At 41.1% G+C, this 138,777-nt stretch overlaps 2 long non-coding RNA genes across 4 annotated transcripts; one reads left to right on the top strand and one right to left on the bottom strand.

Moving 5' to 3' along the window:
• Positions 1-61,312: 61,312 nt before the first annotated feature.
• LOC144287801 (uncharacterized) lies at positions 61,313-121,430 on the bottom strand. 3 transcript variants are annotated; one of them, XR_013355555.1, is made up of 5 exons: positions 121,272-121,430; positions 112,494-112,606; positions 97,380-97,584; positions 95,069-95,247; positions 61,313-62,496 (listed from the first exon to the last, which is right to left on the bottom strand). It is a non-coding gene; the product is annotated as an uncharacterized LOC144287801 (long non-coding RNA). The 3 variants fall into 3 exon arrangements; XR_013355554.1 differs by lacking the exon at positions 61,313-62,496 and adding an exon at positions 94,340-94,619; XR_013355553.1 differs by lacking the exon at positions 95,069-95,247 and having other exon boundaries at positions 61,319-62,496.
• Positions 121,431-121,461: 31 nt separating this feature from the next.
• LOC144287445 (uncharacterized) lies at positions 121,462-131,242 on the top strand. Its single transcript, XR_013355243.1, has 3 exons — positions 121,462-121,533; positions 128,423-128,502; positions 130,085-131,242. It is a non-coding gene; the product is annotated as an uncharacterized LOC144287445 (long non-coding RNA).
• Positions 131,243-138,777: the final 7,535 nt, after the last annotated feature.

Here is a 138,777-nt window from a genome sequence, read left to right as displayed (position 1 = left end):
TTTTTCACTGGGGTCCAATTTACATGGCAGGCCAATGCTCTCCAGCCTTTCCCAACATTCTTTCCATTTTCTCTCACACTGGATGTCCCCTAGTGAAATCCTCGAATGTCTGATCCTATCTGGGCGTCTTCTTCCTCTTGAAACGAGACCAACACTCAGAATTCGGTATTAGGGTTGATATCGCCCAGAACCATCTACCCTACTGACAAAAAAAGAATTACACTGTACTCAGACTTAAATCCAAAACATGAGAGACCAGTTTCTTCAGCCATTAAACCTGTTCACCTTACAAGTTAAGGAGCTAAGGTTTTCTTACAAAGATGGGTGGGGGGGGGGGTGGCATTTAAAAATACTATCTGAGAGCAGAATATTTAACTCCAAAAACAACTAGATTCCACTGAAATAGAAAACGGGAGCCAGAAATGCTAAATGCATCTCTGCTTTGAGAAGGAAAGTACATATATGCTCTTGCTCTGGAGATTTTTTTTTTTTTAATACAATGGGTAATAGAAAGGCTGAGTTCATTATGGCAGTCAAATCCCAAGGCAGCCAGAGAGCCCATGATTTCACTGTGTCTCATCCAACCCTCTGATCGCTCTCCTTTGGCCATTATGCCTCATATAATGCATTCTAATGGCTTAAAATGACAGCGTTTTGTTTACAAAATGGCCCATTCCTCAGGAAACCCAAGAGCCTGCACACCATAACATAGCTATTGATAGAAAATAAAATGCACAATGTGACAGAAGCTGGTCCCCACCTTGCTGTCCTGTTATCCATTTCCGGGTCAAATTTGCTCATTCATCAGCTCAGAAGTAGAGCCTGAGGGACACAGCCTAATAGGACCTACAAGAACGAAGCAAAGAGCCCAGTAAAGGTAAAATGAGTTCCAAGCCTGCACCAATGCAAAGGAGAAGGTTTTGACCCAAGTTTTCACTAAACATTCTGACCTTGAGAGGCAAGTCTTGTGACACCGTGGATTTGCTATCTTTGCTGAATATGAAAATCTCTGCCAATGTTAGACTAGAATGTTATTAGCCAGAGCCTCGGTAGTCTCTCCCCTTTATGCTTTTCAAATGACAAAAAAAAAAAATGAAATCCACAAATATTATTTAAAATCCATGGAACAGGGTCTGCTTTCTGTAGGAGGCAGAATTTACAGTCTAAGACAATAAGCCCAAAATCAATCCTAAATTACCAAATGCCAGGTTCCTAGTCCACTTTGATCTTCAATGAGCTAGAGGAAGAGTTTTGTAGAAAAGAGCCCTGAGGAATTTTTAGAAATAAACCCTAAAGGAGGGTCAATTTAGGTAATGTGTCTTGCTTTGTTACTTTAACATATTACTCAAATGACCCATTCTGCCTTGGATTACATGTCTCCCCAACTCTGAGAAGTAGTAGGGCAGTGAGCCATCTCAGTCAATCATGTGTTTTAGCCATCAGCTATACAGTAGGCAATCTCAATAAGTGAGAAAGAGAAGGAGGAGAAGGGAAGGGAGGAAGAAAATAAAAGAAAGGAAGAGTATAAGCACTTTTAGGGTTAAAACGATGGATTTCTAAATTTCATATCTAATGAAGCCTTTGGATGTTCGAATTCTTCCTGGACATACAATGAAATATTATTCAGCCTTCAAAAGGAAGGAAAATTCTGATGCTCGCTATGACTTGGATGAAACTTGAGGACATGACATGCTGTGAAATAAGCCAGACGCAGGACACATGCTGTATGAGTCCATTTGTAGGAAGTACCTGAGAAGTGAAACTCATGGAAACTAGAGAGTAGAGTGGTGGTTGACAGGGACTGGGGGAGGGGGAATGGGGAGTTCCTGCTTAATGCACCTAGGATTTCAATTTGGCAAGATGGAAAAGTTCTGGAGGTTGGTTGTACAACAATATGAATATACTTCACACTACCAACCCATATACTTAGAAGGAGCTAAGATGGCAAATTTTACTTCCTGATCATTTTACCTCAATTTTTAAAATCCTTTAACGGTTTAAAGAGTTGACCGAGGAAATGCACACTCTCTCCAAGACTCTTAGCAATGCTACAAATATTCCTGAAACAACTGATACTCACACAGCTCAGGCATTGCCCGTGATCATACACAATGGGGAGGAAAAAAAATCTCAGCAAAAACGAAACTTCAGCTGAGCACTTATCATTAATTCCAAGGGTTCTGAGCCAGACAAAAATTTTCCAAAGGAGAAGAAAATGTTAGGAAGATGCCAGCCAGCATGCTCCAGAGCAATGCTTACTGAGTATCTCCCTGGTTTCTTTTCCAACTAGCCCACCCACCATGCACAAGTGGCTCTCTACTTGATCATCTTAAGAGACAAAGGATTTCCTCCTTTTAGGTCTTAACCAAATAGTCCATTGATGGGCTGGTAATATCCATATTTGCAACACATAATAAATGTTTCCCTGACTAAAAAGGATTAGTAACTCTGACATCATGAACAAAGGACCACATTAGGGATTCATCTGGAATTTGGTTAATCACTGGTTGGAGAGAGTGACATTAATTCCAGGGCTTATTTGAGGCTTAATGTCCAAAAATGACTAACCTATTTATTAGAGGAATATAGGGTGCTTTTATACAATACATTTGAAGTCTAGTATGTATTACGGTCTGGTATGTGTGTTGATCCCTCACCAACTCCGGGGGTTCCCATCTTAAAGACCACCATGATTGGCAAGTCAGCCATGCTGAATATCACAATTGCAAAGAACATGGGGGATAAATAGGGAATAAAGAATAAAAATGGGATCAAATACATTTTAGAAGCACAGAAAATTTTGAGAAAATAGCGAGGTTTTATTCTTTCATTTATTTTATAGAATTCCTTATGTACAAAAAGAATGCATGCTTGTAACAAGTCAAGAAGAATGGAGCGAAGGGAATCTGGGTGGCTCAGTGGTTGAACGTCTGCCTTTGGCTCAGGTCATGCTCCCGGGGTCCTGGGATCGAGTCCCGCATCAGGCTCCCTGCAGGGAGCCTGCTTCTCCCTCTGCTTGTGTCTCTGCTTCTCTCTGTGTGTGTCTCTCATGGATAAATAAATGAAATCTTAAAAAAAAAAAAGAAAAAAGAACAATGGAGCTATGTAAAGATAATTAACAATCTTCCTCTCCATGCTTTAATCCTACCATCCTGAGATAAACAATATTAACAGTTCCATAAGTACCCTCCCACAACTTTATGTTTATGCATACAGATAAGTAAGTATATTTAAAGGTACATAAAAGCATGGTATATAGGTTATAGGATTTTGCCTTAACAAAACTACTGCAATCATTCCTCAATAGATTATTTCATTTAAAAATAATATTTTGGATTTCCCTACAGATATAATGCAATCTTTTTTTTAACAGCTATGCAATTGTCAATAGTATGAATGAACGATTCATTCAACCATTTAGATTATTTCCAGATTATTATTTCTCCATTACATACAGATAATATACTGGGACTTATTGGAGGTTTGATTTCTGTAGACTAGATTCTCCCAAAGATGGAATTTCTGGGTCAAAAGCTGCTAAATGTTAAATGTTAACAGACATCATTAGATTACTTTCCAAAACGCTTGTAACAACTTAAACCTCTGTCAGCAATGAAGAGCTTGTCCACATCCCCCGCCTTTGCTAGTACTAGATGCTATAAATCTTCTAAATGTTTGCCAATCTGATAGGCAGAAATTGAAATCTCCATCATTTGATTTCCATTTACCTGACTACTAGGGAGTTGAGCATCTTTTCATATTTTATTGACTGTTTATATCTCCTTTTCTGTGAATTGGCTGTTCGTAGCTTTATCTAATCTATCAGGTTGTTTGTCTTTTCCATATCAGTGTGTAGGCATTCAGTTTATTAAGGATATAACTCTTTGCCTGTCTTGTGTATGGCAAATAGCTTTCCCCACGCTATCTTTTTTTTATTATTATTATTATTCTGTGCATGGTGTTTAGGGCCACACAGGAATCTTTATTCTTCAGTAGCCACCCCTGTAAATCTTTTTTTTTATGGCTTTTGAATTTTTCTTTCAAATGAACTTTAGAATCAGCGTAACAAATTCTCTTTAAATAAACTTTGGTAAAAAAACTAAAAAATAAAAAAATAAAAAAAATAAAAAATAAAAAAATAAATAAAAAATAAAAATAAAAAAATAAACAAATAAACTTTGGTGGTACTGATTGGGATTGCATTGAATTTAAAGATCAATTACACATTAATAAAACCATGAATATACTATCAAAATCAAAAAAAAAAAAAAGATCAATTACAGAGAAATGACGTCTTCGCAGTCATGAGCATCCCCTCGCCCATCCAGCCGGGAGTGTTAGGATTTCATCCACGCTTAGATTTCTTTTCTTTCAGTAACGTCTCGTACTTGTCTTCATTTAGGCCTCACATACCTTGTTTGGTTTATACCTAGGCATTTATGATTTGTCTCAGTCAGTGGCGAAGGCCTGAGACTTTGGACTCCGTTCCCTAGATTCAAAGCTGAGATCCTGCACTCACCAACTTTGTATACTCAGGGAAGTAAGCTCCCCTCTGAGCGTGTTTCCTCACTTGTGAAATGGGGATGATGGGTTCGTTGTGAGGATTAAATGAGATAATAACATCACCCCTTCAGCACAGACTCTAGACCCCAATTATCCATCAAATGATAACAAAGACAATGATGAAAACTTTTTATTTTTATTTATTTTTATTACTTTATTTTTTATTTAAATTCAATTAATTAACATATAATGTCTTGTTGGTTTCAGAGGTAGAGGTCAGTGATTCATCAGTCTTCTATAACACCCAGTGCTCATTACATCTCGTGCCCTCCTTAATGTCCATCACCCAGTTACCCTGTCCCTCCACCCCCTCCCTTCCAGCAACTCTCAGTTTGTTTCCTATGATTAAGAGCCTCTTATGGCTTGTCTCCTTCTCTGATTTTGTCTTGTTTTATTTTTTCCTCTCTTTCCTCTCAAAATCCTGTTTTGTTTCTTAAATTCCACATGTGAGTGAAATCATATGATGTTGTCTTTCTCTGATTGACTTATTTCACTTAGCATAATATCCTCTAGTTCCATCCACATCATTGCAAATGGCAAGATTTCTTTTTTTTGATGGCTGAGTAGTATTTCAGTGTGTGTGTGTGTGTGTGTGTGTGTGTGTGTCTGTGTGTGTGTATACTACTCTTCTTTATCCATTCATCTGTTGATGGACAAACATCTGGACTTTTTCCATAGTTTGACTATTGTGGAAAAGAGTTCCATGCTCATGGATTGGAAGAACAAATACTGTTAAAGTGTCTATGTCATCTAGAGGAATCTATACATTCAATGCAATCCCTATCAAAATACCATCAACTTATCTAACAGAGTTGGAACGAATAATCCTAAAATTTATATGGAACCAGAAAAGATCCCCAATAGCAACATGTGACTAGCTTCACTCCACATGTTTTCAAGGTCCATCTATGCTGTAATATGCATCAGTACCTCATTCCTTTATACTCTCAAATAATATTCCATTGTACAGATAGACCACATTTTATTTACCCATTCATCAGTTAATGGGCATTGAGTTGTTTCCATATTTTGGCTATTAAAAATAATGTTGCTATGAAGTTTCATGTATGAGTTTCTCTGTGGAGATATTTTTTCAGTTTTCTTAGGTAGAGGAGTAAAACTGCCTGGGTCTTATAGCAACTTTACATTTAATCTTTTGAGGAACTGCCAGACTTGCCAACATGGCCACACCACGTTATATCCCCACTAGCAGCATATGAGAGTTCCAATTTCTCCACAGCTTCACCAACATTGGCTATTATTTATCTTGTTTGCAATCATCTTCATGGATATGAAGTGGTCTCTCATTGTGTCATTTTGCATTCTTGCTTCATAGTTCTTCCAGAAGTACATTATGTAAAATACCACTGAATTAATGGTATGCCCTTCCAGTTTTTGATAGTCTAGATTATTTTTATTTTACCATGGTTCAGGTAGAACTTAGCTGTGTGTTAAAGTTAACTTTGATTTATTCCACTGTGTTTCTGGCTTCCATTATTGCCATTGAGAAGTGTGCTATATATTATTCCTTTGAAGATATCCTGGCTTCTCTCTGATTAATTTTTCTTTCCCTTTGGTTTCTGCAGTGTATCAAAATTCCCCACATATTGATTTACTTTAATTTATCATGCTCACTAGGATTTGTGCTGCCTACATCTAAGAAATCATATCTGTCACCAATTCTAGGAAATTCTCAGCCATATTCCTTGTATTATCACCTCTGCTTCATTGTTTCTGTTCTCCAGAATTGCTGTTATATGTATGTTCATCTTGCTCATCTCTTACCCTCTCGTAAACTGGCCACCTCTCCATACCACTTACAATGCTTTCAGGATCATTTCCTCAGGTTTTTTTTTTTTCTTCTAGTCTACCAGTTCAGCTCTGTTTAATCTGTGTTTCACCTGTTATTGAAATTTTTTATACCAATGACTACTACTTTCCTTCCCGAAGAGTTCTGTTTGGCTCTTTTTCAAATATGCCTAGACATATTTTTTTTTTTTTGGCATTTTCTCATGCCCTTCTCATGTCTTAATCCCTTTTTAATAGTTTTGTTTATCTTAAAAGTACATAAAATGTTTTTCTCCTAATTCCATGATCTGAATTCTTTGGGGGGTCTAATTCAGCAATGTTTGCTTCCTGTATTAGTCACTCATTTTCCCCCCTCTTACATTTTGTAATACTGTGTTAAGAGCTCTTGAATGGCCAAAGTCGAAAAACTTAACATGAAAAAAGTGGTCATAGTTGGGTAATACCTCTGGGACCCCTGACAAAATAAATAGCAAGAAAGACACTCTGAATATGGAGCACGAAGGACTGACATAGATAAAGCACCTTGTCCTTGACTCCTTCTTTTTTCTCACCTCCCATATCCAACCCCTGCTGAGACCTGAGGGGTCATGACATGTGCTTCTTGTCTCCTTGCTTCCAGTTGACCCTCCTCCAAACCATGCAATACTCACAATCAGACTGATCTTTTAAAACTGTGCATCACATCATGTTACTTCCTTGATTAAAAATCTTTAGTAACTCTCTGCTCTTAATAAAAAATTCAGACTCTGAATCTGGTATACAGGACCATGTACGTTCTTCCTCCTGCCCAACCTCTACCTACATCTTCTCCTGCGTGTGCAGGAGAACATTCACATTCACAAAGCTGCAGCCATACTGGCCACCTTGAGCTTCCACGCAGCCAACAAACATCCTACTTGGGATGAACCAGCAGGAAGAAAGTGAGTGGAGAAATGATGACATCTCCCCAATATCACAAGATGCTAGATCAAATCTTTCCTGAAGTCAAATTTATCCCTAGACTTTGCAGTAATGCCCCCCCCCTTTTTTTCTTTATTCCTTCCTTTCCAGAAAACACCCTCATACCAAGCTATTTTTTGTAAGTAGGGGCCTTGATCCATAAGGAAATGCTATGTTAGTTTATTAACCATATCTCAGAGACTTTCAGAGAAATATTACAGCCAAAAGCTAATGCTACAGTTAATCTGCCTTTACAGAGATTGTGATTCTATCCCAGAGTCCAGCAAAAGTTAAAGGAGAGCTACTCTTAATATATCATTGGAGAATTCACAGTTCCCCATATTTAAGGAGCAATCAAATACACTTCTAGCATTTAATGTGCCAATGTTTCTCACAGTTCATCATGCCTTCGGATAGGCTATATTTTTCTACTTTGCTATATGTGGATATCACTTTTAGTTAATTCAATGACATTTAACCAACACAAAGCCCTCACCCTTCAGACTTGCATTCCACATTATTTCACATAACTACTCCACTGCCAAAACAAGGGGGTGAGACCTTTTCTTTTTCCTGACCTATCAAACATTCTGGCAACTTTAAGTGCTTGCTACATTCTCCTAATGCAAAACATGGCAAAACAAACCAGAAAAAAAGAATGGCATTTGTCATCTTTAATCATAAAGACCTTCTAGATTATAAGATTGCTTAAACATGCATGATTGCATTAAACTGTAACATCAATGCTGTAATCTTGCAACATATGTAATATGAAGCTCATCCTGGTTTTACAGCCAGTGGGATGAAAGGGAGAAAAAGAAAACAAACAGCTACAGAGCAACTGCTCTATGCAAAGCATCGTCACATAAGGCGCTTAAATATGTCATCTGCTCTGATCATTTCAAAAAGTTAAGTGTCTTTGCCAAATCACACACACGCACAGTAGTCGCCAGAGGCAGGACACCAACCTAGTGCGCAGTGTTCTGTCTGTCGCAGACAGCTTCTTCAGCACGACACTCATGGAAGCTTCTTTACTTACACAAGGCTACAGTGGACAGAAAATGATTTATTCCTCGGTAGCTCATTACCGCCTGCTTTTCTTGATAGCTGCCCACAGACTTCTCTGACGTGTGTCACTGACTTAACATAATTGGTACTGAGATTGGCATTTCATTATTTTCAAATGACAGAAGAACCAGCCTTTAAGACAATGCAGTTTGGATAAAGTAAGCAGTTCTTAAAATTAAATTACTTATTAATAATAGGTCTTCCCATTACAACCCTTTAATACTCTAGCCTTGGGCACAGATCCTTATTATAGTTACATCTTCTGTAAGACGGAAGTATTTTTCTGGTGATGCTAATACTGTACCCCATGTTAAGCCAAAACTTCTCCTTAGAGATATAGCACTAGTATAATGTAAGCATGATCTAAGAGCCTGAGGATGCAGCTTGAGATCCAAAATGAGATTTATTAATTAAAAGGGAAATCACTCATATGGTGCTTATTTGTCGGGCACTGAGTGCTTTACAAATAAGTCATTTATATCACGAGGATTCTGATTGAGGGATATTGTCTTTGTCGATGTCCTTAGTGGCAAGCAACAGAAGTAATTCCGGGAGCACCTGGGTGACTCAGTGGTTAAGCATCTGCCTTCAGCTCAGGGCTTGATCCCAGGGTCCTGGGATCGTGTCCTGCATCGGGCTCCCTGCAGGGGAGCCTGCTTCTCCCTCTGCCTCTCTCTGTATGTCTCTCATGAATAAATTTTTAAAATTTTTTAAAAATTGAAAAAAGTAATTCTGTAATAAGAGCTTATTAAAGAAACAATGAGTGTTCATGGCTGTGGGGGTGAGGCCTGGCGAACTCGGCTGATGGTTAAGCATCCTGCAAACTGCCCAAAGCCACGCCAAGAACTGACGTGGGAGCCCCACTCTTGCTGCAGTCCCTCTGGTTTCTGCACATCCACACCCTGGTGCCCCAGTGCCTCATCTGTGCCAGGAGCTCAAATCCTGCAGCAGCCAGGACACCAGCCCTGCTACAGTGTTGCTGCCTCTTGGGAGAGGGGGAGGTGCAGACACAAAAACCGGGATGCAGGAACTGTCTCCTGACACTGCTCACTGCCTGCAGTATCCAGCAGGTGCATCTGACTGGCAGCGCCTGGCCACTGGCTTGGGCCCCAGCAACACAGCAGGTGCAGAACTTGAGTTCCGGTTTCTAAACCTAGCATGCCCCCCAGATAGCAGGCCTATTCAGTGATGAGGGACAGCCCTGAACGTGACAGATGGCCCCCGCACACATGTAGTGCCTCTAAAAGAAGCTGTACTTCATCAAGCTTCCAGTAAGTAGTCTATTTCAGAGGAAAGCGTGACTGTGGCATGATTTAATTTGTAATATCAATTAATTAAACTGTATTTAATTCCACCCTGTTTGGATCATTTGCTCAAGTATCTCTAGGCTCTAAAGGGCCCTAGGGCTCAGACTTCCCTTTTTAACCTACATGCACGTCCCAGGCAATCTTAATCAGGCTCATGGTTTTCAATGCCATCTCTATACCAATGACTCCTAATTTATATTGCCAGCCCCCATCCCTCCCTAGAATGCCAGCTTCATATTTGTAACTACCTTCTCCATGTCAAGCTCGTAGAGCCCCAAACCGGGGGCACCTGGGTGGCTCAGTCACTTAAGCATCCAACCTTTGATTGCGGCTCAGGTCATGATCTCAAGGTCATGGGATCGAGCCCTGTGTGAGGCCTTGGGACTCTCTCTCTCTCCCTCTCTCTGTCCCTCCCTCTTCCTTCTCGAAAGAAAGAGATGAAAGAAGAAAGAAAGAAAGAAGAAAGAAAGAAAGAAAGAAAGAAAGAAAGAAAGAAAGAAAGAAAGAAAGAAAGAAAGAAAGAAAGATCCCAAACCAAAGTATTGATTTTTCTCCCCCAAGTCAGCTCCTGACTCAGTCATCCTCTCTCCACAGATGGTATGTCCTTGCATCCAGATTTCAAGCCAGAAACTCTGGAGTAGGCTCAACTTCACTTTCTCTCACTCCCCATATTTATCCAATAGGAAAAGCATATTGACTGTCCCCTCAAAGTATATCCCAGATTCTCCCCTTCTCCCCATGTCCCTTGCTGTCACTTGGCCCAAGTCACCACCCTCCCTCCTGTGGATTACTGCCCTTGCATCCTGTCTGCTCTGCTCAGCAGAAGAGGATTGGCTGCATGAGTGGTTGTGTGACCAGTTGCATGGGGCTCTGTGCTTAGGGACCCCATGCTTGGAGTTCACAGCTCTGTGGAAGTGGCCTTGGAATTCTTTATAAGTTTAACTTAACTTTGTGTTTCCTAAGTGAAGCCCAACAGGACAAAGCAGCATATACCTGGGTTCTGGAGCCTCATAGGTGGTTTTTTCTCTTGCTGTCTCATGGAATAGGTACTTGGCTACCCCCTCCCAAGCACCTGTCCATGCAGGAACAGGTCAAGAGGGATACCACAGAAGAAAGGAAATGCTTTTTTTCCCTACTTTTTAAAAAAATATTTTATTTATTTATTTAAGAGAGAGAGAGGAAAAAAAAACACAATTGGAGGGAAGGGGCAGAGGGAGGGGGAGAAGCAGACTCCCTGCTGAGCGGGGAGCCTGATGCAGGGCTCAGTCTCAGGCCCTGGAAATCATGACCTGAGCCAAAGGTAGACGCTTAACCGACTGAGTCACCCAGGTGCCCCTCCCTACTTTCTGAATAAGATTTCTGCATTTTTATTTTACCCTGCCCCCCACCACATTATCTAGCCAGTCCTGCTTCCTGCTTCTTTCTTTGCCTCACACCCCAGGTATTCTCAGCCAGAGTAATTTTTAAGGCAGGCATGTGATGTAATGAGCACTGGGTGTTACATGCAACTGATGAATCACTGAACTCTACCTGTGAAACTAATGATACACTTGATGTTAATTAATTGAACTAAAATAAAATTTTAAAAGAAATGTAAGTCATATCTCATCATTCATCAGCTCAAAACCTATCACTACCTTCCCAACTCATTGAGAGCAAAAGCCAGTTTCCTTCGGGGGAAGGGCCTGCTCCCTCTTCACCCCCATTATCTCCAATCTCAAACCCTACCGCTCCTCACCTCATTCTCTCTCCCTCCTTCTCAGGGACTTTGCCCTTCCTTCTCCCTGCAAAATCCTGTTGGCTTGCCCTTTTACCTCCTTCCTGCCCAGACATCACCTTCTCTAGGAGTCCTTCCTTCCTCAGCCTCCCTTCTGAAAATGGCAGGTCGAGTCCACCACATTCCCAATTCCCTTACCTTGCTTTATTTTTCTCCACAATGCTCATTACCATCCGACATACTCTATTTCATTTTCTGTGTCTCCCCAACACTGAGAATGGTGTCCAGCACATGATAGATATGGGGGCAGATCCACATTCTGTGGGACCTAAAGCTTACCATCCTCAGGGGAAGAGGAACTCCTTAGGAAAAAGCCACAAAATTGCATATACAAAAATTACATATGGACCGTATCAGTGTCCACATCCTGGCTTTGATACAATACAACAAAAAATTTTTGCAAGATGTTACCATGGGGGTAATCGGTCAAGGAAACAGAATTTTTCTGCTGTATTTCTCACAACTACCTATGAATCTACAACGATCTCGAAATTAAAAGTTTAATTAAAAACTAGATATGTAAGTGAATATTTAGAGTGAGAAAAGATATCACAGCAAATAAGTCATAAAAACCTGACAAACGCCACATGCATCAGCACATCCCCAAAAATATTTCCATTAGCTCCTTGACAATCCTCCATCATACTTTTTCCTAGATTTTTGTCTCCATATACTTCGATCACCTCTTCATATAATAATACTTTGCAATACAGTAGTTCCCTCTGTTCTGTCGTTTCACTTTTCATGATTTCAGTGACCTGTGGTCAAATAGGTGATCCTCCCTCTGACATATGGTCGGAAGGTCAATAGTAGCTTAACACTGCATCACATTCCCCTCACTTCATCTCATCATGCAGGCATTTTACCACCTCACCTCATCATAAGGAGGGAGAGTTAGGGATGCCTGGGTGGCTCAGTGGTTGAGTGTCTGCCTTTGGCTCAGGGCGTGATCCCGGGGTCCAGGATTGAGTCCCGCATCGGGCTCCCTGCATGGACCCAGCTTCTCCCTCTGCCTGTGTCTCTGCCTCTCTCTCTCTCTCTCTGTCTCTCTTGAATAATAAATTAATTAATTAATCAATAATTAATTAATAAAAAGAGAAGGGTGAGTATGAGCAGCCACCACTACTTATGTTCGGCAGAGATTCAAAGGCAGGCAGACAATGGGAGGGCTTCACAGAGGAAAGGGGGAGGCTCCAGGGGTGATCAGAGGCTGGTGGCCTGGGGAGGCTGGAGGCAGGCTAACTAGAACCCTGAGTCCTGTGTGATTGGTTAGGGTGCATATGTGGTTTTCTCTGGTTGGTCGTAAGTTGGAAGCAGAGACAAAAATTAGGGAGGCCGGCCATTTGGGATGGATTGTTACGTAGTTATCATTTAGCTTCCTAGATTATCCCTAGAGATAAGCCCTCTGAAAGGCTGACTCGTAGCCGCCTGGCTTCCTAGGCTCGTTAGTATAGATAGTAGATTGATTTCCTGGACAGGCTGCTACAAACTATGGGTCAGAGTCTATTTGCATAAATGGCCCAGCCATTGTCTGTTCATATATTCAGTTTCTTATATGCCATTTGGTATCAAACAAAGAAGTTTTCTGAATGCGTATATATCTGCAGGTAGAGGAAAATACAAGAGGGAGTGTGCATTGGTATTGGTTGTTTTTCTTAGAAAACAACTGTTAATAGCTCCATGATGGGCAAACTTGCTAAATTAAAGGGTAAATAGAAGTGCAGAGGCCAAGCTGCATGAATCTCATCAGTGGTAATAGGAGGCATGTGGTTAAGTGCCCACACACCGGGCTGGAAATTTCCCCTGAAGTATTCTGAAAATAAAATTCATGCTGAGCCTCCTCAACCCACCCTGATCTCATCCCATCAGGAAAAAAAAAATGGGTCTGTTACTGCAAATAGGGTCTGAAGGGTCATTATTCTGAGCTTCACTTCATAACAATAACCAGGTAACAGTCCCAGAAGTGACTCCAGATTGTTGCTGGCAGAGGAGTGCTCTCATTTTTTTCATTTGAACCAATTATTTAAGGCAAAACTATCTTTCTCATTAAAAACCCAGTGGGCAACTTGTAAACATCGAATAAATTGCCCTGGGGTCCATTTTCAGGCTGTATTCTATAAAACTGCCAAATTACTTACTCCTCTAGTTATGAAGGAAAATAAGTTTGCATTATTCTGAATTTCACACACACACGACTAAGCTCAAAGGCATTTTAAAAATATAGTCTTGCCTTTTGGATGGTTGCAGCTTCCACAGACTCCAGGAAACGGAGGAGGCGGCCTGGGCACACTGGGTTAGCCCCGGATGCTGCAGAATGCGTGTCTCCCCAAACCGGCCAGGGCAAGACAGGCAGGAAGACTCCTTCCAGTAGTAGCGACAGACCATTTCCTCTCCTTCCAGAGAGGCCCAATCGATTAACTAAATCCTTGACTCCCCTGAGAAGAGCAGCCAATGTGAAAGCGAAGGCAAGATGAAGTCTGTGAAGGAGACAGAACCCCTGGGCTGCCCAGATCAGCAGACCTGCAGCAGAGAGAAACTGCTCACTTGAGCTCCACTGCCTCCATCCCCAAAATTGTATTTGCACGGCCCTTGGCTGAATGATGAAGGAAACCCTTTATGCTGAGAGCCTTGCACTCAAATACCCCATCACGATGAGCTAGATCTTCAATTTCCTTATTTGTTTTCAAATATCTGAACCTCTCCTTTCCAGAGAGGAAGAAAATAACCAGAGCCAGGGGCACCATCTCCATCTCCTTAAGCTTCCAATCACCGGCCCCATATTGTGCTTTTCTGTCAGGCAAGAGCCTGGGGAGCTGATTAGCCTGGGCAGCTTCCAGAAGTCACCCTTGGAGAAGGCATGTTGAGAGGCATGAATGCCCTGTTACGTCTCTATGTCTTTTATTTCACATGAGGTCAGAGCCAGAGCCGCTCAGGCCTGCTGTGGGAGTGAGTTAGCAAATGAACCACATTTATTGTGGTCCTGGATGTCGCGTTTGTTGATTCTGAAAAGTACCCAGAAAAACACACGCAGCTACATGCTAGATCCTAAGGATTTACCTGTAACTGAGGAGAAAAAAACATGTACCATGAAGTATAGTAATTCACTCACTTTCCAAATAGTTACTGAGTCGCCATGATGTGCCAGGCACTGGGATTTCAGGGATGTGAAAGTTACTGGCCAACCTTCAAGTAGCTTATGGTCTAGAAATTCAACACCCAACCCACAGTCAGTCCATCCCCAAATCCTTCTGATTTTACCTTCTAACTATCTCTTACCATCACCCACTTCTCTCTGATGCTACCCTCACCAGAGGTCCAAGCCTCCACCTTCTTCTCTCACATGAACTGCTACAAGGTTCTCTTTAAAAAAAAAAGAAAGAAAGAAAGAAAGAAAGAAAGAAAGAAAGAAAGAAAGAAAGAAAAGAAAGAAAGAAAGAAAGAAAGAAAGAAAGAAAGAAAGAAAGAAAGAAAGAAAAAGATTTGATTTATTTATTCTTGAGAGACAGAGAGAGAGGCAGAGATATAGGCAGAGGGAGAAGCAGATTCCCCGCAGGGAGCCCGATGTGGGACTCCATCCCAGGACCCCGGGATTCTGCCCCGAGCCAAAGGCAGCTGCTCAACCACTGAGCCACCCAGGTGCCCCTTACAATATCCTCTTAACTGCTCCTCCATGTCCACTCTTCTCCTTTCTAGTCCATTTCCAAACCAGAATGATCTCTGCAAAGGTAAAGTTCATTTTAATTTAAATCTTTGAGTGGCTGCCCAATACACTAAGAATAACAATAAAATGCCTTAAAATACCCATAAGGTCCTGCTTGCAATGGCCCCAACCCACTTGCAGTCAATTGCAAAAATGGTCCCAATCCTCCACCCTTCCCTGTACCCATGGGTTTGTCATGGGAAGCCATCACTTCCTGAGAAAAACTCCTACTGACTTTCTTGAGTTCATTTTTACATCTTCCCTATTACATATCCCCTTTGTATATGTGATAGTACAACATAATGGTGAGAGCCTGGACTCCAAGGCCAGACTGGGTGGTTTAGAATCCTAGGTACTGCACTAGCTAGTTATGCATCCATGGAAAGGCATGTAGCTTCTCTGTGCCTCAAATTCCTCACTGGCAAAACAGGGATCATGGTGTTACCTACTCTGCAGCACTGTTTGGAGGACTCAACGGATTAGTGATGTACTTAGATCAGTGCTTGGGATGAACCAACCACAATATAAGAACTAGCTCTTACTAACATACCATCTACCTTTCTCTTACAGCACGTTATACTTCCATTTGTATGATTCTTTGATTAATGTGTATAGACCAGATTTTGCCAAAGTTTTTCTGTGAGCCACCAGAGAGTAAATATTTTAAGCTTTGTGAGCCATATTATCTCTATCATAACGACTTCATTCTACCTTGGTGGCACAACAGCAGTCATAGACTTGATACAAACAAGTGGACATGGCTGTGTACCAATGAAACTTTATTGTCAACAGGTAGTGGGCCAGATTTGGCCCACCACTCACAACTCTTGCTAGCAACTATCATGAGAATAGAGCCAAAGACGATTTTTTGTTCCACCCAGTTTCTTAATACTACACTTCACACCCAGTTTCAAAATATTTTTGTAGTATAACTTGTAGAAGTTTTGAATTCTGGCCCCAAAATTCAAATGTGACTCTATTTCTTTCTAGTCTTTAAATCAAAATAAATATGACTCCAGACCACAGGCCACTAGGCTGATGGACATTCAGTATCATGGTCCCCTCCTTCCCAGGATCACAATAGAATTGAGGAAGATTCCACAGTGCTTAGCAAATGAGAGACAGAAAATTAATCTTTAGATCATCTTGCTTTTTGCTCTACCCCTGATTATCTATATCCATGGTTTTCATTTGGGGTCAAGTATCCCTCTGTTTTCATGCTGCAGTCTGATGGAAATCTCTGCTAAGATCTGGTTCTTGGGGCTTAGTGCTGAGGACTTGTCACTTTCCCGCTGCTCTAGAACCAAATGGGCTTCATCCCTATCTCTGTATCCTGTTCTTTGTCTTCACAGGAAGTCTCCTCTTTAGATACCCTATTAAACACCCAAGATAAGCAGTTTTGCTGTTCAAAAGACAGGAAGGACCAAAGCTTCTAGCTAGTACCTGGTAAAAATACTGGAAGTAAGGAGAATGAACTTGGCAACTTCCTTGAAAGACAAATCAAGTGGAATTTAAGGAAATTATAAAAAAATAAATTAATTAATAATTCAACTGACCGAAATACCAATAAGCTCTAAATGCTAACAAACCCTTATCCAGCATCATATAACAACTGGTAGTGAATGAGGGAGGATGAAAACACAAGAAAAGGTCAAAATCAGGCCTTCTCCACTCCTGTGTGCTTCCCTAAACTAAAATCAAGAATGGAAGCTCCTTTAACACTGGGTTATCTCAGCAAGACATCACCTTCCAGAGTATTTAGGGTTTCCTCCAGTGTGTTCCTACATGGACACTTTAGACTTTGAAGGAATAGAGAGTGTTAACAGTCTGTGGTTTAAGATGTCTTAGAGAAAAGCTAAAGATTGTATGTCTATCTTACAAATCAGAAAAGAAAAAATGGAAATTCAGATTGGAATCAAATGTACCAAGGCCAAAGGGACAATTTACACACATACACACACACACACACACACACACACTTTTGTCACTCAGCTGAAACCTCCTTTTGCCTCATTAAGGTACCAACTACTCACTCCTCTTGCTTATCTACTTAACATCACCCAGATCTGTACACAGATCTGTACAGATACTCCCTTAACTTCCACTTAACCAACTGGTGAGATAACCCCCACTCTGCAAGTTCAACTCTGAGTGAAACAGACCCACTGGTACCCAACACCTTAAATGTCCCGATCTACTATGGTTCTCCCTGGTGTGCATAAACACTACTGCTATCACCAGCTAATTATGTATTAATCAAGATATGTAGCTTTTATTTCCCAGGCTGTTTATGTATCCATTATTGCAATCATATAATGTAATTAAATATTAAACAAATCAATAGAAGATGTAGAAAAAGGGTACGAAACAGTGAATTATTTCTATAAATTCTGAGTCGAACGCTGTACAAAAAAATCTGAGTTGAAAAGGAGCTTGCTATTAAATTCGGTGTGGGTGAGAGAGAGTAGTGGACTAAGAATAATCCTTCAGTCTGGAAGATTAATATACCCAGATTGATTTCTAAGTATTTTTCATTCTTGCTTCTACTTGAAAGAATCTGAACTAGAAAATACCGGCCATGCAAGATGAATTTAATTAACCACAAGAAACTCCAACATATAGAATCAAATTTAAAGATTCATGGTCCTACATGAAGAGACTGTGAAAAGAATGCACACTTATATGTTTCAAGTGAAAATAAAATTAATGGAAATTTCTACTTCTGGCTAAGATGGATGAACAGGAACTTCAAGAACTTCCCATAAGAAGACTAAACAAAATATATGGAACAAAGGATTTCAAGACACTGGACATCAAGGAAACCAAAGGAAATCATCTCGAAGAGATGGGAAAAAAAATAGGCACCCCCTGGTACTGCCCGACCTGATCGCGTTTGCAAGAGATTCCAGACCCCGGTGTAAGAAGGGGAACCCAGACAGAGCCATGGGGCTCCCTTGATCATGGAAATAGAGCTGAAAATTCAGGGAGACTGGGACGACAAGTGTTTGCAGGTCAGAATTTGGAGAGGAGAGAGCTACACAGAGGAAACTCTGAGGATCTGTGAAGAACACCACAGGAATTCAGCAGAGTAGGAACAGTGCCCACATGTAAGGGGAAAACCGACCCCAGATTGGGGGAAAGCCACTGGAAAGAATTGAGTGCCTGTTTCTACCAGTCACACGGATTACCTTTGGCTTTTCTAGTGGGAGGTGAAGCCAACTCTCACCAAGGAGCCTTTCCCCAACTAGGATGGAGCTTTATTTGCAAGACGGTTAAACAGAGACAAATGTCCACGACAATGATTGACTATGCATCATTTTCCAGTCTTCAAGTCTATTCTTAATCTGTTGTCTCTTTCCACGGTCCACAGAAACTCCAACAAGGATTCAAATGCTTCTTTGTTGCCCATGTATTTATTTTTCTAAGACACTGGGGTGGTTTGTTTTTTGTTGTTGTTTTTTGTTTTTTTGATTTTGTTTTGTTTTGGGGTTTTTTTTTTTGCATTTTTTATAGCTCTGAAAATGTTACATATTGCAACGAATGAAACTTCTGAATCAATCCATTAAAATTGATGTCTTACAACCAATTAAAATTAAAATTGTCAACTTATTTCCCTTAGAGATGCATAAAAAGGACTGATTTTACAAATGACAGCATCTCAGATTCAGTGAAGTCCAGGTAATATTTTTTCTCCCCTATCATAAAACTTAGCAGGCTGAATTGTCTTTATCCCTCATTAGACTGTAAGCCCCACATATGCCCTATTCATGGTTGTATGCCCACTGACTAACTCAGTACTTTAGCATATAAAAGATCCAAACATCACAGAAATAAAAGACACAGCATAAGGAATATAGTCAACGATATTGTAATAGTGATGTATCGGGACAGATGGTAGCTGTACTTGTGGCAAACATAACATAATGTATAAAACTTGTTGAATCACTGTGTTATACACCTGAAACTAATGTAACATTGAGTGTTAACTATACTCAAATAAAAACAAACAACAAAAATCAAAACAAAACAAATAAGACATACGTTTATTGAATAAATAAGTAACTTGCTGAATGAGAACAAACCTGTTAAGCGAATTTCTGCATTCCATGTTTCATGTCCCATGAGTCTCTGCAGTTGCAATATATCCAGAAAATGTGTTCTCTCAATGCTCTCGATCCCAGGTGTCTGATTCATTCATCCAACGGTCATTGAACCCTAACTAGATCCCAAGCATTGTGCTAATACGAATTATCTCATCTGATAATCTCAACTATCCTCGATGGTACACTGGGATTCTAGGAAGTTTAATAAATTAGCAAAATCACACACAGCTACAAGTAGGGATGCCATGATTTAAATATAAATAGTCTAATGCTAGAGTTTATGCTCCTAACGGTTCTACTATTGCCAGACTGAATTCTATAGACACTCTACAATTAACAGACACTCTAGAGTTAAATGCAGCAGGCATCCCAACTTGAGTCTAAGCTGTGTCCACCTTTGAATTCTGGTATTTTTGGAAGGCTGGTTTAATGGGTCCGTCAGAAGTTCTGTTTTATTTCACTGAAAGGCAGCTGATTCACTCCCTCGGGCATGATTCCTTACCAACCTCAGGAGAAACCTGGGCCAGATGGATGAGTGATCCTTTCCATTAGTCTAGCTCACAAATGCTGTGATTCCACAAGCACTGGTTTGTATGTTTTGATACCCACCTGGCCTTTAAAATAGCGTTGCAGGAAGCTCAACCAGAATGGGTCCTTTGTAACAATAGGAGACCTGTGTGGCTGTCTGGACTCTGGAAATCATGGTGGCAAAGCAACAGGAAAACTGAACGTGTGATGCAGGTAGACACCACTGGGAGTACACCAAGCAGGTTCAGGCAGGATCAGCTGGCTTCAGTTTTGGAAGTTAGTAAGTGCCTCTGGCTGAGCGTGTTTTTGGTCAACCTAATTGCACATCTGGGAAAATCATCAGATAATGCACATTTCTTAGCTCATATTCCTGCAGAGTGTTTACAGATGGATTTAGTAGCCACAGGTCAAAGAATACCGAGAGCAATATTTTCACAGCTTAGTGCTCTGAACAACATCTGGCTAAATTGCCAGGGTCCCTCTAACTCTTTTTATGTGAATCCACTGTACTATCACTTCTACAAAGTTGGCTGGGAAGTTATTTTTCATTAGGTGGCTATCACAACACTGTCCAGGCTCTGGAGTTGGTGCAAGGCTTCCCTCTCTGCATTCACTTTACATTTAATGACTAAGGTGCCTTCTAGGACTCTGTCCACATCTCTTTCCTGGTATCCACTGCTTGCCAGTCAAACTACCATTCCATGTACCAAACACGCCCTGGGCTTTCCTTCCACCCTGACTCCTTCTTACCCTTCATTAGTCTCAGCCTACCAAATGTACCCACTTTTTAGTACCATAAAGCTTTTAATAATTCCCAAAATCATCTAGACAATTGATACAATTCTGATAAAAATCTTGACAGTGTTTCTTATGGATCTTGATTCTGAAATTTAGATGAAGAATATAAATAACCAAGACCATTATAAGGTAGAATAAAATGGTAGAACTGCCATAACAGATATAAAGACATCATATAAAGCACATATAAACAGTGAACAATCAGTTCAGGGATAGATGAGCAAACTAATGGAAGAGAAAAGAAAGTCTAAAAATAGACTCAGGCTTATATGGAAACTTGATATATGACAAAAAATGGCACTGCAGACCAAAGGACTTTTTGTTTTAATAAATGATGGAGAGATAATAGGGTATCCACATGGAAAAAATAAAATTTGATGTCTATCTCACCCTATACACAAAATTCTGCATCAATTAAGACATAAACATGAGACATAAACATCCCAACAAAAACCCACATGTTGTCTTCAAATTCTCAAAGCAACCACAAGAAGCTGGTATCAGTAGCCCACTCTTGGTGGAGAATAAATCTCAAATAAATTAATCTACCCATAATGAGACAGCCTGCAAGTGACTGGGTGACAATTCCCAATTGTCTTCCTAAATTTTAATTTTGCCACCTTGCCTCTCCCTCTTCTAAATATTCTTTTAATTATTTGATTTTAAAACGTGGGAGCGCCTGGGTGGTTCAGTCGGTTAAATGTCCAACTCTTGATTCTGGCTCAGGTCATGATGTCAGGGTTGTGGGATTTAGTCCCATGATAGGCTCTACACTCAGCAGAGAATCTGCTGGAGACTCTCTCTCCCTCTCCCTCTGCCTCTCCCCTTTCAAATAAATAAATCCTTTTTTTAAAAGTGGATTTGAGTAAGCAGTACACCAGCTAGCTATCCACCTACTTTTGTCTTCTGTTTGTATATTTTTTGTCTGTTTATCTCTGTAAAGTCATAGAGCACATCTTGCTTTGCGGCATTTCCTCCAGGGGCCTAATATGGGACCTTGGTGATAGATCTTTCTGGCTTCTTATTGATCATCATCATCCTAAAGTCAGATCTAAACAGCAGAAAAAGGAAAACAAAATGGCTTTCTGGTCCTTTTTTTTTCATTCCTATTTCCTAGTCTATCACATGACTAATACCTTGGACAAAGATCTGAAGAAATTATATTGGAAAATGCTGATCTAGAGAAGTGTTTGTGGCAAAAAATGGCCACATGTCCACACTGATATAGCCAAAAGGGCTATGCTCCTATGTGTCTGCTCAGCTCTCCCACACCCATCTGCCCATCAGACTTCTATCCAAGTCACACTATAAAAGGGCTAGTTCACCTCTAGCATCTTTTCTCATATTGAGTTAAGTTTTGGCCATGAAAATAAAATCCAAGTTAATGATGTAAATGAAATAGAAGTTTATTTCTCTTACACAAAGCAGTCCAAACATGAGCAATCCAGGTATGATCTATTGACCATAAGTATTGGGGATCTATGCTCTTTCTCCCTTGTGAATCTGCCATCCTTAACATCAGCTTCTATCTCAAAGTCAAAGATGGGCTGCTCCAAATCCTGACATCATGTTCATAGTCCCACACCAGCACAAAATCAAATATATATATGTAAACAGCATGCAGCCATGTACCCATTGAATTCCTGAGGTTCTGTTAGTACCATAAGGGTAGGGAAACTGATATTTGGGAAATAACTAATGCCTCACAACATATATTCTTGGAATTCACTCAGATATAGATGACTACAATTTTTTCAAGTGTGCTTGTTGTCATGCTTTCTTCTCCATCTCTCAAAGGAAAGGTCTCTATCTACCACTTGAAGCACTCTTGATGTAAGGGAAAGACAGACATGTAAATTAGAAATGGCAATACTACATGGTGAGTGTTATCAACATACAGAGAAAGAAACAGCTCATTTGGCCTGGACGGCTATGGGATACAGTGATCAGAAACATGATACAGGGGAGCAACATCTGCACTGGGAGTGGATAGTCCTGGTGAAGGGAAAAGCTTATTCCAAACCCCTGGAGGCAAGAAAATACGGGGCATTGATTTGGGAAATGCAAGGGGTGCCTCTGAAGCTGGAGGGAAAATGTAAGGAGGGGAAGAATGGAAGTGAGGCTGGAAATGGAGGCCTGGAGTCAGACTGTGAGGCACCATAGGCCGTGCAATGGAGTTTGGACGTCCTCTTTTGTGGGAAGCAAGAGTAGCTCTTCAAAAGGAGGGGAGTTAAAAAAACAAAAAACAAAAAAAAAACAAAAAACAAAAGGAGGGGAGTTGGTAAAATGTGAGCTTTTCTTTAAGGCAGAATGCACAGGACATTATAATTAGGGAGACGGGACACAGAGGAACAGTGAATGGATATAAGTGTCATTTGCTTTTGTCACCCAGACCCTGAATCCTCTTTCTACCATTGAGGACTTCTTATGAATCCAAGCCCTGTTCCCACTAGAGGAAGTTGGAAAATGCTAGGTCCTTTCTCATCCCCCCTGCTAATGTATGTGGCCATGTGATCTGTGCTCAATCCATTCCACCAGCCTCAGACTTTGACTCAGAAGACAGTAACGGGGAGGGCAAACAACTGTCCCAGTTTGCTCGGGACTGACTGTTTTGTTTTAAAACCAAAAACCAACATCCCAAGAACTTTCTCCACTCTGGTCAAACTGGAATGAATGGTCACTCTAGCAGGGACCACACAGAGAAGATAATATGAACTTTCAGAGATGCACAAGCTAAGAAGCCATTGCAAGAGCAGAGCTGAGATCATGCAGGGCCTGATCAATGGGAACAGCAGCAGGCTGGTGGGGGGAGAGAGAGATACAGCTTCTGCTGCTAGGTACAAAGTATCAGCCCAACCAAATGATGCATGATTATATGGGGAGAGATGAATGGTGGAGGGTCAAGTGTCAGGCATAGCTGTGAAAGGTGCCATTTAACAGAGAGAAGGCATGCTTGGCCTTCTAAAGCCATGCTAAATTGAGGGTCTGTGGACAACACTTAAGGGAAGATTTTCACAAGCATTTACCATGGTTCCTCTGGAGCCCAGAAGATAGGTGGAGACACAGAACAAGTAGTGCAGTACCTGGTACATGGTCTATATGAACTCTTGGGTTCCCCTCATCAGCATACACAGAACACACAATTCTCCACACACAATAGGCATTCAAGAAGGATGTGTGGTGATTTATTGAGTGACTCATTCCCTAGCTCCACCCAGCAAAGATATCCACCTTCAAACTACCTTTTTAAACTTCAAACTCCCTTTACCTTTATTGATTCATTTATTAGTTGTTAAATACAGAAGCCTTTTTAGAAGGAAAAATGTGCTTCTGTCCACCAGATCCCACTTTAATGTCTAACTATTAGGACATTGTGACATTGTGTTCATTTCTTGAATTGAGTAAATGTGGGTCGCCTCACAACTTTGTACAAATCCTAATTCAAATTCAAATTCCTGTATTTTTATATCCTCAAAAACATTACTATCCCTAAAGACAGAAGAATTATGTTACAAAGAACTATGTTGAAACAATATTATTTTGAAAACTGAGCCAAGAAGAGAAGAAATCAGAGTAAAGAAAGCCAAGTTCTTCATTATTAATTATTAGGATTATGATTATTAACATGGGTAGCTTGGGAGAAATTGCTCAGAAGACAACAAAGGTAAAAATAGAATTGAGCATAAGAAACATTTTCTCTTTTTTACTCCATTTTTATAAGTAAAATCCAGTGGGGAGAAAAATCAGTCAATTATTAGTATGGAAGGGACATCTGGGTGGCTCCGTGGTTGAGCGTCTTCCTTTGGCTCAGGTGCTAATCCCAGGAGTCTGGGACCGAGTCCTACATCAGGCTCCCTTCAGGGAGCCTGCTTCTCCCTCTGCCTATCTCCCTGCCTCTCTGTGTCTCTCATGGATAAATAAATAACATTTTTAAAACACTTTAAAAAATTAAAAAGTAAAAAAACAAAGGAATTGCACACATGTATATTAAATAGAAGCAAATGGCCCTGTCTCAGAGCCATGAACTTAAAGATGGAGATTCCCAGTGCTGTGTCCTGAGTTCTAAAGCTGTAAAGTCTCAGCACCCTGACATTTGTCAGGCTACAGGTAGGTCCAGTGTATTCACTTCAAATCCTGAAAATTGAAACTGAGCCATCAATATGATTATCCTGAGGCAAATTTTCAGTGGTTTTCTCTGTTTTCCTCTTCTCCACACACCCAGCTGTACGCCTGCCCTCCCTCCATACACCGTCGGGCCCCTTCACAGGGGGAGAAACCCATGTTCTGAATAGTCAATATTCCCTTTGTGGGCTACTCATCAAAAAAAAAAAAAAAAAAAAAAAAAAAAGATCTTATTAAACAGAAGGGTAAAACTGGAGGCAATGAGACTTGAGGATGGTTTTTTTTGTTGTAAGCTGTAAATCAGGTTGGCAGTTTGACCAGGACTTTTCTGAGTGGTCAGAAAGACCTTTTCTCCTCTTGCTGTTTATTTTTTGAATATTTAATTTATTTATTCATGAGAGACGCACAGAGACCTATGTCTCCGCCTCTCTCTCTCTCTGTGCATCTCTCATGAATAAACAAATAAAATCTTTAAAAAAAATTATCAGTATGGGAAAAAAGTGAATAAAATAGAAGATTTTTTTAAAGTAGTAAATTTAATAGCTGGCATTTATTACATAGCATGTATTATGTATTTTTATTGAGACTTAGGCACTGTGTTAAACACACAAAAACTCAAACTTGTTATAAGGTTTAGTGTCATCATTATACTATTTCTTTATTGTTATAAAAAGTCAGTAAATGTGAACATGCAGCAGTGACAAACACAATAAAAATTAAGGCCAAAAAGGGGCAGAAAGAGCAGATAAAAATTTCTAGTACCTTCCGCCACACCTTGATCCAGTATCACACTTTCCTAGGGCCCTAGATGATGGTGATAAAGATGATGATGATGATGGTGATGGTGGTGGTGATGGTGTTGAAGACTTCACCAATGAACCTAGGAGGAGAAGCATAAGGGGTAGGACATAGGCCATAGTCCTATGTCACCAACACTCTTATGTCTCTCCTTTTAGAATTAACCTATATAATCGGTAATTTAGAAAATGAGCTCCCCCCAAGGAGCCAAAGGGTGTGTGAGAATGGATATGTCTTCCTTTTCCCTGAGAGTTTTCTCAAAAACCAGACCAGAGGGGCACCTGGGTTGCTCAGTGGTTGAACCTCTACCTTCGGCTCAGGTTGTGATCACGGGAATCCCACATCAGGCTCCCTACAGGGAACCTGCTTCTCCCTCTGCCTATGTCTCTGCCTTTTTGTGTCTCTCATGAATAAATAAATAAAATCTTTAAAAAAAAAAACAGACTAGAAATATCCACAGAGTGCGAAGAAGTTCTCCATTTTCTTTGGGGATAAAGAAAGTAACAGAGAACAAAAGACAATAAAGAACTTTGCCAATGAAAGGTTTTCTCCCTCCAGCTCTCTGAAGGCCGCAGGTGCCTGGCCACAGAACCCCCAGATGCCCAAGGTGGGCTCAGGGACCATACTGAGGCCTTATCCTCCCTGCACACTCAGGAAGAGTGACAGGCTCCCCAGCGAGCTGAGAGGTTGCAGGCTAGACTGGTGACAAAAGGGTCTCTACCAGGAGAAGGAGATGCTCCTGCAGTGGGTGCCTGGTGGGCAAGCATCGGGACACCTGTGGACCCCGCATTCAGACCCAGGGTACACTGAGGGCCCCGCAGCGAGGACCAGCCCCACACAGGGCAGAACCACTGTGTCTGGGACTGAGGGCTCTGTGTATTCACACACAAGAGGAACACAAAAGGATCTCTGATGGGATGTTAGTGGGAAGGAAAAAGAATACTGAGGGATCTGCAGCGAGAAAGGAAGGATGGAGGTAGAAATGGAAGAAAAAGAAAACTGTGTTGTAAGACAGAGAAAAGAAGCCCAAGAACAGGGTTGCACAGAAGGAGCAAATTAAAAGAGGAAAAAGGAAGGGAGGCGAAGTCTAAGGTTCAGGCAAGTGGGGAGGATGCTGGACAGATAGGCGGTCTGTCCCTTCACACTGCTCCTTGCATCCTACTTGCAAAACTCTCACTCCACATCTTTATTCAGGAAGGCAAACGTGCAACACTGAAATGTAGCAGAATGAGAGCTCTAGCCATTTCTTTCTCTTAAGAGTTGCTACTCTTGTCTCTGTAGACCATCAGGATCCTGTGAGCAAAGGTAAATAAAGCCAAGAGGATGTCATGAGCCCCTAAACAGCCGTGAGCAGCCTTAGAGGGTTAGCACTGGGGAGAGCTGACTGCTGCACCAAATGTGGAATGGGCACGTGGGCTGAGCAGGCTAGTCCCAGGTCACAAGGAGCCCACTGTGTTCACCAGCAGAAGCCCACCAGCTCTCCCCCTGCAAACGGCATAAAACATGACAGTCCGGTGGTCCTACTGAAATGAGCCACAGAAATCGCAGTGGGCTCCCAACCTGCTGATGACATGGCAACCACAGTATTGCAAATGTCATTGCTATTTTCAGCACCGTGCTAATGAATTATATTTAACTACATTAAAAAATAATGAGTTGGAAAGGCTACAATTATGATATTTAAAATATAAATTGTACCCAATGGATATTAAACGTGGGCTTTGCATTTTCGCCTGCATTAGGAGCCTAACAAATATTCTCTTATCCTCTGAAGAAAATGGGCAAACAGACTGATCAAATAGCTTCCTCCAAGCAATTAAAACTTTCCATTACCATATGGAAGGATGTATGAATTGTTCCAAAACACTTGTCTCTAATAAGGGTGTGTTAACATCTGCCAACACGGGTACGGGAGTTAAATGAGATGGCAGTGGAAGGATTAAAAAGTAATGGAAAAATGTTTTTTCAAGAAGGCAGAAAATGCCTCATATATCCTGAAAAGAAAGTCATGAATATATATACTGTATGTATGTATATGTGTGTATATGTATATAAACCATAACATATATTTTTATGTGCGTCTATGCGTGTGTATACATAGACACATATACACATGTGTATGTGTGTTTGTGCAATATTCTTATCCAACAAAGGCAGGCTTACCATCAAGGTAATTGTCTTAACTTGGGTTGCAAAAAGACCCAAATTGGGTACCTTTAACATCACAAATTTATTTTTCCCAGTTTTGGAGACTGGGAAGTCTAAGATCAAGGTACTGGCCAGTTTGGTTACTAGTGAGAGCTCTCATCCATGGCTATCGAACAGCTGAAGGTATTCTGGGGAAGTATGGGGAAGGGGGCTGAGAGAAAGAGATCCTCCTCTTCTTCTAAGGTCAACAGTCGTATTGGATTAGGAACCTGCCTTATGATCTCACTTAACCTTAATTACCTCCTAATGACCCCATCTCTAAATACAGTCATATAGGGGGTTAGGACCACAACAAATGAATTTTGAGGGGACACAAGTCATTCCAGGCAATAAAGAAGCTTGAACTCCAAAGCTCTTTCTTATATACTTCCTTTTTAAGTCTCTGACCTATATTTGTGTTTGTAGTTCTAGATGTTTTTCCATAAGCATCCGGCCCCACAAATCCCAGAACCACTCTAAAGTTCAGGTCACAGAGTATTTAAGGATGCTTCAGATATATATAAGAAATAAATAAACCATGTACTGAGATTATGTTATCATATGCAATATTCAGAATATACCAAGATACTGAGTGGGGCTTTTCCTGTTACCTTAAAGCTGTTATGAAGGCTCATGCTACGCAAGATGGTAGCCAATCCCCTCAGTAGGGACCAGTCCCCAGGCCAAAGGACAAGCACGTCATATGCATACACAGCTTCTCCCACCATCACCTCCCCCCAGGCAGCTAAAAGAGAAGACAGAGAGGAAGGGAGCAGGTGCATCTCTAGACTAGTTCCTCCCATGAGGAGACGGGGCTGTTTTTCCTCCCTAGAATGGAGGCTTATATATTTTATTTCTCAGTTGGATTTTGTGATGGTTAATTTCATGTCACCATGGCTAGACTGTGGTGCCCAGCTCTTTGGACAAGCACCAGCCTGGATGCTGCTGTGAAGGTGTAGATGTGATTAACATTTAAATCCCTTGGCTTGGGATCCCTGGGTGGCGCAGAGGTTTAGCGCCTGCCTTTAGCCCAGGGCGCGATCCTGGAGCCCCGGGATCGAATCCCACGTCAGGCTCCCGGTGCATGGAGCCTGCTTCTCCCTCTGCCTGTGTCTCTGCCTCTCTCTCTCTCTCTCTCTCTCTCTCTCTCTCTCTGTGTGTGACTGTCATAAATAAATAAAAATTAAAAAAAAAATAAAATAAATCCCTTGGCTTTGAGAAAAGCAGATTACCCCCCATAGTGTGGGTGGGCCTCATAATCAGTTGCAGGTGTCAAGAGAACAGACTGATGATCCCTGAACAGGAAGGAATTCTGCCTTTAGACTCAAGACTACAGCATCACCTCTTTTCTGGCTCTGCAACCTGCTGACCTGCCCTACAGATCTCAGACTTGCCAGCCTCTACATAAGCCAGTTCCTTAAAATACGTCTCATGCTCTCTTTCTATATATATATAAAGCAAATATATGATTATATTCATGTATTCACATATATGAATATAATTACATATAATTTATATATAATTTATATATTCATATATATGAGTATAATTATATACGCTATATCCTATATATACATATACACACACATACACATATCCCGTTGGTTCCATTTCCCTGGATGAACTCTGATACAGATATCTGGTCAACCAGCACAGCGGCTGGTCTGACACCTGAACAGGAGAAAGGAGAAGTGGAGCTGGAGGGGTAGATATGGGGGATTTGGAGGGGATGGCTATTGGGGTGCCTTCTGTACTCCTATGTTCTGCATGTCAGGATACATTTTAAGAGTTTCCCTTCAGTCAAGCAGGTGCTCTAGAACACAACTGGGGTTCCACTATCTTGCCCAGCCCTCCAGAACCTGCCCATACCTGTGCCCCAGAATGCAGCCAGCAAAGGGATGCCAGTGGGACAGAGGGCCAGGCACTGGCTTGCGAGCTGCAGAAAGAGCAGCAACCAACTAAGAAGACCACCTCCACCTCTAGTTAATTAAGGACCCTTGGCCCTTCCCCTTCCACCTTTCTGCCATAACCCTGGGAATCTGGGTGGACCAGCACCACATACCGCCCACCCTAGAGAAGCAGCTGTCCAGCCATGGTTTTCATCCTGGCTGCACAGTCGAATCACCTGGAGGTTAGGGAAAACGATGACCACTCAAGTCCCAACCCTGACTCTCTCCGAATGGGAGAAATTCAAAAGCTCCCAGTTGCAGCCAGAGCTGAGAACGATCTTGTTAGTACCACAAACAGATTAACCACTACTAAGATAAAGAGAGCAAGGCAGTTTTGAGGTTGGATGTCTGAGAGTGAACAGGAGTGTCTGAAATCCCAGAATCGGGCTGTTCTAGTAACTGAAGTGGACGGGGAGTTACGGAATCCAGCTAACCTGTCATCACAGGACTCATTACCCTCTGTGTCCCAGTAACCTCTAGCCAATGGAAAGTTCTGGAATCCACCTAAGATGTTATTACAGGACTCATCACCCAAAAGAATGCTATCTTTGGGTGGAAGTTATTGATAAAAATTAAACTGAAAAAGGAGGCTTCATGTGCACACCCTAATGAGCGGAGGCCTCTCTGCAAACAGATTCCAAAGGCATCACTTACTATACTGATTGGAGCTTCAGGCTATGCCATTCATTCTACAAAAGTTCTTCCAGAAATCCAATAGCCTGAGAGTGTGGTTCCTGTTAGGCAAGCGGGATTATAAATGCAGAATTACGTTAGTGTTACTCAAGCCAGAAATTCACATTTCCTCCAAAGCCCATCCCTCCAGCTGTCCCCTGCTCTTCTCTAGACACCCAACAGCTGGTAGCCCAAGAGGCAGAGCAAATTTTGGCTCCTGCCCATTCCTTCCCTCTCTCCCTCTCCCTCTCTGTCTCCGGCCCCTGTTCTTCACATCCTCACACCATGCAATGCGAGGATATTCACCATATGTCCATTTCTTTCTTTCCAGTGCTCATTTGGAAAACGTGAAGTGTGGGGTGCTGGTCCTTTGTATTTTGCCATTTCATTCTGCCAACCACCCTACCTTCAGAGACAGACACAGAGAAAGCTATCAGGGATGGAGAAAAGGATGACGTGGCTTTGCATTTTCATTTCCCATTTCACCTCCCTCTTTACTAGGACTTTCTAAACATCAGACCCCTTGCCCATTTCCTTTGTGATTTTTTTTCTAGCCTTGCTGTAGTGGCAGTGAGTGTGGTGATGGCTGGAAGGGAAGTTAGCGAGCCCATCCTTCACCACCAAAATAAATTAGTGACTCCCTGCCCCCCCCCACAGGCTTTCATGCATAAGTCTGATGAGAATATGCCACGTGCGTGTGAATGTGTGTGCGTGCACATGAGCGTTTTGTACTGCTGCGCCTTTATGGAAAAAAGAGCCCTTCAAGCCAGGAGCTGTCTATATCAGTCTGCATTTTAAGCAGGATGATAATTAATATTATATAAATTATGAGCATGATCCCTTAAGGAGCATTATTACTTTTGGAATAATATGTTCTAATGATTATTATATATAAAGCAACCGGTAATATTTGGCAACATTCTATTATTTATTACAATATGCTGGGAACTATAAAGTTACCCTATACACACTACTAGATTTCTTTTTCACACACACAAAAATCCCTTGAGGGTACAGATAATCTTTCAGTTTTACAGATAAGAAACTGAGACCCAGGAGAGATGAGTAACTTGCTATAAAGAGAAGGAATCATAGCAGAGAGAAGACACAGATGAAAACCTGTATGCGTCTATGAACCAGGGCTTTCACTGATGTCATCAAAAATAAAGACTAATCAGATATCAGAAGTGTATCCTTGGATGGATTTAGGAGAAAGCAGCTGCCAGAAAATAAAGACAAACCTAGCTAACATGTTCTCACGTTACTATTAGGGCCATATTTGCCCAGAGCAAGTTGTAATCTCAAGGAAATATTCCAGGCAAGATTCATAGAATTTGTCTCTGTCCAGAACTTTAGGAATAATTTCATTAGCTCTCAGACCCACAGGCAGGGCCACACCCGTGTGCACCGTAGATGTACAATCTGCTTTTCTAAGGCGCATCCATCAGATGACATCACCCAACTTCTTCCGTTGATCAATATTTATCAGCATTCACTATTCAGCAATTTTTATGTCACCACCTGTTCTTTCACATATTCGGTGTGCACTGAGAAAAGTTGGTCACCATCTTTATTCTAATGATCCCTTTTCATAGATTTGAAGGCCGCCACAAGATCTCTCTTCATTCATGAATAATCTTAGTCTCTTAGTTTTGACTTTAAACCTTAACATTTTGATTATGATTAAGCAAGATTTTGGTTAAGTTGGTGGCTCTGTTCCCTGAGTCTCCTCCAAGCTTCTTCACATCACTGCAAAGGCTGTGGAAGCCAGAGCAGGGCAGAAAGGTCCAGACTCCACCTGTGTGTGCGCAGCTGGATGCTCGCTGCTCAAGCAGATCCTATCATGTTTCCTCGCTTACCCAGAGCCTTCCGTTGCTGAATCAGGACCGCGTCGGACACTATCAAAATGTCACCCGGAGCCATCTCAAGGTCCTTTCTTCCCCACGTCCTCATCAAATTACAATCTCGAAGCACTTGCTGTCAGAAACCGAAAGGGATATGATGGTTGAGACTATGGTTAAAACCCTATGGTTTTAGGGCAAATAATTACATCATTCACAACTCTAATTTGAGGGGTCACATAGCGAGTGTTCCAAATACGTTAAATGATTGAATTAACTAACAAACGAGCTCAGTTGCCTTTATGAGGATAACTTACTTACACCCTCATTTTGTACTATTTCCACCATGCATTTCTAACCTGCAGGGGTAGGAAATAACCTGGAAAAATCAAGTAGGAACCGTTGGGTAGCATGTAGTGACTCTGCAATTCGAAGTTCTTATGTTAAACATATTTTGATTGGAGAAAGCCTTCCTGTAGAGGTGCCTTAAAACCAAAATGATCTGTCTGGTATTTCTGAAAGAATTAAACAGTATGCATCCAAATTGGAGCACATAAGAGATTTATTTAAGAAGAGGGACTACTCTCTGGGAAACAAACAAAGGAGAGGAGAGGTGGGCGGGGAGATGGGGTGACTGGGTGACGGGCACTGAGGAGGGTACTTGATGGGATGAGTACTGGTTGTTATACTATATGTTGGCAAATTGAATTTAAATTTAAAAAAATAAAAAATAAAAGAAGGGCTCCTGAGTGGTTCAATCGGTTAGGCATCTGACTCTTGATTTCAGCTCAGGGAGTGATCTCAGGGTGGTGATATAGAGACCTACATTAGGCTCTGTGCTGGGCATGGAGCCTGCTTAAGATTCTCTCTCTCTCTCTCTGCCCTTCCCCCATTCACACACACTCTCTCTCAATAATAATAATAGTAATAATAATAATAATAATAATAATAATAATAGCCCAGGCCTGCCCTAACACAGCATGAGTTACCATCCTCTTCCTTGGTGTTTGGATGACCTTACCAGCAAACTGCATATAAACAAGGACTCTGGAGTCAAACTACTCTGGGTTTAAATTCCAGCTGTCACTCACTGGCTGTGTAGACTTCAGCAAAGTTGTTTTGTCACTAAAGAGGACAATAATAGTCTTATTAGCATCTTCTTCATAGAAGGGTTGTTGCAAAGGTCAAAATGCAAATAAAGTGCTTAGAATATTATTACTATTATTATTATCCACCGCCTTAACAAATGGCCATCTAAGGTAAAGAAACTAAAAGTACTGGAGAATAAGAAAGCCAGAGAGGAGATGAGGTGCCATGTTGTTTATGAGGACAGCATCGCTACCTCACATCTGGAGACCCACTTCAGGTAAAACGTGTGGTAGGGAAAAAATGTGAAAACTTGTAAGCAGACCCAAAAGATTGCTGGGTATCTGCAATAGAAAACTCAGTATTATCTAAGTCCATCCTCTAAGTTTTCTGATTCTATGGGATCCCTGCACTTTTTCATTGTTTTTGAGCTATTTTATAGCACTATTGTTTGTAAAAGATTTCACAAATATTTCTTGTCTATAGACACATGCAAATGACTTTTGATTCCCATTAAAATGCATTGATTCCCTGTCCTTCCCTCCCCCTCCACAAGCCAGTTTTGTATCTCTTTGTAAATTCATTTTGCATTATTTTCTGTCTATATATATGTGCCTCTTAGAATTCTTCATTGAACCAGAAGTGACATCTTACTGGTTTCCTGATTAATTAATGAATTAAACAAAATATTTGATGTGTATTCATTTTATATTTGTGTGAGAGTCATGGCTAGACCCTATTTGAAACATTATCCTATAACAATTTATGCCCAAACAGTGATAGAGCACCCAAAACAAGGAACTAAATTGAAATGTATGCATGATACAAAGACGAGTAAGCATGGTCTTGCCCTCCACATGCTCACAAAGAATTATGAAATAATTTTAATTCAAGACAACAGGGGATCCCTGGTTGGCTCAGTGGTTTAGTGACTGCCTTCGGCCCAGGGCATGATCCTAGAGTCCTGGGATCAAGTCCTGCTTTGGGCTCCCTGCATGGAGCCTGCTTCTCCCTCTGCCTGTGTCTCTGCCTCTCTCTCTGTGTGTGTCTCTCATGAATAAATAAATAAAATCTTAAAAAATATTCAAGATAACAGACAAGTACCTTACAAAAAGAGAATGGGTAAAGGAATATATTATGTGTGCTCAGAGGAAGATGGAAGGACCCATGAAAGCATTTCCAACGATTTGAGCCTTGGAGGATTCCAGCTTTCAAGGATATAGGGAGGATATTGCGGGCAAACATCTGGTTTCACCTGGATGAACCTAAATGTACAAAGTAGAGGGGTAGAAGACAAAGCTGGAAAATCAAGTCACATAGAGTCATGGAGAACCCAGGATATCATGCTGAAGGCAGAAGGGACCCACTGATGTTTCCTTAGCGCGGGAGCATCCTGGCAAAGCCATAGAATAACACCTGCCCCCTGGACGGAGGGTAATTCAGAGAAGAAGATGCTTGATTCCAGGGAGAACAGTTAAGATCAACTGCAATATCCAGGAAAAGTTGGCAATTAGGCCCTGGACCAGGGTGACCACATAGGGAATGGGAAGAGACTCAGATGGCTATTGCCTGATGGCCACCCTGACCATCCTGGCATTCCACACTGCAGCAACAAACACTGAAATTTCTGCAAGTCATTTTCTCTCTCCACTGGTGGCTTTCAAACACCAGCAAAGCTGTGCTCTTTATGATTCACTGTATTTCCATGCCAACCCTTCAGCTACTGCTGCCTGGCCTCCCTGTCCAAAGGGCAAGATCTCCACGTTCTCTCTGCTCCTGCAGGGATCTAACGCCCACTGCTTCTCAGAAAATGCTCTTAAATGACATTGAACTATCTGCTCCAGTGCATCAGGAAAGTGCTCGTATTTGACCTGCAGAGACGTCACATCCCAGGTCAGCAGAATGCTCTCCGGTGCTGTTAATGCATGACTAACTACCTTAATCACGAAAATAAGCTTCCCGTCAGTGGTATTTTACAGGTACAGGTGCAAGGATTTCAACACCAGCCGAGTGCGCTCGGGCACCATGGCAACCGATGCGTCAGCCCGGTACCCTCGGCAGTGTGGGAACAGTCAGCTCTCCATCCATTTTAGAGCTGACAACAAAACCCAGAGACGTTTTGTCCTGCCTCGCCCTCTCGGAAAATGTTTGGCGGGTCCCAGGGTAGCCAGGATGCAGGCCTTGACGCTTAGGGCAAGTTAGGGTGGAGATTACAGCCCAGATTGGAGGTGATGCTTGTAATCCATCTGCAGAGGCTACTTCTGCAGGTGCTGCGGGCAGGGGCAGGGGCTGGCTGGGTGCGTGTGCTGGCTGTTGTTTCGTGTGTGTTATTACTTTAACTTGATTTAAAAATCTCTTGCCAGAGACTTTGCCCCAGCTCTGCAGCCCCACATTTCCGGAGTTTATGAAGTAATGTGCTTTGTAAGAAATGCAGTGGTATCAAGATGTTACTACTTTCAGGTGTTCTGCAAGAGATGGAAACTCAAGGAAAACTATCTGAAACAAAACTTGGCCTGTAAAGGCTTATATATAATAATAACGTTCTATTCTAGATAATAATATCATTCTATTCTCTCTCTAGTCTCTGTCTCTTCTGTGTGTCTCTCTCTCTCCCCAACACTTGGCCCAAGTCCCTCCTATGCCTTATGGTATATACAAGGGCAGGGCTTGGCCATAGGCAGTCGTAGGTTTAGAGCCTCAGATTAGCAAAGCCATAGCAACAAAAATGGAACATCTTTCTGGCAGTGTGTGCATAGAAAATCCCAGAGAAGAAACTCTGATTGGCCTGTCCTGGGTCACATGTCCATCTCCAGTGGGAACTATGAGTGACCAAGCAAGTCAGTTGCCTACCACTCTGGTCAGAAGAATGGGTACTGACTAGAGACCCAAAAAGACCAGAGGCAAGCTATTACAAGAAGAAGGGAGGAGATGGTGGCCACATCAGAACATCAGTCCAAGCCAAAAAATGTCAGAAGAGAAAAAAAAATTCTCAGCTGACTTGTACTTCAGGCCTCACAGTATTTCCCACTTTCAAGGACAATGGCTGTACCACTGTAGGGTTGCCCAAGTCTAGAACAGGCCATTAACACTTTAGGATATGTAAGGGCTTGCCAACAATGACTTTTGCAAGAATACTGTCGGAATTCCCCGTGGAGTTGCACAACCTCAGGGCTCTCTCGGTCACTCCTAGAGGAAGGAGAAGGAAAGCGGTGTCAGGGACTGAGATCAGGCAGCTGGAGATCAATTTTCAGCATAACTGGAGATCTGAGAGAAGCCAAAGGTCTAGAAGATGAGAAGTCACCAGGGTGGACCCAGGCTACTACAGCAGCAGCAGTAGAATCAATCATGAAAGGCGGCCTGGCTGGGACAGATAGTTTGCTCCTGGCTTCCTCTCGATTTCCTGATGGGCACGATCATCTCTACCTGAACAGGAGGTGACTCCAGATAGAGGAATGGTGCCTCCAGGGTGGCTCGAGTCAGGAGTAGAGGCGGTGAAGGAAGTGCTCTTGCTCTTGCCAATATGGCTCCCCAGCAGGGGAAGAGCCCCCCGATAGCCACATGATGTTACTATGTTTGGATTTATACAATCAAATCCATTTCAATTTGCTCACATATATTTCCTTTTATCTTTTCTTTATTTTTTTGTGTGCATTTGTATGCTTTCATCTGGAATCGTTTTAATCCTGTCTGAAAACCCACTTTTAGACTCCTACCTAAAGAACCACTTTTAGAATCTTCTACTGTCTTCCTACTGATGACAGATTATCTTCGTTTTTGTTTGTTAAAAAATATTTACCTTGTCTTCATTTTTTAAAGACATTTTATTGAGGGGTACCCAGGTGGTTCAGTCGGTTAAATGTCTACTCTTGATCTCAGCTCAGGTCTTGATCTCAAGGTCAAAAAAAAGAGATATTTTGTTGAATATAGAATTCTAGGTTGGCAATCATTTCCTTTCATCACTGTAACTTGCCACTCCACTCTTATGGCTTTTTTTTTCCCAAAGATTTTATTTATTTATTCATGAGAGACACACACACAGAGAGAGGCAAAGACACAGGCAGAGGGAGAAGCAGGCTCCATGCAGGGAGCCCGATGTGGGCCTCGATCTCAGGACTCCAGGATCACGCCCTGGGTGGAAGGCAGACACTCAACTGCTGAGCCACCCAGGCGACCCTGTCTTATGGCTTAAATGTTTCTGTTGATAAGGTACAAATAATGTGCCCTTTTTTTCCTCTGGGTGTTTTTAAAATTATCTCTTTGTCTTTGGTTTCAGTGGTTTGAGTCTGATACGCAAAGGTGCGGGGTTTTTATTCATCCTCTGAGGTTCACAGCCCTTCCAAAATTAGTATTGTCTTTCACCAATTTTGGAAAATTCTTGGCCACTATTTTTTCTTATTGGCTTCTACCATATTCCCTCTCCCGTCTCTCCAGGATTCCAGTTTTTTTTATGTTAGACCTGGTCACCACACCTCACAGATTTCTCTTTTCTATCTTTTGGTTCCTTTCAGTGTTTCAATCTGAATATTTTCTTCCAGTTTTTCTTGCAGTTCACCAAGAAACTCTTAAGCAATGTCTAATTTTCTGCCAAACCCATCCATTGCTTTCTCCTTTTCATGGTAAAAATATACATAACATAAAATTAACCATTTTAACCATTTTTAAGTTACAATTCATTACGCTTGTAGTTGTATTTTTCAATTCTACAATTTCCACTTGGTTATTTTTTAAATAATTTTGAATTCTCTTCCTCAATCCTCCTTGAAGTATATTAACCATAGTTATTCTAAAGTCCATGATACTTTAACTAGCTGGGACCACCACAGAGCTATTCTACTTTTGTCTCTTGTTTCTCTGGGGTTTTTGGTCAGTTCTTATCTCCTTGAATGTCAAATTATCTATTTGTTTCATACTGAGAATATATATTTTAAGATTTTATTTATTTATTCATGAGAGACATAGAGGCAGAGACATAGGCAGGGGGAAAGAGAGGAGAAGCAGGCTCCATGCAGGGAACCTGATGTCGGACTCGATCCTGGGACTCCGGGATCACACCCTGAGCCAAAGGCAGACACTCAATCACTGAGCCACCTAGGTGGCCCCATACTGAGAATATATATTAAACATTGTGGAGGAAAAGGAGGGTGTGTTTGATATTGTCCTCCTCCAAAGATTTACCTTTGCTTCTGGCAAGTAACCAAGAAGTCTGACATTACCAAGCATTCATGAAGATATGAAGCAATAGAAAGCCATACATTTGCAAAATAATTTAGTATTATCTAGAAAAGTTTAATTTTGACTTTCTGCAATAATCCATTTTAAAATGGGAAATGAGACCCAAATGACTTGCCCAAGATTACATTGCTTTTGAGGTCAGGACCCAGAAACACACCTTGACCTATTTGGTGCCAGGGTTCATGTTCTTTCCCTTTATATACCTGTCTCTGATGTTCAACTGTAAGCGATTCTGCTTAAAGAACATCATGACCTTTTTTCCCCATCATCTTTTACAAAGTGATATTTCATCAAACCAATTCCTTATAGCAAAAGCTGTATGTCTGCTATTCACTACACTATTATCATTGTCTAGAATAGATCCTAAGATGTAACAAGGGCTCCAACATTATCTGTGACTTACCTATAGTGCTCACAATTCTCAAGGACCAGACGCACCTATAACCACCTGTCTAAATCATCTGACCAGACCAGGACCTCAGTGGACATCCTACTTTGTAGGAAGGGAAATATTTTTTGCACAATTCTCCTGAGTCAAAGACAAGGATTGGTTGAAATGTAATAAGGATTCTGACAAATGGAGTGAAATTATCTTCTCCTTGGCTATTCATTCCTAGCACTGTGAGGACCATAGTAGCCTGGGGCTATAGGAGCCAGGCAAGATGGGCATAGATAGTATACAGACATATCTAAATTGTTCTTTTCAGTCTGGTCTCACAGATCATTGTCAACATCAACATTCTCAAATCTAGACACCATTCTCCAATTCATACTAGCAAGGAAGTCCTTCTCATTTTCTAGAAGAAGAAGGAGGAGGAGAAATAGGAAGACAGAAAAACAACCTACTTCCAAGCAAGAAATCTCAGGGTAACTTTCAGAGAGCACTATCCTTCACTCTACCTCCAGTCCAGGCCAAATGGAGCCATTATACATTTTCATCAGCTCCCAAATCCATCTCTCAGTTGACTTTCTGTTGTCCCACTGGCTCCCATCTTGTCCTGCACTCCTGCCCCTCTGGAACTTCCTCCTTCATGGACAACTTGCCCACCTTCTCACCCGAGTTGTCACTAGCTGACCCGAACCTTAAGAGTCTCATAGAGTGTGTGGGAAGTTGGGATATGAAATAGGCACCCACATGAAACAGGAAACTAAAATTTTCCCTCATCTATCCCAAGACCCAACAGTCATTTACCTGAAATGCTGCAAATGCATTCCTCCAGAAGGACTGGGCTACCTGACACTTGTTTCTGAGTCTCTACTCCCGAGACCTCTGCTGCCCCTCAAAGGAATATTCCAGAAGAGCAAATAGTTCCCTGGCAAGTCTTCAGTTCTAAATATGAATCAAAGATGATATTGTCAGAATTAATACTAAATGTTTTGATTTAATTTAATTTGATAAGTTGATAAAAGCCAGGAGAAGGACAAAGGGTATTATTATTCTACAACCTACTAAAAGGCAAGAGCCATGAGGGTATGACCAGTTCTCTATTTCTTACTATGCATTTTCCATACTTGAGATCATTTTGTATATACAATTCTTAATTGCCTTTATTTTGGGCTTAAAATTATTTCTTTAGTATTTTCCAGGTAATTAAAAATAGTGTATTAATACCATTTTAATGACTTTACAGTTATTATATATGATTCTTCTTAAAGTCTCCTAATATCAACTATATCCATTTTTGACCCTCAAATAATCTTTATCATCTACTTGGCACCTTGTTCTTAAGCCTCAGGATTCGACGACATTTTAAAAAACGTTGAAGTGCCAATATCGTCCTTTCAACAGAGCTCAGGAATCTGATTACAGCTCTCTAAGGGAGTGATAGTCTCTCACACATTTTTTTTCCTTATAGCACATTTTTCCTACTTTACATATTTTCCCTTCTTGCAATTTTTCAAAATCAGCTTTGAACTGATTTTAAATAGATTTCTCTGTAGCAAGGTATCCCTGTGCTATATTCTAATCATCTTTATGGACATTTTGGAATTATATCAGATTTTAAATAAGAGCTATTTAGGAGATTTATGGAGGGCCGGTACTGCTGCATGGACAACTTTGTTTGGCAATAAGAAGAAGAAACTGCAATATTTGAAAACAAAACAAATGTTCTTTCCCACCTCTACATCCAGGTCTGCCTTATAGCTTCACTTCAAAGTTCAGTGAAAATATTCTTACTAAGGCAAGATCAACTCAGATGTATTGGAGACAGTAAATCAGACATCTGTCAGGTGAAAGATACAGGCTCAGAATCTGTTTTCCCTTGCACATTGCAGTGTGACTCTTATGCTGATTTTGGAATGCAGAAATTTGCTGAAAGGTGCTTTCTGGGGGTGTAGAAGTCAGCTGCATGCGTTTTCCATGTCTTTCAGTGTCCAGACACTCAGAGACCACCTCACATGGCTCTGCCTAAAATCTAGCTGATCCCAGCACCCACCCTTACACATAGGTGCCAGCCTGGGAAAGGACTAAGCAGCCATGGAAAACTAATCCTAATTCATTCCATAAAGGTCAAGTAAGGGTTTACTGTGTGCCAAGGTCTATGCTAAGTGAAAGCTACCGAGATGACCAAGACATGATCCTTGCCCTCAAACAAGTTTACAATCTTGTGACAGAGATAAGTATGTCAACAAATAACTGCAAGGGGCATAATGATAATGTGAGGGGTAGGTTCTAAGCGTAGGACAGAACAGAAGTAGTGATCTCTACAGAGGCAGGTAAACACTGAACAGAGGAAGAGACACTTGATCTGCATCTTAAAAAGTGAGCAGGAATCAGAGAGATCAAAAAAGGAAGGAAAGGAGTCCAGGAAGAGGGAATTATAGTAATAGTCTGTGTTGAGCATCTTACCATGTGCCAGGCTTTACTGTGAGCCTGTTCTGCATATTATCTCACTTAATCCTCACAGTAAATGCTGTGAGGCAGATTCTAGCTTAGTCCTCATGTCTAAATGAGCCAAAAAAAAAAAAAAAAGTGAGCCAACACAGAGAGAAGCTAAGTAACTTGCTCAAAGTCTTACTTGTAGAACCTTCAACAACAAGACACATTCAGGTATTACCATTATCTTAATACTGCTACAGCATGGGGTCTGATAACCATGGAGCTAGAGAAGAGACTAGAGGAGGAGGAGCCAGATCTCAAAGGGCCTTAAATGTCGTGCTGAGAGATTGGGTTTTAATTCTGCAGGCTATAAAGAACTCAATATATAAAGTTTGGAAAGACAGAACTGATAGCTAGGGGCAAAAAAAAAAAAAAAAAAAAAAAGCCTGAGTCAGGAATCCAATCAGGAGACTATGAAAATAGTCCTGGGAAGAATGGATGAGCCCTGGAACTAAGGATGAGATAGCAAACCTAAGAGACCTTAGGGTGGTGGTGTCCTGTATCTCTGGTTCATGTTCTTTAGACTATATGGTATCAGTTCCATGGTAGGTTCCATACTCAGCCAATAAAGTCTACATCTGACTTACTTCCCCAAAACTGGAAAAGGAAATAGGGAAGATGGAAGGGCGGGGCCTGTGGTAACCTCCCTTCCTGAAAGAGCATCTGCTAAACTATCATGTTGTCCAAGAAGGGCTTTCTACTGCTGAGGATGGTGGTCCCATTTTCCAAGGACAAACCAGGTGAGAGATCCAGCTCTTGGGCCTAGGGTCCTCCTCCCCACAGCCACACAACCCAGTAACATAGAAATTGGTCCAAGAGTGGGATGTGATTATGGAAACATCCTCTTCAATTTTTTTATCCTTCTCTTCCAGATCTGCCAAATGATAGAAGCATAAAATTGCTTAGGATGAGAAAAACCACATAAATAGAACTTTTTGTGAAGAGTCTCATCAATAAAGAACAATGAGTGTATGAGAAAACAGTATTCTGGTTGGTTTGTTTTCTTTTCAGTTGATTACAGGCACTGCATGTGAACTCTGACCTGTATTCTGTGGTTGTTCCTTCAATGAAAACTAAAACTTCAGCTGTGTTAGAAAATGCAAGAGTGCATATCATTTGTCTTTCTTTTGCTAAAGTGTAAATACAAGAGAGCTTTGTGATTAACTGATTAAAAAGAGGAGAAAGCTTCATAATTAGGTTTCATAGAGCTATAGATTTTGCATTAAGTGGTTTATTACAAAAAGTTGGAAACATTGATCTGAGACATTAGACCACTGTGATTAAATTTATGGTACATTGGGAATAGTTGGGCCAATTATAGGATTAAGGGTCCACTGTGGTGATATAATTCCACATAAATGGAATTATAATATGGTCTAGCTGGGGGCGCCTGGCTGGTTCAGTCAGAGGAGCAGGCGACTCTTGATCTCGGGTTTCTGAGTTTGAGCCCCACGTTGGGTGTAGAGATGACTTAAAAATAATTTTTTAATGGTCTATCTGGTGATTAAAACTCTTGATGCTGTCCCTACTATATTCTCATTTCTTTTAAAAATTTTCCCACTGAGAACGCTCTTGCACTGTTGGTAGGAATGCAAGCTGGTGCAGCCTCTCTGGAAAACAGTGTGGAGGTTCCTAAAGAAGTTAAAAACAGAGCTACTCTATGACCCAGCATTGTACTACCAGGTATTTACCCCAAAGATACAGGTGAAGTGAAATGATAGGACACCTGCACCCTGATGTTCATAGCGGCAATGTCCACAATAGCCACATTATGGAAGGAACCATGATGTCCTTTGACAGAAGAATGGATAAAGAAGATCTGGTACATATATACAATGGAATACTACTCAGCCATCAGAAAGGATGAATACCTACTATTTACTTTGATGTGGATGGAACTGGAGGGCATTATGCTAAGTGAAATAAGTCAATCAGAGAAAGCCAATTATCATATTGCTTCATTCATATGTGGAATATAAGAAATAGTGAAAGGTACTATAGGGAAAGGGGAAACTGAATGGGGAAAAATTAGAGAGGAAGACAAACCATGAGAGGCTCAATCTGAGAAACAAACTGAGGGTCACTGAAGGGGAAGTGGGTGGGAGGATGGGGTAACTTGGTGACAGGCACTAAGGAGAGTACATGATGAGATGAGCAATGGATGTTAGACTATATGTTGGCAAATTGAATTTAAATAAAATAATTTTTTAAAATTTTGCCCACAGAAAAGAACTGGCACACTTAGCTTTCCCTAACTAAAGGGAAATTTAAGACCTCATGTAAGTTTCAAATCCATTTGGACATGTTCATATTTGTAATATTCAACTATAACGTAAAAAAATTTTAATGTCTTCCAATGGATAGTTTTTAAAAATGATTGAGATATTCATATGATGGAATACTATATAAATACTTTTAATTATTTTTTGAGTCTATTGAATTATTTGTTAAATGCTCAGAACACCATATTAAATGGGAAAAATGACAGAATATATAACATCATATCAACGTGATCTCAAATATATGAGCTTGTATGTGCTGCATGTGTAGACATTTGGGGGCTAGAGGTTCCAGAATGAAATCTAAAAGTTTCACAGTCATTATCTTTTAGGACAGTATGATAGCAAATTTCTATTTTTTCTATTTACTTAGGATTCCCTCAAATTTTGGAACTTACTATATTAAATTTTTTTAAAGATATTTATTCATGAGAGACACACACACACACACACACACACACGGGGAGGGGGGGCAGGGAGCAGAGACACAGGCAGAGGGAGAAGCAGGCTCCACGCAGGGAACCCGATGTGGGACTCAATCCTGGGTCTCCAGGATCAAGTCCTGGACCCAAGGTGGCGCTAAACTGCTGAGCCACCCAGGCTGCCCCTACTATATTAAATATTAACATGCCTTTGTTCTCTTACAACTGAGAAAAAAATAATTTTGCAAACGTCTTTCAAAGTAACTCTCTGGAAGTCTGCATAATTACTGCAGTGCTGCTGCGTTTGTTTACTTCTGTAAATCCAACCTATGGCCACAAATCAAAAATAATGCTTTTCCCTTAGAACTACATTATATTTTTTTGTCTTATTTTGGAAAATGTTCTTATTCAGTTCACTCACCCATTTTTATTCGGTAGTAGCCTTGGATTCAAACAACATTTAGCTGATTCTAAAAGTCAAATGCGCCTTCTTCAGATAGACTGGCTACCCTGACAATATTGAAAAGACTGTATGAAGGACTCTGTGTTAGTCAGCTAGGGCTGCCATAACAGAATAACATAGATTTGGTGGCTTAAGCAATTGAAAATATTTCCTCACAAGTTGTGGAGCTTGGAAGTCTGAGGTCAGGCTGCCAGCCTGGTCAGTTTCTGGTGAGGTTCCTAGCTTGCAGAGAAAGAGTTCTGGTATCTCTTCTTCTGAGGACACTAATCCTTTTGGATCAGGGCACCATCCCACTCATGACCTACCTTACCTTAATTACCTCCTAAAAGCCCTATCTCTGAATACAATCCCATCAGGAGTTTAGGGCTTCAACGTACAAAATGTAGAGGTGGCGGGGGGTGGAAAATTCAGTCCACAGCAGGCTCTGAAAGCATTTTGAAATGAAGATTTTCAAAAGTTTTGAGCATTGCTTGCAGTAAAGCATATCATCTACCCACTTTCCTTCTGTGAAGACAACATCACTTATTTGGATGAACAAGTTTCCAGTGCCTTTGTCTCATAAAATGATTTACAATCTATTCTGTTAGAACACCTATTCCTTTAACACATTAGCTCATATCTGATTGAGAAATAGGAACAATGTTTATATAATCCAGAAGTTGAGTTGCTTCTTCTCCCCGAGTACATTTTTTTCCCACTCAGTCAAGAACAGCTTTTCTCAGCATTAAGAAAAAAAGTTTTAGAAATATATGAAGATTTTAAGACAAAAGCTTAAAATCCCATAGAAGTGACTTTAGTGCAATCGGTGGCTGGTTTAATGACTTCATAAACCACAACATTTATTTTAAGCCTGTTTGGGGAAGCTACAATTACAGATGAAGAAGCTGCAGACATTTTCCCCCTGTTAAGAAAAACTGATGAAGAGAACTTTACCCTTGATTATATGTTTAATGTTGATGAAACTTGGTCACTATTAGCAACAAGTCATGTATGAATCCCAGGATTCTAAACTTGCAAAAGACCAATATTGGGTCCATAGACCGACATGCAGGTTTCACAAGGCCTATGTATTATCGGATTATTATTGCTTTTATCTGTCTCTGGTTACAAAATGCCGTTGATTTTGAAGGACCTATCTTAACCCACAATTTTACAAAAGACAAGATTTGGGGGAACATAACATATGGAGTTGTTGTAAAAATGCCTGTACATAGAATATTTTATATGAATAAAAAACTTATGAATTACAATATTTTATTTTTATTACGCTGAGTACAATAAGTCACTCGGAGAAAGACAATTGTCTTATGATCTCACTCATATGTGGAACTTAAGGAACAAAAGAGGATCATAGGGGAAGAGAGGAAAAAATAAAACAAGATGAAATCAGAGAGGGAGTCAAGCCATAAGAGACCTTTAGTCATAGGAAACAAACTGAGGGTCACTTGAGGGGTGGGGGGAGGGGATACAGGGTAACTGGGTGATGGACATTAAGGAGGGCATGTGATGTAATGAGCACTGGGTGTTATATGCAACTGATGAGTCATTGACCTCTACTCCTCAAATCAATCATGCATATGTTAATTAATTAAATTTAAATAAAATTTAAATATAAAAATAATAATTACCATATTTTATCATCATTTCTCTTCCCTTCCTTTCAAAACTCAGCTCTTCTGGGGCACCTGAGTGGCTCCATAGGTTAAGTATCTGACTCTTAGTTTCAGCTCAGGTTATGATCTTACAGTCTTGGCATAGGCCTTGTGTGGGACTCTGGGCTCAGGACAGAGTCTGATCCAGATTCTCTCCCTTTCCCTCTGCCCATCCCACCCCACCACTGCTTGTGTGCAAGCACTTGCACCCTCTCTCTCTCAAATAAATAAAATCTTTTCAAAATAAAAATTAAATTTAAAAAAAAACTCAGCTCTTCTGAAAAAGGTTCCAAATCACCCACTCCATCTGCAACCCAATTAGCTTACTTGCTACCTCTCCCCTCTCCCCTACTATATCACAGAACCCCCACCCCACCCCAGTTTATTAAAGATCTTACTCACAGAACTCTGTGATCCAGGAAAGAAGAAAACTTGGATTTATTATGTTAGTCCCTGCACTTGATCGTATAGAGCTATTGATGCCACATTAAGTGATATTGCCAGATGTGAAGGGCCAAGGGCAGGCTGTTCCAAGGTGAGCCACTTTGACATGAAGATTATTTTAAGTCAAAAAGCAATCAAAACCCAGCCGATTCAGGAAAAGCTCTTTACCTCCCCCACAACTGCCTAAAAAGAATTTAGATAAAGGACCAGCTCCAGGAAGAGAGCTGTCACCCTAGATAACTACATTATACTGTGAACTAGGTGTGGTAGACAGGGACCTAGCAAGGCCTGTTTGATCAAAGTCCTCTCTGTCCCATTGTTTCTGAGTGGCCAAGCAAACATTTGTTTACCAAACATTGAGGCTTTTTCATCTTCCTGTAAATTGCATTCCATCCCTTTGAAGTCCCAGATTTCTTCATTCAGGGTGACTTACGTACCTCATTTTGCCTGAGTATCTTTAGAATTTCCATCTCTGTGGATTCAGCATCTATATGAAATAAAACTTTATTTTCTCCTGTTTATTTCATGTCATTTTGATTCTTAGTCCAACTAGAAGGACCTAAGAGGGGACAGGAATTCTTGTTCCGTGACAGATGGGAGAGGCAAGCTCTCCAAGGGCAGGGACAGTGCATTTCATACTAACCACATAGTGACTTTCAGCAGACATGTGTGCAATGACATGGGTACCATGAAGGAATACACTGACAGCCTTTTCCATGTTTACACCATCTTCTCACAGACTTACTTCCCACATGTTAACTTGGTATTTTTTAACCATAGTCAAAAGCTGGAAAGATCAGGAAATGTTGGATATAAGAAAACTGACCTCTTGAAAGGCAAATGGGCTAGAGAAGCCTGGGATAAAAGACTAGACCTGAGCTAAGTTCTGCCAAATTTCAGGCCATGCTCTTTCCATCCAGGCAAAGCTCCTACCTTATCTTTTTAAAATCTTTGCAGCAAGGATTCCATTTCCTACTAAAGTGTATAATGATTTATACAACCCATCTACATACCCACCATCCTTCTACTTTCTTCTCATGCTATTTTTAGACTGGATGTCTTTTGTATGTGAGATCTATATTTTTATAAAACTGCATAGAACTTTCAAGAAAGCATCTACAATACACACACACACACACACACACACACACACATTGCCTGTTTGTAAGTATTAACCAACAATTCCTTCCAACCTTCCAATGAGCTCCATCCTGGCTCTTGACAGTCTCTCCTGTAGACCCAAGACTACTGGGCTGTTGGCTTCTGACATCACTCATACTCACCACATAGTTCCCATCTAAGAGTCTTCACACATACTGTTCTCTCTGCCTGGAAAGCATCCTCACTTCATTAAGATTCACTCAACCTTTAGATCTTTCCCAGGCATCTCCTGAGGAAAGTCTTCTCTATGTCCCTGATTAGACCTATACCTCCAATTATAGGTTCTCATGGCACAACAGAACTCTCCTTTAGATCCTTCATCATAAATACAATTTTACAGGAATGTATGAGATTGGTTGATGGATATCTGCCTGATGGCAGAGACTATGCCACCTTTTGATCAGCCCAGAACTTGGCACATTACTGCCCAGGCCCACATTGGGCTTACCTTCCTATTCATCTCATCTTTGAAGTGTCAAACCACCAGGCTGCCTTTTCTGGGGTGAGCTCTGTAGCTGGATCCATTTTGTCCAGCCCTCCTTAAATAACATCTGAGACTCAGAGTTTCCTCCTTTGTAAGCCTCTGTTATTATACTGGAGCCCTGTCACTGTGGTGGTGAGGTGTGGGGGGAAGGATGCATTCTCTGGAGTCCTGGGATGAGGTCTCAGTGTTTTAAGTAAGCCTGTGCCTCTGGGCTGCCCACATTCACAAAGGCTCTTCAGCTTTGTTTTCTTTTGTTTCCTGCCCCCACCCCCACCCCTGCTCCAGTTAGGTGAGACAGGAATGCTAGAGAGGATGGGAACTGGGATTTCCCTTCTCCTGTTGGTTGGTCTACTACAAAACCCCATTAGGTTAGGTTCTGGCAAAGGAGCTTCTCTTGAGAGCAGGTCTTGTTAATAAGAACAGAATTTTCTGGGTATATTTCAAAATGGGTACTTCCCCCACACACACACACTCTCCCTGCCAGAAGCATAGGAGATGGGTTTTTTCACTCTTATCTTCACAGTAAGAATCTTGTAGAGATCCTTGTAGGAATGGTCAATGCGTGGGACCTCCCACCAAGACTGGATCCCCAGGAGTTTTTAACTGTCAGACTTGTCCATGCTGAGCCTTCAGAAATTCATCTATTAACATTTAGGTTTTCCTCCCTAGGTACTGTTTCCTGCAGAATGTTCTGCTTTGGGCTCATGATCCAGTAGGCTGTGATTCTCTCCATCTGCCTCTCCCTCTTCAATTTTGGGGACAAAGATCTGCCCTGTAATCTCACTTCTCTGATGGATGTAAAAAGAGTTATTGATTTTCAGTCTGTTCAGCATTTTCCTTGTTCTAAGTTCCTTACATGCTGGACTGGAAACCAAAAGTACAGTTTTGCCCAATATGGGGAAATAGCTTTTTGCTTGGTCTCGGTGGATTTCCCCATCCTGCACCTTTAATGAGGCCCCAGGATGCTTCACGTGCAGTCCCACATGGGCTCCAAACAACTCAGGACAAAAAAGCTTGCAGTTGATACATTTCAAAACAGGCTATTTGATTTATATATATATACATATATATAATTATATATAAGTACATGCATATATTTATATATGATATATACATAAATTTATGTATACATATATATCACATATAATTATATATAAATATATACATATATATCCAATAACTTAAAGTTCATATTTTAATAGAGTGAATTTTTTTTTAAGATTTATTTATTTATTTACAGGCAGAGGGAGAAGCAGGCTCCTTGCAGGGAGCCCAATGTGGGACTAGATTCCGGATCCTGGGATCACACCCTGAACCGAAGGCAGACGCTTAACCACTGAGCCACCCAGGTATCCCTAGGCTGAAATTTCTTATGTGGATTTTTGTCAGATGCCATTCAAGTAATTCAAGATGATTATTTATATAGAAATGATTTCATATAACAAGGACCTCATATGATAACAAGAACATTTATAAGAGGCTTTTTTTTATTACTAATGAGAACACATAAAAAGAAAATCAAGACAGACAGTGGTATACATGTCTGGACCTCTGTGACTAAGTTAGTAAACATTTTGTGCAATATTTACTGCCTGAGATCATGGATAGGCACTGTAGGAAATTACTAAGGAGTTTACTGTCTAATCAAAAATTGAGAGGAACAAGTGCACACAAAGCATTCATCACACAGAGAGGCAGAATGCTCAGAGAAAGAACAAAGACGAAATATTACTAACACAAGAACGAAGTGCAAGGCTAGGGTCTTACTTGAATCGCTGAGGAGAGCGAAGCCAAGTGGAGCTCTGAAAGGATGATACTTCTCAAATATTAGCCTGCATTTCCCCTGCACACATAGCCCCACTGTGGCTTTCCCCATCCCTGCCACCCGCACCCCAATTAAGTCATCCTGTGCTCATTGCCTCTGAGGAGAGTTGTGACTTTGTGGAGAGGAGAGGATAACAAAGAATCCTTTATCTTTTGTGTTCCAAAAGCAGGTGCCCTTTGAGAAATAGAAAAGCTTGGACAAAAATGCCTGTTTGGGGTAAGAGAGGACATGTTCTTTTTCTCAGACTAGACAGATCTCCCAGACTTGTGGAAGATAAAAGAGAGAGGCAGATGGCGAGCGTGTGTGTCAGCATCTTTGTATTGAGTGAGTCACTCAGTCAACAAGAGGGAGGGAATATTGGTGGGTCCCAGGTGGAAGGGTCTTCTATCTTCTATTTTTCCTCCTGGTTAGGGTCCCAGAGAGGCAGCAGGGTGTCAGAGGAGTGAAGAGACTCACACTCTTGGCCTCTATAAGGCACCCAGCAGGAAGCAAGACCCTTGAGAGGGACTGTACCCGCACATAGATCAAAAACCAGGAACCCAGTGAATAATGGTTATCTCTTTGGACATATGTCATAAAGAACACCAGGTGTTCTCCCTCCCCATCATGCCGTGGCGTTACCTTAACCCACATACCCACTTGGAAAGGGAATGAAAGACTCAAATCAAGCATTTCCAATCATCTCAGGAGAACAGGACCCACACTAAGTTAAGTTGAATTAAGTACAAAATATGTTTGTGAACTTAGGTCTAGAATCACCTGCTATCAGCTAATGGGGACTGTTTGGTCCATCTAAGATATACTGAATGTACTGAATGCCTATTATGTGTCAGGTACTAATCTAAGACCTTCTTCTGTTTAATGTTCACCACAACCTATAGCAAAGAAACCAAGCTCAGGGGATTTAGGTAACTTGCCAAGATCATAAAATCAGCGCGTGGCAGATCAAGAACTCCAGCCATTGCCAGACAACAAACTCTACACTGTTAACCTTTTCTCTCTTCTGATGCATCCTGGAGGGCAAAATACAATGGCGAAATACTCCATCCCTGACCTCACTGAGCTTGCAGTCTAGAATGAATAGGAGGAGGAAGAAGGTTTCCAAGAAGCCCAGCCCAGTCCTTTTGGGTAAGAAGGCACAGGAACAGAAAGACTGGATCATCTTTTGTCCTCATGAGAAGGGAATCTCAGCTAGAGATTGGAAGACAACCAGATATGGATTCTCTACTTCAAAAGAACTATTACAGGTTTGGGAGTCAGAGGTGGGTGTGGACCTGGACTGTGTGGTGCATCAGCTGTGTGCCCTTGGGCAGATAACTAGTCTAGCTGAACTTCACTTTCTTTATCTTTAAAACAGAAATAATGCTATCCATCTCACAGGGTCATCAAGAAGTAAATGAGATCATATGGCTAAAACGGCCTAATAACTGGTTGATGATCAATACACATTAGCTCTTTTCTTCCTCCCTCCAGGACAAAGTATCCTAAGAACCATCACCCCATCCTGAGTCATTTCTGGTTAAAGAATTCCCAGTTTGAGATGCTGGGGGAACCTTCCCTGAGGAAGGCAAATCCAAACTCCTCTGGTTCTCAGTGTCAGATAGACATAGACTGCCTTTGAACCAGATTTCACTTGGATTGTCTAGAATTGTTTGAAGTCACATCAACTGAAAGGTTATTCCACACTGGACACAACAAGTCTGGTTTTTATTGAATAAACCCCTCAGGTCCGAAGAATTGGCCATAATCTACCTCCTACAGATTACTATTTCCAACGTAGCCCTCAGAGGCCAAGTCTCCAACTTCAGTGAGCATGTATTGTGTTTCCGTAGGTGAAAACACATGCTGGGAGTGATAGAAAGATAAATAAGACATGGTCTTTGCCCTGCAGCAATTCAGAATCTGGAAGATGAAAAGGATACATATAAACATAACTGACACCCAGTAGACTGATAAATTACACAAGAGAGAAGAAAAGTGCAATAGGACAAAGATTTAGAATGACTGGACTGGGCATAAGGAGAAGTTTCTTAAAAGAACTGAAATTTGAAATAGACCTGGGGGGATGGCTATGGCTGTACCTAAGGAATACAGGGAGCGTGAGAGAAGAGAGTAGAGTAAGAAATTTCAAGGTAGAGGGAATAGCTTAAGAAAAGTCAGATGGGTTAGAGAGCCCACTCTGGGTCCAGGCACAAGATGTGGCCAAAATTCATGTGCAATAGGAAACAACCATGCATGCTCAAAATTTGGAGGGTTTCTAATGGCACTTGAAAGTCTACATTACATGGAACAAAGAGTCATCACAGATGGTTTTGTAAAATGTCTTGAACATAGCTTGATGAGTATGGACAAATATGATGATTATTACATGTCATAACTAGGGTAAGTACATCTTTCTGAATAATCCCATCCTAAGAAAGTAGTATCAATGGGATAAAACTTTGGCTTCTGCCACTAATGCCCCACTAATCCAAATCCAGTAGTCAACTCTTAGTACTACATAAGGTCACCTGAAACTCTTACCAAAAAATAAAGACAGAAAGAAAGAAAAAAAGGAAAAAGAAAAAACAAACCTATGTCTGGGTCCTACTCCTACAAATTCTGAGTTATCCTGTCTGGGGTAGAGTCTAGGCGTTGGTATTTTTTAAAATTTTCCCAGATAATTCTAATGTTGAGGCAAAGTTAAAATCCATAAAGTGCAGACCCTGCACCAGCAGCATTGACATCCCCTGGGAGCTTTTTAGAAATAGAAAATCTTGGGCCCTAACCCAGGCCGACTAGATCAGAATTTACATTTCTCACAAAATCCCCAGGTGGCTTATAAGTGTCAAAATTTGGGAAGCACTGGTATACACATACTGCCTACCCACTGCCCACCACTGCCAAACCCGTTTTTAGCCTGAAAGGGGAAGAAGTAAAAGCCCCAAAGATCTAGATACGAGATTATTTCCAAATCCCATAACAGAAACACGAATAAACTTAATTGCAAGTTTGCAGGGTCAGGGCTTCACTGCATGGCACCAGATGACTCCAAGAGGGAAAAAAAAAAAAAAAAAGGAAGAGAAAGGCATTTGTTTAAGCAGAAGGATTCCTGACAGAAGGACTGAATCCTAAAATAGTGTGAGGCAGATGGGGTCAGCAAAAGCCTTTGGTGGCTGGGAAGGCACCATGATGTAGCACGTGTCCCTGACACAGCAACCCAGGATCATAGGATGGTGAGTCAACGCCCAGGGGCTGCTCCTGGGTCTGCCTAAGTTTCTTTGGGAAGAGCACAGGGTTTTCTCTTCCACCGGCCTCCACCCACAAGACAGCATATCTATTGTCATTTTTACCTGCAATCAATAACTGCAAGCCCTCAGCAGTGCTCAAGGTAAAAGAAAAAGCTCAAGACCAGCTATCATTTGATGACAGCCAGAGGCAGAGACCATAACACAGATATAGAATCAAATCCCTAACCTTTGGAAACTGCTATGGTCTGAATGTTTGTGCCTCCTGCCCCAAATTCATATGTTGATAACTAACCCCTAAAGGTAATGGAATTAGGAGGTGGGGGTCTTTTAAGAGGCGGTTATTTCATGAAGCTCCCCCCCCCCGCACCCCTCCCCCTGCCGCCTCCCCCACACTCAGTGAATGGGATTTGTGCCCTAATAGGAAGAGACACCAGAGAGCCCTGAGCCCCTTCAACCATGTGAGGACACAGCAAGAAGTCTGTGGGTATGAAGAGGACTCTCCCCTGACCATGCTGGCACCCCTGATCCCAGACTTCCAGCTTCCAGAACTGTAAGAAATTTCTGTTGTTTATAAGCCACCTAGAACTGATGAATAACTGGACTCTAAAATGAGTGATGTACCATACGTTGGCCAATTGAAATTAAGTTAAAAAAATAAAGGGACGCCTGGGTGGCTCAGCAGTTGAGTGTCTTGTCTGCCTGTGGCCCAGGGTGTGATCCTGGGGTTCTGGGATTGAGTCCCACATCGGGCTCTCCACAGGGACCCTGCTTCTCCCTCTGCCTGTATCTCTGCCTCTCTCTGTGTGTCTCTCATGAATGAATAAATAAAATCTTTAAAATAAAATAAAATAAAATAAAATAATAAAAAAGAGCAAAAGGATGAAAGTGGAAAAAATATATATAAGCCACCTAGCCTGTGGAATTTTGTTATAGCCACCCAAATGCACTAAGACAGAAGCCATTACTAAGCACCACCTTGGCCTCAGGAAATGATGATGAAATTGCAAAATTGTGCTCTGTGTTTAAAGCAGAAGCCTGGTAAGAAGCCAAAAGTGCTCAAGGTACTGAGAGCTGAGCTGGAAGAGAAATTTGCAGCAAGAAAAATTCATCTCAGAGTGAAACCAAATCAGACTGGTAGAAACAGCTACTACTCACTCTTCCCAAGCCTTCCAAACACATTCCTGGAGACCAGTAGAGAACCCCAGGCTCCGTGTGGGGAAAACAAAATGTCACTTGGGTCTTCAAATTCAGCCTGTAACCCACTCTTGGTGGATTGAGGAATGACTTAGAAATTTTCAAACTAAAGTTTGTAACTAATTTCCTCCTACTTACTGATAATGGTCAATCCCCAGGATCCTCCAGCATGTGCTTCCTACATAGAAAAGAACAGTAATACCAGAGTTAACCTCTCTTACTTGGGGTGGGGGCACGGGGCACGGGAGGGGGCAGATTCTAAAATGAATTGCTTTCTAGCTTCCTAAAAATATTACTTTGGAGGCATAATTTTAACTCAGACCCAAATGTGCAAAGGCATCAACCACAACTGGAGACAGCTTCGAACCACTGCAGCTTCCTAGGGAAATAAGCCAAGAAGGGTAACCGCTCTCCATCACTTGCTGAGTATGCATGGTCCTCGCCCACACCCAGTGGGACCATAATGGCTCAGGAAATGTTTTCTAGTCCCTTAATCTTTTTTTTTTTTAAGATTTTATTTATTTATTCATGAGAGACACACAGAGAGAGAGAGAGAGAGACAGAGGGAGAGAGGCAGAGGGAGAAGCAGGCTCCATGCAAGGAACCTGATGCAGGACTCGATCCCGGAACTCCAGGATCACACCCTGGGCTGAAGGCAGGCGCTAAACCACTGAGCCCCGGGGCTGCCCTCTAGTCTCTTAATCTGTATTGTTCATACTTTTGGTTGAATGATATAAAATTGCCATTTGTGTGGCAAAGAAACAATCGGATATTGACAAATGCAGACAGTTTCCACCTACCATAAAATGGACCGAAAGATGTTAAACGGTTCATGGTGGGAAAGATTGCAATGACATAAGGTTGTTCATACTCTTGTGGGGGTAATATAAGTTGGTATAATGTTCTTAGAGACAAATTTGGTGATGTGTATAAAAAACTAAATTTTTTCATGCTCTCTGACTAAAAACCCAAACACCTAGGGATCTAGCATAGAAGGTATAAAGATGTACTTTCCAACATTATTTAAAATAATTGCTGGGGCACCTTGGTGGCTCAGTCAGTTAAGCATCTGCTTTCGACTCAGGTCATGATCTCAGGGTCCTGGGATTGAGCCCCATGTCCCTGCTCAGGAGGAAGTCTGCTTCTCCCTCTCCCTCTGCCCTTCTTCCTGATCGTGTGCTTTCTCTTTCTCTCAAATAAATAAATAAAATATATTTTAAAAATAAAATAATTGCTTAGATGTCTAATAATAGGGAATAGCATAAAATGCTATGTTGCATTTATAAAATAGAATATTACATACCCATGAAAATTGTATTTTAAGGGGCATATAATGACATTAGGAAATACTTATATTTTTTTTTTTTTTAGGAAATACTTATAATGTTGGAGAATATAAAAGTGGACAAAGATACTCAAAATATAAACTCCAGGAAATATAATTCTGGGATGATTTTTTTTTCTTTTCCATTTCTTAAAAATTTCTGTGTAAATATATTTTACAGCCACAAAAAATATTTTAAGATAAATATAACTGGGGATGCCTGGGTGGCTCAGATTGAGCATCTGCCTTCAGCTCAGGTTGTGATCGTAGGGTCGAGTCTCACATCGGGCTCCCCACAGAGAGCCTGCTTCTCCCTCTGCCCATGTCTCTGCCTCTCTCTCTGTGTCTCTCATGAATAAATAAGTAAAATCTTTTAAAAATAAAATAGAATAAATAGAACTATAGAAATTTTCAAAAAAGAACCAAAGTCATCTACTCCCCCATATACCTTGGATACTGAAGACTAGAATAACCTACCCCCCCACCCCCCCACCCCCACACACACTCTGAACTTACTGTATATTAACATGACATTATTATTCTAGAACACTCTTGCCCAGGCAAACACCTTGACTGTTTATTATAGGAATTTCCCTAAAGAGCCATCGACTCTTCCATTAAAAATCACTGATTGCAAAAAAAAAAAAAAAAGGTGAAAAAACATTGATTGCACCATCAGCCTATTTAAGTCCTTGCATCAAAAGTCTTCACCTCACTGTTTCCAACAGTCCAGACTATTATATCATGATCTTTAATTGTGAGCCTTAATCCCACACCTCCACACACATACACATGGAAAGACCTATCTTTCACCGATCTCCCAATTTTCAACAAATCTGACCTCACTCTCCTCCTTTGATACCCTGCTGAAGCTCTCCCAGGGTGGTTGGTATTCACCACAGCACTGAGCAATGAATGCAGCTTTGTCTTATCACCAGGCTGTGTTGCTGATATTTGGGGAGCCAGCATATGACAGAGTAGAACTTCTGAAAACCTATCAGGAATTTTCTGTGAACCAGGCACTGCACCGTCCAAGTTGTAGGAGATTTGCTAGCATAAAAATAAAATAAGATAATCAATAACACAGAGAACCTAAAGGGAAAGATGGGTTAGGAAGCAGTGTTCCTCCATGCTCGGTAACAATCAGGCAGTGAGATAAAGCAAAGTGAAATATTTGCTCAATGTGCTAGGTAGCATCCTAGGATAACCCCACATTCCTTTCACCTTCGTATAATCCCTTCCCCTGAGAGTGTAGGTGGTTACTTTGATAGGGTGAGATATCTCCTTTATGATGATGTGATTAAGGTGATGCCTAAGGGATTTGTCAGGCGACTTCGAGTTAATGAGAACAGAAATTACTCCAGTGGACCGAAGGTAATCATAGGAGGCTTTAAAGGCAGAGCATTTTCTCATGCTGATGGTAGAAGTCAGGAGGATTGCAGGCATGAAGACAGAGGAGGTCACATGATACAGAATCCAGGTGGCCTCTAAAAATTAAAGGTGATCCCTAGCTGACAGCCAGCAAAGAAATGGAGACCCCCGTCCTACAATCCTAAGGGGTGGCATTTTGCCATCAGTCCCAGTGATCCTGGAAGTGGAGTCTCCCCCAGAGTCTCCATATGAGAATTCACCCCACCTTGATTTTGGTCCTGAGAGACTCTAAGCAGATAAGCTGGCTAAGCCCATCCAGTCTTCCAATGTACATAACCACAAGTTTATAAATGGGTGGTGTTTTGAGTCTCTAAGTTGGTGGTTTTTTATTACACAAAATCGAAAACTAACACATGGAGCCAGGATACAAGTTCAAGATAAGACAAACGATCACCACAAAGTTCTCAAGGCTCTTGTTGGATCCCAATATATCAGTGACGCCCAGAAGGACCTACCCAACAATCTCCTACAAGGGAGAACTGGACAACCCACAAGGTTTGGAGGTTTGAAGCTGAGCAAAGTCTTCAATGAAAGAAGTGATGGGTCACTGAGGACAGGGGTGGGGAAGCTATAAGCTATAAAATGAAAAGGTAACAATTTTTAGTAGGTGCCTAACTCTCCTCCATGCAACCCCACCTAGGGTAGGATTTAGTTGGCAACAAAAGAAAACTGCCCACGAGACAAGATGTGGAATTGGCACCAGGACCCCAACCTGGTGCTCAGATGGGCTACTGGGGTCAAGGACACAGACAAAGAAGGGTTAGTGAAGGAGCAAACTACCCGGACAGGTCTCCTCGGTGTCCCTCAGCTATAGTGCAAGGCACATAGCCCAGATCTGGCTTTGCTACTGTGAAGTCTCCTTTAAAGGTCCATCCTTGCTCTTCTCTCACCTTCTCAGCCTCCATCCAAGGACCGGGATAAATCCCCATCTCCTCCAGGAAGTCTGCCCTACCACACTTGCCTGGAGTCACCTTCCTATATCTGAACATTGACTTCCAATGAAAGATCCCTGACCAATGGAAGGTGTTTCCTACTTAATTCGTCCCAAGAGCAATGACTTCATTTCTTCAAGCAAAAACCCACGCCCATTTCAAGGCAGTTTTAATAGTTAAAGACTTTCTCCTCACACTAAGCCAAAATCTATCACTTAGTAACTGTGTGACTACTTCTCTGAGACCCACTTTCCTCATTTGCAAATGGGCATAAAATTAATACCTTCCTCAGAAGATAGTTGTGAGGATTACATAAAATAGTCAAGTAAAAGACTGTACTATGTCTGACACATAGGGCTTGATAAATGGTGGTGGTTGTCACATTGTTGAAAGAAATGTTGTAAAGCATCTGTTAAACGTCCAGTGTGGGATCCCTGGGTGGCGCAGCGGTTTGGCGCCTGCCTTTGGCCCAGGGCGTGATCCTGGAGACCCAGGATCGAGTCCCACATCAGGCTCCCGGTGCATGGAGCCTGCTTCTCCCTCTGCCTGTGTCTCTGCCTCTCTCTCTCTCTGTGACTATCATAAATAAATAAATAAATAAAAAAATTTAAACGTCCGGTGTGCTGTGGGCTCTCAATGAATGGCAGCTCTTATCAGCAATGGCAGTGGAGCCACACAGAGACCCCACTCCTCTTTTTTCAGCTGATACCTTCCAAATATCTAAAGACAGTTGGGTAAGCTGCCTGAAATACAATATATGACCAATAAATGTGATTTCCCTTAATCCCCTAGTATCCTCTTGTCCACATACAAGTCCTGCATTGCAGGTCATCTTCTTCCAGATGCCCTCTACTAGGTTTACAAATGCCTTTCTCCCCGAGAAGCCTCCTCTCCAACTGGCAGACAGCTCGGCAGGTGCGGCTGAGTATGCAGGTACAGAGGAGCCGAGACTACCTTCACCTGGAAACAGCAGTTCTCCTAATTTGATGGATTTTTTTTTCAAATAAAAAAACAGAACTTCGTGCTGATTAGTTACATTTCCATTGCTCATTCTGTAATTTAATCCTTCAAGATTATTTGGAATTTTAATTCTATCCTCCATCATATTTGCTTGGTTTCATCATATGCAAATTTGAGAGCCTGCTTCCCAAGCTCCTTCCTTATCTGACACTAATTTTGTTCACATCTCAGCTCTTAATGGATTTTAAGATGTTTATGGGTAAAACATTTTTTTCAAGGGTACCTGGTGGTTCAGTCAGTTAAGCATCTGCCTTCAGCTCAGGTTATGATCCCAGGGTCCTGAGATCGAGCCCCACATCAGGTTCCCTGTTCAGTGGGGAGTCTGCTTCTCCCTCTGTCTCTCCCCCTGCTAGTGCTCTCTCTCTTTCTGTCAAATAAATAAACAAAATTTTTTTAAAAAAATGTTTTCTATGCTTTAGAATATCCTCTGCAGTGGTAGCTTTTAAACTTTTGTAACTGAAGCCCATAGAGAAATACATTTAACACTGCAACTCCGTCCATTCACATACACATGCACACACACACACACACACCCTGATATAAATGTTCAATGAAATTATACTTCTATTTATGAAGCCCTCTGATATTGCCCGTTCTATTGTATATTATTATTATTATTATTATTATTATTATTATTATTATTTGTCAGTCAAGCCCCACGTGATTGATTTTATGGTCCACTAAGGGATCCTGGGCTATAGTTTGCAATATGCTGCTCTTTAAAAGGGCTTTTAAAATTTCCCACTAGGGATCCCTGGGTGGCGCAGCGGTTTAGCGCCTGCCTTTGGCCCAGGGCGCGATCCTGGAGACCCGGGATCGAATCCCACGTCGGGCTCCCGGTGCATGGAGCCTGCTTCTCCCTCTGCCTGTGTCTCTGCCTCTCTCTCTCTCTCTCTGTGTGTGACTATCATAAATAAATAAAAATTAAAAAAATAAAAAATAAAAAAAAAATAAAATTTCCCACTAAAGTGGCAGAAAAAAGTTGTGCTCAGGGGCAGGGGATGGTAACAGTACTGCCTAAAGAAATCATGGCTTTATCTTTAAAATCCTGGAGAATATTTTGCTCCAGTGCATAATATAGCCATGTTTATTTTAATAGAAAGCTAGTAGGCCTTTCTCCATTTTTTTCTAGTAGAAATTATAATGCATAAAAGTCTTCTATTTTTACCCCATGCTTTACCCTTCAGCACTCCACCAGAAAGCCATGGACAGACGGGCACCCCAGATTGAGAATGAAAGCTCCACGGCTCCAAAAGCAGGAACCACATAGAAATTCCTCAGCAAGAATGGGTTTACTTATTCATAGGCTATTTCCCTACAGAAGGGAATGTGTATGAGATAACAAATATTATTCGAATTTTCCTTGGGATGAGAAGGAAACACATGATAAAGGGATTGTTAGTGAAAGATAAACCAGGAAGATGGGCCTTGTTTGGAGGCAACTTCCCATGGATCTCCCACATTTCTGAATATCTTGCAAGCAGAGGCTCTGACTGCCTTCTTCACTGACTGTCTTTTCAAAGAAGTTTTATCCAATCATGCATCCTCGAATGAACATGCTTGAACAAAGAAAGAGTATCTCCCTGGGGGGCACCTGGGTGGTGCAGCCAGTTGAGCCTCCGACTCTTGGTTTTGGCTCAGGTCATGATCTCAGAGTCGTGAGATCAGGCCACACATTGGGCTCCATGCTCAGCACGGAGTCTGCTTAAATTCTCTCTATCTCACTCTCACTCTGCCTCTCCCTCTGCACCCACCCTAAAATAAATAAATAAATCTTGAAAAACATAAGAAAGAAAGAAACCAAGCAAGTAAGCATATCTCCCTCAAAGGCAAAAGGCAGGTTTGTTAACTGTCAGGTATAATGAAGATGCCTCCCTCCAGTCTGTGGCCAGGTATGCTTACAGTCCACTGTATGAGATCTGGGATCCCTAAGCTCAGACCTCTTCTCCTGTAATGTACCCCACTGTGTGTGCAGATACTACCTTGCCATCTTTATGGAAACTGAGGCTCAGGAAACTACAGCCAATGCTGATACTCTGGCTACTGCCATTTGTGTGACTAATAAACTGTCCTTTATCTTAGACCTAATAAACTGTCCTTTACCTTAGACCTGTCCTTTATAAAGACCTGTCCTTTATCATCACCTGCCAGCATACAGGAATTGTGACAGGCTAACTCATGAGTTTGCAGGAGGGGAAAATCTGTAACTTTTCTCAGTTCTTGGCCTTCTCGTGTTACTGGTTCCAGCAGGCAAGTCCATGTCTTCAGGTAATAAAATTTAATTTGTTTTCTTATTTCATCTAGTCATTTAATAAATAAGCATTTGTTGAATGTTTAATCAATGCTGGGATATTTCCAAGAGGCTGAGGATACCAGCCCCAGCATTTACCAAAACTGAGTCCCATAGTAAAAGACAAAAGCCTCATAGTAAAATGAAGTTTAGTGATAGAAGACAAACAAGTAACCATATGGGCTGACAGGACTGTTTCAGAGTGTAAGTACTAGAAAGACAGTAATCCAGAGTGATACAATAGAGTGTTGGGGTAGCTGTGGAGCAAGGGATGATTTGAGGTTGGGTGATCAAGGAAGGCTTCTCAGAGGTGGTGAAATTGGAGCTGAGACATTCATAATGAGGTCAATGAGCAGGAAAAGTCCTTGGGAAAGAGGATTCCAGGAATAGCTGTGGTGGGTGCCCTACAGCAGGAAACAGGATGGTGTGTTCAGGAAATGAAAGGCCACAAAACCAAGGGAAGAATAATGGTGGATGGAGTTGGGGTAGGGGGCAGGGCCGGAGCCTTCGGGCTTTGGTTATCATTATTGTCATTCTTGGCTCCTTCCCTTTATCCCCAGCACCCTCCAGCTCTCCTCCCATCTGAAAGCGTCTCCCTTGGCACATTCTCAAAGGAGCCTCTCCATGTCTTCCTTGATTGGAAAGTGAGTGGTGACAGCCCTAAGGCTTTCATTATTGGCCCACAGAAACACTTGCATGATATGAATGGAATTGTAAAGACTGGGGTGCGTCCGGGCCATGTCCAAAGCCCAAATTTTAGATGCCTGGTAGCATGGAGGAGGAATTTCAGGACAGGGCCCCCCCCTGGAACACTTCCAGTCACAGCAGCCCACAGGACAGACTCCTTCTGGTTCAAGCTTAATTCCCGGATGTAGGTGCTCATCTCTGACAGCAAAGGAAGGAAGAATGGCTTCCAGTGGCTTATTTAAAGAGCTTCTGTTGCTTCCTAAGGAGTCTTATTTGGCACTCACCAATTAGCGGCTTCCTGGAAAGGAAAAAGAGAAAATTGACCAAACACCTTACAGCAAGGAAAGTCATTAGGTAATAGTATCAATTCCTTATTTCTGTATGAAACTCAAGAATAGGGTAAACCTCATTTAGTCAAACTAATCAAACTACTTAGATCACCAAATAAAGTAAAACTAATTTAGTTAATCTACTAATTTAAAGAAATTGGAAGGCCACAAGTTAAAAGTCTATAATATGGTTATGGATGTCAAAGGTAAGGCTCCCTTATTCTTTCTAGTAAGTAGAGCAACTCGAAACTATCATTAACTTGAATTTCCAAAGAGATGCTGAATTTGGTACAATGAAGAGAATGTTCTACAAGATACCACTTGACCTCTACAATGGTACAATTCATGCAGTCTGTGATATATATGTAATTTTTGCTTCCCTTAATTCAATAGGAATCCCATTATTTCATTATTAGGGCTTGTTTGCTTAGCAAATTTTTTTTTTTTTTTTTTTTGCTAAGAAATTCACAGGTAAACTTGTCAGCCATCACTATCACAGATACCAATATTATTTGTGTCTCAATTGGTGAGGTTATATTAAAGTCCTATGGTTATCTAATCATGACTGATGATATCTTAGGGAGATTGAGAATTACTAGAGCAGGACGACATAGCTATTTGAATTCTCTGATATGAGCAAGAAAAATGAAGAGGCCGCCATTCAGGAGAGGCCCATTTCAGGGAGCTGGTCCAGGTGGGATAGATCTGAAAGCGTCTCCAGCAGGCACGATGTCCCCAAATGAGATGGAGGTGGAGTTGACTGCACACCACAATGGCCACAGGAGTCCTGGTGAGATTCTTCCCCTAGCTCACTTAAGACAAAGTAGCAGTTTCTGGAAATGGCTCTGTCATAACATTTATGTTTTTAGGTTTGGAGAATGCATTGCTTTTCAGTCCAGAAAGACCTGAAAAGGCTGGTGATGGGAATTTCCACAGCACGTGGATTTCTGAATCCCTCTTGATCCCAGGCTCACCGTGCATGCAAAGCCAGACTGCCACCTACTGACATGCAGAAGGGGTGGCCTGGCATTGTTCTATTGTTAGGTATGATAAAGGTGCGGCTGGTTACAAAACTGAACCCCACCTACCACTTTAAAAAAAAAAGAAAACATCATAGGAATGAAGGAGTCATTGATTTGAGACCTGGATTATATTTTTTTAAATGGTTGGAAAAAATTATTGGCCTAACCATACATAATATCTTCTGGTGGGTCAAAACCAGAAAAGGAACTTTGGTATGTTGAGATTGGGCAAGGTGAATATGACTTTATTTCAAACAGCTCCTCCTTAAGAAAGGAGAGACAGTAGGCTTGCATCATTTATCTGAAAACCCTTTGAAGGCAGAAACTGTATCTTACTTAGGTTTCTTTTTCCCTTGGTTGGACACCTCTCCTAGCATGTACTAAAGGCTGGCAACAGTTTATCAAGTGAGTGTTTACAATTCTGATAATAATAGCAATAATATTAAAATTAAAACACAACCGAGAGGCTCACAAAAACGAACCAAGATAATCCTGGGTTTAAATCCTGCCTCTAACTGTATACTTTGGGCAGCTTAGTTAACCTCTCTGTGTTTCAATTATCATCTTTAAAATGAAGATGGTGTGGGGCACCTGGGTGGCTCAGTGGTTGAGCGTCTGCCCTTGGCTCAGGGCGTGATCCTGGAGTCCTGGGATTGAGTCCCACATCGGGCTCCCTGCAGGGAGCCTGCTTCTCCCTCTGCTTATGTCTCTGCCTCTCTCTGTATGTGTCTCTCATGAATAAATAAAATCTTTTTTAAAAAATTAAATAAATAAAATAAGATGAAGATAATGTGACTTCCCTCACCAGGTTGATCTATAAGGATTACAGGCCATGATGGACATGACATACTTACTGCAGTGCTTGGCACACAATAATTCTTCAAGAAACAATTTTTTAAAGAGCAAAACAAGTCTAAGCTCCTGTGTGCTCTGCCTATCCTGACCCAGGGAGACGGTGTCCTGCTCAGGAGGTGCTAACCTCACCTTTTCTTGGCAGTTTAGAAAGGTTCTTCCACTGGCCAGCCAGTTGCTTGACCTAACGCATGAGCACAACCCAGAGAACCATTGCAAAGCAGACTGGGGAGGTGAGAGATTAATTGAAGACTTTTATTATTGTTATTTTTAGTTACAAAACTGCAGGGAAACAATTCTTGTCGGAGAGTGCATCTCTTGCTGGAAGGCAGAAATGCAGGTGGGAGGAGGGTTGACCATTAATCATAAGGAAGCAGGGAAGGAAATTGAGACAGGAAATGTCAATACCAAAACGTCCTGACTCCGGGTCAACTTTAAGGCACATGCATAGACCGGCAGGCTAAAAGCTGAGGACCCACTGCAAACAAAGGCACTAGAGAGGAAACAGCAAGCAATAGAATGTCAAACCAAAAATAAATCGGGCAGGTTTCCTTTCTAAAGCAGAGGGAGTAGCTCCTCTTATACTTGGCTCTCCATTTCTTGCTGAAATTCTGGGAATCTGTCCTGAAAGAAATGCTTTCATGCGGATAAGAAAGAAAGTAGATGCCAAAATAGTGGAGGATAGGCACATGGCTTCACATAACTTTCATGAGCCTCACTTTCTAGCCTGTGAAATGGGAATAAAATCCTTGCCCTTCTCTCCTTACAGAGCTACAATGGAGACCAAAGGATAAGAAGAGTGACAGTGCACTTGTCTTGACTTTTACTCCTGTCCTAATAGAAAATAAAAAAAACAAAACCTTAATAGGTTCCTCATGCCCTAAGGCAGGGCAAACCCAGCCCTTGCAAAGTGGCATCATGCTCTGCTGTTGGTGGGAAGTCACAAGTTTCCAGAGGGATTTGAGTGTTTGATTCAAACTTCTAAAGAAAATCTACTTTCCATTTGATTTCGTTAAAAGTTGGCTTTTCCAAACAAGTAACTTCTTTTTTTTTTAAACTAACAAATGTTGTTAATATTACAAATTAAGCCCTAAGGGATAAATTAAGTAAATACGTATGTTACTATAGCTTTTATCCCTAAAAAGTCTCTTACTCCCATTATCATTTTTATCTTCAGTTATTGCATTATGGAGGGACGTGACTAAGAGCAAAGGCTTGGAATCAAACAGATTGGAGTTCAATGCACACATGATAAGCACTATTTACGCATTACTTGGCAATTTAACTCACCTATGCCTCAGTTTGCTCATCCGTAGAGTGGGAGGAATAATGGTCTTAGAGTTTGCTGTGAAGACTGACACACAGCAGGTGACTCCTCGATATTTATAATGTAACTAAACCACAAAGTTTAAAGGTCTTGTTTTTTTAATGAATTAGCAGATTCATATTCACTCATTATTTATTCCAGAGCTGCAGGCCCTGGCATCATATGAAGCAATTAATTTGACAAAGTGAATAAAGCTGGATTTTTCAATCTAGCTGAGAGAGAAACATGCAAACAAATCACTACAATTCCATGCAATGAATGCTGTCCCAGAAGAAAGTTTCCAAATTCATCTGGTCTCCAAAGAAGAGAGTGATCAACTCTGCTTGGTTGAATCTGAAGAAGTGGAAACTCATACTGGGTCTCAAAAGATGAAAAGGAATTTGCCAGAAAGGGGAAAAGAAGGACATTCCAGGAAGACAAATAGTATACTCTGAAGCAGCCATAACATAGTATGGTACCTTGGGTACTTCTTACCCAAATCAGCGTGCCGAAGCATAAAGTTCATAGGAGCAGGTTGCAGGAGATGGATTTTAGGAACACGGAGGCCAGGCCACAGAGAGCATAGTATTCATATTCTAGAGACTCTGGATACGATCTTGTGGGAAATGGGTAGGTTTTGAGAGATTTTAAGCAAAGAAGAAAATAATCAGTATTTTTAAAGGATGAATCCATCAACCTGGCTGGTTTGGAGAGAGACCTGGAGCAGAGTTATTGGTTAAGAGCTCATTCTGATAGTTTGAGCCAAACAAAGAGAGTCCACACTCCAGGGAATGACTGCAAGGAGCAGGACCACAAGTAAGGAAAAGGTTAAGCAGGTGGAATCAGTGACACACAGAGGACCTCTGAAACTGAGGACAGTAAGAGGGTGTGGCAAAAGGAGGGAAAGGAGTAAAAGAAGGAAAATTCTAACTGAATGGATCTTTTTAAAACAAAGTTGCTGTGCTGAGAATGCAGAAGTAGAATCCATAGCCCTGGCTTTTGAGAAACATGCACAGGCCAGTGGAGAACACACAATGAAACCAACAATTATAGAGGGTTTTGAGTGCTTTACAGTACATACGGTCCTTTCGCATCTGCTCTCACAACACTGTTCACTCCACAGTTACTCTGTACCTTCACCCCACCAGTGACTCCATGGCAAAAACTTTCATCTCTCCTTAACAGCTGAGATGACGGATTCAGGGAAAATCAGAGAAAGAGCTAAATTGAGAAGGCTCTAGAAGGGTCCTGATTTGGAAATCCATCCATTGCATATGACCGAGTTAAGATGAGGTCATTTGGGTGGGCAACCAACCACATCTGACTGTGTCCCTCCATTCAGGGGGAATGCGGACTCTTGGACAGGCACACGGGGGGACAGGCAGAGATCAGGACCATGCTGAGGAACACCCCAGATTGGCAGCAAACTGATCTCAGGGATTGTGAGATACATTTCTGTGGTTCAAGCCACCCCGTTTGGATACTTTGTTACAGCAGCCCTAGTGGACTAAGCATGCTGACAAGAAATGAAAGACCGTGAAGACCTCATAGGAAGTTTCATAACCGCTCAGCTAAAAAACAAGTGTTTTAATCCTACTGGCAAAAGAAAGGCATTTGCCCTCCACACACCCTGAGCAGCGGGGCAGAGGACACCCTGGAGTGTGAGAGTGGTGACCATCTCCTTCCTCTGCCCAATCAGAGGAAACTATAAGAACAGCCTTGCTGCTGCTGCCACCACCTTCCATGATAGTTTTGGCATAGTCAGTGGCATCATAGCAGATGCATAGTAAGTAAGTACGTGGACAGTAAATTGGCTCTTCAAACAAGAAAAACATGCACATATTTGTTTATTGTAAATTTTAATAATGGATACATCTCATTCAATTTATAAATAATAATACTGTTTATGTTCCTTTCTGGCCAATTCATTCTCACAGAACACTCTCGTTGACTTTTGCCAAACCCTTGCCCCTATAGCAACCTATAATCGCAATTGAACGCAACTGACAAATGGAGTTACTTCCCAGTCTCTAACTCTTTTCCCAATCGGTGTATTCTCATTAAATCTGATATGTGATTTTTCTAAGTTTTAAACTATTTTTCTCACTCTTAATGTTCATTAAACTGAAATTCTCCCAGCTTTGGCTATAAATCAAGCCTAATTGATAGCATCTGCTGATTTCCATGGTGTAAAGACTGCACAATGGCCAATTTCAAGCTACTGCCGTATTGTCACTGAACGCAGAGTTGGGGAGAGAGGCACAGGAGCAGGTCATTATGTAGCGTCCTCACCATACAGAGGCAATAGATGTAAATAACCTCAATAGCATAACGTGAAATGCATTAAAATATTTAGGAAATAAATTTTAAGTATTATTGTCTTTATTTTTAGTATAACTTATTTTATTGTAAGTCTAGAGCATTTAATTTTGTATAATGGCTGTGTTTAACAACTGGCCCTCAAAATTCCCGAGTTGGCTCTCGTGGGCTCATACAGACCAGCTCTAGCATACCACTGCACATGGCTGTTACCAACATTTGGATTTCCCCATTATGTGAATACAAGCAGTTTCCAAGCTACACTCTGAAAAGGAAATAGTTGTACCTAATGCAATATTTCTTTTTTTTCTTCTACCATCCCTACCCCAAGATTCACCCCATGGACTTCAGCATTATCCATCACCAGTCATGAATATCTGTTCTATTCCTGTAAAGTACGCTGGGCTGTATGGTCAAGGCTATACTGTACAATGTCACACACATAGTTGCTCAGTAAATATCTGCAGAACCAGTGACATAAAATTATCACATGACATTCCCAGTGATCGTAAGTTTTCTTAGGGTACATGATGATTTATCTCTCCTTCACCGTCCCTTTTCTGAATTTATGGACAAAATGGTATAAAACCAAAGAGATAAAATCAACTGGGCCCACAGTCATTCTTGTCTTTATGGGCCACTCTTAGTTGTTAAATCATGGCTACTTGGCATGGTAGAGCAATAGGCAGAACTGCCTGGATGTAATCCCAGGAGCTTTCTCTGGATGGCCTGGACTATAAGATAACTGCAATCAGCAGAAGGGGCTTCATCCAAGCTTAGCTCCCCATGGGGCAAGTAACGGGATTCCCCTCCCCCTTTAGAAAGAGGCCCCAAGTTCTGTAGGTACTGGACAGCTCATGTGCCCAGACCACTCCTACCTGTAACTGGCAGCCCAAATCCAGACTGCCGACTGCCAAGCAATCTGTGTATCCTCTACTGGAGTGGGTACTTTTTCTTTTAATTGCCATGTAAAAAAATTAAAAAGGAGAGTCCCATCGAGTGGTGTGGTCCAGCCACTGGAAGAAAGAACTACACCGAGGGCCCACCATGCCCCAGCCTAGCATTGCTCTCTGGGACAATGAGAATCAGTAGACTAGTACCTTCTCTTCCCTCAACAACCTGTGGCCTATATTAGTTTTCCACTTTCCCAATAAAGCCTGTATTACAACTCAAGCTGTGTGATGACATTGTTGAATTTACATCAATCCAGACAGGACTCACTCAGCAGGACAGGTGGAGTCCTAACAGGATCCCACCTTCAGAACAGGTGACTCACAATGTTCCACATTACCTGAGGCTTTACAGGTAGTTCTGAGGGAAAGCCAGAGATAAACAATCTGGCAAGCTGGAGCCCAGCAGTCCCCAAAATAAACATGTGATCTAGAGATGAGTTTTCTAGGTCTCTATTACACAAATTGGGTTATCACTGCATTTCCAAAGCACACAGAAGCTAAAAAACAAAAGATAGTCAAACAAAACAAAACTCATAGTTCCTCTCGATGCCACGAAGCCCATTGAGCTACCGAACTTGATGTCATGTGATCTTTACTGGTGAGTTCTTATTGATGCCCACATGGGAGCTGAGGGCACAATGCCAGAACCTGAAGGTGGGACTTTGTTCTGGGGTCCTTTCGATTACAACAAAAAGAGGTATAACAGACTCAATTGTGCTAGACATTGTGGCAAACAAATATGTAACGAACAGTTGGTGAAAGGTAGTCTTAGTTCACTGAAGGCTCTATGGATGATCCAATAAAAAGAAGATTTCCCCAAAAGATGCCAAATATAGATGCCAGCATATTTTGCCTTTGTAAATCTTTTCTGATCATTGTACAAAAGAATACCCAGGGTCATCAGCAAGATGCAATGGATGGCCACTTAACACATACAAGACACATAGTAACTCTAGACTAGACATCACTGCTCGACATATTGAAAAATATTTGGAGATAATTTCTGGGGCACAATGTGGTCAGACCACACACAAAAAATAACATGTTCTTCATGCTTCTGTTCCAAGAGTTCAAGGTCTATACAGGATCCAAGTCCAGAAAAAATCAGAGTCTGTTTTATATTATTCTCTGGGTGCCTAATGCATGTAGATAGAATACTTTGCAGAGGGTCAGGAAAATGAAACTGGGCTTTGCGTCTTGTGCAGTACAGCTCAGCAGTGGTAAGCATAATGGGTCAATTGTCTTCACAGCCCAGCCACCATCTTACAACTCATCCCGCAAGGCCAGGTTACTCATAGAGTAATTGAGTGTGATGGTGTTTTCAGGGTACGTCAGAGAGCAATACCTAACACTTGGCCAAACTTGGCAGTAGGCCCATGCCCACTTAAAACACTGAGGTCAAGGTATTTCAGTTCTTGGAAGTCATAACAATGCCACTAAACAAAGAGAAGAAAATCCTTGCTTGTCAAGATCTAGGTCTGACTGTCAAGAACCACATATGCTATGAAAGCTCCTTCCACCCTCAAAGAAGCAAACAAATAAGTAAAATCCCATGTCACTCAGGTTATCCTAAAAGTCACTTGGAAAACACCAAATTGTTTTGGGCAGTAAACCTGTTTCAGGAAGATGTTCCAGGGATCGTTGCACTTAACTGCCTGAAGGGCTTTTGAGCCACGCTTGAGGGAATCAGCCATTTTCAGCATCATTATTTTTATAACCAGCAAAGTGATCTTTTTGGAAATTGCTTAGGGATCATTAGCATTGGAAGGAGAGGAATATCCTGAGACCTCCATATCATGATTCCTTCTTTCCACAAATGATATATTTTTATGTTGGAAATCACATTGTGGTTGAGACAATCAAGTAGTAAGTAATTGCCAACAGCACAGAGAAAGCCAGCACAAACACAGAAGCACGCAACCCTGGGCTGCTGACACATGGCCATACTAACACTAGCCCTGTTGGAAAGATCCTTTTTGAACAGGGGAAAAGGCTGGTTATAATAAATGCTGTCAAGAAATTGTATGCAATACTGACTTTAATCGTGATTGAAGAGATGTGCCTACCCCTACCGTTTCTGTCTACAGACTCACAGATGTTTTCTGTGTGCTCCCTGAACCCCAGAGCCCTGCCTGAAAGACGGAAGGTCACTGCAAAATCCAAACAAACATTAATAGCTTGGTTTAGATGGGGACATCTGACTTCAGTAGATTTTCTATAACCTGTTTATTCATTTCACATCTACCTTCTAACTGGCACTGTTGTTCCTGCATACAACATTACAACATAGACGTTCTTACGATATAACATTAAGTGAACAAAGAAGGCACCCTGCATACACACAGGGTTCACCTTTGTACAGCTCCCATCCATCCAACAACGCCTACAGCATTTGTATTGAATAATCCCTGTCTTTATTTGGAACACTGAACTAGGTCGTTTTTTCTCTCTTAAAAAAAAAAAAAAACACAGCGTGTTTTTTCCAGACTGGGATAGTTGTTTTTGATCCTTTCATCTACTACATAATAAGTGTGAAAGCTATGCTTATCTTAGGGATATAAGGTCATTCCTAGAAGGCTCTGAAACCCACCAAGTATGAAGCATCTGAGATTTTTAAAGGCATTTATGTTGCAGGTTCTTAGTATTCAAACCTAAGGCATAAGTAAATGGTTTCAAGGTGGACAATATAACACTGATTACCAGACTCCAAATTAACATTCATGTCCTACTGCTAGGATGACACACCTGCTTTTGCTTACCAGTGAGTTTAATTTCTCTAATGACTACAAATTGGCAGATTATGCCTTGCATAGTCATTGAATTTTACTGTTTTGAAGCCAGCCTACCTGTGCTTCAACAAGTTTCCAGATCTAATCATCAAACCATAGTGGCAAATGCAAAAAAGTGCAAAGCATCATGATTTAGCGGTTTATAAACTCCAGTAAAACTGATGTATGTAAAAAAAGTTACAATGCAAAGAATTATTTTTAATTTTACTTAACATTTTAAGACGATGCTAGAAGAAATCTCAGTAGTTGGTGCATGACTGATTATAAGGATTCGGATTCAGATCTGCTGGCTCCAAACCCTGCCCTCTTTAGTACACAAACATTTCGGGAAAGGTCTGCCCAGTTCGCTATATCCACCGACCTTCTCATAACTTGTCTTTTAATAAAATGTCTCCAAAAAGCCCAGGTGTCTTTCATATTGAGGAGACATAAGACAATTTTGAGGTGAGAAGACCTTGAAACATGATTTGGGGCCGGTTTGCCAAAGGAATTCTAGAATATTCCTTCCCCAGCAGGGGTATCTCATGCTATTTGGTGTCCTGAAACATTAAGGGCACATACCAAATTAACTGGTAATGAAAATGCCTACTTTTTAATGTTTGGAAAATGTTTATGTGAGAAACAATTGCTTAAAAAGGTCATCTCTCCTGGTTTTCATCCCATGCTGTTAGGTATGTGAGAAGGTACCAATGAGGGGAACCAGGTGAAGAGCACATGGGACCTCTGTGAACTATGTTTGCAACTTCTGTAAATCTATAATTACTACAAAATTTTAAATTACCAAAAACAAACAACCTATAGCCCTTGTTCTGCAGGAAGGACACATGTCTCCCATTTGGAGGTAGAAGAGGTGACCCTCAAACTCCTACCTCCCTGTGTTCCTCCCAATCTTGGAGCCACAGCTCCCAGAGGGGGCTGGTGGCCACCACCTGGTGTAGAATTTGGAATTCAGAGTCAGGGGCTGTGGCCCTGGCTCTCCCACTAACCAACTCTGTGACCTTGGTCATGCTATTTGGCTTCTTCATCAATTTATCTGTAAAATATGCCTGCTTTTCAGAAAATGTCACCTCCAGATTCAATGAGAGCATGACAATTCACCAAGACATGAAGGCCCAGGTAGCCTGTAAAGTGACACACAAACATGGTTTTCCTGACAATTATTTCTGTCAGATGTAGCCCAAGGAACCTGTGGGAGACCAGCAGCCCCTGAAATCTTGGCACAATATGGTAGATGGGCTCCTGGCCTACCTCTTGGCCTCAACCTCACTACAAGCTTCACCACAGCCTTTGTTCAAAAGAAGCCACTTTACTCCTCTGCAATATAAACAGCTGCCTGCAATTTCCCTTCTCATACTCCAAAGCCAGCTGTTGTGCTGCCTCCCACTAGTCAAATATGTCCCCACCATGACAGTGGACCTACCATCAGCTGTGATTCAGAACAATTCCCAGGCTGCTTTCCAGGGCTAGTAGTGGGAGGTGCCTTCTTGCCCTGGCATGTCCAGCAGAGCTGGGTGACAACAAAGGTCTGAAGAGCCCAAGGGCAAGAGGTCTGTGTATTCTTTTCTCATTGATAGCTGAAGATGAGCATGACTGCATGGGCCTTGTCTTTGACCTTGAAGCCACGTGGGTCCCAGAAGCCTATTTGGGCTTTCTTGATTTTTGGTCCTAAACAGTAGCACTCTGGAAAGCTCTCCCTTCTGCTCATGCCCAGTGCACTGGTCCAGTTTACTCAGGAAAACAGATGGAGTGCTATGTTTCCCACACATAATAAAAATCAAGGGAAAGAAAGCAGTGACACAATTGTTTGTCTAAAGCTGTGGTTCTCTAAGTATGGTGTGGGAACTAGCAGCATCCACATTACCTGGAAGATTATTAGAAATGAGAATTTGGGGGCCACACCCCAGACCTACTGAGTCAATTACCCTGGGAGTGGAGCCCAGCAAACTGTGCTCTAATAAGCACTTCAAATGTTTCTGGTGCACCTGAAGTTTTAGAACTACTGCCCTCGAACTTGCTGGAAAGTTGCTTGGATCCTACCTCTGCCTACAACTGCTTCTCAAGTCCCACATACTTGCCTCTCTTTGGTAAATTTTACCCCAGGACTATTTAGGGGAAGGAGATTCTAAGAACCATGATTCCCAGCTTCTCCTCTGCAGAGAACATCTTCAACAGGAGTAGTTGTGGTGCCAAAGAGATAGGCCAGCATACCCACTAAGCACAGACCTGTGATAAATACACCTCAAGTGGTTCTGGCCATATGCGCAAGGGCTCAGGCACCAATTCATGTACCAGATCCTTGTCCACAAGCATCTCCCCTTGTAGCCTTACCAAAAAAGAGCCTCAAAGTCCACCATTAGAAATCTTCTCTTGAAAAAAAAATCTTTTCTTGGGGGCTAGATAGTCTTGGCTTTCTTTTGTAACGTATTTATTGTCCAAAGCTTTAAAAGGATGGACTATGTGCCTACGGAACTTCTTTCTACCCCATGGATGGCTACAGCCCTCCTTTCCTTGAGAGCTTTATGTAAAGAAGTCCTTGAGTACAGAAGGTAACACTCAAGTGACACCAAAGTAGACACAAAAGATAGAACTTGAGCCTAAGTATTACCAGAGGACTCACAGGAGTGCCCTGGGGCTAATAAGTAATGGACTGCTAATATTCCAGCTCATCTTTCCTTTTTTTGATTTGGAAAAACAACAGTTATATACAAATATCCCAGAATTTAAGTGTCACTAGCATCTTATGTACAAATTAGTATATTAGATCAGTTTCCTAACTGACATAGGGCATTTGAACAGTATTGGGCAACATTGGGGACATGAGGGGTGAAGGAGAAGCATATGAGATGGAGGTGTCACAGTATGCATTGTTGACTATAGACAACCAAGTGCTCATAGATTCCATCTATTAAAAACTCCAAATATTTGCGGGCACCCACCATGAGTCTGGCACTGTGTTAGACCCCAAAGGCATAAGAAGAATAAAACACAGTACTCCTTTTCAAAGAGCTTACATTCCAATAGACAGACATAAATAAAATATTTTAAAACAACATAAGTGCTATAGTTAAGGTGTGGATGATTTGTTATGTGGTCATTGGAGAGAGGAAGTATTGCTACTTGGATATGTGCTGGACATCTTCCATCTGCCTTTCTACGTCTGCTTTCAACCATTATACACCCTACAAATGTTCCAGGTAGCCAGCCTCCAAGACAGCCCCCAATGATCTCCATTCCCTGGTTTTTATATTCCTGCATAACCCTTTGCCACATTGCATTAGGGTTGATATATGTCAGAAGTAATGGTATGCAACTTTCATGTTTAAGTCATAAAAACATTGCAGTTTCTCCACAGCTCTCTCCCTCTCTTGGATCACCTGTTCTGGGGGAAACAAGTAGACTTGTCACCAGGATGCTCAGGTAACTTTAGGGAGAGGTTCATATGGTGAGGAACTAGGGCCTCCAACCAACAGCCCTATGAGTACATGATCCTGGAAACAACTTCTCCAGCCTTCAGAAAACCATGGTCTCAGCTGACTTCTTAAATGCAGCTTCATGACAGACCCTGAGCCAGAATCCAGCTCAGCCTCTCCAGGACTCCTGTTCCACAGATACCATAAGACAATGTTTGGTATTTTAAGCTACTAAGCTTTGGTGTAATTGGTTACACAGCAATAGATCACTTATATACCACCTATGTGGATGGCATTGGCAGCCTCCTTTGCCCTCTGACTTCTGGTTGGGTTCAGCTAGTGGGAGCAATGAAGGGAGAGTGAAGGCAGAAAGTGAAGCGAGATTGAGAATTCGCTTTCCAGGCTTCCTCCCTAGTGAGCCACTGAGTGTTGACTATGAAGGTCTCAGGTTTTATTTTGCGGTTACCCTCATACAGCTACTGTCACCAGGTCCTAGTGACCACACTCTTCCCTTGCCCTTTCAGGCCCTGATGTTACAAGTTCCTTCATCCTGCAACGTCTTCCCTGCAGCCCCCATATATCCTGTTCATACCTTTGTAAATAGCCCCTTTATAAATTCTCCACAATTTATCCAATTTGAGTATGCACCTGTTTCCTGCTGAAACCATAACTAATACCAACAGTAAGAATCTAGAAGGCTCAAAAAAAAGTACTATTTGATCTGAATCTGGAAAGATGAACATAATCTTGTCAAATAGAAGAGTGGGGCACCTGGGTGGCTCAGTTGTTGAGTATCTGCTTTGGGCTTAGGTCATGATCTCAGGGTCCTGGGACCGGGTCCCACATCGGGCTTCCTGCTCAGCAGAGACTCTGCTTCTCCCTCTCCCTCTGCTGCTCCTCCTGCTTATTCTCTCTCTCCCTCTCTCTCTCTCTCTTTCTCTCAAATAAATAAATAAAATCTTTTTTAAAGAAAGAAAGAAAAGAAAAGAAAAGAAAAGGAAAGGAAAGGAAAGGAAAGGAAAGGAAAGGAAAGGAAAGGAAAGGAAAGGAAAGGAAAGGAAAGGAAGAAAGAAAAGAAAAGAAAAAAGAAAAGAAAAAAAAGAAAAGAAAAGAAAAGAAAAGAAAAGAAAAGAAAAGAAAAGAAAAGAAAGAAAAGAAAAGAAAAGAAAAGAAAAGAAAAAAAGAAAAGAAAAGAAAAAAGGAAGAGCAACACAGGCCCTCACACCAATAGCTACAGGCAAATAAAAGATCTCATTCCACTAGGTTTATAATCATAGTTGCTCAGTTCCTTGGGGCACCATTCACACTGTATTCTGTAAGTATAGCCCCTAGAATTATGCAATGGGGTCATAATTGTTTGATTTCAGTCCACACCCATGGGTATGTATGAAGTCTTATTTTCTAAATTTTCTACCATTCAAATTCTATCTCTATTTCAAATAACTCATTCAATAGGTGACAGAAACCTCTTCATCAATTTGAGATTTCTGCTCTCTGGTTTCCTAGGATGAAATGGAGGAAACAGGAGATTACAACATTTTTTCCTTAATATTTCAGAAACACCCAGCTACATTCAATAGCATTGTATTTCTTTGCAGTACACTAATTCAGTCTTTGTTGTAGTTCTGTGTAGGTTAGACCAGGGTTCAGAGTGGCCTATGAAAAGAGGTTTTCTGGCAAGCAGCTGATTAGGCTACAGGGGCACATTTAATCTCTGTAAGAGAGCAAATAATTTTTAAGGACTTTAGCCCATCAACTGTTTGTATGCAAATAGGGATGCTAATTATAAATGAGTTTTATCTACTCAATACAGCAGCTCAGCAGGATGTCCACATGGAAGTCCTGTCAGAACTTTGTAAGAATTGTTTGAGTTGCTGTTTGCATTTAAAATACATTTCTTTAAAAACTGACTCAAATTCAGCGTGGTAACTAATTTACATTGACCTTCCACCCAATTAGTGCCCATCAAGCTTAACCGCAGCTATGACAGGGGTGATGGCAAAAACCAGCCAAAAGCATTAGAATATAATCTTTAGGATCAATAAGGCACAGTGAAATCTTTATGAAAAACCCTTGAAATAACTCATTAAATTAAGAAATGACCACCATTTAACCAGATGAGCTGCAGAATTTACCTAATAAGTTTATTAGTTCGAACACTGCAGACAGGGAAGCAGAATGGAAAAGACCCCCTGAATCACAAAGGCCCAATTGAAGCCAAAATTAAATATCCTTGCTTTTGACCTGAGATAAGATGTAGAAATGCTGGCGCTTACTATTGATTAAGCATCTGCTTGGAATTTCTTTATTTCTTTTTCTCTTTCAAAGAACACCTGCTGGGGAAGTGTACAAAACTGCAAGATCACTGGAAACTAGGCCAAGAACTAATCTTTACATCCTGGTATACTAACCCCAAGTATCTATCATAAACACTGAACTGACAGTTGACCCACAGGAAACAAGCCTATGATTTTCTTCCTAGCCAACTGTACTAAGAAAAACACCTGTACTATGTGCATCCAAGGTACAAGGACAGTTCCGGTTTAATACATTCATTTCTGTTAGCTTATCCTTGTTGGGCTGTGAGCTCCCTGCAGCTCCATTGATTGGATGAGGAAGAAGGAAGCTATCTTCATTTTCCTTGACAGAACCATCCTTGATCACTCCATCCATCCAGGTTCCTGGGAGATGACAAAGATACCGTGCAGCAGGTATACACACAATGACATGATTCACAAATCCCTATGTCTCACTGCTTTGTTTTAAAAATAGTCTTTATACTATCTATCAGTCCAGATTAGGCTAGATTATGCCCTGGTAACATCCTTCACATTTCAGTGCTTCAAGCTAAGATTTGTCTCTGACTTGCATGACATGTTCTTCTTTACTGTCTGAGGAGTCTATTCTAAGTCATCTACACCCTGGGACCCAAGCTGATGGAGTACCCAACCCTGGAATGTTGCCCAGCCCTATGCCAATAACACACTAATTTTTTAAACTTCTGCTCATCTTTCATTCACCAAAGCATGTCACTGGAATATGACTGAATTCAATCTCACCGTGTGCATGAAAGAATAAGAATCAGAATATGTGTGAACAGTCCTGTGACCCTTTGGAAAGTTCTGTATATGCCTGCTGGGAGGAGGTGGTCAGAAAGGTAGGGAGTGAAAGGAAACAGAAGTAAAAGAAGTAAGCAAAACAAAGAGCAAATTAGAGATACAGATAGGAGAAAATGTGCTGAGGAAAGATGGAATTTGTGGAGATGATTTTTAGTCACTCATATGACCTATATTTAGATTTTTGACAGTTGCATATGCACCAGCAATCTCTCTTCTCACCTTCTCCTTACTTTGGCTCTTCAACTGATAAAGAGTGACAGGCAGAGGGGGTGATAAACTGACAAGATAGAACCATGCGCGAGCGCATGCGAGAGAGAGAGAGAGAGAGAGAGAGAGAGAGAGAATGTGCGTGCTGGTATGGAAAAGCTGTTATATGAGGAAGGTGGTTTTATTAAGCCTACAAGACAATGACCATGGGTGAGGTGTCTGAGAAGCAAGGGTGACAGCAAATAGCTCCTTTCTGGCCCTTGCAGGGGTCCACCCCCTGTTCCCCGCAGGAGCTCCCTGGCTAAGGAAGTGGGAAATGTCAGAGAGTCTTTGGAATATGTTCAGTATACTGAAATGTGTGAGTCAAAAAATATCTTAGGCCTGAGAATGGATGCTCAGATTTGGGAAACAAATGGATACCCCAGACACAGATCCTCTTCCTGAATAAGAACCTAAGATCTATTAAATACATTTTTAAAAAATGCAGTGGGTAAAGGATGAGCTATTCCATAAAAAGGGCTGAGATCAGGAAGTTTTTTGGAAGTAAAGATTCATTTAAATACTTGCTTCAGCACTTCATTCACTGATATAAATTCTAACTGCATTAGGGAGACAAGAATTTCAATTAAATCTCTAAAAGAGAAACCTAGAAGAAAATATAGCTAAATATTTATGTAGTTTCTGGATAGGAAGGACTTTTTTTTCTTTTTTTAAAAATTTAAATTCAATTTGCCAACATATAGTATAACACCCAGTGCTCATCGCATCCCAGTGTCCTCCTTAGTTCCCATCACCCAGTCACCCCATCACCTCCCCTTCTGCAGCCCTTTGTTTGTTTGGGAAGGACTTTTTTTTTTTTTTTTTTTTGGGAAGGACTTTTTAAACATAAAAGTTATAGGAATATAATTGCAAAAGAAAAGATCAATAGATTTGACTACATAAAATTTAAACTTATTTGTCAAGAAATCATAACTGCAAGGTGTGTCAAACAGGGCGGGAGGTGGAGCTGATGCCAAATGTGATAGGCAACAAGTTTGTATCTTCAATACAGTGACTAGATTGATCCTCCAATGTAAAGCAACCAGAAAACTGAATAAATTATATAAAAATAATAGTTTAACCCAATACACTGGATATCAGGCAACAAGGGATACCAGTGATCTCCAAGAGATGGGACACAAGCAAGATAAATCTATTTTCCCAAGTTATTGCCTTGGAAGCATTTCTGGGGAGAGGGGTTACAAGGAGAGTCCAGCAGTCTCCCTAAATTGAGAAGACTAAGTTAGGAGTCTAAGGACACCAAGCAGCTAGAATTTGCAGAACAGAACAGCAGAGAAGAGAGAGCCACTCAGAGAGAAAACTCTGGAGACCCACAGAGGGTCTCCTGATGTATTCAGCAGAATACTAATCAGCACTCAGGCGTAAGGAAACCATCTGAGCCTGGGGAAAGACTCACCATGAAGTATTAGAGGGAATAGGTACTCAACACTCACACAGCTAGCAAAAAATGTGTTCCCGCCAGCCAGATTGGAAAGCCTCACAGGGCACTGGAGAAGATTCAGGAGAGTCTGGCTATCAGTGGTGGCTCAAAGTTAACCCAATTCCAGTGATTCTCAACCATGGATAATTTTTTTTCCTCCAGGAGACCTTTGCAAAGCCTGTAGATATTTTTTGTTGTCACGATTTAATGGAGGGAGAGGTGCTAGTGTCCAGTGGGTAAAAGGTAGGGATGCCACTAAATATCCTACAAAAAGAAAAGGATTCTCCACTTCAAAATGGCAATAGTGCTAATAATCAGAACTGTCTTGTTGAAATGCTATTTAGGCTCTCCCTAAAAGCAAGACAGAAAGTTTCAGACTATTTCCAAGCTCCATTCGTAACTATGTCCCAGAACAAAGCTCATGAATATTGATAGGAATAAAAAAGGTAAAATTCACAATACCTGGCGTTCAGTAAAGAATTACCAGGCATGAAAAGAAGTAGAAAAATATGATCCATAATGAGGAGAAAATCAGTCTCTTGTAACTGACCCAGAACTAACATAGATATATTTAGCTGACAAGAACATTGAACAGGTATTATAACTGTACTTTTCTGTAAGACAGGAAAAAAAAGACTAAGATTGAACTGCTGGTGATTAAAAATGCAATTTCTGAGATGAAAAACACGCCAGATGGGATTAACAGCAAGACTTTGCAAACAAAAGATGAATAAACTTAACGAAGTAGCAATAGAAACTACCCAAAAAAGGGAACACAGAAAAAAAAAAAAAAAAACAGACCAAACTTTTAAAAATGAGCATAGTATCAGCAAGCTGTGGAACAATTTTAAGTAGCCTAATATGTGCTTAATTGAAGTCTCCAAAGTGGGAAATAACAGAAAAGAAAACATTAGAAGAGGGGTAGCTGGCTGGCTCAGTCAGTGGAGCATGCAACTCTTGATCTCAAAGTCATGAATTCAAACCCCATACTGGCCATGGACCTACTTAAAAACTATATATGTAGTATAAGAAACAATAGTCAAAATTTTTCTGAAGTTGATATATGATATAAATCCACATGTTCAAGAAGTTCAATGAATTCCAAGCTTAATAAACATTTTAAAAATGACAAGGCGCATCCTAATCAAATTGTTTAAAATAAGCTTAAAAGCAACCAGAGGAAAAGATATGTTAAGGATAGATAAACAAAGAGACCAATGGTAGAAAGTTTCTCATCAAAAACAATGCAAGCAAAAAAAAAAAAAAAAAAAACCACTGGAGGGACCTCATTAATATACTCCACCCACCTCCCCACCCCCAAATTCTATTAACCTAGGATTCTATACCCAAGGAGAACACCTTTCAAACATTCTGGTTAAACAGAGACTCTTACATTGAATAGAGACTCATTAAGTCTGAATGAATTTGTCCAGCAGACCCATACGATTTGAAATGCTAAAGGGAGTCCTTCAGGCAGAAGGAAGATGGTAGTGAATAGAAATAGAGATCCACACAAAGGAATGAAGAGAGCTGAGATAGTAAGTGCATGGTGCTCTGTGACTTAGTCTGCAAGCTCTAAAGAGGAGGGTCTCTGTGAACTTCAAAGTCTGTGTTAGGAGCATTGGTCCTAGAGAAACATGTGTGCCAGTACCATTTAAAGTCGGGTTAATTGCTGGCCATTCCAATGCATATGAGAAAAAGGAAATATGGGTGCTACAGGGTGATGCGATGATAGCACCCTTTGAGGAGTACATTTTCCTTCTACAACAGAGGAGTAATAGGTTTTATGCAATGTATCATCCTTGTCTTTACTCAAGAGATATGGTGATGCGATGATAGCACCCTTTGAGGAGTACATTTTCCTTCTACAACAGAGGAGTAATAGGTTTTATGCAATGTATCATCCTTGTCTTTACTCAAGAGATATTTTTGGTAACGATCAGAATGAAGGCTTGTCACTTTTTTTTTTAATTTTCAGACTATAACAAGTCAAAAATTTCATGATTCCTCCATGGCCAGCTAATCAAGCTACTCATCTAGGCTGGATAAATTTATTTTTTTAAAGATTTTATTTATTTATTCACGAGAGACACAGAGAGAGAGAGAGAGAGAGGCAGAGAGCAGAGACACAGGCAGAGGGAGAAGCAGGCTCCATGCGGGAGCCCGACGTGGGACTCGATCCCAGGTCTCCAGGATCACGCCCTGGGCTGAAGGCAGCGCTAAACCGCTGAGCCCATAGGCTGGATAAATTTAAAAGCCACACTGTAATTTGATTCATTGTGCATTGATTTGTTCCACAAATAATTTATTCACTTGACAAAGTGAGCACCTGCTATATACTAGACATTATGCCAGTGCTGTAAATACAAGAGTGAATAAGGACATAGTTAGTCTCTGACCTTTCGGTGCTTATTTACCTAAGATTCTAATGATTTCTGACCTTCACAGATTTGCTACATCTTTAAAATCACACCAGATGGGTAAAGTATAGAACGCCTTTTAAATGGCTCCGATAAACACATCCTGATTTCCTCAAAATTTCCCACCATCTCAACTTCTTCATGCCTGATGATCCACCACCCCTTTGTCTTCAGGCTTTGTCCCCTGTACTAGCATCCACAGAACAGAGTTGAGGGTAGGGTAGGGAACACAATGTGGGGAAGGAGGAACATCTCAATCTCATACATTTTCACGTTCATCTGTAAGAATGTACCAGTGCCTTCTTTGTTGGGATCAGATTCTGAGGAACAGACATCTAAACTGTGAGACCCTCAGGACATTTGGTTGCTGGAGGTAGGTTGACAGAGGGGAGAGGCCTTGGAGCGGGAAGACTATAAAGAGAGCCTCAGTTCTGTCCAGTGTTGGTTATGTGCCAGGATAGACCAGTAATGGAGCACTAAGTCCACATTTTTCCTAAAGTTAGTCCCAAATGCTCCATGCCTAGCTAGCAGACACTTCTATCTCTTGTCACTCTCTCTTGTTTAGTTTTTGGCTATCCCCATCAATAGCAAGGTTCTTGAGGATGTTAGCTCTGCTTTCTCACATCTTTACAGAAGGCAGCTTGGCAAAGTGCAAAGAACAATGAGGTGATTTAAAGTCGCCCCCTGTCATTTAGTGTGCAGCTTTGGTAAGCCTTCTGTCAAGTGTAAATCCTTCTTTGCCAGGTTATTATGGGAAACCAATGACTTGATAAATGTAAAGTGTCTTATAAGTTCCCAAGAAGCTTACCACTACTTTTTCCATATAATAAAACCAGTAATATTGAGCATTCTGTGTATAATGCCAGGTACTCTTACAAATGCTTTATAAATAAAAGCAACCCTTTAAGGTTGATAGCATTGTTATCCTCATTTTCAGATGAGAAAACTGAAAAAGGGGTTGAATACATTGCCCACTGAAGGTCCTACAGTGAGTCAATGGCAGAAGAGGGACTTCTTTTATTTACTACTTTTCTTTGATTTTCTTTTGTGCCTGGCAGAGTGTATTACACACAAAGCATGTAGTAAATATTGATTATGTAATTAAGCCTGCTTATACTGTTCGTAGGGAAACAACTATCTTTCCCTTTGTGAGCTCCTCCACCGTAATGGGATTTTACTGCATATTTATGTTTAAAGAACATAACATACCCCAGGGTTTACCAGAAGTCCTATAATTCTTTGCTCTGTGTAACAGGGTATTACCATACTTAAGGTCAAGCAACATTAACGCTTTTCTTTCAAATTGCCCACCCTTTGTCACTGGTTGTGAATAAGTCTCCTCCCTGGTAGTATTTAAAACCTCTCATCTGATTTTCTGTCACCTGAGAATCTCAACCTGGAAATAGTTGAGGGCGGTAGACTCATGGCATGATGTCTGTATCGACCTCCTTGCATCTCAGTCTAAGGCCAGTTCGTGATGGCCCTGAGGCACTTTATTCACTACAATGACAACACTGCTCCATCCGGGTTTTCTCTCCCCTTCGTCCTTGAATACAGATTTGTGGTTTCCAAGTTGCAATATTTACCACAATCCTAAAAGATATTTATTGTTTTTATCTGCAGGTAAAGGCTCTGGAGCAAAGAAGCCAAATATAAAATGTGTTTCTTTGCAGGCTCGACTTCAAAACGAACACAAATCCAGTTTGTTTCTCCTGTTTCTCCTGTCTTCCCATGACAGCTCCTGTGACTTGTTTAAAACAATCTTACTGTCCTCCCTAAAATAACACTCCCCAAAATTAGAACTTCAGAGTTCATATTTTACATATGAGGAATCAGATGTCCAGGGAGGAGGATGTGGCTTTTCCAGGATCATAGGCCTATTCGCAGCAGAGGTTGGCGAGATTCCAGATGTTCTGAATTCCCAGTGAACCATGCTGTGTTACCTCAAAGAGCTCACTTGGTCCTAACTTGGTAACCATGATCCCCATGTGTCTGGTGGACCCAGGTCTTAAGGAAGCAATCCTAAAATGCTGGTGGGAGCATTCCCTCTCCAAGGATTGCAGGTGACCCCAAGGGGATGAAGAGGGGATTGTCAAAATTCTGGTTCCTGGTCCCCTGACATTTTCAGTCATTTCTATGTATTAAAATTTTGAAAATTACACAGACTCAAGAGCTTAAAATCTCTACCAACAAATGAGACCTTCCGAGCAATGAGAATGCTGCAAAAGCAGGGGCAGAGCATTATCCTATTTGTGTCAGGTTGGGGATATTTTCTCACTCATCATTGGCCAAGGAAGTTTGGTCGCCTCTTGCCTTTCTGGTTTTCATTTTGAAAATATCATATCAGATTAAATTAAAGGTATCACCAGCCTCGTGTTTTGCTTGGTACTTAAAGCTACCTGGGAGGACCTCTGGACATCACACTGAGTGTTTGGACCATGAGCTCTGCCTGGTTTGATCCCCTGCACTCTGGCTTCTTGTAAGAAATGATTGTTTGTGTCAAGTCTTACAGCATCAGCCCTGGAGTGCCAGTAAGTGCAGCCCCACCGAGCCAAGCATACATCTGTCTCATCAGTTCTCATATTCATGCCAGAAAATTCTCAGCTATGCCCGAAATTCCCAAGAAGTTTCAGTGTTCTTGGAGCATCTGAAGTGGAGGGAGCAAACCCAAAATAAAAAAACACTGGCGACCGATGAGCCAAGTGAAGAGCTTGTGTGTTTGAGGGCACTGATAAATCTCTCCCTCTGACATCCTCACTATCACCCTCATCTACACCTGCAGATGCTGCATCCTGCTGGTGCATTTGATTGAATCTGTGGAGCAGACAGCTGGCACCAGCTCCATTGTGAAGGGGATGGTGGAGTGGGTGGGAGGGAGGGGGAGATTCATCAAGAGAAGGAAGAGAAGGACCTTATCTGCTTTCCCAGGCTTTTACCTCCTGGCTTTAGGGCCATCCCTTCTGTTCTGCTCCACAGGTTTCTGTTTTAAATTAGCACTAAATGAAACAGAATTAAAATATGATGAAGTAGCCTTTGGGTGACTCTGCTTTGCATTTAAATCCTTGAAAAACATTGCAATTCCAAATTCTGAGTGACTTTCTAGTTCAAGGAATAACTTGACTTTGAGGATAAGAGTGGTTTTTATGACTTCCTTTAAGGAAAGAAGAAAGAATTGTTAAATTTAACAAGAAAGAACGTGAAGAGTTGAAGAGGAAAGTCTACTTCAGCCACATAGCCACTGGTACCTTACCTCTGAGTCCATTTATGAAAAGGGAGGAATCTGGAGTATAGATTTGACCTTTCTTAAGAGTTGAAGAAGATTAGCAATATAGTTGTAGTCTTTAGACTGGGCCTATCTGATACCTGCCAACTCTATGATAGGTGACCATAAGACCAGTTCAGATTGGATGTGCTACCAAAAGAGTTTTTGAGATTAAAAAAACACCCTACCCAATTCCCTCATCTACCCCTCCAATCATCTTTACCGAAGCTCACAAATGTTAGGTGTCTTGTCCAACATTGTCCTGCTGGGTGGCAGTAAACCAACTGCCACCACTAGCCAACACTTGGTGGTCTGTCAATTCTGTTACACTGTCTACCACAAAGTTCAAGGCTCCCACGTTGAAAAACCAAAGCCACTAAGATAAAGCCTCAAGAACCCTAAGAATTGTAGACTCCATGATCTGAATGATATAAACAAGTCTCTTGACTCTTGACAGCTGATAGATTCATTATAAAGTCTTGGGTTTAGAAACATTCCTTCTAAGGTGATCATTCTTCTTGAAAATGCACCCTTCTTTGCACAGGTTGACTGTGCACACAGGCACATTTTTGTCATAGGAATATCATAGGAAGCCTCACTCCTTCCAAAGAGTTATGAAGCCATATTCCAGGAGGATGCTTACATGAGGAAAATCCTCAAATTTTAACAGCACTTCGAAGAGAAAGAGAAAGGCCACTGCTGATTACAGTTACTGAGGAATTAAGTCCTGTGTCTGTTAGCAGACAGGGAAGGGTATCTTGGATTCTCAGAGAATAGTGGGGGAGGGAATCCCTTCTATACAGTAGGTGTTCAGAAAGGCAATTCTCTTGGGAAGACTTACGAAGCAGGAACATTCAGTATCACTGATGCCAGGGAGGAGGTCAGTGATTGGCTACAAATGTAGCATGAGGTCTCAAGCTCAACTGAACAGTCACACAACTGAGCACATCTGAAAAACAAAGTTTACACCCAAAAGGAAAATAGATTAAGGGGCATGATAGACTATAAAAGAATGAATAAATATAAATAATGAAAAAATTTTCATCCTTAGACAATAAGTAAAAGATATATTGTTTGTATCAAATTGAAAAACAACTTTTTAAAAAGATTTTGTTTATTTATTTGAGAGAGGGAAAGAGAGCATAAGTGGGGTAGAGCAGAGAGAGAGGGAGAAGCAGGCTCCCGGCTGAACGAGGAGCCCAACGTGGAACTCAATCCCAGGACCCTGAGATCATGACCTGAGCTGAAGGCAGATGTTTTACCAACTGAGCCACCCAGGCACCCCAATTTTTAAATTATAATTTTCAGGGTGCCTGGGTGGCTCCGTTGGTTAAGTGTCTTGGGTCTTGATTTTAACTCAGGTCATGATCTCAGGGTCATGGGATGGAGCCCAGTGATTCTTGAGATTTTGTCTCCATCTCCCTCTGCCCTTCTCCCCCTACTTCATGCATGCACTTGAGAGCTCTCTTACTCTCAAATAAATAAATAAATAAATAAATAAATAAATAAATAAATATTTTTAAGAAATAAATAAATTACAATTCTTTGTCTACAGTTTTCTTATTTCATTCTGGCAGTAGGGGGAACCTCAGTGGCTCAGTTGGTTAAGCATCAGCCTTTGGGTCAGGTCATGATCTTAGGATCCTGGGATCAAGCCCTGCATCAGCTCCCTGCTCAGTAGGGAGTGTACTTCTGCCTCTCCCACTCCCCCTGCTTGTGCTCTCTTTCTCTGTCTCTCTCTCTCAAATAAACAAATATTAAAAAAAAAAAAAAGAAAGCAACTGTAAGTATTATGGGCCTTAAATATATTCATGTTCTTTAATTTGGAGATTTAATCATCTCTGGAAATTTCCCATAATGAAACAATGAGTATACACAAAGATTAATATATAAGCATGTTATTGATATATTTATAACAGTCCAATAATAAGCAATTGTCTAATAGAAGACAATTTGTTGAATATTTAGCAATATTCAGTTGCCTAAGTGAATCAGTGAAACTATGAATATCAAGCAACCTTAAAAATGTGTGAAGAATAACTACCTTTGATTGTGCCCTTACTCTGTGATAAATTGGTTTGGAGAATGTGACAAAAGAATTTAGCTGTACTGGGGCACCTGGGTGGCTCAGTCAGGTAAGCATCTGCCTTCAGTTCAGGTCATGATCTCAGGGTCCTAGGATGGAGCCCTGCATCAGGCACCCCACAGGGAGCCTGCTTCTCTCCCTCTGCCTGTGTATCTGCTTTTCTCTCTATGTCTCCCATGAATGAATGAATGAATGAATGAATGAATGAATAAATAAATAAATAAATAAATAAATAAATAAATAAAATCTCTAAAAAAAAAATCTAGCCATATTATAGATGTGGAAAATTTCACTGAAGGTAGAATGAGAATAGGGTGCTGGCCTAAATAACACTGGAAATGAAGAGTCTATAAGACAAAGGGCAAAAGAAACTGTACCTAAGCCCATCTAGCTGATAAAGGTCTTTCCCACAAGAGTATGGATTAGCAATTCTGAAACCATTACACATGTGCACAGTAATTTAATAATTAAGCAAATGTCAGATAATGATGGGAGTGAAGTTTCTCATTATTAGAGTGAGAGATTACAAATAAGCAAAGGAAGAAGTTTAGATTGATCCATGTGATAATGGATTGAGCTGAAGACAGCAGTATAAACTCCTATCTAGCTTAATACAGATACAGATGGTTACATATAGAAATATTTATCTGTTAGATAAGGGGATCTAGAAACTAAGACATGCCAATAGCAACAAGCACACCCAGCATCCAGTTCATTGTTTCTAGGACCGTCTCTGTAAAAGGAACCAGGGCTCATTGGAGAAATGACTGATTCTAGAACTGGGGCAAGAAACATACAGGAAGAGCCTAGAGCATCTCATTACTCCAGAAGGTAAGGTAGGGCTAAAACAAGTGAATAAACAACAACTTTCCAATGATGGAGGAATGCCAAAGGGACACAGGAGACAACTAAAAGACCTCCCAGTGCTCAAAGCTGGCACAATTAGAGCAACAATATAAATATAGTATTGGATTATAAACCAACATATAATATTGATATAATATTATCAGCATTATAATGTGAACTACTAAATATTGAATCCATACTGATATAAATAAATGATTGAATAAATAAATAAATGTGGGACAAGAAACTAATCTCCCATGCAGAAGTATTCCAAATAATTTATGCAGATAACTCAATTCTCAAAGAGGTGAAGCCATTAAATGTGGATTACAAAAACTGAATTCTGGGATCCCTGGGTGACGCAGCGGTTTGGCGCCTGCCTTTGGCCCAGGGCGCGATCCTGGAGACCCGGGATCGAATCCCACATCGGGCTCCCGGTGCATGGAGCCTGCTTCTCCCTCTGCCTGTGTCTCTGCCTCTCTCTCTCTCTGTGACTATCATGAATAAATAAATAAAATCTTTAAAAAAAAAAAACAAAAAACAAAAACTGAATTCTTTCCAAAGAGTACAGTACACAAAAGCAGAGGAAAAAAGAGTAACTTTACAGCAGAAAAACCTGTTAAACACTACTCAGCCAGGTGATGAAGGTCAACATCAAAAGTTAGGTCATGTTGATTGTATGTACCCTTGATATAATGTGACGATGACAACACCTATTTCTGTGGTTTTCCTCCCCAGAATCCAGAACCACAGTATAAACATGAGAAAAACATGAGATGAATCCCAACTGAGTGGCATTCTACAATATATTTGACAAGTATTTTTGTTTCTCAAAACTGTCAATGTTGTCAAATACAAGGAAAGTCTGAGAAACTGTCAAAATCAATAGCAACCTAAGGAAACACGACCACTAAATGTAATGTAGCATCCTGGATGTGCTCCTGGGTCAGTAAAATGACATTAAGGTAAAATGGAGGAAATAGCAATAAAGTATGGATTTTAGTTAATAATATATCAATACTGGCTCATTTGTAGCAAACGTATATACTCATCTAAGATGTTAATATAGGCACACCTGGATGGCTCAGTGGTTGAGCGTCTGCCTTCGGCATGGGGTGTGATCCCTGAGTCCTGGGATGGAGTCCCACAACGGGCTCCCCTGCAGGGAGCCTGATTTTCCATCTGCCTGTGTCTCTGCCTCTCTCTGTGTCTCTCATAAATAAATAAATAAATAAATAAATAAATAAATAAATAAATAAAATCTTAAATAAATATATAATGTTAATAATAGAGAAAAATGGCTTCCAGGTATATGGGAGATCTCTGTACCTTCTATCCAACAATCCTGTAAATCTAAAACTGTTCTAAAATAAAAAGACTATTAGGGTACCTGAGTGGCTCAGTTGGTTAAGTGTCTGACTTTTGATTTCAGCTCAGGTCATGATCTCAGAGTCATGAGTTGGAGTCCTGCATCGAGCTCCATGCTCAGCAGGATATCTGCTTGTCCCTCTCCCTCTGCCCTTCCCCCCACCTGCACATACTCTCTCTCTCTCAAACAAATAAATAAAATCTTTTAAAAAAATAAAATAGAAAGCTTATTAACAGGAGCAACAACAAAAGCTAATTATCAGTGCTAGGTAATGTTCAGGAAGGGATGGTTAATGGGCATTTAATCTGCTCTCCCATTGCACACTTGGTTGAAATCCTTTATAGGAGTCATATTCAGGTTGGAACAGGTGCCCTTCATAAACCCAACCATAAATTTGTCTGGTCTCAATGTTACAGCTTCACTAGGATTCCTGGAAGCTGAGAAAGTTTGTTCTGACCCTGCCCTTCTTTATTATTTCAATCTACATTACAATCATATGGCGCTTGAAAATATGAGATACTTCAACTGCCCATTTCTCCACTGTGCTCCTCCCATACCTCCAGAGTTTTAGTAATATACCTGAACCACCTCATTACTTCAGTGTAACCAAGAGGAAATTAGTACTAAAGCCACATTAATTATTAATTGAGGATCTTTTATCAAATGGAAAATGGGAATTACCAGGTACTTATCTGTACCTTAATAGAGTAACTCTAACTATTGTGAAAACAGCCTCTGTGGATCTCAGGACTGCCCCTCCCCTTTCCCCCATCCTGCATTTCCGTGACTGATTCTTCACCACAGGATCTCAGATGAAAGAATTAAGTGTGGTAACAACAATATTGAAAGTGACAATGAAAACACATAACATTCATTGAGGGCTTACTATGTGCCAGGTACTGTTCTATTTGGTTTTTTGTTTTTGTTTGTTTTTGTTTGTTTGTTTTTGTTTTTGTTTTTAAGCAATCTCTCTATACCCAACAGAACTCAAACTCACAACCCGAAAGTCAAGAGTCACATGCTCTACCAACTGAGCTGGCCTGACGCCCCTGGTTATTTGTTTTTTAACTAAGAATAAGCTGCATCCAGAAGAGTGCAAGCAAGCAAAACTACTTGCTCCTGCCCATGACTCAGTTATGCTATTCCAGCACACTCCTACATAATTAATTATTAGTCAAATAACAATGTTCAAGTCACTCTCAGGTATGAACAAACATCCCCACTTTGATACATTAAAAAGTCCAGTCCAATTTTATATCAAAGTTTCAATCTCTCAGTTTGAAGCTTCTCCTCCGACCAAAGCTCAGGCTTGACTCAAACTGAAGAAACTATCTATGGAAAAAGGAGGATGAAGCATGAGCTTCTTCCATTCTGATTTCTTCTTCTTCATTCACCATCTGCCTCTAACTATGGTTGCCCAACAATCCCAGGGCCTAGGAAGGAGCAGATAAGGCTTTACCTGACTAGTACTGATATAACCTGGTTCTGGTATTTTCGTGGGGGTGGCCTATCCCCAAATGCTTGCTCTTATCGAGCACTTTGAGATTCCTCCAATAGGAACTTACTATTGACAGTACCTGACTAGCCTCTTGGAGTTCCTCCTGCTTGTAGCAGAATATCATAACTTAGCACCTACTTATAGCAGACTATTCCACAGGATTCTCTCCATTACAATCATGTAGCTCTACCTGGCAGATCTCTAGAATGGGGCCCTTTCAAGATGACTAAAAGAAAACCTGCTTACTTTCCATGGGGTCCACTCCACCTTGTGGAAAACACTGTCTCATTTCTCACCTTTGGTGAAAGCCACCCTCCTCCACTGCAGCCTGTGCTCCCTTCTTAACCATCAGAAGCAGATCTGAGCGTTTAAGACTTTGCTCTTCTCCACTAATCCTCCCTCTCCTATGTTCAATCTTGGAGGTGGAAAGTGTAGCTACAAAGTGTGGGAGAAAGTAGAAAGAAGAGAGGAGGAAGCAAAGGAACCAAATACGTCCTCACTTCATCTTCCCTATAATAGATTTCTAAGTATGTGTCAAGTGGGGAATAGAGTAACATTTGTGTTTAACGAGTTCTTGAAGTTTTGACATCAGACAGATTGGGCTCAATATTTTACTTTGTGAAAATAAAACTGAACCACAAAGAGATACCACCTCACACCATATGGAAGATTACTATTTTTTTTAAATCCAGAAAATAACAAGTGTTGGCAAAGATGTGGAGAAATTGGAACCCCATGCACTGTGGCTGAGAATGTAAAATGGTGTTGCCACTATAAAGAACAGAATGGAAGTTCCTCAAAAAAACAAAAAAAAAATGGAATTATAATATGATTCAGGAATTACACTTCTGGGGATGTACCTAAAAGACCTGAAAGCAGGGTCTTGAAGAGATTATTTGTGTGGCCACGTTCATAACAACATTATTCACAATCGCCAAAAGCATGAAGCAACTCAAATGTCCATCATGAATAGATAAACAAAATGTAGTGTATACATACCATGGGATATTATTCAGGTTTTAGAAAGAAGGAAATTTGGGTACATGCTATAACATGGATGAAATAAGGACTTGCAAAGTGAAATAAGTCAATCACAAAATGACAAATACTGTATAATTCCACTTATATGAGAATAGTTAAATGTGTAGAGACAGAAAATAGAATGGTGGTCGCCAGGAACCAGGGGGAAGGGGAATGGGGAGTAATTGTTTAATGGGTATAGAGCATCAGTTCTGTAAGATTAAAAGAGTTCTGGAGATGCATGGTGCTGATGGCCACACAGCAATATGAATGTACTTAATACTACTGAATTGTACACTTAAAAACCGTCAAGACGATGAATTGCATATTATGTATATTTCACCACATTAAAACATTTTAAGAACTGAAAATGCAGCCCTACTAAAATAATAAAATTGTGATTAACCAAAAAACTCTGATATATTAATATATGAAAATAAAGCATTTAAACAACTAGGGAAGCAATGAGATCAGCTCTAGGGGAGACTCAACATAGAGCTATTGAAAGGCAGTAGTAAGAGAGGGGGGTAAATCTTCTTCATTATTTACTCCCACATTAAGTACAGCCTGTTCCAAGGCCTAATTACTTGCACTAATTTTTCCCTCACACCAGTTTTATGAGATAGAGTAGAACGATAAATTTTCTGGAGAAATAAACTGTTCTTAAATGATACATTCTGACCTGCCATTAAAGGAAACCCATTTTACTTGGTATTATCTGTATAGATCTTTGGGAGACCAAGCCTCCCTTCTAGTGACTGTTGAAGTAGAATTCAAAATGGTGTGAGGGACACCTGGGTGGCTCAGTGGTTGAGTGTCTGCCTTTGGCTCAGGGCATGATCCCAGAATCCCGGAATCGAGTCGCTTATCAGGCTCCCTGCATGGAGTCTGCTTCTCCTTCTGCCTCTGTCTCTGCCTCTCTCTCTGTGTGTGTCTCACGTGAATAAATAAATAATTTTTTTAAATGGTGCATTTCAAGTGGAGGAGATATTCTGGGGGAGCTCCCAATAAGGTATCTGAAAGTAATCAATCAGTCTTAAGGTGGAAATGAGATGGAAGAAATTGATCATTGAACATTCATCACCCAAAATCTACCTCCTTCTGGAGGAAAATGGGTTTAGATACCAATTGGCTTATAAATCCAATGAAGCTCCAGGTATAATGGGCTGCCTTAGGTCCTGACACTGGATAGAGTAACCACTCATCCATTGTGTCCTTATGGCAATGGATTAATTTTTGTTTTCCATGTCCACTGTGTCAAATCCTGAGACTGTCTTTGGCCTGCTTTATCAAATTATAGCTGTTATCCTAGTCATGCCTCTTACAATCTATATGGAGTAATTTGTAGGATTAAGTCAGCAGGATTCATTGCCGTTGTTTCTATTTCTGGTTTCTATTTACTAGCATTTTTAGGAACTGGAGAGCTAAAAAGTTTTTATTTCAATCATCCCTTTCTGGAAATTCTTGCCAAAAGACACTTAAGCTTCTAATATTCCCTATTTAGACAAGAGGTTCACTTCAAATGGCAAAAAGAGTCTTTTTCTTCCATTAAATCCAGAAAATACTGAAGTCTTCCTATTTTTTCTTGAGTATTGATTCAACTGTTAAGGAGTCATAGGGAATATCAAGATCTTCGAAAACAGAACCAGGAAATTGAAATGGAAGCAAACAATCGATGGGTATTAAGCTGGTTACTTTGTACTCTGTGGAATATAAATGCAAAGTCTTTGTCAATCTGTCCTTATAAAGAGAGTGAAACTGGTCACATTGAGGATTTTAGCTATCTATTGCTGTGTAACAAATTATCCAAAAACTTCCCATCTTAAAACAATAAGCATTTATTATTGTATGGTTTCTGTGCATCAGGAATTCAAGTGTGGCTTAGCTAAATGGTTCTGGCTCAAAGGCTCTCATAAAGTCACAGTCAAGATATTGGCTAGGGCTGCAGTCATCTCAAGACTCAATTTGGGCTGGAGAACCTACTTCCAAGACGGTGCACTCTCATGGCTATTGAAAGCGTTAGTTCCTTGATGTTGTCAGGAGAACATGTCACATGAACATTGTATGGGACAATACAAGTGTCTTCACAATATGGCAGCTGGCTTCCCCTGAGAGTGAGTGATCCAAGAAAGATCTAGAAAAAAGCCACAATAATTTTTCTTACCTAGACTTGGAATCGAAATACCATCACTTCCACCATATCGTATTCCTTAGAAGCAAATATAAGTGCAGCCTACACTCAAGAGGAAGAAAATTAAGCTCCATCCCTTGAAGGGAGGAGTATCAAGGAATTTATATACATGTTTAAAACTACCACATTAAGATTTGGCAATGCAGTTATTGTTTTGAATGTTTGTTTTGCACTTATGCTCACAGTAAACAGAAGTATCTTCAAGTGAAATAAATACAGGGGCCAATTACAGAGAATAATTTTAATAAAATCTGTGATACTCTTTATTATCAGTCACAAAAAGCAAAAGATTTTTCTCCTTTGAATGATAAGAAACAGAAAGTCCTGAAAACCTACACTCCAAAACTCTAGGTAAGCATCAAAATATTTTAAGATAAAAATTATTGAGGTACCTGGGTGGCTCAGTCGGTTCAGCATCTGACTCTTGATTTTGGCTCAGGTCCTGATCTCAGGGTCCTAGGATCCAGCACCACATAGGCTCTGTGCTCAGTGGGAGTCTGTTTGTTTCCCTCTCCCTCTGCCCCTCCACTTGTTCACTCTCTTTGTCTCTCTCTCAAATAAATAAATAAACCTTTTTTAAAAAATAAAAATATATAAAATAAAATACTCTTTCAATATCATTCTCTTTGTCCAGCACAAAAATTATTTTAATGGAACAGCATCAAATAAAGGAAGTGTTTATGTTTTTACAGAGTTACATGCCTGGATTCAAAATGACTCAGGTCCAATCTTATTTCCTCCTTAATAACAATAGTTTAATCAAGGAAGTAATTCTTGATGAAAATTTAATACCCAAACTTCTATAAAAAAATTACCACAAACTTCTCACTTAATCAACTAGCATTCATGGTGTAAATTAACATTCCTGGTATAAAACTTTCAAGTTCTATCTAAGGTTGATTATACAAGGCAAACCAGAATTCATTCACATTAAATTGGCTTCAGTGTACTTCAGTAGCATGGAATTTCTTCCACGTGTTATTTATATTATTTTCCTTTTATATAATGCCTTTTAAAAATCACATGAGGAATGAACATTTGAAGCATTGTTAAGGATGTCAGAAAAACTTCTTTGGAGATATTCCATATGCAATTTTGAGATTATCTGATAGTTTTTTAGACAACACATCCAGAAATAATTATTTTAATGCCCTCTTTCTTTCTCAGTAAGATCAAAATATTGGTCATTATACTGCCCTTGAAATTGTCTTAGTTAATCAAAACTATCATCAGTACATTGCAAAAGGTTGTCATAAAGCCCATCTGTCTTTACAATTCCAAAGTTGAACTTCCAGTTTAAAGAGAGTAAAGTCAAAATATTTTCTTATCTTCTTGGGAATCACTGGAAAGCCACAGGAAGAATAAGAGAGAAAAAAAATTCACACTCCATTTGTAATGAAACCAGGCAAGAGAAAACTACACCATCAAATAGAAGGAAATGTGGCCAAAGGCAGAGCCAAGTAGGAATACGTATTCAACAATAAGCAAAGGACCATGAAGATGAAAAGGTGGAAGAAGAGGAGCGGGTCACCATTTTAATTTTTACAGTTTTAAACAAGATAGGATTTGGGGGCAATTAGCACTCACTGAGAATAAGGCAGGCACTCTGAACAGAAGATACAGCAGTTTTTAATATTTATACACCAAAAAACATGGAACAAATGTTCATAGAACATTAACCATAATCCAAGTCTCTCTAAAACTTCATGAGTTTTCTAAATATTTGATCCCTATTGTGTTGTTAGCCAGACTCATATTTCTTTTTCAGATATCCTTCTCTCCCCAGAATTAATTATATGTACTTTGGGAAAAGCAAAGATAATATCCACAGACTTTAGGAGCCGTTTTATGCAAATGAAAGGATCTACTGTGACTCCTTTAATGGAAGCCCTAGGTTCTGACATATAATAGCTAGACGTTCTTTTAAGAGGGAATTTTTAAATTTCCAACCAATAGAGGCTTTTTCATTTCAGTCTTTATTTTAATTATGTACTAGCATTATTACATTGTGATAAGTGTAGGTTTCTGTATTCTGTGTCCTTTTTAGAAGTTAATGAATTGCCAAAAGCGCTGTCAGCCAGGCTTAATTCTATAACCATTTAAAATATAAGAGTTTGTTTTCTCCAACGTTCTACTGGCAGGAAGCAGACTGAGGTAGCATGTTCTTCATTTCTGCTTCAGAAGTGGCTAAGGAACATGATGATCAAGAAAGAACTTTCCAGAGAGTAGAGTCAAGAGCCATAGAGAACAACAAAATGGGAATCCATTCCCAGGGAGTAAAGTGCAGGCTAATAAAGGCAAATACTCTACTCCCAGGGTAAAGAAGCCAGGCAATATTGCCCACAGGATTTGAGTATTGCTACGAATCAATGACAGTCATGTACCTTCTCTTCATCCCCATTCTGAATGCATATACTTGTGTAAATTAACCTGTCTCTGTTCCATCACTGCATGCCAGGTGAGTAAGGGGAAATAATTGTCTTTAAATTCACTGTTCTCTCAGTCAAGAGCAACCAAATGCAAAATGAATATAAATGAAATCCCAGATGTCATAAATGGATGAGACTTTGGCATGCCTTCTGTAAGAGTAAGTGTATTTTGCATGTAAAAAAAATAGATCAAAGAGTAGATGGACTGTGGTAGGAGAAATTGTTGTCGTCCATTCTTATGCCCACTCAATCATAGAATTATATAGCCACTTACTTTGTCATGTGACTTTTTAGTAACACCAACTATAGTAGGCAGAGCTCTTCTACATCATTGGTGCTGGCTTTGGCCATATGGCTTGTACTGGTTGATGAAACATAGGTTTAAATGACAGCATACAAGTACTTCACTGAATAACTCAAGAGGCATCATCTGCTTCCGTGGGTCCATCCGTCTTGGGCAGCATGGTCCCAGGAAGTCACTGGACCAGAGAAGATGAGAAACACATGGAGCAAATTGAACCCAAACTGCAGCCTGGAACCTGGAACCCAGATACTAAGGTCCAGTCTAGCTTACCTGAGCTGCAGCTAACCTGTAGATCCAAAAGCAAAAATAAATGTTGTTTTAAGCCACTGTGATTTGAAGTGGTTTGTTACATAGCAACAGACCACAGGACAAGTGGAAGAAACCACAAATACGTAAAACTTCTTTAAAAGAGTAAGAACTATAACTACAGAAAATTACAATAATTGTATAAGCTTTTTGACCAACTATGTACAAATAAATTTGCACGGTGAAATTTGAAAAATTAGATAAAATGCATCATTTCCTAGAAAAGTACATTTACCTAAACCAGCTCTAGGCAAGATAGTAAATCTTAACAGATCAGTTTCTATAGAAGAAATAGGAAAAACTGTCCAATACCATTCTCTCACCAACTTCCCATTAAAAAAGTAATGGACTCAGGTGGTTTCACAGGGGAATTCTAAGAAGTCTTTAAATAACACATACATCCAACATTATTTAAACTCTTTTAGAGCACGAGAAAGGCAGGAAAACTTCTAAATACGTTTTAATGAAGTAATATGGATACCAAAATCCAGAAAAGACTTAAAAAGTCAAGCACAGATCAAACTGATGTATGAATATTACTTAAAAATTCATAAAATATTAGCAAATAATATCTGCTTGGAATTAGGTAACACATCTGACCTAGTAGAGTTTATTCCAGAAATTCAAAATGTATTGATACAGAAGAAATTTATTAACATGTTTCACCACATCATATTCCAAGAATAAAAATTATATTATTATTTCTGTGAAAAGGGATTACACCAAATTACCCACCTACCAGCAGTGTATAGGAGACTTTATTGACTCACATATATTTGGTATTATCAAACTTCTTAATTTCACTGTAGGCTGCACTTATTTTAATCCAGAAGAAATAACATTAATTAGACACTATGTGCCAGTCAGTTTCACACATACAATCTCATTTTAACCCTATAATATTAGCATCTTCATGTTACAGATTAATTTGCCCAAAACCACAAAGCCCAAAACCCCAATTGGCAGCCCTTCCTCCCGATCTAGTAGAATAGTCATATCAATGGTTATGGAGGGCACACAGAGGAAAGTAAACAGATCCTCCCAGTGTTCCACCAGGACACACACAAAATGTGGGGTTTTTTTTTTTTTTTTGTAAAAAACAAAAACTGGAAACAGATGACTAAACAAATTGTGCTATATTCAGACAACTGGTTATATTACACAGTTAAAAAAATAGAGTGAACTAGTGAGACATGCAACAACTTGGAGGAACTTCAGAATAATTACACTATGTAAAAGCAGTCAAGTAAAAATTTCTAGCAGATGCAAACTCCAATGACAGTGGCAGATCAGTGACCACCTAAAGGTGGAAAGGCATGAGAGGGAGGAACCAGGGAAGAGCATGGCAAAACTGGGGGGTGATGAATGGGTTCATTATCTTGGTTTGATGGTTTCATACGTGAATGCATATGCCAAAACAAATCAAATTTTACAATTTAAATACATGTCATTTTTTTTCCTAATCTAACTCAATAAAACTTCTAAAAAATAAAGATATTTTCACAATGCAGTCCACAGCAAATCTCCTAAGAGATTTTTCTGACTGCAGTCACCATTTTGCTAGTCTACCAGTGAGTACTCAACATTTCTATTCATTTGACTTTTTACATTCATCGTGTTGCTGATTATCATTTTATTAGGTATGTTTCTCGGTTACCACCTCATGAACAGAATCAGGACCCTGTTTTTCCTTCAGCCCCTAGAACAGTTCTGTGCGTATAGTAAGCCCTCAGTAAATGTTCTGGTGAAACACTTATTATTTCTCTAGAGAAAAAGATTTTGTGTTGTGTTCCAGAAGACAAATTATGGGACTTCTTCCAACACTTGATCGAGTTGATAGAAACAAATTCTTAATTTATACTTAAGCAGCACATGGCCAAACACAGCAATTTCCAACGTGAAAGATATTTCTTAATCCAAAAACTGCAATAAATCATGTGTGACAGAATCAGTGTGTTTGGCCAAGGATCAGAGGAATTCACATCATAACCAACACAATTAACCAATGCTGCCAAAGTAAATATCTCAAAAGAAGCTAATTTGTAATTGTTCTTATTTATTCATTTATTTACATCTCACTCATTTCAAAATGCATATGAGCAGAATAAAGTGAAAAGTGATAGAAAAAGTTCATGTGTTCCAAATTAATTTGGTATCTCAGCCTCAGAGAATCCAAGTTTTAAATTAAGGCTTTTATTTTATCCTATACAATATCACTAAGTAATTATTATTACATTATTATTAATTATTATTACATCACACAAGACAGCAGCATAGAGAAGGTGGTACTTTGCAGCAAATTCTGTACTTCTAGTTGAAAGATGGATATTGGCTGCGATCACCACCACTTCTCCACCAATCTTCAGAGAAAATTGCCATGAACCCTCATTCCTTGACCTCTTTCTCATGCTCTCTCTCCTTCTTGCACCCCAAAGAATCAGCCACGGAATGCAGCTCTTAGCTCATTTTCAACAAACTCACCACCCACACAAAGCATATGTGTGCGAGTGCTGGGTTGAATGAAACTTTCGGAAGACTCAGCAATGCATCTCAACAATGGATAATGCAGGCAACTTCAGGTAGAACACTAGACAATCATGTCCTTATGTCATCAGACCACTTTGCCACTAGGGATTCTTTTCCTCTTTAGGCCACCTAGAGACCCACTCTCCATGATCTAACTGGCTTCTCACTTCTTCCTGGACCTCTCATCACTCTTCCACATTAATCCTTCTGGCTCCCAATGTTGGCCTTCTACTATGTAGAACAATAAAACCTCTCCACCTTGATACCCAGGCACCACTTCACCCATCCTAGCCTATCCACACTCAGGAAGGTACTCAAAAATACATTTCTTTCATAGTAAAAATATCAACTCCCTTAAATGAGGTCATATTATAGTAAAGAAAAATTTCTTTTTTGCCATCTATTTTCCAGGCTTTCACCTCAATCCAGAAAGTCACTAATTGCATTGGAGGCCATTCTGATGCAACACACAGCATCTTATGACTTTTTGGACATTAAGCCTCAAATGTGTTTTTTCCCATGAAGTTTTCCCTAGCTACTCAAGTAGTTAGTACTCCCTTCTACATCTTTGCAGGATTTATGTCATTGTGGTGTTTATGATGTTTTTCTCTCTTCTGCCAGTCTGAGGATGGGAATCATATCTTACTTATCTCTGTAGCTACACCAGCATCCATCAATAGTATGCATTCCATAAACGTTTGTCAAATCAATCATTCAATACCAATTACGCCTGGTTAAGATCGGGTGGCAAATCAGACATTTAGTCCCAGACAGGCAAATGTGCAAAATCCCTACAAAAGAGAAGCCGTAATACCAAAAGTTAGAAATGGCCTTTTAAACTCATCTACACAACAAAACCAGAGAGCTTTTCAGTGCAGAAAGATACACTGTGTACCTTAGATCATTCAGCTTATTCTAAAGCAGGCTCCCTTCCAAGTTTGGCTTTCTACCTTCATAAATTTTGTTCTAGCTGTGTTGCCTCTAGAATTCACAGTGCCCACTTCACTAGATGATGACTCATGCTCACCATGCAACAAAGTAATTCCATTTTGAGATCATTTGGAGGCACTAGACAGAGACTATAAACCAATCCCTACAACAAAAGATGATGTCTCAGTAAAGCATTTTCGCCCACCTTCTCTCTCAGCTAGTTTTTCAAAGAATAATTATGGAGCAAATTGTAAGCTCACTGAAAATAACAAGCCGTGCCTTGCTTTTCTTTGTACAATGTCTTATGCAAACTTGAGCTTAGTAGGTATTCAAAATGGATGGAAGGGCATGGAAATAACTACGAAGTAGATTCAACACAGCCAGTGTCTTTAACAAAAGATTTATTCATATTTGTGTGCATATATGTACATATACATGTATAAGACACACATTCACACACAAACACACATAGAGAGTGCCTGCATTATAGATAGCAGTAAGCAGTGATGCTTGATCATTTATTGCCTTGTAGACACCACACTAGGCCATCTGTTTACTCATTCATTCAATTGACATTTATAAAGTTACAACCTGCCAGGGAGAACTCTTTAGATGGGAAGAAAAGATTTCTTGTCTCTTTACAGCTGTCTCTGGTTTTTCTCTCTGTGGGAGCTGAGAAGAGGAAGAAGCAGTGGAAAGATAGCCCCACTCTCTAGCCACATGGCCGTTGGAGAACATGGATGGTTTTATTAAAAAGTAGAAGGAATAAACCCCAGGCAGCCCCCAGACTCAAAAGAGTGCCGAAAAATGCTGAAGGATTGAATGAACATCAAATCCATGTGCTCTAATGGATTTGAGCATTAGACTATCAGACTAATAGACCCCTGATCTCAGTCTGAGAAAAAGTTAGCAACTAAGTAGGAAAACATCTCTAGAATCTGATTTATAAGAAGGGAATGCAAGGGCCACACATGCATGGTGCACACTAACAGCCATGTTCAGAGGACAATGATGATATAGTTGAGATGGAGGTGCTTGTCAACCAAAACATCTAAACCCATAATATTTCAGAGCTAAACAGACCTTTAAAACTCTTTGTTGCAACACTTCTCTGTGTTTTACATGCCATAGCACAAGTAGACAATGACAATATTTGCAAAGTGTTCTGGGTAAATGACAGAAGTTGCTCAGGGTCCCACCCAGCCTCCCCGAGGGCTGAGGGAGTCAGTATCTTAGGAACTTGGCTGGGAAGGCCTACATTAGACGCGTCTCCTAACTTTACAGGTAGAAAATTAGATCCTTACTCAAGATCATCCAGCTGCAGAGTCACGAGAGAGCCAGGAATAGAAATTGAAATGTCTTTATTCCTATTTCTACTCCTCCAGTGCTTCTCAAAGTGTGGTCCCCAGACCAGCAATACCAAGGCCACCCAGGAACTTGTTCAGATGCAGATGCTCAGACCCTACTCTGGACCTACCGAGTCAGACACTGGAGGGGAGAAGCCAGGCATTCTGCACTTCAACAAGCTTTCCAGGGGATTCTGATGCTCACCTAAGTGTGAGAAGCACTATGGGTGTCTATACTAATTCTCAGTGTTTTCATAAGCTACTAGGCTAACATTTGGGTTGTCTAACTTAGGGGTTGGAAAAGTTTTTTCTGGAAAGGACTTGATATGAAATATTTTAGGCTTTGCAGGCCATCCAGTCTCGGTCACAGCTGCTTAACTCTGCCACTCTAGCACAAATGCAGTTATAGGTACTACGTAAATGAATAAGCATGACTGTTTCCTAATAAAATTGTGTTTATATAAAAATAAACGGCAGGGTAGATGTGGCCCATGGACCATAGTTTGCCAACCCCTGGTAACTGATGATTAGAGTAGACTCATCAACCTCATAATTTAAATTCTGAGCAATTCTCATTAATAAAATTTCTTAGCAACTTATGGCATCTGTCAATATTGGTGTCAATATCTCTCTTTTTCCATTCAATTAACATGTGCTAAATGCCAGACTCTGGGCATACAGGGATGAAAAGATTCAATCCATGCCCTGAAGTATTAGAATTTCATGCAGTAGGGAAGCAAGAAATCAAATAAAATTATATTGTTTTTGAATATGGCCTTGTCAAAGAAAATGCCCACTTAAATATGTGGATTTTGTGCTAAATGTATTAATATTTTCCATTTATAAATGGACAAAAAGCATGATAATGCATACCCCAAATTTGAAGCCAGCAGGGATGGTAACTTTTCTGGCAACCACTGTTTGATAATACCCACAGATTCTGTGGGGCAGAAATTCAGAAACGGCAAATTGGGAATATTTGCATCTGCTCCACAGAGATTAAAGAGCCCCTACAAAGAAGACTTGAGTGGGTAGGGGATAGGATCTTTTGGGGTCTTCATTTACATGTCCAGTACCTGGGCTGTCATGATTCCAAAACTTGGCTAAACTGGGATCATTGGCTAGAACCTCCGCACGTGGCCTCTCGACATGGCTTGTGGCAGCTCAGGACTCCAACAACATGTGTTCCAATGACCAAAACAAAAGTAGCATGGCCTTTTAGTATCAAACCTTAGAAGCCATACTACATCATTTTTGCCATACTCTACTGATCAGAGCAACACAAGTCTGCCCAGATTCAAGAGATGGGGACATATACCTTACCTCTTGATGGCAAGTGAGTCAAATAACCTTCATCCATGTTTTAAAACCACCAACCAGAGTAACCTACTATTAGAAATGCCTTATCCCAGAGTAAGGGGGATTTATGGAATTTTAAAAAACTGCAGATAATGTACTAAATTAAAACCTGCTCTGCTAAAAATCCAAAATGGAAGAATAGGTCTAGAATTCATTTGATTTGGATGAATATGTTAAATAATGATCCTCCACAAGAGGAACTTAGGAAATGTTTCCATCTGTCCATAGGACAAAAAGGATTGTACATATTGCATAAAACTGGTTGACATGGAGAATTTGGGTTCATCTATTTTCAATGCTGGAGAGGCTATCATCAAAGAATAGGTGTACACAGTCCTTTTACCAAACTGCCAGAAATCTCACTAAATAGAGAATAAGGATGGAATTAAAAGTATTTATTTTTAAGTATTCATGGGCATATCTTCTTTTAAAAAAAGTGAGTAAACTTGAATTTCCTTTTTCTTGTGTCTGTTCTTCATTTAAAGTTACTTACTTCTCTGAGAATTCAGCACTAATTTAAGGATAACATTATAATCCTTGGACACAAAGTCAAATAGATGTTTTTCTCAGTGAAAAATGAGTTGTTTGTACACATTGTACATTTTTTTCATTGTCTGCTAAAGAAGTAGTTAGGACAATAAATGATCAGAATTGTCTTAAATCCTTCCAACTGAAGAATTTGTTTTGAAAAAAGTTTAGCCCATAGAAATACTTTTTTTCTAATTTGATTTTTTTCTAAAAATAGGGAATCATTTTTATGGTATAAAGAAAAGTGAAAATATTCAATCCAGTACAATAAAGAGAGTGGGTGAAGATAATGCTAATCTCTTCCTTTTAAAAATAGAGCTCTGTTTAGAGAAGATTGAATACCTAATCTGGAATCATGGCAGTGTGGTTCTTCATAGCCTCCTAGGTCTTTACAGGAGGAGAGTGGCTCCTACTCACCAAATATTCCAAATGTTCTCCTACATTTCCCAATATCTCCTGAAGTTAGGTTATGGTCATGTCACTAGTTGTGGGCCATGCCCTGTGGACAGAAGTGACATGCCACTTGCCAGGTTAAATAGTGAAGAGTTTGTGTGCTCCTCTATCTCCCTTTCCCCTTGGTGGCCTCTATGTTGAGGTTGTAGATGCTGTAAAAGCTACCTGGATCTCTGAATCATCCCATGGGAGAAAGCTGCCCTGGAGAGTTCCCCAATGCTCATCAGAATTTTCATAAGCAAGAAGCTAGCCTTTGTGGTGTGGAGCCACAGAGATGTTAGGATTCATTTGTTCCTACAGCACAGTTTATAGTCTAACTGGTGCCAAGCAATTTGCTCAAGTACAGCCAGCCAGTCAATGGCAAAGCTAGAATGGGAACCCAAGTCTTCTGAATCACCAATCCAGGACCACACTTTAAAACCACAGAAGCGGGGAGCCTGGGTGGCTCAGCAGTTTAGTGCTGCCTCCGGCCCAGGGCCTGATCCTGGAGACCCAGGATCGAGTCCCACGTCAGGCTCCCTGCATGGAGCCTGCTTCTCCCTCTGCCTGTGTCTCTGTCTCTCTGTCTCTCTCTCTGTCTCTCTCTCTCTCTCTCTGTGTCTCTCATGAATAAATAAATAAAATCTTTAAAAAATAAAAATAAAAAAAATAAAACCACAGAAGCATCAGTGAGACACCATCACACCATGTTATTAATCAAAGGGACACATTAGCTGAAAACAGAGACAAAATGTAGACTGGGCTGATAAAGACATGACACCCATGGATTGAGGTCCAGAACCAGAGAGGGTATGGTCAGGAGGGGTGGTTCAGCCTTCAGTCCAGGACCAAAGAAGGTGATCCCAGCTGGGAGAACAGATACTCAGCATTGTCCCAATGGTCCCTTTCTGCCCAAATTGTACATATATCTCAAGATAACGACAGTTGCTCCTAGACCGCATAGGCCAATTAGAAAATTAAATACCCAAAAGGAAATGTTTCCACCTTCTTGTGTATGTCCAGCAGCCATTAAATACAATCAGGAAGTGTATGCCTCAAACTCAGATTGATTTAACATGATGTAGAATTTTTTAAAACAACAAATTGGAAAAAAAATAGGTTTTGGTTGCTAGGCAACATCAGTACAAAGCTCTTTCCTTCTCTTCAAGAGCATTCTCTCCATCTTCATGGACAAAAGTCAAAAAAATACTTAACGACAGGCATATATTTGGTCATGACATCAGACATCAAATTGAACTTTTCTTGAAAACAACATCCTGCATTGCATCTAGCACTTCAGGATTCCGAATTACTACCCTCTGTGCACAGGATGACGTTTCCTATTCTGAAATACTCATTCTTCTCTGTACAAATAAGTTGGAGGCTATCTTTCGTCAGCCATTGAAATAGAAGGAGAGAGTTTGCAAAGTCATGCAAGTCTGTTCTCTCTCAAGATGGGAGAGGGTTAGCTGTGACCCATCCTGTGTGACACCATTTTCTGTCTCCCATGTCAGCAAGCTTAAGCCAAGGGGAAGTCCGTCTCTCTCCTTGTCCCTTCCTAAGAAATGGTGCTTTACTCCTGGACTGGCCTATTAGTGGCAGAAATTCACTCAAATGTGAGCCAGAAGTAAATCTATCAGTAAGCTGCCCTACAGATGCCTCTTGACCTGAAAGAAACTAGGAAGTAGGATGGTCTCCCTAGAGTTTCCATCAGGAGTACAGAGAGTTTCTCAAGCTAGTTTCTGAAGCACCTACTCTGTGTAAGACACTATCAGAACTGTGAAGAATATAAAAGAAGAAATATAATGGTTTTGGAGGAAATAAGACTAATGCAAAAGAAGGCAGCCCAGGCTATTCATTTCACCCAATTTTGCCTTTATGAAAATATAAGAAGAGATAAAGTGGCCAGGGAGGGAGGGAGAAGATAATTTTAGACATGGCACTGGGCCACTTGGCGCTACCAAATACCAGGTTCACAGTGGCCTTCTTGTCGACCATGAGGAGGAACAAAGGCATTTCTTCATGGGCCCCCATTGTCAGAAACTGGGACCAGTCTATCCTGCTCTCCAGCACAGCCTCCCTCCCAGTCCTGATGCAGAAAGTTTTGGGGGATTAGGTTCTTATTCTTACTACTCTCACCCCTGTGCAGTTTTCCTGCCTTACTGCCCACACCTGATTCTCACCTTCCCAATTTCCTCTCTTTCCACCACATTTATCTTCTGCAACTGGCTGGTCCACGTTAGGTTCTTAAACTCACCACATTCCCTCCCTCCCTGCCTGCTGTCTTCCCTCCTCACAGTATTTGGTAGGCACCATGCTGGTAAGCATCAGGAACATGAGGACAGGAAAAAAAAAAAAAAAAAAAAAAACATTGCTTCTATCCATAGGGGACTTATCATCCAAAATAGGCAACCAGCACATTTAAAGTTCTAAGTACCCCCACAGCTAACAGATTAGACACCTGTGCAACTGAGTTCCCTAGGATGGGCACTCTATGGATGGCAACACGTAGGTTGCTCCAGCTCATTCCAGTTGAATCTGTCCCTTCCTAAGGTGCAAACATAACCACGCATGAGGCAAAGGGCCTCCCACCAAGCAAGTTCAGTTACTACAACATCCTTCAGGGCGAGAATAACACTTGAACTTCCTTGCTGAATCCAGTATTCTTAGCACAGGGCATTTCTAGGTACTGAAACCTTGCTCATTAGGCATGTAAAGATTGAAAGGTAATTCATTCAAAGGACACTCTGGTCTTTTTGCTGCTTCTGGTCACCTCACCTTTTCTTCCCAGTACACACACACACACACGCACACACTCGTGCATGTGCACACACACACACACACACACTCCTATAGCCATTTTTCATGCAATATGCTTTGCAAACTTCAAGGGCAATATGTAAACATATTGCTGTGTGTCCTACCTCCCTGCTACTTCTTGTGCAAAGAAAGTACCCTAGGAACATGGGCTGCCTAGCCCTTTCTCTTCACCTTTCCACCCTGTTGTGAAAGCGAAGCCAGTGGTGTCCCAGGCAGAAATAAAGCAAAAGCCCAGGAAAGGAGCCATGTCTTCATCTTAGAAATGCCCGAAATTGTGTGACCCTGAACTACCTTATTTTCGATTTCTAGGCAAGTATTCTTGTTAGCACAGAACAAAGATCTTTGTAAAGTCAAGGCACATTATATCCTTGGCTTCCTCTCCCTCAATTTGGCTTACCACACGTCCCTGAAAATGATTAAATTGGTCTGCCAGGACTTATATTTTATAAGGTCTCACATTATTGCTCTGAAATCTGTTCTGCTCAAAGAGCTTTCAGATATATAGAATTTTCTTCAATATTTCTTCAGGTATAGAAGCGCATCTTTTAGGCTTTTCTCATCCTCACTGAAATCTTGCAGAAATGTGGGTTCTGGGTGACCAATTTTTTTAAGATTTTTAAAATTTATTTATTCATGAGAGACACACAGAGAGAGGCAGAGACACAGGCACAGGGAGAAGGAGGCTCCTCGCAGCAAGCCTGATTTGGGACTCGATCCTGGGACTCCAGGATTGCGCCCTGAGCTGAAGGCAGACGCTCAGCTGCTGAGCCACCCAGGCATCCCTGGGTGACCAATTTAGTAGAAGTTCATGGCATGGAGAAAGCGTCTGTGTTGCCCAGAATGGTGATCATTGGAAGTCATGACGAATGACTGGATATGTTGTGAAATGCTTTGGTTGTTGAATCCAAGCTTTAAATTGTAAAATAGATAACTAATAAACAGAAAATCTATTATATAAAAACAAGCCCAATTCAAGGGCAGGAATCTCCAGAGGCAATTGTGCAGATGGCTTGGATGTTTCCAGTAGTCCAGTGGGTCATGCAATGAAGACCTCTGACACAAAACACTGCTCAAGGAACAGCAACAATATGTCCTTCTGTTTTTGGACATAGAAGGTTCCAATGTGACTCAGATCTACTGGGGTGCTTTCTTAGAACTTCTAAATATTTTAGTGAGCACTTTTAGCAGAAATAAAGTAGTTTTTAACTTGTTGGGGGGGTTTGCAACGACTGCCTATATAAAAAAAAATACTTTTTCAAGACTCTAGAGTTTGTTTTGTAATTAGTCTTTAGACTCATTGAAAAGATAGATATATATTTGTAGCTCACTTGAAAACATTTTTGAAATGGTCGGAATCCTAGTCCTAATATTTTCCTTATGTACTGCTTTCCTACTGTCCTCTAAATTTTCCTGCATTAAAATGTATTGTCTGAGCAGCAAAAAGTTCCTATATTCATCCAGTATTTACAGAGAATTTGCCATGTACCAACACTTTGAGATTAATTGGGGTGGGGTGAGTAATACAAAAAAAATTATCACAGGATATCTATCCTCAACAAGATTACTGCCTACTTGAGAAACAAAATCAATCAATTAGCTCATTTAAGTACATTTAACACTTAAACAGTGCCTCTGTCCTGGCTACAGTAAGAGGTGAGGATAGATAGTACATTGAAAGCCAGACAGGGGGATCCCTGGGTGGCGCAGCGGTTTAGCATCTGCCTTTGGCCCAAGGCTTGAGCCTGGAGACCCAGGATTGAGTCCCATGTCTGGCTCCCTGCATGGAGCCTGCTTCTCCCTCTGCCTGTGTCTCTGCCTCTCTCTCTCTCTCTCTCTCTCTCTCTCTCTCTGTCGCTCATGAATGAATAAATAAAATCTAAAGAAAAAAAAAAAGAAAGAAAGAGCCAGACAGGACTTGGAATGGGCAACACATTACCCTGTTTCAAGGGCTTTGCTTTTGTACTTCCTTCTATCAAAGGAAGCCCTGGCCCAGCCTCAAAATCAAACCCAAATACCCCCTGGTTAGTGAATCCTTTATCAGTTCCCTTGGTGGGCTTTAAATATTCCTTTTGCCCAACTCCTATGTTGTTTATCCTTCTGTTGAAATCATTACTTAATTCTGCTTTGATTTCTAGTTAACAAGTAAATATCTCTCTCCCCTAATAAGCTTCTTGTAGGCATAGATCAGGAATTTACCTTTGGATTCTCCCCTAGAAGCAGCACCTTATTCTTTAAAAATATATTGTGCATGTTCAATAAATATTTCTTGAATTATTTACTTTTACCATGGTAGATTATACTTTCATATAAGTCCTGTGTTGTTTTCATATTAGTGTAGTATTGTCTACAAGAGTTTTCCAGTTTAACTAAGATACATGAAGTTCTAATATACCATTCACCATTAAATTACACATATTCATATTTTTTGATAATGTATTCTTTTAAAAAAAGATTTTATTTTTTTGAGAGAGAAAGAGCATGAGCAGGGGGAGAAGCAGATGGGGCAGGAGAAGCAAACTCCCCCCTGAGCAGGAAGCCCAACGTGGGACTCAGTCAATCCCAAGACCTTGAGGTCCTGACCTGAGTCAAAGGCAGATGCTTAACTGACTGAGCCACCCAGATACCCCAATGTATTTCTTGTCTCTATGTATCACACATCAGATTTTTCTCCATAAAATAAAAATAAACTCAACACCCCAAATTATACTATTATGCCAATATCATGATAAAATTTTTTCCACCTTTTTAACATTCACATGTGGAAGTAAGCACCTGGTTTGGTACAAGGAAGCTCTTAAGTCATATACAACACATTTAAAATACTTTTTAAAGGCATTCTTTCTTTTTTTTAAAGCAGGTATTATGTTACATTAATAATATCTAACTTTTATGCTACGCTTCTTGGGTGCCACACACTGTGTTAAGTCTTCTACATAAATTTTCTCATTAATTTCTCACAAAAATCCAACTTCTGATATTTTGTTGTTGGAATCGCCTGTATGCTTTTCTGCCTGTCCCTGTAAGTTTGTTTTTCTTTAAGTCTTTTTATTTAGTTTTACTGGAATTACTAAAAGGGAAAAAAAATTGATGTTTGTATTCAATCTGCCTACTTAGCAAGGCCAGAATCTGATGTTCATTAAAATGAAGGCGTTTTAGGACAGTATCAAGAGGACAGGTTGTGAGGTCTGACTGCATGAGTTTGAATCCCTATTCTAAAAACTATTAATTGTGAGACCTCTAGACACTGTTCAAGAGAAAAAAGAATTCTAAAATAGCTTTCATCACCTCAGATATAAGGGAAGTTTGCATCCAGGAAACAAAGACAGAGTGCTATTCAAGTAACAAACAAAAACGGCTTCTGAAAATTAAAAACATGATAGCATGAATTGAAAAATCAATTACAGTGCTGGGAGCTAAAGAGAGGAATGTCTCCTGGAAAGATAAGATGTAGAAAATGTAGAAGAAAAGCAGGGGAAATTACAAGACACTTCCAGAAGTTGAACTTCAAATAGAAAATCCATGCAGCAGGAATACATGGATGGGAAGTAATCATCACTGAAATAATGCAAAAAAAAAAAAATAACCAGAATTGAAGGGTGTGAGTTTTCAGAGTGCAGGGGCCTCCATATTAAAAGCAGGACCTCCCTTTAAAAACTGCTGCCTGCCTGAGATCAGGCTCTTTGCTATTCTTGGAGTCCCTTTGGTTGGATCATAAATATTCGTTCTCTCTTGGGAATCATTGAAAAAAATGAAATTTCTGCCATTTACTGCTCTTTCTAGAAGGAAGGCACAAAATATATATGCTTAGGGATGCCTGGGTGGCATCTGCCTTCTGCTCAGGGCGTGATCCTGGTCCAGGATCAAATCCCGCTTTGGGCTCCTTGCAAGGACCCTGCTTCTCCTTATGTCTATATGTCTCTGCCTCTCTCTTTGTGTCTCTCATGAATAAGTAAATTAAATCTTTTTAAAAATGTATATGCTTAGGTATATTATGTCTTAATAACAACCTTAGCTACTTCAAGGGATCATTATGGAGAGACTCTTTCTTTATTTAATATTTTATTTATTGTCTAATATTTATTTTATTGTCTATAAACTATGTACTTAAGCATCAGCTCTGGAAAGAACTCAGAGCAAGTTGGGCTATCTAGCCATTACCAGGCTGTTCTTCTGATGAGCACCTAAAGGTAAAGCTAGAGGTTGGAAAGTCCTAAACCCCAGGACCTCAAAATGTGATCTTATTTGGAGATAGGGTCATTACAGATATAATGAGTTAAGATGAGGTGGTCCCTCATCCAATAACACCATTGTCCTTACAAAGGGGGGAGTTTGGACACAGACAGGCACAGAAGGAATATGTGAAGGGAAGGGACAGGTGGATTGTGGGGAGGGAGGGATGGCCACCTACAAGCCAGGGAGAGAGGCTTTCCACAGGGTCTCTCTCACAGCCCGGAAGGAACTAATTCTGCCAACATCTTGATCTCAGACCGCCAGCCTCCAGAACCATATGAAATACATTTCTGCTATTTAAACCTCCCCAGCACACATGGAATTTTGTTACAGCCACCCTCAAAACCTAATATGGACATAGGGGCACCTGAGTGGCTCAGTGGTTGAGCATCCGACTCCGACTCTAGGTTTCAGTTCAGGTCATGGTCTCAGGGTCTTGGGATCCAGCCCCACGTTGAGCTCTGCACACAATGGGGAGTCTGCTTGAGATGCACTCTCTCCCTCTGTTCCTCCCTCAACTTGCTCTCTCTCTCTCTGTCTCTCAAATAAATAAGTCTTAAAAAAAAAAAGCTAATAGAGATGTAGAGCATCAACTAAGAGAACTTACATATTGTCTGGGTGAAACTGAATGCCCTCCTTGAGAAGTTTCTCTACTTTTTCCTCTTGTGTGGCTTACAGTGCCTGGTGAATCTGCTGGAGACCGACGTTGAAATGCGAGCCCTGTGGGCAGACAGAAGAGGATGCGTGTGCCGAGTGTCCCAAGTGCCTCCCCTTCCTAGGATTATGGGAAAATTGGTCGCTCCACCACCACAGACTTGGGGATATGAAATAAAGATAAAAGCTCCCAGCACCTGTTTCTTTATCCGGCCCAGTTTGCCCTGCCCAGGCCTGCCCCGACCCGGCAGGCAGGCTTCCTCCTTCTCCTCAGCAGCAGGGCTCCAGGCTGGGCGGCCAACCCCGAAAACCACCCACTCCTCCAGACCCAGCCCAAGGCTGCTCCCCCAAGTCTGCGCCCTAGCTTGCCACTGCCTTCCTTGACTAAACAAGCCTCCTCCAACAGTCTCTTTCCCTCTCCTCTTTTCATTCGCCTAAAGAATGGCTTCTCATGGGTCTCAACTCTGGCTATGTGTTGGTCTCCTTCAGGTGTTTGGTTTGTTTATTTTTTTTAAATGCAGCTGTCTGGGCCCTACCCCAGGTCACTTCAAACAGAATCTCTGCTTGGGAGTGTAGTATTATGCAAATGTATGTATTTGGTCTTTGCCCCAGTTGGCACAGAGACCCCCAAACCCCCTGAAAATTCCTGAGTGATAGGAGTGTTTTTTTTTTTTTTTTTTTATTGGTGTTCAATTTACTAACATACAGAATAACACCCAGTGCCCGTCACCCATTCACTCCCACCCCCCGTCCTCCTCCCTTTCTACCACCCCTAGTTCGTTTCCCAGAGTTAGCAGTCTTTATGTTCTGTCTCCCTTTCTGATATTTCCCACACATTTCTTCTCCCTTCCCTTTTCCCTTTCACTATTATTTATATTCCCCAAATGAATGAGAACATATAATGTTTGTCCTTCTCCGACTGACTTACTTCACTCAGCATAATACCCTCCAGTTCCATCCACGTTGAAGCAAATGGTGGGTATTTGTCATTTCTAATAGCTGAGTAATATTCCATTGTATACATAAACCACATCTTCTTTATCCATTCATCTTTCGTTGGACACCGAGGCTCCTTCCACAGTTTGGCTATCGTGGCCATTGCTGCTAGAAACATCGGGGTGCAGGTGTCCCAGCGTTTCATTGCATTTGTATCTTTGGGGTAAATCCCCAACAGTGCAATTGCTGGGTCGTAGGGCAGGTATATTTTTAACTGTTTGAGGAACCTCCACACAGTTTTCCAGAGTGGCTGCACCAGTTCACATTCCCACCAACAGTGTAAGAGGGTTCCCTTTTCTCCACATCCTCTCCAACATTTGTTGTTTCCTGCCTTGTTAATTTTTCCCATTCTCACTGGTGTGAGGTGGTATCTCATTGTGGTTTTGATTTGTATTTCCCTGATGGCAAGTGATGCAGAGCATTTTCTCATGTGCATGTTGGCCATGTCTATGTCTTCTTCTGTGAGATTTCTCTTCATGTCTTTTGCCCATTTCATGATTGGATTGTTTGTTTCTTTGGTGTTGAGTTTAATAAGTTCTTTATAGATCTTGGAAACTAGCCCTTTATCTGATATGTCATTTGCAAATATCTTCTCCCATTCTGTAGGTTGTCTTTGAGTTTTGTTGACTGTATCCTTTGCTGTGCAAAAGCTTCTTATCTTGATGAAGTCCCAATAGTTCATTTTTGCTTTTGTTTCTTTTGCCTTCGTGGATGTATCTTGCAAGAAGTTACTATGGCCGAGTTCAAAAAGGGTGTTGCCTGTGTTCTTCTCTAGGATTTTGATGGAATCTTGTCTCACATTTAGATCTTTCATCCATTTTGAGTTTATCTTTGTGTATGGTGCAAGAGAGTGGTCTAGTTTCATTCTTCTGCATGTGGATGTCCAATTTTCCCAGCACCATTTATTGAAGAGACTGTCTTTCTTCCAATGGATAGTCTTTCCTCCTTTATCGAATATTAGTTGCCCATAAAGTTCAGGGTCCACTTCTGGATTCTCTATTCTGTTCCACTGATCTATGTGTCTGTTTTTGTGCCAGTACCACACTGTCTTGATGACCACAGCTTTGTAGTACAACCTGAAATCTGGCATTGTGATGCCCCCAGATATGGTTTTCTTTTTTAAAATTCCCCTGGCTATTCGGGGTCTTTTCTGATTCCACACAAATCTTAAAATAATTTGTTCTAACTCTCTGAAGACAGTCCATGGTATTTTGATAGGGATTGCATTAAACGTGTATATTGCCCTGGGTAACATTGACATTTTCACAATATTAATTCTGCCAATCCATGAGCATGGAATATTTTTCCATCTCTTTGTGTCTTCCTCAATTTCTTTCAGAAGTGTTCTATAGTTTTGAGGGTATAGATCCTTTACATCTTTGGTGAGGTTTATTCCTAGGTATCTTATGCTTTTGGGTGCAATTGTAAATGGGATTGACTCCTTAATTTCTCTTTCTTCAGTCTCATTGTTAGTGTATAGAAATGCCACTGACTTCTGGGCATTGATTTTGTATCCTGCCATGCTACCGAATTGCTGTATGAGTTCTAGCAATCTTGGGGTGGAGACTTTTGGGTTTTCTATGTAGAGTATCATGTCATCGGCGAAGAGGGAGAGTTTGACTTCTTCTTTGCCAATTTGAATGCCTTTAATGTCTTTTTGTTGTCTGATTGCTGAGGCTAGGACTTCCAGTACTATGTTGAATAGCAGTGGTGAGAGTGGACATCCCTGTCTTGTTCCTGATCTTAGGGGAAAGGCTCCCAGTGCTTCCCCATTGAGAATGATATTTGCTGTGGGCTTTTCATAGATGGCTTTTAAGATGTCGAGGAATGTTCCCTCTATCCCTACACTCTGAAGAGTTTTGATCAGGAATGGATGCTGTATTTTGTCAAATGCTTTCTCTGCATCCAATGAGAGGATCATATGGTTCTTGGTTTTTCTCTTGCTGATATGATGAATCACATTGATTGTTTTACGGGTGTTGAACCAGCCTTGTGTCCCAGGGATAAATCCTACTTGGTCATGGTGAATAATTTTCTTAATGTACTGTTGGATCCTATTGGCCAGTATCTTGTTGAGAATTTTTGCATCCATGTTCATCAGGGATATTGGTCTGTAATTCTCCTTTTTGGCGGGGTCTTTGACTGGCTTTGGAATTAAGGTGATGCTGGCTTCATAGAACGAATTTGGAAGTACTCCATCTCTTTCTATCTTTCCAAACAGCTTTAGGAGAATAGGTATGATTTCTTCTTTAAACGTTTGATAAAATTCTCCTGGGAAGCCATCTGGCCCTGGACTCTTGTGTCTTGGGAGGTTTTTGATGACTGCTTCAATTTCCTCCCTGGTTATTGGCCTGTTCAGGTTTTCTATTTCTTCCTGTTCCAGTTTTGGTAGTTTGTGGCTTTCCAGGAATGCGTCCATTTCTTCTAGATTGCCTAATTTATTGGCGTATAGCTGTTCATAATAGGTTTTTAAAATCGTTTGTATTTCCTTGGTGTTGGTAGTGATCTCTCCTTTCTCATTCATGATTTTATTAATTTGAGTCTTCTCTCTCTTCTTTTTAATAAGGCTGGCTAATGGTTTATCTATCTTATTAATTCTTTCAAAGAACCAACTCCTGGTTCTGTTGATCTGTTCCACAGTTCTTCTGGTCTCGATTTCGTTGAGTTCTGCTCGAATCTTTATTAGCTCCCTTCTTCTCTTGGGTGTAGGATCTATTTGCTGTTTTTTCTCTAGCTCCTTTATGTGTAAGGTTAGCTTTTGTATTTGAGCTCTTTCCAGTTTTTGAATGGATGCTTGTATTGCGATGTATTTCCCCCTTAGGACTGCTTTTGCTGCATCCCAAAGATTTTGAACGGTTGTATCTTCATTCTCATTAGTTTCCATGAATCTTTTTAATTCTTCCTTAATTTCCTGGTTGACCCTTTTATCTTTTAGCAGGATGGTCCTTAACCTCCACGTGTTTGAGGTCCTTCCAAACTTCTTGTTGTGATTTAGTTCTAATTTCAAGGCATTATGGTCCGAGAATATGCAGGGGACAATCCCAATCTTTTGGTATCGGTTCAGACCCGATTTGTGACCCAATATGTGGTCTATTCTGGAGAAAGTTCCATGTGCGCTTGAGAAGAATGTGTATTCAGTTGAGTTTGGATGTAAAGTTCTGTAGATATCTGTGAAATCCATCTGGTCCAGTGTATCATTTAAAGCTCTCGTTTCTTTGGAGATGTTTTGCTTAAAAGACCTATCGAGTATAGAAAGAGCTAGATTGAAGTCACCAAGTATAAGTGTATTATTATCTAAGTATTTCTTCACTTTGGTTAATAATTGATTTATATATTTGGCAGCTCCCACATTTGGAGCATATATATTGAGGATTGTTAAGTCCTCTTGTTGAATAGATCCTTTAAGTATGATATAGTGTCCCTCTTCATCTCTCACTACAGTCTTTGGGGTAAATTTTAGTTTATCTGATATAAGGATGGCTACCCCTGCTTTCTTTTGAGGACCATTCGAATGGTAAATGGTTCTCCAACCTTTTATTTTCAGGCTGTAGGTGTCCTTCTGTCTAAAATGAGTCTCTTGTAGACCGCAAATAGATGGGTCCTGCTTTTTTATCCAGTCTGAAACCCTGCGCCTTTTGATGGGGTCATTAAGCCCGTTCACATTCAGAGTTACTATTGAGAGATATGAGTTTAGTGTCATCATGATATCTATTCAGTCTTTGTTTTTGTGGACTGTTCCACTGAACTTCTTCTTAAAGGGGAATTTTAAGAGGCCCCCTTAAAATTTCTTGCAGACCTGGTTTGGAGGTCACATATTCTTTTAGTTGCTGCCTGTCTTGGAAGCTCTTTATCTCTCCTTCCATTTTGAATGAGAGCCTTGCTGGATAAAGTATTCTTGGTTGCATGTTCTTCTCATTTAGGACCCTGAATATATCCTGCCAGCCCTTTCTGGCCTGCCAGGTCTCTGTGGAGAGGTCTGCTGTTACCCTAATACTCCTCCCCATAAAAGTCAGGGATTTCTTGTCTCTTGCTGCTTTAAGGATCTTCTCCTTATCTTTGGAATTTGCAAGCTTCACAATTAAATGTCGAGGTGTTGAACGGTTTTTATTGATTTTAGGGGGGGATCTCTCTATTTCCTGGATCTGAATGCCTGTTTCCCTTCCCAGATTAGGAAAGTTTTCAGCTAGAATTTGTTCAAATACATATTCTGGCCCTCTGTCCCTTTCGGCGCCCTCGGGAACCCCAATTAAACGTAGGTTTTTCTTCCTCAGGCTGTCGTTTATTTCCCTTAATCTATCTTCATGGTCTTTTAATTGTTTGTCTCTTTTTTCCTCAGTTTCCCTCTTTGCTGTCAACTTGTCTTCTAGGTCACTCACTCGTTCTTCCACCTCGTTAACCCTCGTCGTTAGGACTTCTAGTTTGGATTGCATCTCATTCAATTGGTTTTTAATTTCTGCCTGATTAGCTCTAAATTCTGCAGTCATGAAGTCTCTTGAGTCCTTTATACTTTTTTCTAGAGCCACCAGTAGCTGTATAATAGTGCTTCTGAATTGGCTTTCTGACATTGAATTGTAATCCAGATTTTGTAACTCTGTGGGAGAGAGGACTGTTTCTGATTCTTTCTTTTGAGGTGAGGTTTTCCTTCTAGTCATTTTGCTCAGTGCAGAGTGGCCAAAAGCAAGTTGTATTGGGAAAAAGAGAAAAAGAGAGGAGAGAAAGAAGGAAAGAAAAGAGAAAGAGAAAAAAAAAGGGAAGAAAAAGAAAAAAAAACGAAAAAAAAGAAAAAAAAAAAGAAGAAAAAGAGAAAGAAAAAGAAAGGAGAAAAAAAGGGGGTGGGGGAAGGAAACAAATCAAAAAGCAAAACAAAACAAAAACAAAAACAAAAACAAACAAACAAAAAAAGAACCACCGGGGAGTATCTTCTGATTCTGTGTTCTTTAAGTCCCTTGGCTTCTCCTGGAAGTTGTCCGTCTAGCTGATCTTCTGGGGGAGGGGCCTGTTGTGCTGATTTTCAGGTGTTAGCAGTTGGGGGAGCTGCTGTGCCCCTGCCTGGTGCAGGGCTCAGTGGGGGTTGTTTACCCCGTGAGGCCGCAGGAGGAACAGCCCCAGTGGCGGGGCAGCTCTGGAAACCTGGATTCAGCTCCGGCAGGAACTCCGTCTGCAGGGCCTGGAGGCTCCGGGGCGGGGCCGCTGCTCTGCTCAGCTGGGGCAGGAGCGTCCTCGCTGTCCTGGGCCCTCCCGGCCTCTGCCTGTCCCGGGGGAGGCGGGATCCTGGGCTGTGTCCCGGCGCCCTGTGCTCCGGAGCCTGCGCTGGTGGATTCGCGCTCCCGCCCCGCAGCCCCCTCCGCGGAGCCGCCGCCGGAGCCCCTCCGAGCTGCTCCTGGAGCCGCACAGCCCCCTCCGCACGGAGCCTCTTCCTCTGCCCGAGCCCCTCCGAGCTGCTCCCGGGGCCGCGCAGCCCCCTCCGCGGAGCCGCCGCCCGAGCCCCTTCAGCTGCTCCGGGTCCCGCCGGGTCCCGCCGTGCGCGCTGCAGCCCTTAGGGAGCTCGGCGCACTCTCCTGGGCGCGCAGTTGCTGTTACTGTCCCCGGGAGCCCGAGGGCATCCCCGCCCTCCTGGGTCCTGCTCCACCTCCCCGCGAGCCCCTTTCCGCCCGGGAAGGTCGGTGCAGCTCCTGCGTCTCCGGGGCGGGGCTCTCCTGTCCTGGGGACACTCGCCCCGGCCTCAGCCCGGCTCCTCGCGGGCCCCTCCCCCTTGGAGGCCTTTGTTCCTTTATTTCTTTTTCCCCGTCTTCCTACCTTGATAGATGCGCGAACTCTTCTCACTGTAGCATTCCAGCTGGTCTCTCTTTAAATCTCAGGCCGAATTCATAGATTTTCAGGATAATTTGAAGGTTTTCTAGGTAGTTTGGTGGAGACAGGTGATTTGGAGACCCTACTCTTCCGCCATCTTGCTCCTCCCCCCTGTTTTTTTTTTTCTGATGAGCCTCTTTGGGCCACACCTGAGTTTATGGTAATGAGGTGACTCAGGCTGGGGCACCTTGATACATTCAGGATACATTCAGGAGGGGATGGTCACCAGTAGACCAGACTTCTGATGAAAGGAGAGAGACTCTCAGTCTCACCCCCAACATCTGGGGAGGGAAACGAGACTGGAGACTGAGTCTGATAAAAACTCAAGTTTGGAGAGCTCCTGAGAGGGCGCTCCTGAAGAGAGCCTGGAAGCTTCTTCACCTTCCCCCACACCGTGCCTGAACATCTCTTCCACTTGGCTGTTCCTTAGCTGCATCCTTATAATAAAGTTGTAATCATAAGTAGAGCCTTTCCTGAGCCCTTTGAGTCACTCTTGTGAATCATCAAGCCTGAAGGCGAAGTGTGGGAACCCCCAGATCTACAATCAGTTGGGCAGAAGTATGGCTATCCGGGGACCTCTCTCGAGGCCGCTAACATAGAGGCAGTCTGCTGGGACTCAGCCCTTTGACTTGTGGGGTATCATGCCAACCCCAGCTAGGTAAGTCAGAATTGAACTGAATTGTCAGACATTCACTTGGTGTGTGGAAAACTGGAGAACTGTTTAGTGTCAGGAGAAACCAAAGGGGCAGCGGCAGCTCTGAAATGTGCCACTCAGCTCTCTTCCAAATGCACCCCCAAAGGGGAGAATATCCTAGTTGTGTGGTGTACTCCCTGCTGCCCCTTTGGGTACAACTCTGGGTTCATGCTGAGGCCACACTCGGGTTACCAGCTAACCAGGATTTGGCCAGGGCTTTCCCAGTTTGAGCACGGAAGGTCTCGGGTCCTTGTAACCTCCTTGGGCCTAGGCAAGCCAGAGCCACTGGCCACTCCATGATGCACATGAGCACACACATACACACACTGCTCCAGCCAGGAGCCGCGCACTGTGGAGTACTAGTTCTATCTCATTCCTGTGGGATAAACACTTCCAGCAGGCCTATTTGCTAGGGCACATCCCATCAGCCTGGCCACACTGCTGAGATCTTTCCAGCCCCTCTTCTGTCACAGGTGTCAGCTATGGACTGTGGCTGCATGCTCCCCACCCCTCCACACTCCTGCCCTTCCCTCCCTCCTCTTTCACAGGTGCTGCCCCCAATAAATCTCTTGCCTATCTAATCCTTCTTTGGCATCTGGTTCTTGGAGGACACAGAAACACATAGATCAGTATTTTTTTTTTTAATCTCAAGCAATTGTGGTATCAGCCAGGTTTGTAAACCACTCTCCAGGTGTGCTAAGTACCAGCGTGCCTGCCCAAGTCCAGTGGAGAGACCAACGTGCAAACTCCTAATAACAACATCACATGGAAAATGCAGCAATCAAAATATGAGATGAATGTTCTGGAAGTACTGAGGGAGAGAGATGAAAATGCCCTAGTGATGTGGGAGATGATTTCAGCTTCCAGTGCTGAGATACAACACTGGTATTTATTGAGCTCTAAGTAGAGAATTCTTAATATTTTTCTCATCATATCACATCACTCTGATAAAATCATCATGTATTGTGGACATAAATTCAGAGATGTTTTACTCACAGCACTCCTGGCCACCAAATACGTTGGGGGTGGGGTGGCGCAGAAGTTCCACACCAACCAATTCTCCCACCCACTGGACACCAACAGGGTGTCAGATGTTCAACTCAATTCTAACTACTAACTAATACTACTAACTAATACTACTCAGAGTTAGCACTGACGCCACAGGCTAAAAACGCAGGCCCCCAGGACTACCTCCATCTTAGATGCTGAGCTCAAGTCCCAGCATCTTTGGCGTGTGCACCAACTGGGCAGCTTTCCAGACCCTGTCATTTAGAGGTTGGTATGGGAGTTTCATCACACAGGCGTGATTGATCACATCATCAGCCTCTGTCCATTCACTCGGTCTCCAGCCCCTCCCCCTTCCCCAGAGGCTGGTTGGTTCCTCTGGCAACCAGAGCCCATCCTGAAGCTATCCAGGGGCCCACCAACAGTCACCTCATTAGCGTAAACTCAGGTATAGTCAAAGGGGCTTATTATGTAACAAAAGATGCTCCTCTCACCCTGTCACTCAGAAAACTCCAAGAGTTTTAGAAGTTCTTAGGTAAGAAACTGGAATAAAGACCAAATATTATAACAGGAGATGATCCTCAGGAAACTCTAAGAGTTTTAGGAGCTGTGTGTCATGAACTGGAGCTAAAAACTGAATATATATTTCATATTATAACATGATAACAACATCACACAAATTAACAGATCTGACTTCCAGTGAATTGTCCTGAAATCAATAGAAAGAAAACTGACCTCCTCAAATATGCTGATAAGAGAAACTGGTGTGTGTGTGTGTGTGTGTGTGTGTGTGTGTAACATTGCATCAATAGGCCTAAATCTGTCATGCTACCAACACACATACTTTAGCAATGTAGAGATTTTTACATCAACTGTCTCCAATAATTTCTGGTTTTCCTTTTAAAAAATGCATCACTAATTATAGGATAGTTATCCCAGCTGGAAGCCTTTTATCCTTGCTGGATACAGCCATTTCCCAGCAAAGCTAAAAACCAGATAAGTGCTATGTGTGGCATTTAAAAAGTCAAATATTACACAAGGTCACATATGAATCACTTTTTTCCTAAATTAATGCATTATTTTGATGTTCCAGGAAGAATTTTCTAATACATATTTTCTTTCGCTTCAACTATTAAGCAATTTAAACCAGAGGCCTACATCACATCCCACTGGACTGTCAATCTCCAAGATAGATAGATTCACACAAGCATATCTAAGTAGCTCTTTATAAGTTTGCAATAGAGGGAAAAAGAAAACACAAATATTTTCTTTTGCATTTTTCATTCTAACCATAATCTGCAGTGGGAAGAAGAGTGGCCATAATTGTTTTATGGACAAGTTTTGTTTCGTCTTGTTTTCTTATCATGGTACCATTATATAATATAAAATCTACCATTGATGACATCTGATCCTCTTCACAGAAGAGAGTTAGTTCTCTGGCATCATATGGTATATTCACATTCTATCCCCTAGCACACACACATATAGTCACAATCACATGCACACCCCTAACCTCATTTTGGGAATCCTGACACCTTGTTAAAATATGGTGGTCTTCAGGAGATCAACAGAAATGAGCCAATGAGATAAAGAGTCTGTAGGGGAAAGGGACATGGGATTTGTCCCTGTTGGGTGGAAAACAGACATCAAAAGTCTAAAGTAATGAAAGGGGTTGATTTGCTTAAAAGAAGAGTACAATTTTGTTTCTATAGCTGTCCATGGTTCCTTAGCATAAAAATAGGAATTAATGTGGAGTTTCAGAAGCATAGAAGGAAAATAACTGTCTCACATTTGCCTCCTCCTCAAGCTACCTCCACACCTCCCCTGTACATTTCATAAGCAAATATCTTAAAATCATAGTCTAGCCTCATTTTTCTTAACTTGCATGCATTTCTCAACCCAACGCAACTGGCACTGCGCTGACAGGGCTCCTAATAATTACCTCCTAATTGCCAGCCCAGTGCTTTAGTTTTTGGTTTTCAGCCTAGCTGAGCCCTCTAGAGCACATGACAGTATTGACAAATGGCCTTAAACACACACACACACACACACACACACACACAGGCCCTAGACCATCTCTCACTTGCAACTCTTTCTCTGGCTACTTCTATTTGCCCTTAAGTGTCTGGATTCCCTAGCTCCTTTCCTGGCCACCTTCTCATTTATTCTGCCTTCTTTCCTTAGACAATCTTCACTATTGGCTTCTGCTTCTATACTGAAAACTCTCAAACTATTCCCTGACCTGACTGCTTCCCTTTGTTCCTATTCTATATCTCCAGTTGCCTACCGGCCATCTCTTCTTCTCTACCTTATTAGTATCTTTGTACTTGACATGTCTAAAACCAAACTAAAGATGGATGGATGGGTGGATGGATGGATGGATAAAACAAAAATCTCTGTCTTTTTTATTCTTTCTTTATATGAGTTAATGGCACTTCTCAATCAATCAGCTCAGGCTGCCATAACAAAATACCGCCGTCCAGGTGGCCTAAACAATAGATATCTATTTCTCACAGTTCTGGAGGCTGGGGAGTCCAAGATCAAGGTGCCAGCAGAGTCAGTTTCTGATGGGAGCTTTCTTCCTGGCTGGCAGACAGCCGCCTCCTCACTATGTGCTCACATGAGGGAGAGAGAAACAAAGCTAGCTCTCTTGTCTCTTCTTAGACGAACAGGAATCCTATTGGATCCAGGCCCCACCTTATGACTTCGTTTTTTTCCTTACCTTCTAAAGTCCCTATTTCCAAATATAGTCACATTGGGAGTTAGGATTTCAACATATAATTTTGCAGGGAACACAGTTCAGTTCACAGCAGGTACCATGTTCCAAGCTAGGTCTTATCTTGACTCTTTCTCTCCCCCATGTGCAGCCAGACACCCCAATTCATGGGTTGCCAGCCTTAAACTTCTCTTTTGCCCATTCCTTCCTTCCACCTCCACCTTTACACTTCCAGTTCAGGCCCCCTTGTGCCTCACCTGGACCACATCCTTGGGTGTTTCTGCACCTCTTTCTCTCCACTATCTTTCCACCATGGTACTGCCAGGTTGGCATCCAAAACAACAGATCTGGCCAGGATGCCCAAAAATTGTTTCACAAGCAGTCCATAAACTTCATGGCGCAGTCTTCTCCCTGTCTAGACCTCATCTGACCTCTCTGGTCTCATTCCTAGCCATTGCCCCCACGTGTCATGTTCTGGGCACACTGAGTGTCTACCTATCCCAACTTCCCACCTCTTTCCTTTTTCCATTTTTTTAAAGATTTTATTTATTTATTTATTTATTTATTTATTTATGAGAGACATAGAAAGAGAGACAGAGACATAGGCAGAGGGAGATAGAGTCTCCCTGCAGGAAGCCCAATGTTGGACTGGATCCCAGGACCCCAGGATCATGACATGAGCCAAAGGCAGATGCTCAACCACTGAGCCACCCAGGCGTCCCTAGATGACCAATTTAGTAGAAGAAGTTCATGACATGGAGAGAGCATCTGCACTGCCCAGAATGATGATCATTGGAAGTCATGACTTCCCCGACTTACGCAGAATTTTCCTCTATTTGGAATGTGTATCCCTTCCTTCTTTACTTGATAAGTTTATACCCATCTTTCAGGCCTCAGGTTAAATAGGATGTCCAAGCAGTGTTTCTCAACCCCTCCACTTAGCTACCCACCACCTTATTTATATCCTGTCTCTGCACTTGCCATATTTGTACATTGGTCTCTCCCATTAGGCTTGCACGTCCTCATCAGTAGTGACAGCCTGTCCTTTGAGGCTGAACACCTGAGCTCCACCCAGAAGTTATTTGATCAATGTAAGAAGGAGCAGAGAGTGTTGCAGGGATATTAGAGATAGGCATGCTGTACAAGCTTTGTCCTTAACTTTTCTCAGTTAAAAAGTAAATCTTTAATATTTGCAATTAAGCATTTGTATGGGCCATTTTTTTTTTAAGATTTTATTTGTTTATTCATGAGAGACACAGAAAGAGAGAGGCAGTGACACAGGCAGAGAGAGAAGCAGGCTCCCCACAGGGAGCCCAGTGCGGGACTCGATCCCAGAACTCCAGGATCACGCCCTGAGCCCTGAACCTCTGAAGGCATACACTCAACTGCTGAGCCACCCAGGCATCCCTTTGTTTTTTGTTTCATTTTGTTTTGTTTTGTTTCCAGGCATCCCTTTGTATGGGCCATTTAATTCTAAATACAGAGTACTAGATTTTAAGCATTCTTTATATATATATATATATATATATATATATATATATATATATATATATGCATGAGGGTGATAATTTTTTCAAAAATTAAGGAGACCACCTAGATTACAAGGCGGCTCTTCCATTCCCAAAAGAAATGTGTGTTACTCCTGACCAGGATACTTTATGTATGATTCAAATACAATTTTAAGTCTAGTATATAAAGGCAAGGGCCATTATATTTTAGTATCACCTCACTCTAATATTTTATCTTAAATTCTAAAGAAACCTAAGAGAAGAAGGTTACAAATGTCCTCAATTTAAAGCTCCCCTGGGGTGAATGGCCTGATGGCTTCTCTGGAGCACCAGAATTTTTAAAGATTATATAAAAGGTGGGTTGATGTTAAAACAAAACAAAAAAATCTTAATTACCCAGAATAAACCTTTGTGCGTTTCTGGCCATATGCTCCCAGAACAGCATCCTTTGAAATGTGTATCAGAGGTGGGAAATTTAGACAAAACCACATAGAGTCACGTGAGAGGACAGAGCACAGATCAGCAGGTGGCCTTTGGAGGAACCGTTTCACACCTATTAAGCCGGGTTTTCTTGAACGCAGCGGCTGAGTGAAAGCCTTTTTGTTAGCTGTCTTCCTATTGTGAGGAAATTGAAAGACACAAAAATGTTCAGGAATCAGAACATTCCTCTGACCTTCGATGATGCTTAAATATTCCCTATCCTTAACATCATGTGGGAGCTTTCGCTTCACGATGAAAAGGAGGAATTCGCTGTCCCCGAAGAGAAAGAAACCTCAGGCAGGGCAGAGCTTGACCTTCCAGGACCCAGGAATGGGACCTGAGCAGGCCAGAAACCTGATGCTGCCCTCCTGGCTGAAGGAAGCTCTGCTCCCGGCGGTGAGGGACCAGCTTTGTGAAGCTGAGCAGCTGGCCTAACCACCAGGGCGCTGCTGTGGTGGGGACCAGGACAGTGACCCAGGCTTGGGGGCCCCACAGGGCTTTTCCAGAGGCAGGAGACCTTTCATCTGTCCTTGTGCGTTGATGCCACACCATGGCCTCCCTCCCACCCCAGCTGCTTCTCACACCAATGCTTCTGCCTGTGCTCTTCCATTGCCTGGAATGCCATTCCCATATCCCACCCTGCCCCCTGCACCTGACAGCTTGCTCTTCAAGTCTTAAAATTCCATTCCATCATCTCCTCTGGGAAGCCTTCTCTGACCTCCTCCCTACAGCTCAGTTAGGGGGCCTCGTGAGGGCTGCGAGGAGGAATCTGCTCCATGCCTGTCCCAGCTCCTGGTGGTTTCTGGCGATGTCTGCTATTCATTCGTTGACTTGTAGAAGCACTGCCCCACTCTCCGCCTCCATCTCCACATGGTGTTCTCCTGGCGTGCATAAGTGTCTTTATTGTTCCCCTTTCCAAAAAGACACCAGTCATACTGAATGAGGACAGATGCTAAGGACTTCATTTTAACTTGATGACCTCACTAAAGACCTTGACTTCACACAATGTCACATTCTGGGGTGCTGGGTGTTAGAGATTCAACATATAAATTGGGGGGCATACATTTTAACCCATAACAGACTCCATTATCTGTGCTCCCATAGAGCCCTTGATATATCCTGATCACTGCTTTATAATTGCATAATCAAAAGACTAGTTCTTTCTCTGGCCTGCGAGCTTCTTTGCAGAGGTGCTGTGTTATGCGATCTTTACACATCTGGTGCCCAGCAGCATGTCTAGCACAACATAAGAACCAAATGGATGGATGAATGAATGAATGAATGAGTGAATGAATAAATGAATGAGTGAATAGAGCCACTGAGAAGAACCAAAACATGATGAATAAACTGTATGCAGATTCCCTTCAGAGCCAACCTAAACATGCAAGTTTGTGTCTGCTTATATACACAAGATTCTCCACCACAACTCATCACAATATGCAGGTGTAATAAGCATGGTTTAGCTACCCATCCCTCCTCAGTTCTGGATTTGTAAAGTTTTTCTCAGCTCTGAACCAGGCCCTTGCCTTGCCTTTTGCCTTTCTGTTTTTATCACCAAGAGAGAGCTTCTTCTGAAGGCTTTCTCTTTCCCGTCTCAATAAGTGGTTTCTCGGAGTCAGAGCCCTTGGGTAAATGCAGAGCAGTTCCCCATGCTCCTGGTGCTAAGCACATTTCCATCACCTTTTTTTTGTTCCTGTTGTCTTTGCATAACTCCACACAATGAACTTTTTCCTTCCCTGGTGCTCCCTCTGGCACTTCTTGCTAGGCTAGTTCCTCCCCGGGGGAGGTCCGATCAGGAAGGGAAGTGCTCTCAGGCAGAATGCTGCCCAGAGGACCATCCTACCCCCACATCTCTTAAAAATTGTTGATTTCATAATTATTTCCCAATTCTCACTGCAAATATTCGCATAGTAAATACAGAGACCTCAGAGCCAGCTGCTCTGGGAATCCTACTGCAGTTTAGCTGGTTCTCAGATGTGGATAAACTCTCCAGCTCTTTGACTCCCAAGGCATTTGGGTTAAAATGCTTAGGATGTTTTTCAAAAGCTCTGGGAAATCTCCAAATTTGAGTTTGCTTTGGCTCATTCTTAGTCATTCTGTGTTATTTAGACCTCTAGAAGCTTTTCTTACCTGTCTATCAGAAGGATCTAGCACTCTGATGCAACACAGTCAGATGGAGGAAAGAGGATATAGGATACATGCATGTGGGTCTGTTTGTTTTAATTATATGTGACCTGATTCTCACAAATATTTTAATAAACATACACATTTATTAAAGTTCAAGAATAAAGCTTGTGTCATGAGTGCTAATGTGGCTCTGAGTTTTCCTAGGAAGGAAGTCACTAACAGAAACATCAGTTCATCTGGAAACCTACTCTTGGCTTGCATAAGGGCTAGTTGAGCTAACTCTTTCGGTGGCTTAACCTCGGACCATCTCCAGAGATTATGCTTGGCAGGCTTGAGTTCCAACCTTTCCTCTCTCACTTCCTAGCTGTGGGGCCTTGGGCAAGCTACTCCATGCACTACTCAAGGTGGGAAAGTGCATAGGTGGGCTTCACCCCCCACCACCACCCCTGGCAGCATATTCCACTCTGATCATGACCCTAACTCATTCCACATTCTGGCCTTTGCAGGCAGTGGCAATAAAAGATGGAATTGGGAGTTAGGGATGGAGCAGACAGGAAATGAGAAGAAAGAAAAAAAATAAAGGCAAGTGGGGAAAAGAAAAGGGTAGGGAAGGGAGTATTCTTTAAGACATTGGCCCTACTCACAATGGGAGAAGAAGTACTTTAAAAAATCAATAGACAGATGTTTCATATTCCTCTCTCACATACACACATACACACCTACACCCAAAATACATAAGTTGCTCTTTTACAATAGCTCATAAGAAAATTCTATATATCCTGCCCAAACCCCAAAATCATGAGCCATGATCCAGGTTAGACTATGCAGCTGTATATATTAATGTTTTTATTCTGTTTTGTTCACTAACACAAGCCCTAAGACACAATACCTTGGGCCAGGCTTCAGAAATGCACTGGCAAATTCTGTCTTCCTAACATTTTTGGACGCTGCCAGAAACTCACAGGCTCAAGTCACCCCCACTGGATCATAAACCCCAATAGAAGAGGCTCTAATAGTTTCTTAATGGGGATCTGCTTTGACATTGTCCTTTCAGGGTGGTGGAGGAGGGGAGAGAAGACAAATGGAAGGAAGGAGGAAGATATGGGGGAAAGACGGAGGAAGGGATTGGGGAAGTGCAGGGAAAGGGGGGAGGGGAGGAAAGGAGGAAGGTTGGTCTCTGACAAGAAGGCTGAAGATGCACCTTGGAAATGAGGATGATGTGTGTGGCCAGCTATGATTTTGACATCCATCAATAGATTGTCATTGACCCGTTGGTGACAGCTGCTCTATTCACACGGCACCTCCCCCGAATCCCACACAGGGCCCAGTGTAGTATTCTGAATGGTGGTTCATTCACTGAGCACCCTGCAGGCACTGTGTTCAATGACACACTGTTCCAACTCTCACAAAGTTCACCCTCTGAAGGAGAAGAGAAATGGACATTGGCGGGAACCTGAAAACACCACAGTTCTATTTGAACACACAAATATAAATTCATGCATGCTCAAAAACTCACTTTCCAGCCCCAGTTTCCACTTCTCGCTACTGGAGAATTAGAAAAGATTGTTGATCTCTCTGGGTAGACAAGCTCTACAGGTCCAGGGGGGGTCTCACAGTCATTCATGGTGGCCCTGTTTGTTATATACTCTCTGCACGTCTAGAGTACAAAGGAGAGGATTTGGGGTTTATTCTGGATTCTGAAGGGTCTGTATGGTAGCATCTCTGAGTATGTTGTCTGTTTATTTACAGAGAAAAAAATGAAGGTTAGAAACTGAATTTTTTTTGTTTTTTGTTTTTCAAAATATCAATTGAAGCTCCAATATGATAAAAGAATTTTTGTTAATGTTTTAAATGTCTGTCTAGGCACCTGTGTCTGCTAATGGATATTTCTTCTTAATCCAAATGATGGAGCCCTACATAACTCATAAAGAGAAGTTGTTCTATTGTGGTGCTCCATTTTACTAATTCAGAAACCTGACATTTCTGGAGGAGCGGCGACAAGCAATTTCACGATGATAAATTTTATAAGACAAAATACTCTGCTCTATGGAGCTCAGGAGTAATTTAAAAGAAAGATAAACAGTTGCAACATTTAATGCATAAACAAATGTCGCAGGATAATTTATTGAGATATTAATTTGTGATGTTTTTCTTTGCTCCTATAGGAGCCTGCCAAATGGGAAGGAATCAGCCTTCTCCCAGGCAAGAAGGTGGGCTCTGAATATAGACTCCTTAGCCTGTGTTATGAACAGCATCTCATTTTGAGACCTACCATCAAAGCTGCCAAGCACCCACCAATGAAAAGAGCTATAGCTACAGAGGGCAGCAGAACCAGAATGGCCTGGCTTGGAGGGATGGGAGAAGTCCCCCAAGATGTCAGAAGCAGGGTAGTTATGGTGATTCTGTAAGTGGCAGATATCCATAAGCCAAATGCTCACAGAATCCCAAGAATATAAGAAGACCAGAAGGATCCTGGACAGATGGTCCCCAACTTTCCCTAAATAGCTTTGCTCAATCTACCTTGGTCATAAGTAATCAATGCTGTAATCCCAGCCTCAACCCAATGTAATCTTTGGCCATGAGAACTCTAAACCTGCACTGGCCCAGGCTTCGCTCCTCAGCAGTATGTTCTGCTAAACCACCAATTCCAAAGATTGGTCACAAATTCTTTGCATCTCTTCCCATAAAGTAGTAGAGTCTGTATGTTTCAATCTCTTGAATTTGGCTTTGGCCATGTGACTTGCTTTGGCCAAGAGAATACAAGCAGAAACTTGCAAAGTGCCTGCTCATGTGGGCTTCTCTTCTCTTACTGCTTTTAGAACATAGCCCCCAAGGGCATAACCCTGAGATCAACCTGCTAGAAGCTGGACAAACATGGCCCAGTGGCCTCCATTACCAGAGCCAACCACCAGATGCGCAAATGAGGTCACTGGAGCCAACAGCCCCCATGTGACCTGTCCCTCAGCTCTCTGGTTTGCTAAGCAATATAAAATAAAAGGCGCTGTCAAACATCTTCCCAAGCCAATGGCTATGAACTAGCCACACACATAAGTTACTTTCCTTGTAAAAAAGTAATTCTGGTGAACCTGGAAGACACTAAGCAAAGTGAAATATGCCAGTCTTAGGACAAATACTGTCTGATTTCACTTACATAAGGAATCTAAACTAGTCAAACTCATAGAAGCAGAGAATAGAAGGGTAGTTGCCGGGGACTGGGGAGAAAGGGAAATGGAGACTCGTCTGATAGGTATAGTTTCACCTGTGCAAGATGAGTAAATGATAGAGACCTGCTATACAACATACTACTACAGTGCCTACCGTTAACAATACAGTGTTGTACGCTTAAAATTGGTTGAGAAGGTAGATCTCATGTTAAGTGTTCTTACCACAAAAGGTGGGGAGGAACACAAGGACAATTTTGGAGGTGATGGATATGTTTAGTACATTGATTCTGATGATAATATCACAGATGTGTGCATATGTCCAAACTTATCAAATAGTATACATTAAATATGCAAGTTTTCTGTATATCAGTTATACTCAATAAGCTGTTTTTTAAAAGAGTAATTCTGCTCCAAGGTAACTAAAGTTCTCCAAGAAATAATGACATAACTTTCCTTAATTTTTAAGCAAAGAAATGTCATTTTACGTATGTATTATCTTGTGAAGCTTATCTTTTCTCCTCTGAATCAGCTTTGATATTTTATCACAAACCAATTGTCTATATATGTATAGATCTATTTCTGGATTTTCTATTATATTTTTTTATATTTCTCTCTTTATAGTAATACTATATCATCTTTATTACTATACATTTTGTAGTAAGTTTTTGAATCAGCTAGTACTTTTGTTCTTTGTCAAAATCCCATTGCCTATTTTAGGTTCCTTGTATTTCCATAAGAATTACAAAATTAGGTTGTGTATTTCTTTCTTTTTTTTTTTAAGAGAGAGAGAGTGTGTGTGCGTGTGGACAAATGGGTTAGAGGGAGAGGGAGAGAGAGGATCTTAAGTAGGCTCCAGGCCCAGCAGGGAGCTCAATGCAGGGCTTGACCTCATGACCCTGAGATTATGACCTGAGCTGAAATCAAGAGTCAGACACTTAACACACTGAGCCTCCCAGGCACCTCAGGTTGCCTTTTTTGTATTTCTACAAAAATTCCTGCTGGGGGGATCCCTGGGTGGCTCAGCGGTTCAACACCTGCCTTCGGCCCAGGGTGTCATCCTGGAGTTCTGGGATAGAGTCCCACGTCCGGCTCCTTGCATGGAGCCTGCTTCTGCCTCTCTCTCTCTGTCTCTCTCTCTCTCTCTGTCTCTCTCTATATATCATGAATAAATAAAAAATAAAATCTTTAAAAAAAATTCCTGCTGGGATTATGTTTGAGATTATGTTGAATCCATGGAACAATTTGGGGAGAAATAACATCTTAAAAATACTTAATCTTCTGACCTATAGACACATTTATTTAGATCTTCTTTCATCACTCTCCACTGTGTTTTAAAGTTTTCAGTATCCAGGCATTGCATATCTTTCAGCAGATTTATCCCTAAGTATTTGAGATTTTTAATGCTTATTTGTATTATATTTCAATTTTGGATTATTCATTCTTAGTTCATAGAAATGCAATTAATTTTCATATATTGATCTCGTACGATGCAACTTTCTTCAACTCACTAACTAATCTAGCAGCTCTTTTGCAGATTTTCTTCACAAGTGATTATATCATCTTCAAATGAATACATTTTTACTTCTTCCTTCACAGTCTGGGTGCCATATATTTCTTTTTCTTGCCTGTTGCATTGCCTAGACCTCCAGCATAATGTTGAATAGAAGTGATGAAGGCAGGGATGCCTGGGTGGCTTAGCAGTTTAGCACTTGCCTTCAGCCCAGGGCATGATCCTGGAGTCCCGGGATCAAGTCCCATGTCAGGCTCCCTGCATGGAGCCTGCTTCTCCCTCTTCCTGTGTCTCTGCCTCTCTCTGTGTTTCTCATGAATAAAATAAATAAAATCTTAAAAATAAAAAAAAAAGAAGTGATGAAAGCAGACATCTTTGCCTTGTTCTTGATCTTAGGAAGAAAACACTGAGTCTTTCACTATTAAGAATGTAGGCTATAGATTTTTCATAGATGCCTTTTATCACGTTGAGAAATTTCCCTTCTAGTCTTAGTTTTCTGGAGCTCATATCAGGAATGAATGTTGAATTTTGTTAAGTGCTTTTTCTGCACCAACTGAGCTGATTAAATGGTTTTTCTTTTGTTATTTTGTTAATATGGTGAATGACACTGATAGACTTTCAAATGTTATACCAACCTTGCATTCATCAGATCAACTCCACCTAGATAAATCTCCTTTTGTGTATTGATGGAGTTTATTTGTTAAAATTTGTCAGGAGTTTTTGCATCTATGCAAAATCTATGAGGAATATTATTCCATAGCTTCTTTTTGACCCCTTTCCATTATTGAAATGACAGCTCTCTCTCTCTCCTTTGCTCTGAAATCTGCTTTGCCAGATATTGTAGCCATTTCCGCTTCTGTTTGATTAATGTTAATATGCTCTATCCTTTTCCACACTTAGTTCAATTATATTTGTGTCTTGTATGTTTATAGTGTGCTTATTGTAAGCAGTGTAAAGTTGGATCTTGTTTTTAATCTAATCTAAAATACCTGCTTTTTTAGACCATTTATATTTATTGTGATTATTTATACAGATAGGTTTAAATCTGCTTTATTGCTATTTATTCTTTATATGTCCTATTGACTCTGTTTCTTTTTTTCTCTTTGGCTACATTTTTTATGGATTAATTTTTACCTCTTTCATTTTTTTCATTTTGGAGAAAAGCAGATTCAACTCAATATGTGAAAAAGACTTATAGGAAGGCACTCCAAAACTGAAAAAGTCTCCTTTATGAGGTAGTGAGTTGCTCAACACAAGTGTTCAACAAATGTTATGTAACCCCTTGTCCAGGAGAACCACCCTATTTACAATGACAATGCTGCTCACATTCACCCCACTATCCCTTGCTCCTTCCCTATTTCACTTTTTCCATAGCACATATAACTTTCTATTATATTGCATAGTTTAATTGTGCATAGGTTTATTATTATTGGTCATTCTTTACTAGATATAAGCTCTATGCGGGCAAGGCTGTTTGTTTTTATCTGATTTGTTCACTATTGTACCTGCAGCACATAGTAAACACTTAGCAAATATTAGTTGAATGAATGAATCAATCATATGGGAGGTTAAACTCCATGAGTTCTAAAGGTTCAAGACATTGTTAAAATGAAAAATTGGTGAGCCTGTATTTAGGGACTTCCTTCTTCTCCCTCCTCCCTTTCCCTACCTCTACCCAAGAAAATCACTTACCCATCCTTCATCACCTGTCCCAAGCCAGCACCGCACATCCAGTGCTACCATTGGCAGGCCAAGTGTCTGCTGGCAAGTTCTTTAGCCATGATTTACAATTAAATCGTATTCGTAGACTTCTTCTGCAGTCAAGAGTCTTGATCAAGTCCAATCACAGTCCTGTAAGATCAGAAATGAGGAGACAGAAAGAGTAGGGAAATCAAAGGGTAACAATCATTTATATCTCTGGAATGTGGCCTGAGCAACTATTTCATTTCTCCTCAGTCCTTAAGTGATTACATGCTGGGATCCTCACTCTACTTGTCATGTTCTTCTCTCTCAGCGATTTTTCTGCTGTGAGCTCCACTGTTCTCAGGGGACAGGCTATCCCACCAAGAAGGGATCCCGTACAAAAAGCAAGCCAAGCCAAGAATGTACCTGGTCAGGCAGGAGAGATTCCTTCTCAGCTAAACACCTTAGTGACAAAAGGGAAAATCAGCATTTCAGGGCCCACCACCAATGATCCTCTGTGTTCTTGCCAAGGTAAACTTCCCTCCCCGTATCAAAGTATGCTTTCAGCTTCCTTAACAGGATTTCAACTGTTCTTGATGATGAGGCTGAGGTTGAAGCTCTCTATTCTTTTCCTTTTTCTATGAGCCCACCACCATGTGAAATGTTTTGGTTTTGATCCTCACTAAGAAAACTAAAGTAGCCATGGCAAAGCCATTATACTCTAAATGTTTGGCTATTATTCAGAGTGTTCTGGGCTCTAACCAGCTCTCATACCAGTTCATACCACCTACAAAGCTCTCTGAGGATAATATGTCTTGAAGGAAATGTATTACCTTGGGCAAAGCAGTGTTTTAAGCAGGATTCCCTCCCACAAAATGGCCACGGGCATTAGGGGCGGCTGAACCCCATTTTATGGGAATCCAGGAAGTCTTCAGGGAAAAGTAGCTTTGGAGAGAAGCCTAAAAGGAGAAATATTTCAACAGGTGGAGATGGGGGTGTGAATCTAAAATGTTCATCTAAACTTCTCAAACATTCACAGCTTTAAATTTTCCACAGAAATGTGTTGGGCTTAATTAATTCAGTCTAAACCCCTCATTTGCCTCTTTTCTCTCTTCTCAAGCTACAGTGAAATGGGAACAATGTGTTCCTGCTTCCTCCCACTGGTTCATAGAAGTGGTGCCTGCGAACAGAAGGGGCAATGCTGAGAGGGTTAGTCACAAACTCCACTCTTGACATGTGGCCCTGGTTGTGGAATGTTGCTCCTCGGTCTCAGAAAATAGAGCAGCACTGATGTTTTTCAATCAAAAATATGCTTAAGCCAAGTAAGTTTTGCAAGACAGGCAGGACACTCTTATGTGTAGATTAGTCCAAAAGGGGTCAGTTGTTAGCTGCAGATCCTGGTGCCTAGAGCACAGATTACACACAGCATCTGACTTTAGCCACATCTTACTGGGTATTCAGTTACCCCACAAGGTTAAAGTAAGTGCCCAGTAATAGAATAGATAGAGCCCATGACTGAGCTGTCTAGAGATCCAGCCTTCTGCCCCAACTTGGGTACTGTCCTCAGTGCCTACCTTCCATCTGGATGTCTCTGGAGAAGGCAAATGATGACTGTGTTCATCTCTGTGCACTCATTAATTCTACAATTAAGACGTTGTCATCGACAATTGAACAAATTTTTCATGGCCCTTTGGTTTCCTTTGAAATCAAGATAATGCTTGATAACAATATAATGTCTAGAACATACTATCAGGACTAAAAATAAATGCATTATTCAATGTCTTCTCCAATTTCAGCATGAAGACACTCAAGGGTTTGTGTTCATATTTTCAGGGAGTTGCAAGTTCTCTGATTTTTCTTTTTTGGAGTATGTTTTCATTTCAGTGCTTATATTAATATAAATATAATCTCTGAGTAATCACCTTATAACCAATTATCTCCCCAGATTTCATTGCTCGTTCTTGCATTTATGATTAGTTATGTAGGAGAAAAGTAGACCCATCCAAGCTAATGAGAAAAGAAGTGAGATTAATCCATAAATGAAGCATTTTCACTAAATGAAAACAAATTAATGCTAAAATGGCCTGCTATACAAATGAAGGTTTGTCACACTGAATAGGAAAAAAGGTAGTGGGAAAACCCATTAGCCACACAACCCCTGGGGGTATAAGCAGAGCAACCCTATTACCACATTCAGGTAGTAAATAGCAGTTCAGTTTTAGCTGAACTCAAGGAATGACAATATATACCCCACACCCAGTTAATGTTGTCACCTTGTCTTTAAACTTTAATTTGTATTAATTATATGAATTTGATTTTAATGAATCATTTTACAAGAGCAATTTATAGAAGGACTTTTAATCCTAATTTTATGTTGGTGTGGGTTTCAGTAAAACAATATAAAAAGGATTTAAGTCAAAAATTAAATTCTCAAACATTTTATTGTCCTTTTGCTAAAATTTGAGAAATAATGAAGTATGCATTATCCTTTCCATTTGCCTAAAATACGAAGGGTCATTTTTCAAGCAATGCTAAAAGGGAAGAACTTTAGTATAATGAAAAGAAAAATGTCCAAGGAGCTAGGAGTTCAAATCCCAACTACGTCACTTGGAGGCTGACAGTCCTTAAACAAGCTGCTTTCTCCTCTGGGGGACTCCGTTTTATCATCTATGAAATAAGAAGGTCTTAATAGATGTTTTATTTCAGGTTCCTTCCAACTCAGAAATGCTACTATTCTACTGGTCCTTTATTCTGAAGAGGTTAGCAGGCAGTCTCTGGCTCGCAGAAGCCTGCCCTCTGCTGGCCATAGTCCAGTGCTGCAATCCTGACACCCACCGGATGGAAAAGTAAATGGGTCTAGTAGGCCGGGTTTCTGAGAAAAAGGCAAGTGGGATCAGTTTGCTTCCCTTTGCCGTCCCCTATCTCTTATTTTCTCCCTTCTCAGAGTTTTTTGTTGAAGTCAAGTGAATCCTGAAGATGTCCTTTAGGGATGGCACCATCTCCAGCGCCTGTTTAGTAAAGAGCCCTGCAGTATACCATCCATCACCCACGGTCACCCACGGCAAGTGGGAGTACACCACAACTAGGGCTGACCTGTGCAATCAATGTTGCATGGGACGCCTGGGTGGCTCAGTGGTTGAGCATCTGCCTTTGGTTCAGGTCGTGATCCTGGGTTGCTGGGATCAAGTCCTGCATTAGGCTCCTCACAGAGAGTCTGCTTCTCCCTATGCCTATGTCTCTGCCTCTCTCTCTGTATCTCTCATGAGTAAATAAAATCTTTTTAAAAATAGGATATTGCAAAAATGACAGTGTATGACTTCTCAGACTAGGTTATAAAAAAGAGCTGCTTCCATCTTGCTTGCTCTTGGATCATTCCCTGTGTGGGGGGAGTCGGGGGGAGTCAGCTGCCTTTGTAATGTCTGGAGGACACTCAGGAACCCTGTGGGGAGAGGTCCATGTGGCAAGGAACTGAGTCCTCCTGCCAATAGCCATATGAGTGAGCCAAATGGAGGAGGATCCTCTAGCCATAGTCAGATTTTAAGATGACTACTGCTCTGGTCGATGTTCTGAGTATACTTCCTGAGTGACCCTAAGCCAGAAACACCCAGCTAACCTGGCCTGAATACCTGGCCAACAGAAACTGTATAAGATAACAAATGTTTATTTCTTGAAGCTACTAAGTTATGAGATAATATTGAGTTACACAGAAATATATATCTAACATAACAGATGAAACCCTAAATCATCGTTTATGGCATTTGGGAATATTTGGGGCCTCGAGAAGTTCTAATGTATTATGCCCCTCCTGAGGTCAGTCTCACCAGTATGTACTAAAATAGAGGGTTTAGGAGTGCTCACAGGATAGTTATAAATAGCTGTGTATGGAGGCAAATATGACTAGAAAGTAAATCTTGGTAAGTCTCTGACCAATTAGGTAAATAAGCATAATGTAGAATCATGACATAAGAAATTAGTCAAGGAAAACACAAAATTTAAATCCATAGGTAGGAGTGCCTGGCTGGCTCAGTAGGTTAAGCATCTGCCTTTGGCTCAGGTTGTGATCTCAGGGTCCTGGGATCGAGCCCTGCATCGGGCTCTCTGCTCAGTGGGGAGTCTGTTTCACCGTCCCCTCTCAAGTAAATAAATAAATAAAGTCTTCTTTGAAAAATAAATAAATCATATATAAAATACTTGACTATAAGGCCTATTAAGACAAAAGTAACACAAGTAGAATGAATGTACCTGTGTTTATGCATACATTCAGAGAGGGGAGGGCAGGATATACATGTATGCTGGGATATATAGGAAGGATGAATACAGAAACCAAGCCTGAGAAAGATGAGGCTAGGGAAATTGCCAATGCTGTAAGACCATTCCTTGCATAAGATAACCAAAAGACCCAGCCCACTGTGACCAAAGGAGCATGGAAAATCTGCTTGCTTGGGGAAGACATCAGTGCCTGGGAGGTTTTGTCTGAATGGTGAGACATTACAACAGCTGGTCA

The sequence above is a fragment of the Canis aureus genome, chromosome 17 (assembly GCF_053574225.1).
Source record: "Canis aureus isolate CA01 chromosome 17, VMU_Caureus_v.1.0, whole genome shotgun sequence".
NCBI lineage: Eukaryota > Metazoa > Chordata > Mammalia > Carnivora > Canidae > Canis > Canis aureus.
The sequence above is the reverse complement of the archived record's forward strand: the minus strand, read 5'-3'. Positions and strand labels throughout refer to the sequence as shown.